The following is a 144,179-nucleotide window of genomic DNA, read 5'->3' as shown; positions in this document are numbered from 1 at the left end:
TGTGGGCGTCCTGTGGAGTGGGAGGCGTCCTGTGGAGTGGGAGGCGCCTTGTTGGCGTCCTGTGGAGTGGGAGGCACCTTGTGGGCGTCCTGTGGAGTGGGAGGCGCCTTGTGGGCGTCCTGTGGAGTGGGAGGCGCCTTGTGGGCGTCCTGTGGAGTGGGAGGCGCCCTGTGGACGCCCTGTGGTGTGGGAGGTGCCCTCTGGACTGCGAGGCGCCCTCTGGAATGGGAGCTGCCTTGTGGGCGTCCTGTGGCGTGGGAGGCGCCTTGTGGGCGTCCTGTGGCGTGGGAGGCGCCTTGTGGGCGTCCTGTGGCGTGGGAGGCGCCTTGTGGGCGTCCTGTGGAGTGGGAGGCGCCTTGTGGGCGTCCTGTGGAGTGGGAGGCGTCCTGTGGGCGTCCTGTGGAGTGGGAGGCGCCTTGTGGGCGTCCTGTGGAGTGGGAGGCGCCTTGTGGGCGTCCTGTGGAGTGGGAGGCGCCCTGGGGACGCCCTGTGGAGTGGGAGGCGCCCTGTGGAGTGGGAGACGCCCTGTGGAGTGGGAGACGCCCTGTGGACGCCCTGTGGAGTGGGAGGCTCCCTGTGGACGCCCTGTGGAGTGGGAGGCGCCTTGTGGGCGTCCTGTGGAGTGGGAGGCGCCTTGTGGGCGTCCTGTGGAGTGGGAGGTGCCCTGTAAGATTATGCAGAAGTCGGAGAAGTAATCTTTAGGCTTTGCTGTTGACCCATTTCGGGCATCTGTCGCTTCGCTGCCACAGATCGATTCCTTGGTTTGGCCTGGATCTACTCTGTCCCATAGCATTGTCCGCCAGTAGGTGCTCATCCCCAAGTACAAAATCCTTCATGCCCCCGTCATGTGACAGCCGGCGTCTCCCTGATACTTCCTTTTTCTCCAGCTGTTCAAAAGATATGGCCTCTGGATTATTACATGTGAATTAGCGCCAGGGTGCGTGTCTCTGATTTCCAGGGGGCGTGTCTCTGATTTCCAGGGGGCGTGTCTCTGATTTCCAGGGGGCGTGTCTCTGATTTCCAGGGGGCGTGTCTCTGATTACCAAGGGGCGTGTCTCTGGTTACTGCTAAATCACATATATACTTCCACCAGCCATATGTTTGGAACGGGTGGGAGGAGCTCAGACAGTATCACACGGGATAGGATTAGATAGACAGTTTATTAGACAGTATCACACAGGATGGGATTAGATACACAGCTCAGCAGACAGTATCACACAGGATGGGATTAGGTACGTGGTTCAGGACACAGTATCACACCTGCTGGGATTAGATACATGGCTGAGCACACAGTATCACACCTGCTGGGATTAGATACAGGCTCAGCACGCAGTATCACACCTGCTGGGATTAGATACATGGCTGAGCACACAGTATCACACCTGCTGGGATTAGATACAGGCTCAGCACGCAGTATCACACCTGCTGGGATTAGATACATGGCTGAGCACACAGTATCACACCAGCAGGTGTACATCTCATATTCCCGCTCTCTGATGTCTCATATCAGGTTTATATACAAATTGATGAATAATCCCAAATATTCAAATATCCGGGAATATCACAGTAAATAACTGATGAAAATGTTGCGCTGCGCTCCGTGGATGGAAAGTTGTATATTCTTGTTGCCTGGTGCCAGCTTCTGTCTTGGCACGGAGGGGCCCTGTGTATCTAAGGTTTATAGGTGTATCTAATATTCTGTGTGGCCCATGTCTTCCTTGGACCTCGTGCACACACGGTTCTGTCCTATCGGGATATTATATACGCGGGGCAGAACCGGCAACATGTCCAGTAGAATCGGTGGGACTTCGGGGTCACCTATGATCTTAAATGTTTGTTACAAATCATTTTTGTTTAAATTTGCTTGAAATTACAGCTGTCAGTTTCCTACCGGATCAATAAAGTTGTATTGTAAAAAGATTGGCTGCCCCCAGTGGTGACACGTGGTACTGTGGATGTTGTATAACATCTCCATGATAATCGGCCTCGATGGTTTGGACTCGGATACGTTGTTGACAAGGGCTTTGTGTGACTTGGTTAGTGGAGCCAAGGGAAGCAGCTGGTGAATGGATGTATAAAGTAATGGCTGGGAGGGGGGTAGCTGGACTCAAACCTGAAGAGCCAGGTGCATGATGGCTCCTCTGGACTGAGGCTATGAGTAACCCACAGGAGATTATGTTCTGATGGTTCATTTTGTGAAAGACTCTGCTGTCTGATTCATGTAGTATTGGCATGAAACTTGATAAATTTATGGAGTCTTCTTGGACTATTAGAGGCTTGGACCTGACGTTGCCCCCATCGCGGTTCCTTCATCATGACCATGCTATAGGGCCAAGATCCAGAAGGACTGGTGGGATCATTAACCATATGTTTGTAGGTCCATGTAGCGTTTGCTTGAGTTTTGGATGATTAAGGGATAGCCTAGACCAGACGTTACCCTCATCGTGGTCCTACCTATAGCCCGGCGTGTTCTAAATACTCCAAGAACTGGGATTATTATCCATCTGTCTGTATATTCAGATTGTATTAGCTTGAGTTTTAGATAATTAGTAGACCAGATGACACGCCCATCGCGGTCCCATCCTGACACTGCTGTAGGGCCAAGATCCACAAAGACTGATGTGTTTTAAATACTCACAAAACTGGGATGAACCAACTCTTTGTAGATCCATATGGAGTTGGGTTGAGTTTTGGATAAATAGTAGATATCCCGGACCAGACGTTGTCCCCATCGTTGTTCCATCATTATGACACTGATATAGACTATGGCTTGAGCTTTGGATAATTTGTAGATTTCCCAGACTACACGTGGCCCCCAATTGTGGTTCCATCATCAATTCATTTTTATAAGGCCAGAATCCAGACTGAAATCCCAAAATTTCCCTTTAATAACGTGAGAGCTTTAACAGTGTCTATGCAGTATCATATAGTAAAGTCTTTAAACCATTGTGAAGATGTCTCCCGGACTGCGCATTGGCTGGTGAAATATTCAGAAATGGTCCGGACTACACGTTACCCCCATCACGTTCCCATCATCATGGAATTATTAGAAGGCCAAAATCCATAAATCCTGAAATGCAAAGACAATTGTGTAATAAACACTCTACATACTGGGTCTCTCTGCGGTCTCCTAGTGTTTTTAGCTTGGACCGTATGTTGCCCCCATTGCGGTTCCCATCACCATGACACTGCTATAACACTAACCTAAGCCCCTCTAGGAAGATTTCTCACACTATCTTTTTCTAAGATAAAATAGGTAATTCCTTAGTCAATGGGGGTCATTTACTAAGGGCCCGAATCGCATTTTACCGGCGGGTTACGCAAATTTTTCAGTTTTGCGCCGATTTTCCCTGTATTGCCCTGTATCGGGGGGCGTGGCCGTAAAAAAAAACCTGCCGGATTCAGAAAAACCGCTGCATGTAAAAAAAAAGTGTGGCTTGACTCGCGCTTACCTTTACTCGGCCCGGCTTGGTGAACTCCAGTGCATTCCGAGGAACTTCAGCGCAGCAGCGACACCTGATGGACGTCGGAGGAACTACCTTAGTGAATCCCGGCCGGACCAGAATCCACCGCAGAGAACGCGCTGCTGGATCGCGAATGGACCGGGTAAGTAAATCTGCCCCTATAAGTCATTGATAGTTTCCAAAAATATCGCCACATCTGGTCATGAGTGGTATTGCAGCGCAGTTGTATGGAGATGAATGGGGATGAAGTGAAATCCCATGGGAAATCAGGATTGGCAACGTGTAATCTAATCCTGGAAATCCTTGTAAGAAAGTTCTGGGATTGACTCGAGCCATTAACCCTTGCTTGGGACCTTACGTTGGCCTCTCCCTTATTATTTGCACTTAGTTGGAGGCTAATGTAGTAACGTGCGCTCTGCAGAGGGGGGGCCTGGGGCCCTGGGTTCAAAAAGTTTATTAAAAAAAAATCTGTCACCTCTTGGCTGTTGATGAAAGTTAGTTTTCTAGTGAACTTTCAGGCGATGCCAGACGCAAACACACGAGATCTGGGCAACGCTTGTGCTATATGTGTGTTATCCATGCCAGACTAAGATGTGTGCCAGGCCCCGGGTGCCATGGGGGGGGCTCCCAAGGTGCATTAATAACCGTGGCAGCAGCTCTTGTATCACGGATGAAGTCACAGACTGGAATGTTTATTTACTTTGTATACATTAGTGAGATCTGAGCACTTGGTGGAGGCGCTGGGTCCGGGCCCACAGGGCACAGGGGGCCCACATTGGCTCCAAATGGTTATAAAACAAGTAGGCTGCTTCCCGGTACCCCCTCGTAGTGATTTAATCAGACGATTTTATTAACCCCTTTATTTCTCATTACCACTAGAGACCTTTAGCACTTTAATTACCCTAGACCACCAGGGCACATGTATAACCCTAGACTACCCCTGGAGGTACAGTTACATAAGTATCAGGCCTGATACCACCAACATCATCTGATGGCCTCCACCTCCGAGCTGTCTGCCATTAATCGCTTTACAGCCCCAAACCCTTTACTACCCCCAATACACAGCGTAACCCCTTACTACCCCCAATACACAGCGTAACCCCTTACTACCCCAATACACAGCGTAACCCCTTACTACCCCCAATACACAGCGTAACCCCTTACTACCCCCAATACACAGCGTAACCCCTTACTACCCCCAATACACAGCATAACCCCTTACTACCCCCAATACACAGCGTAACCCCTTACTACCCCCAATACACAGCGTAACCCCTTACTACCCCCAATACACAGCGTAACCCCTTACTACCCCCAATACACAGCATAACCCCTTACTACCCCCAATACACAGCGTAACCCCTTACTACCCCTAATACACAGCGTAACCCCTTACTACCCCCAATACACAGCGTAACCCCTTACTACCCCCAATACACAGCGTAACCCCTTACTACCCCCAATACACAGCGTAACCCCTTACTACCCCCAATACACAGCGTAACCCCTTACTACCCCCAATACACAGCGTAACCCCTTACTACCCCCAATACACAGCGTAACCCCTTACTACCCCCAATACACAGCGTAACCCCTTACTACCCCCAATACACAGCGTAACCCCTTACTACCCCCAATACACAGCGTAACCACTTACTACCCCCAATACACAGCGTAACCCCTTACTACCCCCAATACACAGCGTAACCCCTTACTACCCCCAATACACAGCGTAACCACTTACTACCCCCAATACACAGCGTAACCCCTTACTACCCCCAATACACAGCGTAACCCCTTACTACCCCAATACACAGCGTAACCCCTTACTACCCCCAATACACAGCGTAACCCCTTACTACCCCTAATACACAGCGTAACCCCTTACTACCCCCACTACACAGCGTAACCACTTACTACCCCCAATACACAGCGTAACCCCTTACTACCCCCAATACACAGCGTAACCCCTTACTACCCCCAATACACAGCGTAACCCCTTACTACCCCCAATACACAGCGTAACCCCTTACTACCCCCAATACACAGCGTAACCCCTTACTACCCCCAATACACAGCGTAACCCCTTACTACCCCCAATACACAGCGTAACCCCGTACTACCCCCAATACACAGCGTAACCCCTTACTACCCCCAATACACAGCGTAACCCCTTACTACCCCCAATACACAGCGTAACCCCTTACTACCCCCAATACACAGCGTAACCCCTTACTACCCCCAATACACAGCGTAACCCCTTACTACCCCCAATACACAGCGTAACCCCTTACACACAGCGTAACCCCTTACTACCCCTAATACACAGCGTAACCCCTTACTACCCCCAATACACAGCGTAACCCCTTACTACCCCAATACACAGCGTAACCCCTTACTACCCCTAATACACAGCGTAACCCCTTACTACCCCCAATACACAGCGTAACCCCTTACTACCCCAATACACAGCGTAACCCCTTACTACCCCCAATACACAGCGTAACCCCTTACTACCCCCAATACACAGCGTAACCCCTTACTACCCCCAATACACAGCGTAACCCCTTACTACCCCAATACACAGCGTAACCCCTTACTACCCCCAATACACAGCGTAACCCCTTACTACTCCCAATACACAGCGTAACCCCTTACTACCCCCAATACACAGCGTAACCCCTTACTACCCCCAATACACAGCGTAACCCCTTACTGCCCCCAATACACAGCGTAACCCCTTACTGCCCCCAATACACACCGTAACCCCTTACTACCCCCAATACACAGCGTAACCCCTTACTACCCCCAATACACAGCGTAACCCCTTAATACCCCCAATACACAGCGTAACCCCTTACTACCCCAATACACAGCGTAACCCCTTACTACCCCCAATACACAGCGTAACCCCTTACTACCCCCGATACACAGTGTAACCCCTTACTACCCCCGATACACAGCGTAACCCCTTACTACCCCCAATACACAGCGTAACCCCTTACTACCCCCGATACACAGCGTAACCCCTTACTACCCCCGATACACAGCGTAACCCCTTACTACCCCCGATACACAGCGTAACCCCTTACTACCCCCGATACACAGCGTAACCCCTTACTACCCCCGATACACAGCGTAACCCCTTACTACCCCCGATACACAGCGTAACCCCTTACTACCCCCGATACACAGCGTAACCCCTTACTACCCCCGATACACAGCGTAACCCCTTACTACCCCCGATACACAGCGTAACCCCTTACTACCCCCGATACACAGCGTAACCCCTTACTACCCCCAATACACAGCGTAACCCCTTACTACCCCCAATACACAGCGTAACCCCTTACTACCCCCAATACACAGCGTAACCCCTTACTACCCCCAATACACAGCGTAACCCCTTACTACCCCCAATACACAGCGTAACCCCTTACTACCCCCAATACACAGCGTAACCCCGTACTACCCCCAATACACAGCGTAACCCCTTACTACCCCCAATACACAGCGTAACCCCTTACTACCCCCAATACACAGCGTAACCCCTTACTACCCCCAATACACAGCGTAACCCCTTACTACCCCCAATACACAGCGTAACCCCTTACTACCCCAATACACAGCGTAACCCCTTACTACCCCCAATACACAGCGTAACCCCTTACTACCCCCAATACACAGCGTAACCCCTTACTACCCCAATACACAGCGTAACCCCTTACTACCCCCAATACACAGCGTAACCCCTTACTACCCCCAATACACAGCGTAACCCTTTACTACCCCCAATACACAGCGTAACCCCTTACTACCCCCAATACACAGCGTAACCCCTTACTACCCCCAATACACAGCGTAACCCCTTACTACCCCCAATACACAGCGTAACCCCTTACTACCCCCAATACACAGCGTAACCCCTTACTACCCCCAATACACAGCGTAACCCCTTACTACCCCCAATACACAGCGTAACCCCTTACTACCCCCAATACACAGCGTAACCCCTTACTACCCCCAATACACAGCGTAACCCCTTACTACCCCCAATACACAGCGTAACCCCTTACTACCCCCAATACACAGCGTAACCCCTTACTACCCCCAATACACAGCGTAACCCCTTACTACCCCCAATACACAGCGTAACCCCTTACTACCCCCAATACACAGCGTAACCACTTACTACCCCCAATACACAGCGTAACCCCTTACTACCCCCAATACACAGCGTAACCCCTTACTACCCCCAATACACAGCGTAACCCCTTACTACCCCCAATACACAGCGTAACCCCTTACTACCCCCAATACACAGCGTAACCCCTTACTACCCCCAATACACAGCGTAACCCCTTACTACCCCCAATACACAGCGTAACCCCGTACTACCCCCAATACACAGCGTAACCCCTTACTACCCCCAATACACAGCGTAACCCCTTACTACCCCCAATACACAGCGTAACCCCTTACTACCCCCAATACACAGCGTAACCCCTTACTACCCCCAATACACAGCGTAACCCCTTACTACCCCCAATACACAGCGTAACCCCTTACACACAGCGTAACCCCTTACTACCCCCAATACACAGCGTAACCCCTTACTACCCCCAATACACAGCGTAACCCCTTACTACCCCCAATACACAGCGTAACCCCTTACTACCCCCAATACACAGCGTAACCCCTTACTACCCCCAATACACAGCGTAACCCCTTACTACCCCCAATACACAGCGTAACCCCTTACTACCCCCAATACACAGCGTAACCCCTTACTACCCCCAATACACAGCGTAACCCCTTACTACCCCCAATACACAGCGTAACCCCTTACTACCCCCAATACACAGCGTAACCCCTTACTACCCCCAATACACAGCGTAACCCCTTACTACCCCCAATACACAGCGTAACCCCTTACTACCCCCAATACACAGCGTAACCCCTTACTACCCCCAATACACAGCGTAACCCCTTACTACCCCCAATACACAGCGTAACCCCTTACTACCCCCAATACACAGCGTAACCCCTTACTACCCCCAATACACAGCGTAACCCCTTACTACCCCCAATACACAGCGTAACCCCTTACTACCCCCAATACACAGCGTAACCCCTTACTACCCCCAATACACAGCGTAACCCCTTACTACCCCCAATACACAGCGTAACCCCTTACTACCCCCAATACACAGCGTAACCCCTTACTACCCCCAATACACAGCGTAACCCCTTACTACCCCCAATACACAGCGTAACCCCTTACTACCCCCAATACACAGCGTAACCCCTTACTACCCCCAATACACAGCGTAACCCCTTACTACCCCCAATACACAGCGTAACCCCTTACTACCCCCAATACACAGCGTAACCCCTTACTACCCCCAATACACAGCGTAACCCCTTACTACCCCCAATACACAGCGTAACCCCTTACTACCCCCAATACACAGCGTAACCCCTTACTACCCCCAATACACAGCGTAACCCCTTACTACCCCCAATACACAGCGTAACCCCTTACTACCCCCAATACACAGCGTAACCCCTTACTACCCCCGATACACAGCGTAACCCCTTACTACCCCCGATACACAGCGTAACCCCTTACTACCCCCGATACACAGCGTAACCCCTTACTACCCCCAATACACAGCGTAACCCCTTACTACCCCCAATACACAGCGTAACCCCTTACTACCCCCAATACACAGCGTAACCCCTTACTACCCCCAATACACAGCGTAACCCCTTACTACCCCCAATACACAGCGTAACCCCTTACTACCCCCAATACACAGCGTAACCCCTTACTACCCCCAATACACAGCGTAACCCCTTACTACCCCCAATACACAGCGTAACCCCTTACTACCCCCAATACACAGCGTAACCCCTTACTACCCCCAATACACAACGTAACCCCTTACTACCCCCAATACACAGCGTAACCCCTTACTACCCCCAATACACAGCGTAACCCCTTACTACCCCCAATACACAGCGTAACCCCTTACTACCCCAATACACAGCGTAACCCCTTACTACCCCCTATACACAGCGTAACCCCTTACTACCACCACCCAGCTTTCCAGAGATCCTCCTCACACCCCTAAATAGCCAGGCAGAAAGTGTGGAGTGGTAACAGATGCTATTTAGGTTGTGCGTTATCTGCATGTAACCACCAGGACACATATATATCACTCTCTAGGCCACCAGGGCTGTTTTCATTAACTCGTTAGTAACCCCAGGCCACCAGGGATACCCAAGTTATGCTTCCCCTTACTACCTCTTGCCACTATGGATACACAGTAACATAAGCAACCCCAGGGATGCTTACGTTATCCTCCTGTCCCTCGATACCACCAGGGAAGCTTAGTTTTTCGCCTTTGGGCATAAGAGATAAGTGCTGGTACTTTTGAGATGTAAGTGAGGTCCATACATCAGGGCTGTAATAGAGGTTGTCACCCAACTTTCCTAGAGAACGAGATTCTGGGGAATACAATGTATCAAAGAATCGTGCAGGATCCTCATTCTTCACTTCCTGGGAGGAGCTTCCTCGGGTCCTCCCCTGCAGACTATCGCACTTTGTATGATTGATGTTTTCCTGTTTCTCTCTAGAATTAACCCTTTTTCTTTTATTTCAGAAAATGCTACTCAAGAAGACATGTGGATCCAAGACGAGAGTCATAAAAATCCGAGTAAGTGACTTCCTTATCCTTCATTCCCTTCCAGGCATTGGATCAGGATGACAAAATAGAATCTGGGGCAAACATCTCCTGCGTACAGACGCTGAACCAGCAGGGGATGTCCGTGCCGGGTCTCGAATGGAAAAAAGCGCCCCCTATAGAACAATACACATATATCAGGCCTGTAGTGTAGCTATACTAGCGCCCCCTATAGGGTTACTCTAACCATACACATATATCAGGCATGTAGTGTAGCTATACTAGCGCCCCCTATAGGGTTCCTCTAACCATACACATATATCAGGCCTGTAGTGTAGCTATACTAGCGCCCCCTATAGAACAATACACATATATGAGGCCTGTAGTGTAGCTATACTAGCGCCCCCTATAGGGTTACTCTAACCATACACATATATGAGGCCTGTAGTGTAGCTATACTAGCGCCCCCTATAGGGTTCCTCTAACCATACACTTATATCAGGCCTGTAGTGTAGCTATACTAGCGCCCCCTATAGGGTTCCTCTAACCATACACATATTCGTAGTGGAGCACATGATATTGTCCATGAACACCTTCCCCACTTGTGACCGGATTCCTGGAGATAAATTGAGCATTTCGTTCCCTGATCCTATAAATTTCTCACTCTGAGCAAAGATCCGGAACGAGGGAAGAAGCTAAATATTTGCAAGAAAGCAAATGAGGCTGAACATGTCCGGCTCTGCTACATCAATGCAAAGAGATGCATTGTATAAAGGAAGGAGGGGGCTGCACAGAACAGTGACCCCTAAGGCTACACAAGCACAGCTGCCCATAGGGGGGAGGGCAACTAGTGCCAGGGCCGCAGTTTGGATTATACACAGAGGGCACAGCTAAAAGTGTAGTGACTAGTGGTGGGGGGTGAGGAAGTGATATCAACCTTGGGTCACTTCACTTTTGGCAAAGGCCTTGACCTGAGCCATCCACAGGAGGCACCACTAAGGGGGGCAGGTGCCAGGGCCAGAACCTGACCCATACACAGGAGGCACCACTAAGGGGGCAGGTGCCAGGGCCACAACCTAAGCCATACACAGGAGGAACCACTAAGGGGGCAGGATCCAGGGCCACAACCTAATCCATAAACAGGAGGCACCGCTAAGGGGGCAGGTGCCAGGGCCACAACCTAATCCATACACAAGAGGCACCGTGAAGGTTGCAGGTGCCATGGCCCCAACCTGAGCCATACAGAGGAGGCACCGCTAAGGGGGCAGGTCCCTGGGCCACAACCTAAGCCCTACACAGGAGGCACCACTAAGGGGGCAGGTGCCAGGGCCAGAACCTGAGCCATACACAGGAGGCACCACTAAGGGGGCAGGAGCCAGGGCAACAACCTAAGCCATACACAGGAGGCACCGCTGAGGGGGCAGGTGCCAGTGCCACAATCTGAGCCATACACAGGAGGCACCGCTAAGGGGGCAGGTGCCAGGGCCACAACCTGAGCCATACAGAGGAGGCACCACTAAGGGGCTTGGTGCCAGGGCTAGTACCTGAGCCATACACAGGAAGCACTGCTAAGGTGCCAGGGCCTGAACCTGAGCCATACACAGAAGGCACTGCTAGCGGGCAAGTGCCAGGACCTGAACCTGTGCCATAAACAGGAGGCACCTCAAGGGGGCAGGTACCAGGACCAAAACCTGAGCCATACACAGGAGGCAGCGCTAAGGTGCCAGGGCCACAATCTTAACAGTACACTGGAGGCTGTGCTAAGGGGGCAGGTTCCAGGACCAGAACCTGAGCCATATGCAGGAGGCACCACTAAGGGGGCAGGTTCCAGGACCAGAACCTGAGCCATATGCAGGAGGCACCACTAAGGGGGCAGGTGTCAGGGCCAGTACCTGAGCCATATGCAGGAGGCACCGCTAAGGGGGCAGGTGTCAGGGCCAGTACCTGAGCCATATGCAGGAGGCACCACTAAGGGGGCAGGTTCCAGGACCAGAACCTGAGCCATATGCAGGAGGCACCGCTAAGGGGGCAGGTGCCAGGACCAGAACCTGAGCCATATGCAGGAGGCACCGCTAAGGGGGCAGGTGTCAGGGCCAGTACCTGAGCCATATGTAGAAGGCACCGCTAAGGGGCCCCCGGTTAAGGAGTGTTACAATGTTTTTGTGGCCTGCGCTCCCGCCGGGTAACGGTGACGTTTTTATTCACTCCGCTGCGCCCCTGGTTGTTGTGAATGGCCCGAGTATCTCCAGGGAGCGTCAGAGCTCAGGCCCAGGCACAGCTGGTGGAGGATTAGCCTTATTATTCCCAGGTTATTGCTCTGGGCCCGGCTAGAGAATCTCAAGGGCAATTTGTAAGTGAAGCGCTGAGCTCTCGTCACCCGCAGGGCACAGACGTCAGGAGGCGGCTCAAGTGTCTTCATCCTGTGATGACACAAGCTCACCTGATGCCAGGCTGCCCGCACCGCCCCCTCTATTCATGTATTGTTCTAGGCTTCTCCTGGAGGGGGGGCCCTGGAGGGGAATGGCCCTGCTATACCGGACCCTAGCGGTATGGGGACTCCAGGTGATCCAAGAGTCCACAGGGAGGATGCAGGAGACCACGGTGCACAGGAGAGGAGTGAGCTGATCTTATAGGAGGTCACATCCAGAGAATGAGCCCACCCCAGCGGCACAGAGTATTTCAGGAGAGGATTGTGGTGATCTTATAGGAGGTCACATCCAGAGAATGAGCCCACCCCAGCGGCACAGAGTATTTCAGGAGAGGATTGTGGTGATCTTATAGGAGGTCACATCCTGAGAATGAGCCCACCCCAGCAGCACAGAGTATTTCAGGAGAGGATTGTGGTGATCTTATAGGAGGTCACATCCTGAGAATGAGCCCACCCCAGCGGCACAGAGTATTTCAGGAGAGGAGCGAGCTGATCTTATAGGAGGTCACATCCAGAGAATGAGCCCACCCCAGCAGCACAGAGTATTTCAGGAGAGGATTGTGGTGATCTTATAGGAGGTCACATCCTGAGAATGAGCCCACCCCAGCGGCACAGAGTATTTCAGGAGAGGAGCGAGCTGATCTTATAGGAGGTCACATCCAGAGAATGAGCCCACCCCAGCAGCACAGAGTATTTCAGGAGAGGAGCGAGCTGATCTTATAGGAGGTCACATCCTGAGAATGAGCCCACCCCAGCAGCACAGAGTATTTCAGGAGAGGAGTGAGCTGATCTTATAGGACAGTGATGGCTAACCTATGGCACTGGTGGTGGAGGTGGCACTCGGAGCCCTTTCTGTGGGCACTCAGGCCATCACCAGAGATGACTCCAGGTATCTTCTTGCAGTCCCAGACAGCCCAGGACTTGCTGTGCACAGAGCTATTTTAAAGTGACAGCTCTACCTGGGTCTATTTTCTGCTTTATTTGTGTCCTCAGGGGCTGGTATCAATGAAAGCTGTGACAGAGAAGGGAGTATAAATCACAAATAAAACTTTTGTGTTGGCACTTTGCGATAAATAAGCGGGTCTTTGTTGTAGTTTGGGCACCCGGTCTTTAAAAGGTTCGCCATCACTGGTATAGGAGGTCACATCCAGAGAATGAGCCCACCCCAGCGGCACAGAGTATTTCAGGAGAGGATTGTGTTAGACTTATAGGAGGTCACATCCTGAGACCTGCACAGTAGAATGAGCCCACCCCAGCGGCACAGAGTATTTCAGGAGAGGATTGTGTTAGACTTATAGGAGGTCACATCCTGAGACCTGCACAGTAGAATGAGCCCACCCCAGCAGCACAGAGTATTTCAGCTCCCGCGTGACCCCAGTGCTTTGGATGTGGCTGCCCCCCGGTCCCTGGGATCATACAAAGCCTCCATTGTTCTCGCATCCAGAAAGGAGGAATTTTCAGGTTTCTGCTCTAAGTGTTAGAAACCTGAGTCTCCTCGGACCCCCCTGCAGAGCTCGCGCCTCGTCTCAGGAATCCTGGGAAGTTACAAACTTTCCAACATGAGATCTGCAGATACATCCTCTTATGTCTATATACATGTGTGAGAGGGTAACTCCGGGGTCGCAGGGGTACGGCACCAGCCGCGCCCCCAGTCTATGGCTCAGGAGAGATTTGGAGAACATCCCTTCTGATTCTCTACCTGTCTCTATGAGGAGTGTGAGATTTCCTGGGGGCTAGGGCTCCTCACACTGCTTTACTCTTGGCTCTCTGCATTCAATTGTTCTACAGCCGCTCCTCCATGCTCCAGGTAACAGGCTTCTGTTTAAATACTACAGACGGCCAGAGAGGAGGGAAGATGCACAGAGCACAGAAGTGTGAGGACAAGCCCCCACTGCACTTGAAGAAGTTATAAATCCATATATCACAGTCCTGCTGCTACTTACAACATATACAAAGGTCTCTACAGGGAAAATGCATTACACTGCCTGCAGAGAGCACAGAGCACAGCAGTGTGAGGTCTGATTACACATCTCTCCAGGGACAATACATAACACTGGCTGCAGAGAGCACAGAGCACAGCAGTGTGAGGTCTGATTACACATCTCTCCAGGGACAATACCTAACACTGCCTGCAGAAAGCACAGAGCACAGCAGTGTGAGGTCTGATTACACATCTCTCCAGGGACAATACCTAACACTGCCTGCAGAAAGCACAGAGCACAGCAGTGTGAGGATATGCCCCTAGTAAAATCCTGGAATGTAAATCAATATATTACAGTCCTGCTGCTACTAACATCATATACAAAGGTCTCTACAAGTATAAAGAATTACACTCCCTGCAGAGAGCACAGAGCACAGCAGTGTGAGGATATGCATCAGTAAAATTCATACATCACAGTCCTGCTGCTACTAATAACATATACAAAGGTTTGATTAGACATCTCTCCAGGGACAATATCTAACACTGTCTGAGAGATCCCTTTAAGGCAGTGAGAGGCTCCCGGCACCCCCCTCCCCTGTATTATATATTATGGAAACGTTTCCATCCCATTTTGGAGGAAGAAGATGTCTCTTTCATGTCTCTCAGTGACTGCTCATGAATATGGATGCTCGTGGCAGCTGCGGTCGGGGTTCTGGCGTCTCGCTGCATTGTCCCCCGGGCTCTGCAGCTGCCACCAACGCCTCCATCAGCCTCACTACTGCATCTCTGGCCTCTACGTGCCACAGGGGATTGGGGTCTACACCCCGGGGTCACGCTTAACCCTTCACATTCCATGTTCCAGTGCACATGCGACTATTGTGTCCAATGAAAGCACATTGACCGGTGTCATACAAGCCGTCGGCTGATGACCCCCTCTTCTGCCCAAAATTTAAGAAACTCCCCCAATTCTATGTAGTACCTAGTGCAAGGCCTGTGGGGGTGAAGCATGACACAGGGATTCACAGATGAATGTCATGCACTGCCCTCTACTGGTAACAGCCTCCTACTCCAGAGCTGGAATCACTATTTTACTTGTCTCGACTGGAAACGGTCAACAAGTCGGGTAATGAATACACCTCCATCTGCACAGTGAGGTTCTTCTCTGCACTGAACAAGCAGGGAACGACTCCAGTACGGCAGACACACCTGCAAGCTCCAGAGCTGCAATCACAATGCTGCATAATGCAACTAGATACGGTCAGCAGGTGCGTTGGTGGATGCACCTTTAACAACGCACTGGAGTGATTTTTGCAGACACTGAACAAGCAGGGAACAACCAAGGTTTTTTTTTTTTTTTTTTGAGTCTCCCTACAAAAGGTTGTAGGAACTTTTGCAGGGTCTTTGCTACAACCCAGTTGCCCTCTGTGATCCCTGGTAGAGCTGGAACTTGAGGTGCCTGTACTGAAAAACTGCAAATTCTGTAACTGCGCCTCCACCCCTCACCTTTTATAAGACTGCTGGTGTCAGGGAAGCTCATAGGCCCCTAACACACCAGGGCCCAGATGCAACGGCCATCTCTGAACCTACCATTTGGAGACACCACCCTTGACCTCTGGGCTTTGGCTTCTATGGCATCGGAGAGGTCCTTTAGGCACCAGGGTCCAGATGTACCTAGTAGACACCACCCTTGACCTCTGGGCTTTGGCTTCTATGGCATCGGAGAGGTCCTTTAGGCACCAGGGTCCAGATGTACCTAGTAGACACCACCCTTGACCTTTGGGCCTGGGCTTCTATGGCATCGGAGAGGTCCTTTACGCACCAGGGTCCAGATGTACCTAGTAGACACCACCCTTGACCTTTGGGCCTGGGCTTCTATGGCATCGGAGAGGTCCTTTACGCACCAGGGTCCAGATGTACCTAGTAGACACCACCCTTGACCTCTGGGCTTTGGCTTCTATGGCATCGGAGAGGTCCTTTAAGCACCAGGGTCCAGATGTACCTAGTAGACACCACCCTTGACCTCTGGGCTTTGGCTTCTATGGCATCGGAGAGATCCTTTAAGCACCAGGGTCCAGATGTACCTAGTAGACACCACCCTTGACCTCTGGGCTTTGGCTTCTATGGCATCGGAGAGGTCCTTTAAGCACCAGGGTCCAGATGTACCTAGTAGACACCACCCTTGACCTTTGGGCCTGGGCTTCTATGGCATCGGAGAGGTCCTTTAAGCACCAGGGTCCAGATGTACCTAGTAGACACTACCCTTGACCTTTGGGCCTGGGCTTCTATGGCATCGGAGAGGTCCTTTAAGCACCAGGGTCCAGCTGCTACATCTACCTCTGCACTCCATGTCTTGGAATGAAAACCCACACAATTATCTTGTCCGAAATGCGCAATACCCCTGGGTCTAGAGTCCTGCACCTCCTATCAAGGAGCCTTTCAGGATCTGGACATTTCCACTGTCACTAGAAGTCGGGTTACAACTTCCCTCGGTTGTTTTTGTTCCTATTTTTACCCTGACCCCGGGGTTGGGCTGGAGACGAGGTCTCCTACAGCTTGTAACATTGAGTAAGAGCACGGCCGGCTCTGCTATTCCAGCCTCTTATCTGGGAATAGAGGGATCCGCTGCCAGGTCCTTGCAAGGGTTTCCTGCCTCTTATCTGCCTCCTCAGCGCTTGGTGTGACGGCCCAGGCTCCGAGGCTCGAGCCAGAGACTTGTTTTGACATATAACATTTTTGTTTTAATACCCGCGGCATTCTGCAGATTATTTATAATGACTGTGGAGACAATGGAGACAATTCCCTGAAGAGCAGGAGGAGTCTGGAGGAGGTTCTCAGGACCCCAGGAAAGTTCAGGATCACATGGGGTGAAGTCACAGGACGAATTCAGTCGCCCTGTAGACTGGTCTTTTGTTAGATTCCTCATTTGGGTCTAAGGCCATCTAGCGTCTTTATCCTTACAACATGACCCAGGCAAGGTCCTGCAGGACACATTCCCTACAAATGAGCAGGTCCTGTAAACAATATACAACTCAAAGGTGATAGTGTAGACAACATAGAAGGGATAACAGGTCCTCTAGACAATGCAGAACCCACACCAGTTCTCTAGGCCATGCAGAACCCACACCAGGTCCTTTAGGCCATGCAGAACCCACACCAGGTCCTTTAGGCCATGCAGAATCCACACCAGGCCCATTAGGCTATGCAGAACCCACACCAGGTCTTCTAGGCCATGCAGAACCCACACAAGGTCCTTTTTAGGCCATGCATAACCCACACCAGGTCCTCTAGGCCGTGCAGAACCCACACCAGGTCCTCTAGTCAATGCAGAACCCACACAAGGTCCTTTAGGCCATGCAGAACCCACACAAGGTCCTTTAGGCCATGCAGAACCCACACCAGGTCCTCTTGACCATGCAGAACCCTCACCAAGTCCTCTAAACAATGAGGAGCCCTCACCAGGACCTCTAAACAATGAGGAGCCCTCACCAGGACCTCTAAACAATGGGGAGCCCTCACCAGGACCTCTAAACAATGGGGAGCCCTCACCAGGACCTCTAAACAATGGGGAGCCCTCACCAGGACCTCTAAACAATGGGGAGCCCTCACCAGGACCTCTAAACAACCCCAAACCCACACCACGTTGTGTAGACAACACCAAACACAAACAAGGTCCTAGATATAGTGGGATTATCTTCACCCATCATATGGTTTCCTGAATGTTAAGGACCTTTGGTCACGTCTGTGCATCGACCACCCAAGTTTGTCTTTGGACCATAAGTCAGGAGTAGTTTACTGTAAGTTGTGGCAACGTCTCTGCAGTTTTATCCGATGGTCCCACATCCGGGTCTTCATTCCTGGCAAATGACTTCAGGGCCACCCAACAAATATAGATCTAACCCGGCCCAGACCTGTCAGGAGGAGCGGGGGGGGGGGGGGAGGGGGTAGGGGGGGGCACAATTTTTGTTTTTCACGCTCTACAATGGTCTATTGTGTGCCAAATGGTTTGTGCAATTCTCCATGGCTGGGTAAACAGAGCGTGATCTCAGGCAAACACTCCGGGGAAGGTGGATCTGTCCTGGCAGGGCTCCTCCAGGAGATAAGTGCACCCAAAGGAATTTGGCTGGTGGGGTCATCCAGCGTACTAAGAGCCGAGGAAGATGTTCAGGTGAGGTATGTCATAGATTGTGTGGAGACATCTCCCGGGGGCTTGTAGGACATTTCCCCCAAGAAGTCCAGAAAAGACCTTCTACTTCAGACCTCAGACCAAATCCTAAAATCCACCTGCCCCCCCCCCCCCACAGCCATAATTCATATCCCAGTCCTCATATTGTAGACCCAACACCAAACCTTAATATTCCGACTCTTATAGGTAGACATTGGGTCCCCACCTCTGTAGTCCAACATTCAGACCCTTCTAATCCAGACCCCAGACCATAACCACCTACTGCAGATCTCAAAATTCATATTTCTGATCCTTCTATTCACATCTCAGCCTATAGGTCAGTAGTTCAGACCTCACATCTGAGCCCGACCTCATAACTTAAGACTCGAGACCCCATTTCCGGACAATAATTCTCAGTCCCCCCCATAATCCAGGTCTAATATTTCCTCCTAGACCCTGATAATCAGACCTTTGACCTTACGCTAGGCCAGACCACGATGCTTAGACCCTTCAGAGAAGAGAAGAACCACTTTGGGCATTTGTACCTCTACATGTCACCCCCTGCTTGTTCAGCAGCTGCAGGTATTCCAGCCCTTGGCTAGGCACATGGTGAGCTCCTCAGATATCTGGATATAGTTCCCAGCCTGGAGCAGGTCGGAGGTCGGTGACCGCTGGTGACTCCTGGAGTGTTACATAATGTCGTTAGGTGATGTCAATGTGTTCCTGAACCTCTGGGCCTTCTCCGGGGGCTTCCTCCGCCCCCGGGGGACCCACTTGTTTACCATTACGCGGAGCAGAATTTGGTATTTGTTTCCTGCCTGGAGACCGTGTGTAGGAAGGAGATCACAAGACGCCTTGTTTTCATGTCCAACGTCTCCGAACAACTGGAGGAGAAAGAAGTTGAGTCTTGTCTTACAAACTACTGTAGACTGCGGGGTCACAAGTATAGGGGCGGGGTCACAAGTATAGGGGGACCCTCCAGGGACAACCCAAATGGAAACCCCACGATCTGGAGCTTCAGAGATCTGAGAGCTCAATGCCAGGAGGCTGCTCCACTGGGGTAAAGCCACCACCACTAGACCCTAGAGAATGTACCCAAGTGGGGGTAAAGGGAGACCTTATAATTCATAACACATCCCTTGTGATACATGTAGGGGGGGGGACAAGCATCAACGCATTGAGCATGATCTCACACTGCTGTGCTCTGTGCTCCCTGCAGACAGTGGAGAGCTGTGTAATGATACCTTTGCGTATGTTGTTAGCAGCAGGACTATGGAAAATGGATGTAAATGTTTTTACACAGCTTGCGGCTGTGGAAAGCTCAGAGCACAGCAGTGTAGGGACACACCCCCAGTGCACTTGAAGAAGCTGCAATCCAGTAATATAAATCCATATGCCACAGTCCTGCTGCTACTAACAACATACACATAAAGGTCTGATTACACATCTCTCCAGGGATACTGCATAACACTGGCTGCAGAGAGCACAGCAGTGTGAGGTCTGATTACACATCTCTCCAGGGACAGTACATAACACTGGCTGCAGAGAGCACAGAGCACAGCAGTGTGAGGTCTGATTACACATCTCTCCAGGGACAGTACATAACACTGGCTGCAGAGAGCACAGAGCACAGCAGTGTGAGGTCTGATTACACATCTCTCCAGGGACAATACATAACACTGGCTGCAGAGTGCACAGAGCACAGCAGTGTGAGGTCTGATAACACATCTCTCCAGGGACAATACATAACACTGGCTGCAGAGAGTACAGAGCACAGCAGTGTGAGGTCTGATTACACATCTCTCCAGGGACAATACATAACTGGCTGCAGAGAGCACAGAGCACAGCAGTGTGAGGTCTGATTACACATCTCTACAGGGACATTACATAACACTGGCTGCAGAGAGCACAGAGCACAGCAGGGTGAGGTGTGATTACACATCTCTCCAGGGACAATACATAACACTGGCTGCAGAGAGCACAGAGCACAGCAGTGTGAGGTCTGATTACACATCTCTCCAGGGACAGTACATAACACTGGCTGCAGAGAGCACAGAGCACAGCAGTGTGAGGTCTGATTACACATCTCTCCAGGGACATTACATAACACTGGCTGCAGAGAGCACAGAGCACAGCAGTGTGAGGTCTGATTACACATCTCTCCAGGGACAATACATAACGCTCAGTGTTAGGGTCACACCTGCAGCTGCAGTCACAATCCTGGTTTCCTCTTAACCCCTTGGTTTTCATGGTCATTATGTAAGCTGCTGCTATGTGATGGGGAGAGGCGGCTGCTCCTTGCACAATGCAGCAGAGTCATTATAGAGGCTCAGATTAACCCTCTAGTTGCTCCTTACGGCTGGAGGACGCGTGGAAATTCGCTGAGTGTGAAAGGTTATGCAAAAAATTAACTCATGAAGTTGGTGTCATTGATGTCATCATTGTATCTTCTACCATTTCCCTGATTATGTAGAATCCCTGGATCCCGGGCGAGTAGGGTGAGGGGTGGGGTCACTTTAAGGAATTGTCAGGGGAAGAGAAGACAAGCGTTTCCAGGCAATTCCTCCAGCAGTAGAGTAAACACCTCGGTTCTTGTAAAACGATTTCTCAATATTTGCTGTGCGGGAGGGCAGGAAGAATCCTCTTCAGTCCTGGCAGAACCCCCAGAGTCACAGATAAGGAGGCACCCAGCTTTCCTGGTATCCGGATAGGCAGCTGTCCTCATCTAGGAAAGCTGGGGTATATCGAGGGTAGTGGCCTCCTATAGACCGAGTCGCTTTTTGGTCACTTATTGTTATACAAGTGCCTGCAGAGATGTGTAACCAGACCTTCATGTGGTGTTAGTAGCAGCAGGACTGTGATATATGGTTTTATATTCCCGGATTGTAGCTTCTCCAAATGTGCTGTGCTCTCTGCAGCCAGTGTAAAGTATTGCCCCCTGGAGAGATGTGTAATCAGACCTCTGTGTATGTTGTTAGTAGCAGCAGGACTGTGATGTATGGATTTATATTCCAATATTGTACTAGGAGGTGTCTTCACACTGCTGTGCTCTGTGTTCTCTGGATTTCATTGCTCCACAGTCCTGCCCCCACCTTCTCTGTCTTGATTGAGTCCCCAAAATTCGATGCACCTTAACCCTTAAATCTCCTCTTCCAATTTGTAGCGGGGCCTTGTTTCTCTGACTCCTCCCCTTTGCCAATATTTTTGTAGCCACAGGCACGTTTGCCTCTTATACTACATGCACTTGCATATACTGATCCAGCAGGGGGCAGCAGAGATTTGACCGCAGCTCTGGATGTGACTAGAGTCACAAAGCCATTACAAGTAGATTATATCTAGGCCCAGATTTTTGGAAGAAGAGGCGCCCGTATCTGGGTCAACAATAGGTTCTGGCTGAAGAAGAAAGGTTTGTGGGGTGTGGGGGTTAAGTGTCCCCCGGCCTGTATGGACCTCCGAGTCAGTGATCTGGATCCAAGTCATAGATCTGCTGATGAGCTCGTCCCGGGCCGTGCGCAGGGGCCCCCGCAGTAACCGGGCTGCGAGTGGAGTCCTCCGCACACGTCGCGCCCATTCATCCCCGCTTTGTTTTTGAAGTCGAGGCCACGGACGGATTTGGCAGCGCAACAATGGAAGCAGCGTTCCCCCGGAGACCGCGAGTGCCAGGAGCGTCCGGCTTTGAAGTTCAAGTACAAACCTGCAATATAAGGCAGAACGGCATCTTGGGTAACGACCTCGACCCCCGGACGTTATCTCGCTCTTTCATTGCGGTGATAAAACGAGGCCGAGTGATGCGATCCAAGGACGATCCTCTCCGACTCCCCCGGAAAACAAGACCAGAATCGGTACCCAATCCGGGCACCATGTCGGGGGATTAAAAAATACCCAGCCCCTACTGGGGGCGCTCCTCGAATACACCGGTCTCAATAGACAACGCATCAAGACAAGGCGCGGCAGGTGGTTACATCTGGACTTGAGCTGGTGGGATCCAACAATACCGCATACCACAGGCATAACCGGTGATCAGGACCCAAATCGTTGTAATTTAGGTGGTGGGTACAGCCATTGGCAGATCTCAACGATACCAACCTCAATAAGGGATGAGATGGTGCAGGACTCAAAAATCATTGTAAGTGTTGGGCAGAATTGTTGGCAGAACACAGTAATAACAAGTACAATGAAAGATGGCTCTAGAATACACTGGTCTCAGTAGGCAGCAGGATCAACAATACCAGGCACAGCAGGTGGCAAGACCCTACAATACCAGGCGCAACAGTTGCTGAGACCCAACAATATCGGGTTTAGCAGGTGGCAAGATCCAACAATACCCGGCACAGCCTGTGGTGAGACCCAACAATACCAGGCACGGCAGGTGGCCAGACCAAACAATGCCAGGCACAGCCTGTGGCGAGACCCAGCAATGCCAGGCACAGCAGGTGGCAAGACCCAACAATACCAGAGACGGCCTGTGGCGAGACCCAGCAATGCCAGGCACAGCAGGTGGCAAGACCCAACAATGCCGGGCACAACAGGTGGTGAGACCAAAAAAAGCCGGTAACACCTGGTGGCAGTATCCAACAAAACCAGGCACAGCAGGAGGCAAGACCCAACAATACCAGGCACAGCCGGTGGCGGGATCCAACAATACCGGGCACAGCCGTGGGCAAGACCCAACAATACCGGGCACAGCCGGTGGCGGGATCCAACAATACCGGGCACAGCAGTTGTTCGGGATCCAACAATACCGAGCACAGCCGGTGGCGGGATCCAACAATACCGGGCACAGCCGGTGGCGGGATCCAACAATACCGGGCACAGCCGGTGGCGGGATCCAACAATACCGGGCACAGCCGTTGGCGGGATCCAACAATACCGGGCACAGCCGTGGGCAAGACCCAACAATACCGGGCACAGCCGTGGGCAAGACCCAACAATACCGGGCACAGCCGTGGGCAAGACCCAACAATACCGGGCACAGCCGGTGGCGGGATCCAACAATACCGGGCACAGCCGGTGGCGGGATCCAACAATACCGGGCACAGCCGGTGGCGGGATCCAACAATACCGTGGCGGGAACTCAAAAATAAGCAGTGGAACATACGAGAGACAGTAGGTGCCAGTGGTCGCACTGTGGGGGTTGGATTTTGGAGGCTCACAAATATTTGACAGCGAGTGGCAGGACTAAAAAATAATGAGCACAATAGGAGCCCCATAATCTGCACACAGAACTAAGGGTCAGCATTTACTACAACTCCCAGCATGCACTTCACCTGTCGGCACACACTGGAGAGATACTAAGGCTCATCCTTATTGGGGATGGGGACCCTGAGACCCCACCAGGGTGATGGCTTATTCTATAGAGGTTCTCGTGTAAAGGGAAGCAACTACCGGATTGCAGAATTGTGAGTGCAGCTCTGAAGTCCATGTCTATGGATGTTACTGGGTATGCACCGTATGTTGGCTTTAGAGCTCATAACAAATTGCAGAATTGTGAGTGCAGCTCTGGAGGTGATTCTAATGTGAAATGTAACTGAAGAGGAGTGTAGAAGCCCCTAATACACCCCCCGGCCCCCAGACCCTTCCCTCATCCTGAACCTTTCTCCTATTGATGCGTCTCCATCCGCAAGACTTTATAGCTCTTTATAGTAAAGTGTTTTGTGCCCTGTTACTGGGAAACGTGTCCCCGGAATCTAGTGGGGGGCGCACACTGGCATCACCCCCACCGCTCCTTATGTTTTATGGGATCCCAGTCATTCCAAATATCCTGCATCACAGCTTATGAGGTCAGAAATAAGGAGGTAGGGAGCCCCCATATCCAATGAGAACCCCAACACCAGTACAAATCCAGGGGGCCTCTAACTTTGCCTTAAAGGGAACCCATCAGTCGGTTTGACTGCAGCCAGTGTTATGTATTGTCCCTGGACAAGCTCTAAGTATGTTGTTAGTAGCAGCAGGACTGTGAAATAGAGATTCATATTCCAGGATTTTACAGGGGATTGTCCTCACACTGCTGTGCTCTGTGCTCTCTGCAGCCAGTGTTATGTATTGTCTCTGGAGAGATGTGTAATCAGACCTCACACTGCTGTGCTCTGTGCTCTCTGCAGCCAGTGTTATGTATTGTCCCTGGAGAGATGTGTAATCAGACCTCACACTGCTGTGCTCTGTGCTCTCTGCAGCCAATGTTATGTATTGTTCCTGGAGAGATGTGTAATCATACCTCACACTGCTGTGCTCTGTGCTCTCTGCGGCCAGTGTTATGTATTGTCCCTGGAGAGATGTATAATCAGACCTCACACTGCTGTGCTCTGTGCTCTCTGCAGCCAGTGTTATGTATTGTCCCTGGAGAGATGTGTAATCAGACCTCACACTGCTGTGCTCTGTGCTCTCTGCAGCCAGTGTTATGTATTGTCCCTGGAGAGATGTGTAATCAGACCTCACACTGCTGTGCTCTGTGCTCTCTGCAGCCAGTGTTATGTATTGTCCCTGGAGAGATGTGTAATCAGACCTCACACTGCTGTGCTCTGTGCTCTCTGCGGCCAGTGTTATGTATTGTCCCTGGAGAGATGTATAATCAGACCTCACACTGCTGTGCTCTGTGCTCTCTGCAGCCAGTGTTATGTATTGTCCCTGGAGAGATGTATAATCAGACCTCACACTGCTGTGCTCTGTGCTCTCTGCAGCCAGTGTTATGTATTGTCCCTGGAGAGATGTGTAATCAGACCTCACACTGCTGTGCTCTGTGCTCTCTGCAGCCAGTGTTATGTATTGTCCCTGGAGAGATGTGTAATCAGACCTCACACTGCTGTGCTCTGTGCTCTCTGCAGCCAGTGTTATGTATTGTCCCTGGAGAGATGTGTAATCAGACCTCACACTGCTGTACTCTGTGCTCTCTGCAGCCAGTGTTATGTATTGTCCCTGGAGAGATGAGTAATCAGACCTCACACTGCTGTGCTCTGTGCTCTCTGCAGCCAGTGTTATGTACTGTCCCTGGAGAGATGTGTAATCAGACCTCACACTGCTGTGCTCTGTTCTCTCTGCAGCCAGTGTTATGTACTGTGGACACACCCCCAGTACAATCCTGGAATATAAATCCGTATATCACAGTCCTGCTACTACTAACATCATACACAAAGGTCTGATTACACGTCTCTCCAGGGACAATACCCCAGGGACAATAGCCATCGATGTGCGTCACCTAAGGGTCCACAAGACCAGTAGCCAACAATACAGAGTTGGCTCCATGTCTACATAACCCAACTGGTACTGGTCCCAGTCCTACATATCTACCTCCTCCCTGATGTGAGAGCATAACCCCCCATGGTCAGCCATGAGAGGGCGCCCAACTGGAATCACCCAGATGGCCAATGTTAGAAGAGGTTTGACTCCACTTTTCCCGCTTTGATCTCCTAAACCTCCTTGGTGCTTTTGCCAGTAATGATTTTTGGAAAGGTGAGGTCAAGCGCCAAGAAACGGGAAGCCGAAAAATATCCTCCAGGACATAATGGGGCACATTTACTTACCCGGTCCATTCGCGTTCCAGCGGCGGCTTCTCGGACGAGCGTTCGGGTCTTCCGGCGATTCATGAAGGTCCTGCGCCCGATGTCCACCAGGTGTCGCTGCTGCGTTGGAGTTCACTGATCTCTTCCTGGTGCATGTGAGTGTGGCCCGTGCGACCAATTTTTTTTTTTTGTTTTAAATGCGGCGGTTTTTCTGAATCCGTCGGGTTTTCGTACGGCCACGCCCCCCCGATTTCCGTCGCGTGCATGCCAGCGCCCATGCGCCACAATCCGATCGCGTGCGCCAAAAACCCGGGGCAATTCATGGAAAATCGCCGCAAATCGGAAATATTCGGGTAACACGTCGGGAAAACGCAAATCGGGCCCTTAGTAAATGATCCCCAATGTGATCCCAGCGCTTCCATAATGGGACAGTGACCTCTTCCAGGCTCCGGGGCTCCTGGAGGCTTTCCGTTCCCTCTACCAAACCCTTGGAGCTTCATTCTTCCCAAGAGTTCGGAAAAGTCACATTTTTCTAGTTTATTTCGGCGACTTCCAAGAACAGATGGAGAAAGCTTCCAGCGCGCAGAGTGAATGAACGCTCTTGGCTCGGCGGCCGCGGTGTTGGACGGACGCTCCGCACACACGAGCCAAGGGTTTATTTATAGGGTGTTCAGATTTTTCTAGGAATCTTCAGTAAATTATTTTAATGTCTCCGGATGGAAGGCAGAAACCGACCTGCTGTTATGGTCCATAGACATCAATAGAACAGCGCCACCTGCAGGCAAATTGTCCAGAAAAATCAATCCTACTAAAGGGGTAGTGGTGTAGACCCCGTATGTTTCACTCTTGTGTAGACATAACCACATAGGGCACATCCAATGGTAAACCAGCAGACGGGTCAACTTATTGATATGGTCCGGGGTCTGAACGAGGTTAGTGATATGGTCTGGGGTCTGAACGAGGTTAGTGATATGGTCCGGGGTCTGAACGAGGTTAGTGATATGGTCCGGGGTCTGAATGAGCTAAGTGATATGGTCTGGGGTCTTATTGAGGTTATTGATATGGTCCGGGGTCTGAATGAGCTAAGTGATATGGTCTGGGGTCTTATTGAGGTTATTGATATGGTCCGGGGTCTGACCGAGGTTAGTGATATGGTCTGGGGTCTTATTGAGGTTATTGATATGGTCCGGGGTCTGAACGAGGTTAGTGATATGGTCTGGGGTCTGAACGAAGTTAGTGATATGGTCGGGGTCTGAATGAGCTAAGTGATATGGTCTGGGGTCTTATTGAGGTTATTGTTATGGTCCGGGGTCTGAACGAGGTTAGTGATATGGTCTGGGGTCTGAACGAGGTTAGTGATATGGTCCGGGGTCTGAACGAGGTTAGTGATATGGTCCGGGGTCTGAATGAGCTAAGTGATATGGTCTGGGGTCTGAATGAGCTAAGTGATATGGTCTGGGGTCTGAATGAGGTTAGTGATCTGGTCCGGGTTATGAACAAGGTTAGTCACATGGTCTGGGGTCTGAACGAGGTTAGTGATATGGTCCGGGGTCTGAATGAGCTAAGTGATATGGTCTGGGGTCTTATTGAGGTTATTGATATGGTCCGGGGTCTGAACGAGGTTAGTGATATGGTCTGGGGTCTGAACGAGGTTAGTGATATGGTCCGGGGTCTGAACGAGGTTAGTGATATGGTCCGGGGTCTGAATGAGCTAAGTGATATGGTCTGGGGTCTGAATGAGCTAAGTGATATGGTCTGGGGTCTGAATGAGGTTAGTGATCTGGTCCGGGGTATGAACAAGGTTAGTGATAGGGTCCGGGGTCTGAATGAGGTTAGTCATATGGTCCGGGGTCTGGACGAGGTTAGTGATATGGTCCGGGGTCTGAATGAGCTAAATGATATGGTCTGGGGTCTGAATGAGCTAAATGATATGGTCTGGGGTCTGGACGAGGTTAGTGATATGGTCCGGGGTCTGAATGAGGTTAGTGATATGTTCTGGGGTCTGAATGAGGTTAGTGATATGTTCTGGGGTCTGAATGAGGTTAGTGATATGTTCTGGGGTCTGAATGAGGTTAGTGATATGGTCTGGAGGTCTGAATGAGGTTAGTGATATGGTCCGGGGTCTGAATGAGGTTAGTGATATGTTCTGGGGTCTGAATGAGGTTAGTGATATGGTCCGGGGTCTGAATGAGGTTAGTGATATGTTCTGGGGTCTGAATGAGGTTAGTGATATGGTCCGGGGTCTGAATGAGGTTAGTGATATGTTCTGGGGTCTGAATGAGGTTAGTGATATGGTCCAGGGTCTGAATGAGGTTAGTGAGATGGTCTGGGGTCTGAATGAGGTTAGTGAGATGGTCTGGGGTCTGAATGACGTTATTGATATGTTCTGGGGTCTGAATGACGTTATTGATATGTTCTGGGGTCTGAATGAGGTTAGTGATGTGGTTCAGGGTCTGAATAAGGTTAGTGATGTGATCCGGGTTCTCAATGAGGTTAGTGAAATGGTCTGGGGTCTGAACGAGGTTAGCTATATGGTCCAGGATCTGAATGAGGTTAGTGATATGGTCCGGGGTCTGAGCGAGGTTAGTGATATGGTCTGGGGTCTGAACGCGGTTAGTGATATGGTCTGGGGTCTGAACGAGGTTATTGATATGGTCCGGGGTCTGAATGAGCTAAGTGATATGGTCTGGGGTCTGAATGAGCTAAGTGATATGGTCTGGGGTCTGAATAAGCTAAGTGATATGGTCTGGGGTCTGAATGAGCTAAGTGATATGGTCTGGGGTCTGAATGAGGTTAGTGATCTGGTCCGGGGTATGAACAAGGTTAGTGATAGGGTCCGGGGTCTGAATAAGGTTAGTCATATGGTCCGGGGTCTGGACGAGGTTAGTGATATGGTCCGGGGTCTGAATGAGCTAAATGATATGGTCTGGGGTCTGGACGAGGTTAGCGATATGGTCCGGGGTCTGAATGAGGTTAGTGATATGTTCTGGGGTCTGAATGAGGTTAGTGATATGGTCCGGGGTCTGAACGAGGTTAGTGATATGGTCTGGGGTCTGAACGCGGTTAGTGATATGGTCTGGGGTCTGAACGAGGTTATTGATATGGTCCGGGGTCTGAATGAGCTAAGTGATATGGTCTGGGGTCTGAATGAGGTTAGTGATCTGGTCCGGGGTATGAACAAGGTTAGTGATAGGGTCCGGGGTCTGAATGAGGTTAGTCATATGGTCCGGGGTCTGGATGAGGTTAGTGATATGGTCCGGGGTCTGAATGAGCTAAATGATATGGTCTGGGGTCTGAATAAGCTAAGTGATATGGTCTGGGGTCTGAATGAGCTAAGTGATATGGTCTGGGGTCTGAATGAGGTTAGTGATCTGGTCCGGGGTATGAACAAGGTTAGTGATAAGGTCCGGGGTCTGAATGAGGTTAGTCATATGGTCCGGGGTCTGGATGAGGTTAGTGATATGGTCCGGGGTCTGAATGAGCTAAATGATATGGTCTGGGGTCTGAATAAGCTAAGTGATATGGTCTGGGGTCTGAATGAGCTAAGTGATATGGTCTGGGGTCTGGATGAGGTTAGTGATATGGTCCGGGGTCTGAATGAGCTAAATGATATGGTCTGGGGTCTGGACGAGGTTAGTGATATGGTCCGGGGTCTGAATGAGGTAAGTGATATGTTCTGGGGTCTGAGTGAGGTTAGTGATATGTTCTGGGGTCTGAATGAGGTTAGTGATATGGTCTGGGGTCTGAATGAGGTTAGTGATATGTTCTGGGGTCTGAATGAGGTTAGTGATATGGTCTGGGGTCTGAATGAGGTTAGTGATATGTTCCGGGGTCTGAATGAGGTTAGTGATATGTTCTGGGGTCTGAATGAGGTTAGTGATATGGTCTGGAGGTCTGACTGAGTTTAGTGATATGGTCCAGGGTCTGAATGAGGTTAGTGATATGGTCCGGGGTCTTAATGAGGTTAGTGAGATGGTCTGGGGTCTTAATGAGGTTAGTGATATGGTCTGGGGTCTTAATGAGGTTAGTGAGATGGTCTGGGGTCTCAATGATGTTATTGATATGTTCTGGGGTCTGAACGAAGTTAGTGATGTGGTCCAGGGTCTGAATAAGGTTAGTGATGTGATCCGGGGTCTCAATGAGGTTAGTGATATGGTCTGGGGTCTGAACGAGGTAAGTGATATGGTCCAGGATCTGAATGAGGTTAGTGATATGGTCCGGGGTCTGAATGAGGTTAGTGATATGGTCTGGGGTCTGAACGAGGTTAGTGATATGGTCTGGGGTCTGAATGAGGTTAGTGATATGGTCTGGGGTCTGAACGAGGTTAGTGATATGGTCTGGGGTCTGAATGAGGTTAGTGATATGGTCTGGGGTCTGAACCAGGTTAGTGATATGGTCCGGGGTCTGAATGAGGTTAGCGATATGGTCCAGGATCTGAATGAGGTTAGTGATATGGTCCGGGGTCTGAACGAGGTTAGTGATATGGTCCGGAGTCTGAACGAGGTTAGTGATATGGTCTGGGGTCTGAACCAGGTTAGTGATATGGTCCGGGGTCTGAACCAGGTTAGTGATATGGTCCGGGGTCTGAACCAGGTTAGTGATATGGTCTGGGGTCTCAATGAGGTTAGTGATATGGTCTGGGGTCTGAATGAGGTTAGTGATATGGTCTGGGGTCTGAATAAGGTTAGTGATATGGTCTGGGGTCTGAATGAGGTTAGTGATATGGTCTGGGGTCTTAAAACCTCTTTACTCTGGGTGTCTAGTTATGGTAACTGTTATGGTTTTAGTTCTGTTAAGAAGTTTAGGAAATGGTAAGGACACCATGTCAGTGACCATGATTGGTCCTTATGAGAGTCTGTTCAGAAAATTTTTCATGATTTTTTCTTTCTTTCTCTTCTTTCTTTTCAGAGCATCAACAGTGGCCGACAACCTCCACACTTCGTCTACGACCCGGCGATCTTTGCGTTCCGTTCCCTTAGCACCGTAAAGCCTATCAGCCCAATAGTCGCTGTCGAAGAACCGTCATGTGCCTATTAACGCGAAAACTCTGGAAGTCGACGATCTCAGGACACTCCCTCGTAGACGAGCCGTCTGCCGCACAACCTGTTACTACACGTAGCAAAATATCTATATTTTCGCATTCCGTGATTCCGCTCTGCGCTCCTAGTCTTGTCTCCATCAGCCAAGAGGTGGACGGAGAAGCTGTTGGATGTCTACGGCTAAGTGGTGCCATTTGGTTGGAGAAGCTTTATATCCTGAGTAGAGTAGGACCTTCATTAGTTCTATAGTTCTTGGACTACTGGGAGGATGGAGAAGTTGGAGGACCTTGGTGGAGATGGAAAATCATGTTCCCGTCCAATTGTTGGGGTAGTGTCGATGCCGGTATGTGTGCCCACCTGGTGGATGGAAGATGATGAAGACGAGGATGTGTTTTTGTTCGGAAGGACTGCGCTTTATGATTGTTGTCATGTGACGAGAGGACATCTCTGTAGACTTTGACCCAAGATGGCTGACAGGAGCCATGATGAGGGCCTCAGACCCATCACCCGCTCGCGGTCTCATTCTGTAACTAGAGACCAGAAGTCCTTCCGATCCTTTATGATAATACAATGTGGTTTTTGGAGAGAAGGACTTTTTGGCCAAATCGTAACACGTGGGAACGTTCTTCAAAGATCGAGACAGAGAACTTCTCTTAATGTACAACCCAAGGCAGATTTTAGGGCACGGGTCAGATTGGACATGGATTTGGGTGAGGGCTCTTCTCTAAAATCCTTGTCAAATCCTGGTCCAGAGCCCATTCACATGAAACAGAACATGTCCACGTAGAGGTTTTGGCACCAAAACAAGGAGCCCTATGGATTGACCACAACTTCATGGTGGAAATTCGAGTCTCAGCCTTGGGTTTCTACCATGTGTGGACGAATCCTTAGAATTGTGGGATTGCTACCATGACCATTGGTCATTTTTGGATATTTTTGTATGACTGGTCTTGCCCTATGATACAATGTTCTGGTATTGCTCCATTCATCCCCCAGTTGTACCCCGGGGGTTAAGATCGGAGCATTTCCTGCTACTTTTTGAGTTTTTTAGGGTCTATTTTGGCAGTTTTCCAATATGGCGTCGACCACTACATGCGAATGTAACTTTTTATAAAAATTCTAAAGATTGTCCGGTAGCTTGGACCCAGATCTGCCCCCTGGTGGGAGGTGGTCGTATGTAGTACGTGGAAACTACATTGGTTGAGGATGGGGAGGAGTCCTCCATCTGTACCCGGATGGCAGTGCATCACATGACCCTTTTTGGGTTCTTCCCAGTCTTCAGGTCTCTCGAGTGAGTCATGTGCTTGTACTCTACTCGCATCCAAAGCTGCATCCAAGTTTCAAATTCCCGCAATGCTGTGATCCTGCAAGAGGAAACATTCAGATATGAGAGTGACATGCAGATTTCTGAATGCAGCTCTGGTTGTGAATAGAGTATAAGCCTTGATACACATAAATTAGACATGTAGCGTCTCCATAGATTTTATTTTTGGTGATTATTGTCTCTTATTGGCCTTAAAGTCGTTGGGTCACGGCGGTGACTGGAGAATTGACCCCCCAAAAAATTAATATTTTGCACCCGTGATCCTGCAATCCTCATCTGATTGGCCCTTAGACTGGACACACCCACCAGTGGGTGATGGTGGACTCCCCTGCTTCCTAGCAGCATTGGTATCTTCCATCTCCCGGTGACCTCTGGCCCGGGGTCGTACGTGACACTTTGATAGTCGCTGAATTATTTTTGTACACATATTTTTGTAAGAGCGAAGTCTTGATGTTTTTACTTATAAAAGCTTTTCTAGTGTAACAGCTACTAAACCCCCAGGTAACCCGAAATAAAGTGCAAAGACCACGCCCAGAGCCCCTGCCAGGCTGGGGTTTTTTTTCTTGCCTACGTTTTCTACAAGATGCACACTGTCCTCTCACTGCTGTGCTCTGAACTGCTGAAGCTGAAATAGCTTCTGGCTGTATAATACACAAGTCATGGGGAGGGGCTACGCATTGGTTACATTCACAGAGCACAGCAGTGTGAGGATACTCCTCCAGTGCACTAGTAGAAGCTACAATCCTGGAATATAAATCAATATATATCACAGTCCTGCTGCTACTAACAACATACACAAAGGTCTGATTACACATCTCTCCAGGGACAATACATAACACTGGCTGCACAGAGCACAGCAGTGTGAGGTCTGATTACACATCTCTCCAGGGACAATACATAACACTGGCTGCACAGAGCACAGCAGTGTGAGGTCTGATTACACATCTCTCCAGGGACAATACATAACACTGGCTGCACAGAGCACAGCAGTGTGAGGTCTGATTACACATCTCTCCAGGGACAATACATAACACTGGCTGCAGAAAGCACAGAGCACAGCAGTGTGAGGTCTGATTACACATCTATCCAGGGACAATACATAACACTGGCTGCAGAGAGCACAGAGCACAGCAGTGTGAGGTCTGATTACACATCTCTCCAGGGACAATACATAACACTGGCTGCAGAAAGCACAGAGCACAGCAGTGTGAGGTCTGATTACACATCTCTCCAGGGACAATACATAACACTGGCTGCACAGAGCACAGCAGTGTGAGGTCTGATTACACATCTCTCCAGGGACAGTACATAACACTGGCTGCAGAGAGCACAGAGCACAGCAGTGTGAGGTCTGATTACACATCTCTCCAGGGACAATACATAACACTGGCTGCAGAGAGCACAGAGCACAGCAGTGTGAGGTCTGATTACACATCTCTCCAGGGACAATACATATCACTGGCTGCAGAGAGCACAGAGCACAGCAGTGTGAGGTCTGATTACACATCTCTCCAGGGACAGTAAATAACACTGGCTGCAGAGAGCACAGAGCACAGCAGTGTGAGGTCTGATTACACATCTCTCCAGGGACAATACATAACACTGGCTGCAGAGAGCACAGAGCACAGCAGTGTGAGGTCTGATTACACATCTCTCCAGGGACAATACATAACACTGGCTGCAGAGAGCACAGAGCACAGCAGTGTGAGGTCTGATTACACATCTCTCCAGGGACAATACATAACACTGGCTGCAGAGAGCACAGCAGTGTGAGGTCTGATTACACATCTCTCCAGGGACAATACATAACACTGGCTGCAGAGAGCACAGGGCACAGCAGTGTGAGGTCTGATTACACATCTCTCCAGGGACAATACATAACACTGGCTGCAGAGAGCACAGAGCACAGCAGTGTGAGGTCTGATTACACATCTCTCCAGGGACAATACATAACACTGGCTGCAGAGAGCACAGAGCACAGCAGTGTGAGGTGTGATTACACATCTCTCCAGGGACAATACATAACACTGGCTGCAGAGAGCACAGAGCACAGCAGTGTGAGGTGTGATTACACATCTCTCCAGGGACAATACATAACACTGCTTGCAGAGAGCACAGAGCACAGCAGTGTGAGGTCTGATTACACATCTCTCCAGGGACAATACATAACACTGGCTGCAGAGAGCACAGAGCACAGCAGTGTGAGGTCTGATTACACATCTCTCCAGGGATAATACATAACACTGGCTGCAGAGAGCACAGAGCACAGCAGTGTGAGGTCTGATTACACATCTCTCCAGGGACATTACATAACACTGGCTGCAGAGAGCACAGCAGTGTGAGGTCTGATTACACATCTCTCCAGGGACAATACATAACACTGGCTGCAGAGAGCACAGAGCACAGCAGTGTGAGGTCTGATTACACATCTCTCCAGGGACATTACATAACACTGGCTGCAGAGAGCACAGCAGTGTGAGGTCTGATTACACATCTCTCCAGGGACAATACATAACACTGGCTGCAGAGAGCACAGCAGTGTGAGATCTGATTACACATCTCTCCAGGGACAATACATAACACTGGCTGCAGAGAGCACCATTTTTTGGCAAAAGCACCTGTAATGCTGGACAGCCCCTTTAAGAATTTCTGACATGCTACAATTCATCACAATAGAAACATTGTAAGAAATTCAGAGACAGAGATGTTTTGGGGCCTCTCCGCCTCCAGGGGCCCGGTGTTACCATGCACCCCTATACCCCCCCTACAGGGGACCGGGCTCTATGTGTACTGGATGTGTTTCCATCCACTGCAGAAAGCAGAGGTCTTACAAAGGGTGAGGAATTCCAATACAAAGCCTATGGGGAAGTTGCAGAGAGGATGCCTTTAATAGCGGTGACTGTGTTCTGCCCCCGCGCCCTCTCCTCCTTCTCGCTGTTGTCAGCCGGCGGGTCACACTAGGTGACGGGATGCGGGCGGCAGATCCTGGGTGTTGGGGCCTATTAAATATTCAGTGTTTTATGAGCCCCGGCTGCTTCACACATTGTCCTATTGAGTTCTGAGAATCCCCCCCGGCAGCTGTGAGTGGGGGTCCGGCCCTGGACACCAGGGGGCGCTCTGAATACAGCACTGGGTTATGCTGGGACTTACAGTCCCACTAGTAAAAAATACCTGAGAACTTGAGTCTGGACTGAAACGCGTTTCTAGATCAACAAATGTGAACTTACACATAAAGTCTCAAATGCAAATGCTTGGGACCCCCAGAGATAATGGGGACCCCTGTAACCCCCACAACCAATACAGAACAGGGACCCCCAGAGATAATGGGGACCCCTGTAACCCCCACAACCAATACAGAACAGGGACCCCCAGAGATAATGGGGACCCCTGTAACCCCCACAACCAATACAGAACAGGGACCCCCAGAGATAATGGGGACCCCTGTAACCCCCACAACCAATACAGAACAGGGACCCCCAGAGATAATGGGGACCCCTGTAACACCCACAACCAATACAGAACAGGGACCCCCAGAGATAATGGGGACCCCTGATACCCCCACAACCAATACAGAACAAGGACCCCCAGAGATAATGGGGACCCCTGTAACCCCCACAACCAATACAGAACAGGGACCCCCAGAGATAATGGGGACCCCTGTAACCCCCACAACCAAAACAGAACAGGGACCCCCAGAGATAATGGGGACCCCTGTAACCCCCACAACCAATACAGAACAGGGACCCCCAGAGATAATGGGGACCCCTGTAACCCCCACAACCAATACAGAACAGGGACCCCCAGAGATAATGGGGACCCCTGATACCCCCACAACCAATACAGAACAGGGACCCCCAGAGATAATGCGGGACCCCTGTAACCCCCACAACCAATACAGAACAGGGACCCCCAGAGATAATGGGTACCCCTGTAACCCCCACAACCAATACAGAACAGGGACCCCCAGAGATAATGGGGACCCATGTAACCTCCCCAACCAATACAGAACAGGGACCCCCAGAGATAATGGGGACCCCTGTAACCCCCACAACCAATACAGAACAGGGACCCCCAGAGATAATGGGGACCCCTGTAACCCCCACAACCAATACAGAACAGGGACCCCCAGAGATAATGGGGACCCCTGTAACCCCCACAACCAATACAGAACAGGGACCCCCAGAGATAATGGGGACCCCTGTAACCCCCACAACCAATACAGAACAGGGACCCCCAGAGATAATGGGGACCCCTGTAACCCCCACAACCAATACAGAACAGGGACCCCCAGAGATAATGGGGACCCCTGATACCCCCACAACCAATACAGAACAAGGACCCCCAGAGATAATGGGGACCCCTGTAACCCCCACAACCAATACAGAACAGGGACCCCCAGAGATAATGGGGACCCCTGTAACCCCCACAACCAATACAGAACAGGGACCCCCAGAGATAATGGGGACCCCTGTAACCCCCACAACCAATACAGAACAGGGACCCCCAGAGATAATGGGGACCCCTGATACCCCCACAACCAATACAGAACAGGGACCCCCAGAGATAATGGGGACCCCTGTAACCCCCACAACCAAAACAGAACAGGGACCCCCAGAGATAATGGGGACCCCTGTAACCCCCACAACCAATACAGAACAGGGACCCCCAGAGATAATGGGGACCCCTGTAACCCCCACAACCAATACAGAACAGGGACCCCCAGAGATAATGGGGACCCCTGATACCCCCACAACCAATACAGAACAGGGACCCCCAGAGATAATGGGGACCCCTGTAACCCCCACAACCAATACAGAACAGGGACCCCCAGAGATAATGGGTACCCCTGTAACCCCCACAACCAATACAGAACAGGGACCCCCAGAGATAATGGGGACCCATGTAACCTCCCCAACCAATACAGAACAGGGACCCCCAGAGATAATGGGGACCCCTGTAACCCCCACAACCAATACAGAACAGGGACCCCCAGAGATAATGGGGACCCCTGTAACCCCCACAACCAATACAGAACAGGGACCCCCAGAGATAATGGGGACCCCTGATACCCCCACAACCAATACAGAACAGGGACCCCCAGAGATAATGGGGACCCCTGTAACCCCCACAACCAATACAGAACAGGGACCCCCAGAGATAATGGGTACCCCTGTAACCCCCACAACCAATACAGAACAGGGACCCCCAGAGATAATGGGGACCCCTGTAGCCCCCACAACCAATACAGAACAAGGACCCCCAGAGATAATGGGGACCCCTGACACTCCCACAACCAATACAGAACAGGGACCCCCAGAGATAATGGGGACCCCTGTAACCCCCACAGCCAATACAGAACAGGGACCCCCAGAGATAATGGGGACCCCTGTAACCTCCACAATCAATACATAACAAGGACCCCCAGAGATAATGGGGACCCCTGTAGCCCCCATAACCAATACAGAACAGGGACCCCCAGAGATAATGGGGACCCCTGATACCCCCACAACCAATACAGAACAGGGACCCCCAGAGATAATGGGGACCCCTGTAGCCCCCAAAACCAATACAGAACAGGGACCCCCAGAGATAATGGGGACCCCTGATACCCCCACAACCAATACAGAACAGGGACCCCCAGAGATAATGGGGACCCCTGACACCCCCACAAGCAATACAGAACAGGGACCCCCAGAGATAATGGGGACCCCTGTAACCCCCACAGCCAATACAGAACAGGGACCCCCAGAGATAATGGGGACCCCTGATACCCCCACAACCAATACAGAACAGGGACCCCCAGAGAAAATGGGGACCCCTGATACCCCCACAACCAATACAGAACAGGGACCCTCAGAGATAATGGGGACCCCTGATACCCCCACAACCAATACAGAACAGGGGCCCCCAGAGATAATGGGGACCCCTGATACCCCCACAACCAATACAGAACAGGGACCCCCAGAGATAATGGGGACCCCTGACACCCCCACAACCAATACAGAACAAGGACCCCCAGGGATAATGGGGACCCCTGACACCCCCACAAGCAATACAGAACAGGGACCCCCAGAGATAATGGGGACCCCTGACACCCCCACAACCAATACAGAACAAGGACCCCAGAGATAATGGGGACCCCTGACACTCCCACAATCAATACAGAACAGGGACCCCCAGAGATAATGGGGACCCCTGTAACCCCCACAGCCAATACAGAACAGGGACCCCCAGAGATAATGGGGACCCCTGTAGCCCCCACAACCAATACAGAACAGGGACCCCCAGAGATAATGGGGACCCCTGTAACCCCCACAACTAATACAGAACAGGGACCCCCAGAGATAATGGGGACCCCTGATACCCCCACAACCAATACAGAACAGGGACCCCCAGAGATAATGGGGACCCCTGTAACCCCCACAGCCAATACAGAACAGGGACCCCCAGAGATAATGGGGACCCCTGTAACCCCCACAACCAAAACAGAACAAGGACCCCCAGAGATAATGGGGACCCCTGTAACCCTCACAACCAATACAGAAAAGGGACCCCCCAGAGATAATGGGGACCCCTGACACCCCCACAACCAATACAGAACAAGGACCCCGGTAACCCCCACAACCAATACAGAACAGGGACCCCCAGAGGTAATGGGGACCCCTGACACCCCCACAACCAATACAGAACAGGGACCCCCAGAGATAATGGGGACCCCTGTAACCCCCACAACCAATACAGAACAGGGAACACAAGATATAGATTAGGAGGGGCTCCCCAGGCACTGACCTAAGAGCCCTGGCGACTGTAACAGCACATATAGGAGGGGGGCACATATTTTACAGCCGGGGGGTCATGTGACCAAAAAGTCTGCGAGGAGTCCAAAACGCGTTTCTATAACTGTAATTGTTCTTTATTTATATGAGAAAAAGGGGGAATTAGATTTACAAAGGGGGGGGGGGGGCGTCATGTGACCTTGAAGCCTGCGGGGGGGGAGTTGTGAATGAAACGCGTTTCATCATCTACTAGCGCTCACGTAATATTAGAAATGTGTTAGATCTCGAGAGCAGCAACATTAGGGGGGGGGGACGCATTTTACTGCCGGGGGTCATGTGACCATGGATCCTACGGAGGGTCCGGCACCGAAACGCGTTTCTATAACTGTGATTGTTCTTTATTGAAATATCATAGTATCAATGAGCTTCTATCTAAAAGTGGGAATTAGATTTTGTGGGGGGGGGGGGGTCATGTGACCTTGGATCCGGTGAGGAGTCGGGACCGAAACGCGTTTCATCATCTACTAGCGCTGACATAATATTAGAAACCTAGAGGTGTATAAGAGCAGTAACATAAGGGGGCACATACTTTTCTTAGAAGGACCATGTGACCTTGGAGCCAAAGAGCGTTTATTCTAGAATCAGGAATAGGAGAAATGCGTCGGTGCAGGAAAGGAGGAGCCCAGCACTAGGTGGCGCTGCCTCATGTAATGACATACATACTTGCCACACCTACTTGTCTGTAGTCCCTCCCCCTAAAGGTGTAGCCACACCTACTCATCTCTAGCCCCCTCCCCTAAAGGTGTAGCCACGCCTCCTTTCCTTAGGACCCCGTTACCAGATGTGAGACAAGTATGTACAACTTCATGTGACCCCAGACCATGAAGACCCCTCCCCCGTGACTACAGACACCAGAAGTGACTACTCCTAGATACAGACCCCAGGAAGATATTCTAGTCCTATATAAAGACCCCCAGGTCGCCCTCAGTACAGGAGGGTCTGCAGTGGGTGACGATCCCTCTCCGCAGCCGCTGGCCCGAAAACACTAACAAATTTATAGGATGTTACATAACTGCACATCTGGCGCCGCTCCGACCCCTCCAGCGCAATCCGAGTACAACTCAACCTGGCAGCTACAGTCATAGAGTGCAAGCTCCTGGGCTCAGCCATTAACCCTGTAGGGGATACACAAACCATCACAGGGTACATCTCCCTTATATGTGTAAGATTGTGCTGTGACATCGCTGTGTGTATCATCCCTGTACTGTGACATCGCTGTGTGTATCATCCCTGTACTGTGACATCACTGTGTGTATTATCCCTGTACTGTGACATCGCTGTGTGTATTATCCCCTGTACTGTGACATCACTGTGTGTACTATCCCTGTACTGTGACATCACTGTGTGTATTATCTCTGTACTGTGACATCCCTGTGTGTATTATCCCTGTACTGTGACATCACTGTGTGTATTATCCCTGTACTGTGACATCACTGTGTATTATCCCTGTACTGTGACATCACTGTGTGTATTATCCCTGTACTGTGACATCCCTGTGTGTATTATCCCTGTACTGTGACATCACTGTGTGTATTATCCCTGTACTGTGACATCACTGTGTGTATTATCCCTGTACTGTGACATCGCTGTGTGTATTATCTCTGTACTGTGACATCACTGTGTGTATTATCCCTGTACTGTGACATCACTGTGTGTATTATCCCTGTACTGTGACATCGCTGTGTGTATCATCCCTGTACTGTGACATCACTGTGTGTATTATCAGTGTACTGTGATATCACTGTGTGTATCATCCCTGTACTGTGACATCGCTGTGTGTATCATCCCTGTACTGTGACATCACTGTGTGTATTATCCCTGTACTGTGACATCACTGTGTGTATTATCTCTGTACTGTGACATCACTGTGTGTATTATCCCCTGTACTGTGACATCACTGTGTGTATTATCCCCTGTACTGTGACATCACTGTGTGTATTATCAGTGTACTGTGATATCACTGTGTGTATCATCCCTGTACTGTGACATCGCTGTGTGTATCATCCCTGTACTGTGACATCACTGTGTGTATTATCCCTGTACTGTGACATCACTGTGTGTATTATCTCTGTACTGTGACATCACTGTGTGTATTATCCCCTGTACTGTGACATCACTGTGTGTATTATCCCCTGTACTGTGACATCCCTGTGTGTATTATCCCTGTACTGTGACATCACTGTGTGTATTATCCCTGTACTGTGACATCGCTGTGTGTATTATCCCTGTACTGTGACATCACTGTGTGCATTATCCCTGTACTGTGACATCACTGTGTGTATTATCCCTGTACTGTGACATCACTGTGTGTATTATCCCTGTACTGTGACATCGCTGTGTGTATTACCCCTGTACTGTGACATCACTGTGTGTGTTATCCCTGTACTGTGACATCACTGTGTGTATTATCCCTGTACTGTGACATCACTGTGTGCATTATCCCTGTACTGTGACATCACTGTGTGTATTATCTCTGTACTGTGACATCACTGTGTGTATTATCCCTGTACTGTGACATCACTGTGTGCATTACCCTGTACTGTGACATCGCTGTGTGTATTATCCCTGTACTGTGACATCACTGTGTGTATTATCCCTGTACTGTGACATCGCTGTGTGTATTACCCCTGTACTGTGACATCACTGTGTGTATTATCCCTGTACTGTGGCATCACTGTGTGTATTATCCCTGTACTGTGACATCACTGTGTATTATCTCTGTACTGTGACATCACTGTGTGTATTATCCCTGTACTGTGACATCGCTGTGTGTATTATCTCTGTACTGTGACATCACTGTGTGTATTATCTCTGTACTGTGACATCGCTGTGTGTATTATCCCTGTACTGTGACATCGCTGTGTGTATTATCCCTGTACTGTGACATCACTGTGTGTATTATCCCTGTGCTGTGACATCACTGTGTGTATTATCCCTGTACTGTGACATCGCTGTGTGTATTATCCCTGTACTGTGACATCACTGTGTGTATTATCCCTGTACTGTGACATCGCTGTGTGTATTATCCCTGTACTGTGACATCACTGTGTGTATTATCCCTGTACTGTGACATCACTGTGTGTATTATCTCTGTACTGTGACGTCACTGTGTGTATTATCCCTGTACTGTGACATCACTGTGTGTATTATCTCTGTACTGTGACATCACGGTGTGTATTATCTCTGTACTGTGACATCGCTGTGTGTATTATCTCTGTACTGTGACATCACTGTGTGTATTATCCCTGTACTGTGACATCACTGTGTGTATTATCCCTGTACTGTGACATCGCTGTGTGTATTATCCCTGTACTGTGACATCACTGTGTGTATTATCCCTGTACTGTGACATCACTGTGTGTATTATCCTGTACTGTGACATCACTGTGTGTATTATCCCTGTACTGTGACATCACTGTGTGTATTATCCCTGTACTGTGACATCACTGTGTGTATTATCCCTGTACTGTGACATCACTGTGTGTATTATCCCCTGTACAGTGACATCACTGTGTGTATTATCCCTGTACTGTGACATCACTGTGTGTATTATCCCTGTACTGTGACATCACTGTGTGTATTATCCCCTGTACTGTGACATCACTGTGTGTATTATCCCTGTACTGTGACATCACTGTGTGTATTATCCCTGTACTGTGACATCACTGTGTGCATTACCCTGTACTGTGACATCACTGTGTGTATTATCCCTGTACTGTGACATCGCTGTGTGTAGTATCTCTGTACTGTGACATCACTGTGTGTATTATCCCTGTACTGTGACATCACTGTGTGTAGTATCTCTGTACTGTGACATCACTGTGTGTATTATCCCTGTACTGTGACATCACTGTGTGTATTATCCCTGTACTGTGACATCGCTGTGTGTATTATCCCTGTACTGTGACATCACTGTGTGTATTATCCTGTACTGTGACATCACTGTGTGTATTATCCCTGTACTGTGACATCACTGTGTGTATTATCTCTGCACTGTGACATCACTGTGTGTATTATATCTGTACTGTGACATCACTGTGTGTATTATCTCTGCACTGTGACATCACTGTGTGCATTATCCCTGTACTGTGACATCACTGTGTGTATTATCCCTGTACTGTGACATCACTGTGTGTATTATCCCTGTACTGTGACATCACTGTGTGTATTATCTCTGTACTGTGACATCACTGTGTGTATTATCTCTGTACTGTGACATCACTGTGTGTATTATCCCTGTACTGTGACATCACTGTGTGTATTATCTCTGTACTGTGACAACGCTGTGTGTATTATCCCTGTACTGTGACATCACTGTGTGTATTATCCTTGTACTGTGACATCTCTGTGTATTATCTCTGTACTGTGACATCACTGTGTGTATTATCCTGTACTGTGACATCACTGCGTGTATTATCCCTGTACTGTGACATCACTGTGTGTATTATCCCTGTACTGTGACATCACTGCGTGTATTATCCCTGTACTGTGACATCACTGTGTGTATTATCCCTGTACTGTGACATCACTGTGTGTATTACCCCTGTACTGTGACATCGCTGTGTGTATTATCTCTGTACTGTGACATCGCTGTGTGTATTATCTCTGCACTGTGACATCACTGTGTGTATTATCCCTGTACTGTGACATCACTGTGTGTATTATCCCCTGTATTGTGACATCACTGTGTGTATTATCCCTGTACTGTGACATCACTGTGTGTATTATCCCTGTACTGTGACATCACTGTGTGTATTATCCCTGTACTGTGACATCGCTGTGTGTATTATCCCTGTACTGTGACATCACTGCGTGTATTATCCCTGTACTGTGACATCACTGTGTGTAATATATGAAGGTGAGTAACTATATCGCTTTTGCAACACTACAATCACCAACAGCGGTAAGGACACTGAGAGTTGTAGTTGTATTGCAGCTGTGAGGCTCTGGTTGCACTGGGGTATATATAGTGTATACCTTCCCGCAGGCTCCATACATATGAGAGTCTCACGGCGCCACCTTATGGATTAAACAACCCAAGCTACAACCTTGCTACATATAACTCCCATCAGGCAATTTACCCAACAAGGTTGAAGCTCCAAAAAGTGCCCCCCCCCCAAGTAATTAACATAAACAAATTGCCCCCCCCCCTCCTCCATGAATAATAATACAGTCAGTACCAGAACCGAACTACATCCAGAAATACAGCATGAGGACCAGGCCAGGACAAGGTTCTGTCTCGAAATACACCACCAGGACCGGGCTCTCTACAGAGATACAGGACCAGGACTGGGCTCTCTACAGAGATATAGCACCAGTACTGGGCTCTCTACAGAGATACAGCACCAGGACTGGGCTCTCTACAGAGATATAGCACCAGTACTGGGCTCTCTACAGAGATACAGCACCAGGACTGGGCTCCCTGCGGAGATACAGCATCAGGACTGGGCTCTCTACAGAGATATAGCATCAGGACTGGGCTCTCTACAGAAATACAGCACCAGTACCGGGCTCTCTACAGAGATACAGCACCAAGACCGGGCTCTCTACAGAGATACAGCACCAGGACCGGGCTCTCTACAGAGATACAGCACCAGTACCGGGCTCTCTACAGAGATACAGCACCAGGACTGGGCTCCCTGCGGAGATACAGCATCAGGACTGGGCTCTCTACAGAGATACAGCACCAGGACCGGGCTCTCTACAGAAATACAGCACCAGTACCGGGCTCTCTACAGAGATACAGCACCAGGACCGGGCTCTCTACAGAGATACAGCACCAGGACCGGGCTCTCTACAGAGATACAGCACCAGTACTGGGCTCTCTACAGAGATATAGCACCAGTACTGGGCTCTCTACAGAGATACAGCACCAGTACTGGGCTCTCTACAGAGATACAGCACCAGTACTGGGCTCTCTACAGAGATATAGCACCAGTACCGGGCTCTCTACAGAGATACAGCACCAGGACCGGGCTCTCTACAGAGATACAGCACCAGGACCGGGCTCTCTACAGAGATACAGGACCGGGCTCTCTACAGAGATACAGCACCAGTACTGGGCTCTCTACAGAGATACAGCATCAGGACTGGGCTCTCTACAGAGATACAGCACCAGGACCGGGCTCTCTACAGAGATACAGCACCAGGACCGGGCTCTCTACAGAGATACAGCACCAGTACTGGGCTCTCTACAGAAATACAGCACCAGGACCGGGCTCTCTACAGAGATACAGCACCAGGACCGGGCTCTCTGCAGAGATACAGCACCAGGACCGGGCTCTCTGCAGAGATACAGCACCAGGACCGGGCTCTCTACAGAGATACAGCATCAGGACTGGGCTCTATTCAGAGATACAGCACCAGGACCAGGCTCTCTACAGAGATACAGCACCAGGACCGGGCTCTCTACAGAGATAAAGCAGCAGTACTGGGCTCTCTACAGAGATACAGCACCAGAACCGGGCTCTCTACAGAGATACAGCACCAGGACCGGGCTCTCTGCAGAGATACAGCACCAGGACCGGGCTCTCTGCAGAGATACAGCACCAGGACCGGGCTCTCTGCAGAGATACAGCACCAGGACCGGGCTCTCTGCAGAGATACAGCACCAGCACGGGGCTCTCTACAGAGATACAGCACCAGGACCGGGCTCTCTACAGAGATACAGCACCAGGACTGAGTGCTCTACAGAGATACAGCACCAGTACTGGGCTCTCTACAGAAATACAGCACCAGGACCAGGCTCTCTACAGAGATATAGCACCAGTACTGGGCTCTCTACAGAGATATAGCACCAGTACTGGGCTCTCTACAGAGATACAGCACCAGGACTGAGCTCTCTACAGAGATACAGCACCAGGACCAGGCTCTCTACAGAGATACAGCACCAGGACCGGGCTTTCTGCAGAGATACAGCACCAGGACCGGGCTCTCTACAGAGATACAGCACCAGCACGGGGCTCTCTACAGAGATACAGCACCAGGACTGAGCTCTCTACAGAGATACAGCACCAGGACCAGGCTCTCTACAGAGATACAGCACCAGTACTGGGCTCTCTACAGAGATACAGCACCAGGACCAGGCTCTCTACAGAGATATAGCACCAGTACTGGGCTCTCTACAGAGATATAGCACCAGTACTGGGCTCTCTACAGAGATACAGCACCAGGACTGAGCTCTCTACAGAGATACAGCACCAGGACCAGGCTCTCTACAGAGATATAGCACCAGTACTGGGCTCTCTACAGAGATACAGCACCAGGACTGAGCTCTCTACATAGATACAGCACCAGGACTGAGCTCTCTACATAGATACAGCACCAGGACTGGGCTCTCTGCAGAGATACAGCACCAGGACCGGGCTCTCTGCAGAGATACAGCACCAGGACCGGGCTCTCTACAGAGATACAGCACCAGTACTGGGCTCTCTACAGAGATACAGCACCAGGACTGAGCTCTCTACAGAGATACAGCACCAGGACCGGGCTCTCTACAGAGATATAGCACCAGTACCGGGCTCTCTACAGAGATACAGCACCAGGACCGGGCTTTCTGCAGAGATACAGCACCAGGACCGGGCTCTCTACAGAGATACAGCACCAGCACGGGGCTCTCTACAGAGATACAGCACCAGGACTGAGCTCTCTACAGAGATACAGCACCAGGACCGGGCTCTCTACAGAGATACAGGAACAGGACTGGGCTCTCTACAGAGATACAGCACCAGGACCGGGCTCTCTACAGAGATACAGCACCAGGACCGGGCTCTCTACAGAGATACAGCACCAGGACTGGGCTCTCTACAGAGATACAGCACCAGGACTGGGCTCTCTACAAAGATATAGCACCAGTACTGGGCTCTCTACAGAGATACAGCACCAGTACTGGGCTCTCTACAGAGATACAGCACCAGGACCGGGCTCTCTACAGAGATACAGCACCAGTACTGGGCTCTCTACAGAGATACAGCACCAGGACTGGGCTCTCTACAGAGATACAGCACCAGGACCGGGCTTTCTGCAGAGATACAGCACCAGGACCGGGCTCTCTACAGAGATACAGCACCAGCACGGGGCTCTCTACAGAGATACAGCACCAGGACTGAGCTCTCTACAGAGATACAGCACCAGGACCGGGCTCTCTACAGAGATACAGGAACAGGACTGGGCTCTCTACAGAGATACAGCACCAGGACCGGGCTCTCTACAGAGATACAGCACCAGGACCGGGCTCTCTACAGAGATACAGCACCAGGACTGGGCTCTCTACAGAGATACAGCACCAGGACTGGGCTCTCTACAAAGATATAGCACCAGTACTGGGCTCTCTACAGAGATACAGCACCAGTACTGGGCTCTCTACAGAGATACAGCACCAGGACCGGGCTCTCTACAGAGATACAGCACCAGTACTGGGCTCTCTACAGAGATACAGCACCAGGACTGGGCTCTCTACAGAGATATAGCACCAGTACTGGGCTCTCTACAGAGATACAGCACCAGGACCGGGCTCTCTACAGAGATACAGCACCAGTACTGGGCTCTCTACAGAGATACAGCACCAGTACTGGGCTCTCTACAGAGATACAGCACCAGGACTGGGCTCTCTACAGAGATACAGCACCAGGACCGGGCTCTCTACAGAGATACAGCACCAGTACTGGGCTCTCTACAGAGATACAGCACCAGGACTGGGCTCTCTACAGAGATATAGCACCAGTACTGGGCTCTCTACAGAGATACAGCACCAGTACTGGGCTCTCTACAGAGATACAGCACCAGGACCGGGCTCTCTACAGAGATACAGCACCAGGACTGGGCTCTCTACAGAGATACAGCACCAGGACTGGGCTCTCTACAGAGATATAGCACCAGTACTGGGCTCTCTACAGAGATACAGCACCAGTACTGGGCTCTCTACAGAGATACAGCACCAGGACCGGGCTCTCTACAGAGATACAGCACCAGTACTGGGCTCTCTACAGAGATACAGCACCAGGACTGGGCTCTCTACAGAGATATAGCACCAGTACTGGGCTCTCTACAGAGATACAGCACCAGGACCGGGCTCTCTACAGAGATACAGCACCAGGACCGGGCTCTCTACAGAGATACAGCACCAGGACCGGGCTCTCTACAGAGATACAGCACCAGGACCGGGCTCTCTACAGAGATACAGCACCAGGACCGGGCTCGCTACAGAGATACAGCACCAGGACTCTCATGATGAGATGCACTTTATTTATTAAGATATTTTGAGGAGTGGATTAACCCCTTACAGGGAACCTGTCAACAGGAGTGACCATACATAATGGGGGACCCCAGAGGAGAGGAGAGTGTACTGTGCCCATATATACAGGATAGGAGTAGTAGTACTGTGCTGTGCCCATATATACAGGATAGGAGTAGTAGTACTGTGCTGTGCCCATATATACAGGATAGGAGAAGTAGTACTGTGCTGTGTACATATATACAGGATAGGAGTAGTAGTACTGTGCCCATATATACAGGATAGGAGTAGTAGTACTGTGCTGTGCCCATATATACAGGATAGGAGTAGTAGTACTGAGCTGTGCCCATATATACAGGATAGGAGTAGTAGTACTGTACTGTGCCCATATATACAGGATAGGAGTAGTAGTACTGTGCTGTGCCCATATATACAGGATAGGAGTAGTAGTACTGAGCTGTGCCCATATATACAGGATAGGAGTAGTAGTACTGTACTGTGCCCGTATATACAGGATAGGAGTAGTAGTACTGAGCTGTGTCCATATATACAGGATAGTAGTAGTAGTACTGTGCTGTGCCCGTATATACAGGATAGGAGTAGTAGTACTGTGCTGTGCCCGTATATACAGGATAGGAGTAGTAGTACTGTGCTGTGCCCGTATATATAGGATAGGAGTAGTAGTACTGTGCTGCGCCCATATATACAGGATAGGAGTAGTAGTACTGTGCTTTGTCTATATATACAGGATAGGAGTAGTAGTACTGTGCTGTGTCTATATATACAGGATAGGAGTAGTAGTACTGTGCTGTGCCCGTATATACAGGATAGGAGTAGTAGTACTGTGCTGTGCCCGTATATATAGGATAGGAGTAGTAGTACTGTGCTGTGCCCGTATATACAGGATAGGAATAGTAGTACTGTGCTGTGCCCTTATATAAAGGATAGGAGTAGTAGTACTGCGCTGTGCCCATATATACAGGATAGGAGTAGTAGTACTGTGCTGTGCCCATACATACTGGATAGGAGTAGTAGTACTGCGCTGTGCCCATATATACAGGATAGGAGTAGTAGTACTGCGCTGTGCCCATATATACTGGATAGGAGTAGTAGTACTGTGCTGTGCCCATACATACAGGATAGGAGTAGTAGTACTGTACTGTGCCCATATATACAGGGTAGGAGTAGTAGTACTGTGCTGTGCCCATATATACAGGATAGGAGTAGTAGTACTGTGCTGTGCCCATACATACTGGATAGGAGTAGTAGTACTGCGCTGTGCCCATATATACAGGATAGGAGTAGTAGTACTGCGCTGTGCCCATATATACTGGATAGGAGTAGTAGTACTGTGCTGTGCCCATACATACAGGATAGGAGTAGTAGTACTGTACTGTGCCCATATATACAGGATAGGAGTAGTAGTACTGTGCTGTGCCTGTATATACAGGATAGGAGTAGTAGTACTGAGCTGTGTCCATATATACAGGATAGTAGTAGTAGTACTGTGCTGTGCCCGTATATACAGGATAGGAGTAGTAGTACTGTGCTGTGCCCGTATATACAGGATAGGAGTAGTAGTACTGTGCTGTGCCCGTATATATAGGATAGGAGTAGTAGTACTGTGCTTTGTCCATATATACAGGATAGGAGTAGTAGTACTGTGCTGTGCCCATATATACAGGATAGGAGTAGTAGTACTGTGCTGTGTCTATATATACAGGATAGGAGTAGTAGTACTGTGCTGTGTCTATATATACAGGATAGGAGTAGTAGTACTGTGCTGTGTCTATATATACAGGATAGGAGTAGTAGTACTGTGCTGTGCCCGTATATACAGGATAGGAGTAGTAGTACTGTGCTGTGCCCGTATATATAGGATAGGAGTAGTAGTACTGTGCTGTGCCCGTATATACAGGATAGGAGTAGTAGTACTGTGCTGTGCCCATATATAAAGGATAGGAGTAGTAGTACTGCGCTGTGCCCATATATACAGGATAGGAGTAGTAGTACTGTGCTGTGCCCATATATACAGGATAGGAGTAGTAGTACTGTGCTGTGCCCATATATACAGGATAAGAGTAGTAGTACTGTGCTGTGCCCATACATACTGGATAGGAGTAGTAATACTGCGCTGTGCCCATATATACAGGATAGGAGAAGTAGTACTGCGCTGTGCCCATATATACTGGATAGGAGTAGTAGTACTGTGCTGTGCCCATACATACAGGATAGGAGTAGTAGTACTGTACTGTGCCCATATATACAGGATAGGAGTAGTAGTACTGTGCTGTGCCTGTATATACAGGATAGGAGTAGTAGTACTGTGCTGTGCCTGTATATACAGGATAGGAGTAGTAGTACTGTGCTGTGCCCGTATATACAGGATAGGAGTAGTAGTACTGTGCTGTGCCTGTATATACAGGATAGGAGTAGTAGTACTGTGCTGTGCCTGTATATACAGGATAGGAGTAGTAGTACTGTGCTGTGCCTGTATATACAGGATAGGAGTAGTAGTACTGTTCTGTATGTGGGCACCGCAGTACATGACGTCCATGAGGCGGTGATTCAATACTTCTGGGCTTATTGGGACATTCATGTTGGTGACTCACAGCTGGGATCGGGGTCTGTGCACGTTGTCTCATGGTTATTCAGCAGTAGCCGACCCGGACTATGACGCCAACAGCGGGGAGGTCTATCCAATGGTGGAGGTCAGAGGTCAGAACACTGCAATGTCACATGGGTCAATGATGACTATGTCCCACACTGCGCTCAATATATATCCCTCACAACTGTCCACACTGAGCCCCCACACATATCATATATACCCCTCACACCACAACTGACCACACTGCGCCCCCACATATATCATATATACCCCTCACAGCACAACTGACCACACTGTGCCCCCACATATATCATATATACCCCTCACACCACAACTGACCACACTGCGCCCCCACATATATCATATATACCCCACACACCACAACTGACCACACTGCACCCCCACACATATCATATATACCCCTCAAACCACAACTGACCACACTGCGCCCCCACATATATCATATATACCCCTCACACCACAACTGACCACACTGTGCCCCCACATATATCATATATACCCCTCACACCACAACTGACCACACTGTGCCCCCACATATATCATATATACCCCACACACCACAACTGACCACACTGCACCCCCACACATATCATATATACCGCTCACACCACAACTGACCACACTGCGCCCCCACATATATCATATATACCCCTGACATCACAACTGACCACACTGTACCCCCACATATATCATATATACCCCTCACACCACAACTGACCACACTGTACCCCCACATATATTATATATACCCCTCACACCACAACTGACCACACTGTGCCCCCACATATATCATATATACCCCTCACACCACAACTGACCACACTGTGCCCCCACATATATCATATATACCCCACACACCACAACTGACCACACTGTGCCCCCACATATATCATATATACCCCTCACACCACAACTGACCACACTGCGCCCCCACATATATCATATATACCGATCACACCACAACTGACCACACTGTGCCCCCACATATATCATATATACCCTCACACCACAACTGACCACACTGTGCCCCCACATATATCATATATACCCATCACACAAATGATCACACTGTACCCCCACATATATCATATATACCCTCACACCAAAACTGACCACACTGTGCCCCACATATATCATATATACCCCTCACACCACAACTGATCACACTGTACCCCCACATATATCATATATACCCATCACATCACAACTGACCACACTGTACCCCCACATCTATCATATATACCCCTCACACCACAACTGACCACACTGTGCCCCCACACATCAAATATACCCCTCACACCACAACTGACCACACTGTACCCCACATATATCATATATACCCTCACACCACAACTGACCACACTGTGCCCCCACATATATCATATATACCCCACACACCACAACTGTCCACACTGTGCCCCCACATATATTATATATACCCCTCACACCACAACTGATCACACTGTGCCCCACATATATTATATATACCCTCACACCACAACTGTCCACACTGTGCCCCCACATATATCATATATACCCCTCACACCACAACTGACCACACTGCGCCCCCGCACATATCATATATACCCCTCACACCACAACTGTCCACACTGTGCCCCCACATATATCATATATACCCCTCACACCACACCTGACCACACTGCGCTCCTCACACATATCATATATACCCCTCACACCACAACTGACCACACTGCGCCCCCACACATATCATATATACCCCTCACACCACAACTGACCACACTGCGCCCCCACACATATCATATATACCCCTCACACCACAACTGACCACACTGCGCCCCCACACATATCATATATACCCCTCACACCACACCTGACCACACTGCGCCCCCACACATATCATATATACCCCTCACACCACACCTGACCACACTGCGCCCCCACACATATCATATATACCCCTCACACCACACCTGACCACACTGCGCTCCTCACACATATCATATATACCCCTCACACCACAACTGACCACACTGCGCCCCCACATATATCATATATACCCCTCACACCACAACTGACCACACTGCGCCCCCACATATATCATATATACCCCTCACACCACAACTGACCACACTGCGCCCCCACATATATCATATATACCCCTCACACCACAACTGACCACACTGCGCCCCCACATATATCATATATACCCCTCACACCACAACTGACCGCACTGCACCCCCACATATATCATATATACCCCTCACACCACAACTGACCACACTGTGCCCCATATATATCATATATACCCCTCACACCACAACTGACCACACTGTGCTCCCACATATATCATATATACCCCTCACACCACACCTGACCACACTGTACTCCCACATATATCATATATACCCCTCACTCCACAACTGACCACACTGCGCCTCCACATATATCATATATACCCCTCACACCACACCTGACCACACTGCGCTCCTCACACATATCATATATACCCCTCACACCACAACTGACCACACTGCGCCCCCACATATATCATATATACCCCTCACACAACAACTGACCACACTGCGCCCCCACATATTTCATATATACCCCTCACACCACAACTGACCACACTGCGCCCCCACATATATCATATACACCCCTCACACCACAACTGACCACACTGTGCCCCATATATATCATATATACCCCTCACACCACAACTGACCACACTGTGCCCCATATATATCATATATACCCCTCACACCACACCTGACCACACTGTACTCCCACTTATATCATATATACCCCTCACTCCACAACTGACCACACTGCGCCCCCACATATATCATATATACCCCTCACACCACAACTGACCACACTGTGCTCCCACATATATCATATATACCCCTCACACCACACCTGACCACACTGTGCTCCCACATATATCATATATACCCCTCACACCACACCTGACCACACTGTACTCCCACATATATCATATATACCCCTCACTCCACAACTGACCACACTGCGCCCCCACATATATCATATATACCCCTCACACCACAACTGACCACACTGCGCCCCCACATATATCATATATACCCCTCACACCACAACTGACCGCACTGTACCCCCACATATATCATATATACCCCTCACACCACAACTGACCACACTGTGCCCCATATATATCATATATACCCCTCACACCACAACTGACCACACTGCGCCCCCACATATATCATATATACCCCTCACACCACACCTGACCACACTGTACTCCCACATATATCATATATACCCCTCACTCCACAACTGACCACACTGCGCCCCCACATATATCATATATACCCCTCACACCACAACTGACCACACTGCGCCCCCACATATATCATATATACCCCTCTCACCACAACTGACCACACTGTGCCCCCACATATATCATATATACCCCTCACACCACAACTGACCGCACTGTGCTCCTCACATATATCATATATACCCCTCACACCACAACTGACCACACTGTGCCCCATATATATCATATATACCCCTCACACCACAACTGTCCACACTGTGCCCCCACATATATCATATATACCCCTCACACCACAACTGACCGCACTGTACCCCCACATATATCATATATACCCCTCACTCCACAACTGACCACACTGCGCCCCCACATATATCATATATACCCCTCACACCACAACTGACCACACTGCGCCCCCACATATATCATATATACCCCTCACACCACAACTGACCGCACTGTACCCCCACATATATCATATATACCCCTCACACCACAACTGACCACACTGTGCCCCATATATATCATATATACCCCTCACACCACACCTGACCACACTGCACTCCCACATATATCATATATACCCCTCACTCCACAACTGACCACACTGCGCCCCCACATATATCATATATACCCCTCACACCAAAACTGACCACACTGCGCCCCCACATATATCATATATACCCCTCACACCAAAACTGACCACACTGCGCCCCCACATATATCATATATACCCCTCACACCACAACTGACCGCACTGTGCTCCTCACATATATCATATATACCCCTCACACCACAACTGACCACACTGTGCCCCATATATATCATATATACCCCTCACACCACAACTGACCACTGTGCCCCCCACATATATTATATACCCCTCACACCACACCTGACCACACTGCGCCCCCACACATATCATATATACCCCTCACACCACAACTGACCACACTGTACCCCACATATATCATATATACCCCTCACACAACTGACCACACTGTACCCCCACATATATCATATATACCCCTCACACCACAACTGACCACACTGTACCCCCACATATATCATATATACCACTCACACCACAACTGACCACACTGTACCCCCACATATATCATATATACCCCTCACACCACAACTGACCACACTGTACCCCCACATATATTATATATACCCCTCACACCACAACTGACCACAATGTGCCCCCACATATATCATATATACCCCTCACACCACAACTGACCACACTGCGCCCCCACACATATCATATATACCCCTCCCACCACACCTGACCACACTGCGCCCCCACATATATCATAGGGTGGTGTCCCGCTATCATCCAGCAGATGTTTTTGGATATTTCCATCCTTGAGGGAATAGTTCTTTCCGGTTTCCCTCAGCTGGAGGTGATCAGGGCCGGGCCCTCCTCCGTGCTGGGGGTCTCCACTGCTCCTCACCTACTGTAGTTGTACATACAGTCACCGCCATATTGTACACGAGCTGATACATATGTTTCCTCTGTACCGGCTCCATATGAATGGCTCAGATTGCTTAGTAGCTAAAGACTGGAAGTATGTGAACCCCTCCCGTTGATGACACCTGCATAGACACATATGGCGGTATTATAGGGCGGGTGCACCCCAGGGTGTCTCTATGGGTGCTGTGCCCCCTCCTCCCCCAGTGATGTTGATACCTGGGTCCCCAAATCCCATCCATATAAACTATTGATATTCCTAGAAACGTTGCATTTCCTGGAATGTTCCCGGCCCGGAATATCACTAATCTCTCCCCGGACATTTCATCCGAGCAAAGTACTGAATCCTGCCGCCCACACACTGAAACGAATTCCTGCGAGTTATGGCCGAGGAACGAGATGTCATCTGTAGCTCAGACTTCATGTCAAAATATCTCATAACGTGACACGTGAATCCAATCAGCAGGAAGAGCAGAGCTGAGGATTATACTCTAGTCACAACCAAAGCTGCACTCACAGGCCTTATGGCTCCTCACAGTCTGAAGACATTTGCAGCCGTTTTCCTCAACAAAATAAATTTTTTTTTTTTTTTTTTTTTTTTGATGCAGCTTTGGCCGTGACTGGGGCGTTTTGAAAGCTGCTTTAGATGTGAATGGAGAAAAAGAAACGCTGCCATGCTGTAAAATCAACGAGAGAATGTTCATTAGAATTTATTAACTAATTATCCTATAATATAACTAATAATCCTGACAGGTGTCTGAATAATGGCACCATGTACTGCCCAAATAATACCGTAATATGCCCCATATGATAGAACCGGCGCCGTATCCTGCCCAAATTATACAGTTTTATCCTTAGGGTAATGGTCCAATAGTAACAAAAAGCATCTCTATAATAGTTCCATAGAGAACCCAAATAATAGCGCCATATACTGCACATATAATACCGTAATACTGTGTCCATATAACACTATACACTCATATCAAAATAATAGCAAATAGAAAAGTGCCGCCATGCGGTACACACATAATACAGTAATATCACAGGAGCCAATGAGAGAGCATCCAAACACCTGCACCTAATACTCCCCAAATACCAGGGCACCCCACCCCTGTAGCACCCATCCTGTAGTAATACCGCCATACACTGCCCACACATGCTGAGCTTTACAGGTTGCACTTTCCCAAATGTTCCTGGATAATGTCCTGTGGATTTTCCTGCCTGTATCTGCTGGGAGTTGTAGTTTTGTTGTGACTTCCAGCTACAGACACAGACATCCAAAAATTAAGTTCTTCCTCCATCCATGTCGGAATTTTTTTTTTTAACCCTTATGCAGGATGTAAATCGCTGTGACCCGATGTCGTTGAGGACCCCTTTAAGAGGACCTTGTATCTTCAGGAACCCCCCTATCCCTCTTTTAATAGGCGCAAACATCTTACAGTTTTCAAGACCTCTGCTTGCTGTCATAAAATCAGTTGGATGAAAGAAACTGCCTTGGTCATGTGATCACCGTGTACTTAAAGGGATCTTTCAAGTTAAGGTTCAAGATCTCCGCTTGCCATCACTGAATGCTAGTCCTGGTCTTGTGATAACTGCAAGCAGAGATCTAACTAGGGAGTCCACGCATGTATTATGCTCGTATGTTTAAGAAATTTTACTTATACAAGTAATATTGATTTCTATCACTCCAGGGACCCCTTTAAAGGGGACTTTGCACTCTCCCCCTCTTTGGACCCTATAATAGTTTCCGTTCTGCCGATTCCGATGCAGTTGGGTTCTTTTCTCTAGCCCCCAGCAATCCCGAGTTATCAGCGTCAAAACTTTACACATCAGATCTGTCATGTAGGAGGAGACACCTGGCACCACCCACATGACAATAGTCTAATTAGCATATTGAGCCTGAAAATTAACCCAAACAATTTCTCCGGAACGGTAAGGGAAAAAATTCCAACTGCTTCGGAAACAGCGGAAGGGAAGCTATTATGGGATGTAGGGATGGAGAGAGTGAAAAGTCTCCCTTAAAGGGATCCCCAGTAGGATACAATTAAATATTATTCAACTTTCTGCAGGGACTCACTTGTTAGATCTCTGCTTGAAGTCATCACAAGACCCGGACTAGCATTCAATGACTGCAAGCAGAGATCTTGAAAGATCCCTTTAAGGACATTATGATCACATGACCAGGACAGCTTAATCCTACCGAGAGTATGACAGCAAAGCAGAGGTCTTGCAAACTGTAAGATGTAGATACCTGGCCGGGCTGATCCATCCCTTTAAGGAGAGGAGCTGAGGGTGTGCGCAGGATTTGTAGTGGTGACTGTACACAATGGCGGCCGCTCAGCGCCGGACCTCACCCAGATCTGACATTTCATATCATAATATCCATTGTATGCAATAAATATTAACCCTCTCAGCCCTCGGAGGGCAAAATGATGTGATGAGAACCGGCCTCTAATTCCTGCAGCAATGCCAAAAGTATTACCCCGTTTTAGTGGATTTTCTAGGAAGAACTCTCCTATAAGATTCATTACACGTACAGAACTATAGCGCCCTCTCCTGGTAAAACAAGGATTAAATAATGTATCCGCAGTGAAACTCTTAAGGGTAATGTAACCGCACAAACAGCAGCAGAATAGTGAGTGCAGCTCTGGGGTATAATACAGGATGTAACTCAGGATCAGTACAGGATAAGTAATGTCATGTATGTACACAGTGACTGCACCAGCAGCAGAATAGTGAGTGCAGCTCTGGGGTATAATACAGGATGTAACTCAGGATCAGTACAGGATAAGTAATGTCATGTATGTACACAGTGACTCCACCAGCAGCAGAATAGCGAGTGCAGCTCTGGGGTATAATACAGGAGGTAACTCAGGATCAGTACAGGATAAGTAATGTCATGTATGTACACAGTGACTGCACCAACAGCAGAATAGTGAGTGCAGCTCTGGGGTATAATACAGGATGTAACTCAGGATCAGTACAGGATAAGTAATGTCATGTATGTACACAGTGACTGCACCAGCAGCAGAATAGCGAGTGCAGCTCTGGGGTATAATACAGGATGTAACTCAGGATCAGTACAGGATAAGTAATGTCATGTATGTACACAGTGACTCCACCAGCAGCAGAATAGCGAGTGCAGCTCTGGGGTATAATACAGGAGGTAACTCAGGATCAGTACAGGATAAGTAATGTCATGTATGTACACAGTGACTGCACCAGCAGCAGAATAGTGAGTGCAGCTCTGGAGTATAATACAGGATGTAACTCAGGGTCAGTACAGGATAAGTAATGTCATGTATGTACACAGTGACTGCACCAGCAGCAGAATAGCGAGTGCAGCTCTGGGGTATAATACAGGATGTAACTCAGGATCAGTACAGGATAAGTAATGTCATGTATGTACACAGTGACTCCACCAGCAGCAGAATAGCGAGTGCAGCTCTGGGGTATAATACAGGAGGTAACTCAGGATCAGTACAGGATAAGTAATGTCATGTATGTACACAGTGACTGCACCAGCAGAATAGTGAGTGCAGCTCTGGGGTATAATACAGGATGTAACACAGGATCAGTACAGGATAAGTAATGTCATGTATGTACACAGTGACTGCACCAGCAGCAGAATAGTGAGTGCAGCTCTGGAGTATAATACAGGATGTAACTCAGGATCAGTACAGGATAAGTAATGTCATGTATGTACACAGTGACTGCACCAGCAGCAGAATAGTGAGTGCAGCTCTGGGGTATAATACAGGATGTAACACAGGATCAGTACAGGATAAGTAATGTCATGTATGTACACAGTGACTGCACCAGCAGCAGAATAGTGAGTGCAGCTCTGGGGTATAATACAGGATGTAACTCAGGATCAGTACAGGATAAGTAATGTCATGTATGTACACAGTGACTGCACCAGCAGCAGAATAGTGAGTGCAGCTCTGGAGTATAATACAGGATGTAACTCAGGATCAGTACAGGATAAGTAATGTCATGTATGTACACAGTGACTGCACCAGCAGCAGAATAGTGAGTGCAGCTCTGGGGTATAATACAGGATGTAACACAGGATCAGTACAGGATAAGTAATGTCATGTATGTACACAGTGACTGCACCAGCAGCAGAATAGTGAGTGCAGCTCTGGGGTATAATACAGGATGTAACTCAGGATCAGTACAGGATAAGTAATGTCATGTATGTACACAGTGACTGCACCAGCAGCAGAATAGTGAGTGCAGCTCTGGAGTATAATACAGGATGTAACTCAGGATCAGTACAGGATAAGTAATGTCATGTATATACACAGTGACTGCACCAGCAGCAGAATAGTGAGTGCAGCTCTGGGCTATAATACTATGAAGGAGGAATCGTCTGATAACGTAATAATCTCACATGTTTAATCTTTTAGAAACGCTTCTACAAACTAATCCTGTATGTACAGCTTCCAATTATACAAGGTGGAATAATAATAAAAAAGAAAACTCACAAAAATAAAACATCCACACACAGAGGTGAGGTCCTTCCAGGGGGGGGGGGGGGGGTAACTTTCTACCAATTCTCTATTATAAAAAAACACCTGGAAAATTTGTGAATCCAGTAAAACCAAGACAATGGAGGGCGGATGGTCCAGGGGTCACTATGAGGACGGGGGGTCCGGCATCTCTGCCAACAGTCCATGATGAGAGGAGATGGATCCAGACCGGGGACATGTGTTTCCTGTGTCCATGCAACTCACAGGCAGCAACTGCAGCGTCAGTAACCAAACTTCTCATTCAGATGAGTCTTCCCATCTCCAGTCTGACCTGTAACACAAGCAGAGAAATGTCACTCCCTGTATTATACTCCAGAGCTGCACTCACTATTCTGCTGCTGGTGCAGTCACTGTGTACATACATGACATTACTTATCCTATAATGATCCTGAGTTACATCCTGTATTATACCCCAGAGCTGCACTCACTATTCTGCTGCTGGTGCAGTCACTGTACATACATGACATTACTTATCCTATACTGATCCTGAGTTACATCCTGTATTATACCCCAGAGCTGCACTCACTATTCTGCTGCTGGTGCAGTCACTGTGTACATACATGACATTACTTATCCTGTACTGATCCCGAGTTACATCCTGTATTATACTTCAGAGCTGCACTCACTCTACAGGCATTGGGTAACATTTAGGTAGGTTGCAGTACACACCTGTAGGTGGCGTCCACACACAGTAATCAGGGTCGTCTTCAGGGTAGGTGGATGAGAGTGCCCCTTGTGGTGGCTGTAGAGACAGAGGATTGTGAGTCTATATAACACATATCATGTGGATTATCATCCCATGGGGTCTGCACTCACCCGGCTCGGGCCCAGCATCTTCTTGGGTCGGACCGTGGCCGCCTTTGGTGCTGCCTCCTCCTCCGCTTTCTTTTTATTGGTCTGAGCGGCTAGAAATAAGAAACAAGGATCAGCTACAAGAAGTGATAACCAGCAGTGATCTGCCGCTCATCCCTTGTACTGTGCATGGACTGGTAAGTGTCCCTGGTGGGAAAACCCCTGTAAATTACTTACCTGGAGGACTGTGGGCAGTAGGTGCCTTTCTGCTGCCACCAGGGGTCTCTGTACTTTTCTTTGGCTCTTCCAAAACGACAGCTGCAACACACAAAACCAATGGGACGTTACACAGAGAAACATGGAAGTGTGCAACAAACAGGATCTGAGATTTTTTTGAAGGGATATACATGATAGTTATTGGCCCTGTTTGTTAGTAGCAGCAGAACTGTGAAATATGGATTCATGTTCCAGGATAGTTTCCCTAAGTGCATTGGGGATGTGTCCTCACACTGTTGCGCTCTTTGCAGCCAGTGTTATGTATTGTCCCTGGAGAGATGTGTAATCAGACCTCACACTGCTGTGCTCTGTGCAGCTGTTGTTATGCATTGTCCCTGGAGAGATGTGTAATCAGACCTTTGGGTATGTTCGTAGCAGCAGGACTGTGATATATGGATTATTATATTCCAGGATTGTAGCTTTTCCAAGTGCACTGGGGGTGTATCCTCACACTGCTTTGCCCTGAGCTCTCTATGGAACTCCTCGCCCGCCCACCCTCTTTTCTTTGTGATTATAGCAGATATTGCTTTTACTCAGAGCAGAGAAAAGCTCTTTCCTTACCCAATAGATCTCACAGCAGAGGATTTGTTACACTTGTATCCAGGCTTGGTCACCACCGGTGAGGACATAATGTGGCGAATGCAGTGATAGAAGAGAAATTATGGGGTGTAGGTGCAAATGTAACAGATCTTCAGCTGTTAGAAGTGTTGGGTCAGTACAAGTTTTTCTATTTACAGACAACAAGCTGAGTGACGGGTGACGATATGAAACTCGCTCTCTTTTAGTGCAGAAATTGTATCCATAAAGCCTCCTGTCCTGGGGATGATCTATTGAGGGAGATGGAAGGGGGGGGGGGGGGGGATACCCCTTATACCTGGTGGGGGGGCAGAGCTGGTCCCGGGGTGGGGGGTCTCGCTTTGCTCAGCTTTGCCCTCTGTGGGGCTCTCGTGGGTTGTATCCACTTGCATCCTGTCACCGTCTTCTTCATCCTCCTCTTCTTCCTCCTCCTCCTCTTCAGGCTCATTGTCTTCACCTTTCATGGTGAACAGGCTGGAGGGGAGATCGGTCCGTTTGGGGGGCACCCTCTGTAATAAGGGGAGACAGAATACAATAAATATGTAATAACCAAAACTCAGACATCTGTACAACCCTAGACGTGCCCCTCCTACACTGCAGGGGTGGGGGGTTATACATCTATATACAGAGCGGTGGTTACATACTGCGGGTGTATACAGTCTTGACATGTCCCCAAATATCATCATCATCGAACTTCGCCTCTTACCCCAACAGTCCCCGTTTTCAGCTTGAATTTGCTTCCCCCTTTCATGGCCCCGAACATGGGCAAGGTCGGCTTCTTAGCTTTGGCGTCTTGACCAGCGGAACTAAAAGAAATACATATCAAATTACTATAGGTCACAGGGACAGTAGAGCAGCACAGAGGTGTCCAGAGATCATCATCATAGTATCCCCCTCATGACCATTTTCTCTGAATGTTGTCCGGATTTGCAGCTGGACTCGCACAGCAATAGAGTCATCTGTGAGATTCTGTGTCCATTACATACAAGTGTCCTGTATTGGAAACACAGTGACGCTGCCGGACAGTGACGCTGGACTCCACAGTATTTGGTGAAGTCCTTATTTGTGGCCTGGACTCAAAGCAGCAGAGTCGTCTATTACCACCTCTAATGCTGTGGGACCCGTGAGGAATTACTGTCCTGTAACAAAGTACGAAGTATAACACAGGACAATGATATGGGGTGAAGGGGGGGGGGGGGGGGGACACAGGGCTCTGCAGCTTTAATTCTGGATTTTCCAGGGAGACCAGAGATCTCATACATTATTTTTGGGTTTTAATGGCCGTCACTTACTCAGACTTGAGCTCGGGGAGTCGGGTCGGCTGGACGATCTTGATCAGACTCTTCAGCCTCTGCTGCTCCTTCCTCAGCTCCAGGGACTGTATGTGAAGCTTCTTGCGTGTGACGCTGTCTAAAGGGGCGCTGGATTTCATCTCCGTCATGAAGGCGTCCAGGGAGTCCTGGGCCGATGTCTGAGCATCATCTGTGAAGGAAGAGACCAGAACTCCATGACTGCCGAGCCCAGACAGAACCGACCCTCCCACAACTCCCATGTGATAGAATACAGGCGACCGCCATCATCATTACCTTGACGATTCGTTTTCAGTTTTGCTGCGATCTCCATGATTTCTTTTTCCACCAGATCCAGTTTTGTTGTCTACGGAGAGAGAAATAGAACATTAGATCCTGAAGAAGCAGAACCTCCACGATGGCTACAGCAGCAGTAACCACAACTCATCCAATGATTCAATGCCCTGATGTATTGCATTGTGTGACATCACCCGGCAGCAGAGCTACAACTACAGCTCCGAGTGAGACTAGCGCCACTCATCACTCACCAGGGACTCGTAGGTCTCTGGCTTCTCCTCGATCTTCCCGGCTTTCTTCATACGGTTCAGCCTCTTCTTCTCCACGATTCCTGTCCGGTCGAGGAAGGTGTCATCATCGCTGTCATAGAAATCCTCGGCCTCCCACTGCTTGGCTTTTCTCTTGCGGGAAACTGAGGTCAGAGAGGAAATGGCAGATCCAGTTATACATCTCCTTCTTGTCATAGTCAATGCTCCCTAATGTTCTCTGTTATCAGCCATTCCAGGCAGGAGCTGTGATGTAATACTACAAACATCCTCTTGTCAGGGGATGGCGCTGTTTGCTTATCGGGGCCACTCCTCAGGCGGACTGATCTTGTGTAATGGTAAATCAGATTGGATTGAGGCCTATTTTAGAGCTCTATTGAATTATTCCCCATTATAAGAAGGACTGACCGGCCTCCTGGCGTAGTAACCCTCTCATGTCCAGCATGCGGCAGGCCTCCATACAACACAGCCTCATCGCGTCTTTCTTCTTTCCTGTGTGTACCACCTCCGCAGTCAGCTGCTTGCCTGAAGAATCGTCCACCGGCAGCCTACACATCACAAGGGGGAAATGAAACTATTACTGAAGGGCAGAGGCCAAAAGACATTACCTGCCTCCCCATCCATCTTAGGTGTCCCAGTATGTACATCAAACCGACCCATAGATTCCCATTCACCAAATAGGTTCAAGCGCCATCTTCTGGGCATCCCATTTTCTAATGCATGTGATAGCGCCACAAGCTGGACTATTGCATGCGATGATGAACAGCACTTATCTCCTATCCACAAGATATTCGTGGAGGCCTGATCACTGGGGTCTGCACAGCCACTGTATGTGTGACCTCTGCTCCACTCACTATATGGTAGTAGCAAAGCACAGCGCTGGGTTATTCCCAAAGAACTGAATGTGACTCCCATCACAAAGAGGATGCTGGACTGTTGTGGTTATCAATCGCACCCCAACTCTATAGTGTCAGAGGCTGCTTTAGGTTCGGGTCCCAATTTTCAGAAGGGGCAGCACAAATATTGAATAGACACTTGTTTGACCCTTGGGTGCCCATGATATGTGGCTTTTTTGGGCAAACCCCTTTCATGACATGTTAGAGTTCGGATACAAGTGGAACTACATTTTAAACAGGGTCTCAGGGATTTTCCACTAATGATGTATTTATAGGATAAGTCACTTACTGAAGATGATGGGGAGCCCACACAATGTATCATGTATAGAACTGTCTGCTACACGCCCCATACACTGTGGAGTGGCACGGCTGCGCTACTACAACTCAGTCCCATTAAATGAATGTAAGACTAGTTGCAATACTACAGCCTGGTCACTGTACATGCAGTGCATGGAGCTGCCCGATTCTGCCTCCATACACTCTTATCAGCCAATTTCTGCAGAGCTCAGACACCGATTCCCTACCAATATTCCAATGAAAACCTGCCCTGAGAATAGGCGATAAAGTGCTAGTCTCTAACAACCCCTTTAAATCCAGTTCTAAATGAAGCTACTACAGTCCCACATACTTCACTCTGCAGAGCCACGATCCGACCCCTCGGTCTTCATACTCGAAGTCCAGCTCTTCTCCTGCAAGATACAAGCTGTGGTCAGAAAGCGCTCAACCATCTCAACTGTGCAACAAACCCTAGTGAAAAGGTCTAATTTTATTAGGGATTATTGGTGGATAAATATGTCCTGGGGGTGTAACCTCTGATCCCCTGGGGCAAGGAAGTCCTGCACCACTGAATGAACCCCCACAGGGATTAAGCACTTATACTGTTTGATGGGAAACATGTACACACATTTATTTTTATAGAAATATCTGCTATTTACTTGTTACATCCTGAATTCACAGCAAAGAGAAACCAATCCACCTGCAGCGGCTGTAACTGGAGCGGCCTAGAGATTTGGAGGGGCCGGTGTTGCATCACACTTGATGCCTGATGGCGAGAGGTCTGAGCTATGGCCAGCATTTTAGAGTACTAGCCCTCCTCCTGCCTCAGCACGTGGGCCTTTATCTGGGTGCCCTATGGTCACCCATTATCCTAATTAGTACCCCGTTATTGGAATCAAAGAGCAGGGTCATCCAGGCACCGGGCTTTTAATGGATCACTATAAGAGCCGCCTTCTTCTGACCTTTAATAGCGTCACCGAGCTTCCCCACCCCTGATTATAGACAAGGATGCACTCACTATCACATTGCCATAAGTAATGGCATGAGGGACTTCACAGAAAAACATGACCCATACAAACCCCTTTAAGGTCAGATATGACCTGTAGTCACCGGATTCTTACCTTCTCTATCATAGTATCCCTGCAGCGCCTTCTTTGGATTCCCCGAGTAGGAAGCTTCCCGCTCCGCCTGATATTCAAGAGCGATGGGGTTCACATCGTTCTCCTCTTCCTCTGCGTCCTCCCCTGCAGGGTGTGAGCAGAAAGTATTATGGGTGCAAAGTAGTAATTAGTAGTACCCTGATCCCACGAGATTCAAGATCTCAGACTGCTGTCAGCGAATGGAAACATTGTAGTGTACATCCGGAGGACAACATAAGCCGTGAGAAGAAACAGTAACATTTCCATTCACTGACACCAAGGGGTGGGAAACAAAACAAAATCTATCCCTATTAGATGAAAGATCTTTTCTTTCATTGCATGTCCTCAATATTTGCATATAATTTTATTTTTCTTGTATAATAAAGAGTGATAGAAAAAAAAAAAAAAAAAAACAATCGCCATCTACTGACACACCCACCGCAGGAGAGAATATAGAGAGTCTCACCCATCCCCCACATGCAGCCGGTGTCTTCCGATACTCTCTGCGCCTTCTCTTCTCCCTCCTCCTCTGGGCTGTCATCATCGGAGTCATCTCCCAGCATCCTCTTCTGCAGACTCTCCTTCTGTCGCCGCGCTTCTTTTATCTGCGTCACAGTCATTTCGGATTCGGCTTCCTGATCTTCATCTGGTCCCTGAAAAGAGCAGTAGAAGTTGGTTACCGTCTTCCTTGATGAAGACCTTTATGTGCAGGACAGCGGCTCTGTCCGACACAACGTGCAGTCACCAATATTAAATTACTAGACACTTAAAGGGGATGTCTCAGGGCAGCCTCCGGTCACTGCACTTGTGCTGAGCCTGCAGCAGTTACTTCACATTGACAGCTCGTGACACAATGTCACTTCTGCAGCCTCTGCACACAGAGAGCAGTGACAGGAGCCACTGAATGTAACTCAAGTCCCCATTCAGAAGCAGATGGTGAATGACCTGCAGGATGAACAGCCTGGTGCTCCCTCCAAATTTCATCACGTGGCCCACTCGGAAGCGGCAGTAGGTCTTGGGTTGGATCCTCTGCTTGTTGATGAAGGTCCCATGTGTGCTTCCCAGGTCGTATACATAGAAACCAGGTTCCTGGTCCGGCTCGGATCCTGGGACTGAGCGGTATTGAAGGACTGCGTGGTACCGGGAAACTGAGGGGTGTTCGAGGGGCACGTGGCAAGTAGGGAGTCGGCCAAAGACAGTCCAGCTGGCAGCATCCAGATCCTTGGTGGACAGGATGCTGCCGCCTTTTAGGACCTCCAGGGTGTAAAGGGACGGGGGAAGCCCGGACCAGGCAGGCTCCTGATAGGGAATGGCAGGGCTGGCTCTGTAGGCATCAGAGGGAAGCCTGGCGCTGTGATCCGGGGACGCTTCCCGAGTGTTGCTGATGGGGGCAGAAAGTTGGGGGGACGCAGGGGTGCAGCTGCTTGGTTTGTCATGTTGGTCCAAGGTCTTTTCATTCCGGCTGGACCGGGAGGGAGTGACGGGCTTCTTAAAGGAGCTCTCCAGGGGGCTGCCCCTGGCCCCATCTCCCCCCTCATCATGTTCTGTGGGGTCCTGGGCCTTGACATTGCTGCGTTCCGCTGGGCTAACATCATCTGTCCCCTGAGTGCAGGTCCTGGTATCATAGGGCCCCTCAGCCCCATGGGGCCCGGTAAACCGTTCTGTGCACTCCCCGGCATCATCGGGGGGCGCATGGGCCCCATCCCTGGCATTCGGAGGTTCCTCATCGCGGCTGGAGATGGCCCCATCATCCCCGGGTTCCTCACTGGGGGTTGGATTGGTCCCCGAAGAGCAGCTGGTCCTTGGACCCCCGGTGGTCTCATCACTCCCGGAGCGGGACCCCTCAATCCTCTGGGCCCCGGGATCCCCCCTGGGCGGATGCCAAGGGGTCCTGGAAGTCCCGCCGGCCTCGGCACTCCCGGCCCCGGGATCCGTGGACCCCTCAGCGCTGCAGGAAGCGGCTCCCTCATGAGTGGCGGCCCGGGGACTCCTGGACCCCTCATCATACCGAGCCCGGGGGGTCTCATCATCCCTGGACCCGGCATCCCTGCCCCCGGTAGTCTCATAGGAGGCGGCCCCGGGATCACAGGGCCCCGCAGTCCCCTGGCTTCCCTGGGCCCCGCCATGCCCATCATTGGAGGTCTCATTGCCGGCATTGGGCCCCGTATCCCCGGCCTCCATGGCCCCCGGATCATGGGGCCGTTCCCCACCATGGGGGGACAGCTGTACGGCCTGCATGTATCCAGCGCCACTTTCAAATCCTCCAAAAACAACGCACAGCGCGGCCGGGTCACACCAGCTCGTCGGGATGCGCGCACAGGAAATACGGGAGCCCCTTCCGGTCACGTGACGGCGCGGCCTGGTGACCTCACTTCTGGCGCGCTGCCGTTGCCTGGTAACTGGCGGGCCTTGTATAATGATTCCACAGCTGCACCAAATAACAGCACAGGAAGATGATGGAAAAGACTAAATCACAGAAATCTCCCCATTTCCCGCTTTCTTGTTGATGTTTGGTTCTAGTTTTGTGTCCCTATTTTTTTATCTGAAAGAGATTCTCAGAAAACTGCTCAGGGCGCGTTCACACGGTGCGTTTTGGTTGCGTTTTCATTGTGTTTAAAGCGCAATACAACTGCTGAGGAGAAGAGATTTACCTAAATACACTACATTTGTTAACGCTATGTTAACATTGTATTTGCAATGTGTTTTGTAAACGCAAATGTTAACAGTAATGTAAGTAGGTATTCTCCCACCTCTACTCAGCTGTTGTAATGCGTTTTAACGCATTGAAAACACAGGCCAAAAAGTAACGTGTGAATGCGCCCTCATGGTCAGGGGGTAACAGAAGAAAACTTACTGCCCCTGCAGCGTGGGGGCTGCGCGTCCAATGGGACCACTGATTGCATACCTCCCAACATCTGTGAAAGGGAAAGAGGGACAAAATGGCGGCACGCGTAGCGGCGATCCCCCTAGGCCACACCCCCAATCACTCCCTGGCCACGCCCCAAATTTTAGCCATATTATAATAATACAAATCATCTCAATTAAAAAAAAAATTATCCTCATTGGGATTTGAACCTAGAACCTGCAGTGTCCATGAACAATAATAACACAGCACCCCAACCAACTGAGCTATTAGCTCTGTGATTATCAAGGACTAGAATTTTGGTAACTAAGAACTGTGACTGCTACTGTTACACTGTGACACAGATTTAACCCCTTAACGCTCTGCGCCGTAGTTCTACGGCGCAGAGGTACAGGGAATGTATGAAGAGGGCTCACGGGCTGAGTCCTCTTCATACAAGGGTGGGGGTTGTTGCATATTGCAGCAAACCCCCACCACTAATAACCGCGGTCAGTGCTTGCACCGATCGCGGCTATTAACCCGTCTGACCCGTTTCGTTTGACCCAAAGCTATCTGGCTTCTGCAGATTCGTTACAATGAGCCAGTGGCTCATTGTAATGAAGGAGCTGCAAAAATGCCATATATTGCAATACAGAAGTATTATACAGTTGTATTGCAGTATATGGTAGGAACGATCTGACCATCTAGGGTTAATGTACCCTAGATGGTCTAAAAAATAGTTTAAAAAAAAAGTTTAAAAAATAAAAAAATTAATAAAATATTAAAAATTCAAATCACCCCCCTTTCGCTAGAACTGATATAAAACATAATAAACAGTAAAAATCACAGACACATTAGGTATCGCCGCGTCCCAAAATGCCTGATCTATCAAAATATAAAAACGGTTACGGCCGGCGGTGACCTCCGAGGCGGGAAATGGCGCCCAAATGTCCGACTTTTACACCTTTTTACATCACATAAAAAATTGAATAAAAAATGATCAATATGTCACACAGACCTCAAAATGGTAGCAATGAAAACGTCGGCTCATTTCGCAAAAAATGACACCTCACACATCTCCGTGCGCCAAAGTATGAAAAAGTTATTAGCTTCAGAAGATGGCATGTTAAAATAAATAACATTACGGGAAAGTAAAATTTGTTACGCACAAAATAAGCCCTCACACAGGTCTGTACACGTAAAAATGAAAAAGTTAAGGGGTTAATGCCTTGGTATATAGGGGGGATCTTCTCAGAGATTATTGTAATTATTGCGACTATTATTATTATTATGGAGATTATTATTATTATTGAGATGATTATTATTATTTTTACTATTATTAATAATCGTCTCCATAATAATAAAAATAATAAAATTTAAAATAATAATAATAGTCACAATAATTACAATAATAATCTCTGAGAAGATCCCTCTCTATATATCAGTGCATTAGTCTGTGTCACAGTGTAAATGGCAGATAACACTTCTTAGTTACCAGAAATCCTCAGCTCTGTATCTCTGGGCTTATAGCTCAGTTAGTTAAGCTCCTGTCTATGGTGCAGAGGGTCCCAGGTTCGAATCTCAGCCTGGCCAAAACTTTATTTAATTTAATTATATAAAGAGCTTGTGTCTGGGGAAGCCCTGGAGACCATATATGGACAGATGCTGATCTGAGCTGATGACGTGGTCCCTGCTCTCTCAGCTAAGCCGACACTTCTCTGAAAAGGATTCCCTGCCCAATGTCTGCTCTGGGGAAGCCTAGGAGATGCAGTGACCATATATGGACAGATGCTGATCTGAAGCTGATGACGTGGTCCCTGCTCTCCGCTAAGCCCGACACTTCTCTGAAAAGGATTCTCTGCCCGATGTCTGCTCTGGGGAAGCCTAGGAGATGCAGTGACCATATATGGACAGATACTGATCAGACCTGATGACGTGGTCCCTGCTCTCCGCTAAGCCGACACTTCTCTGAAAAGGATTCCCTGCCCGATGTCTGCTCTGGGGAAGCCTAGGAGATGCAGTGACCATATATTGATAGACATCTGAACCTGATGACGTGGTCCCTGCTCTCCGCTAACCCGACACTTCTCTGAAAAGGATTCCCTCCCGATGTCTGTAGAAGCCATTCTGTACTGTCAGTTCTGGCTTTCAAAGTATTTACTATGTGGACACAGCGCCGGGACACAGCCTGAGGATCTTGGTATTGCGCCACTGAGAGGAGCACATGGCAAGTAGGGAGTCTGCCGAGACAGTCCAGCTGGCACCATCCAGGTTCTTGGTGGACTGGATTCTGCCCCCTTTCAGCACCTCCAGAATTTAAAGGCTCGGGGCAGCCAGGACAAGACGGGCTTACAATAGGGAATGGGCTGGCTCAGTAGGGAAACCTTTTTAGGCTCTGTTTACAAATCCAAAGTTTTTCTTGATTTGCAGAAGAGCCGAAACCTGGAATTCAAATATCTATAGGCCTGGTCTTATTACATCTTAACTAGACTTAGCACAGATGGAACTGGGTCAAGGTTACATCTCTTGTGGAGATCTAGGAGCGCTGTAACCTCCGTCAGCTCCGTTTACAGATCACTTAGGCCTTGGCTTTCATGGGATACAGTAACTGCGGGATCCCTTGTAGTATGGGCTGCAGTGTTACCTGGCTACAGTGTGACACATTTACTTGAGGCAATCCTAAGGTTGCAGGAGAACATTTCAGCTATGAGGATACAGCTCTGATGATCTTTCCCCGAGCCAATATACCAAATATGCAAAGTAGGATGTCAGCGACTTATGTATATTCTTGCGTTAAATGTGTTGAAGTTGATACTGTACAGGCAGCACCTATGGCATTACCTTCCTGTAGATAATGCTACAGCTCTGTTTAATATGTGATCGTGTGTCTTGGGCCTTGCTGCAATTTATGGGCTGCAGCCACTAGGAAAAGCATCTCACAGCATACAGCGGCCATTTCTCTCAAGCGTCAGCTGAAAGTCCAGTTGGAATATGCCACGTGGTATTTGAAAGAACTATAGGAACTATCTGAGATGGATCTAGGGTAGTTGTTTCTCTTTATATCATTCCCGTTTATTTTTCCCTCTGTTGGTTTCCTACCAGCAGCGTGAGGTGAGTCCCGGAGAGGGGCAGCTGCAGCCTGTGTCTCCTCATGCATTTCTCCTGTACTTCACACTATCCCCCTCCCTCCCTGCCTGCTCAATGAACATCACAGGAAGTTGGGAGGGAGAGTATGAGTTAGAGATAATAATAATATAATAATTCGTTATTTATATAGCGCACACAGATCACGCGGCGATGCACAAAGCATGTCAAATCAGTCCCTGTCCCCATGGGGCTCACAATCTAAACAACCTACCAGTATGTATTGGAGTGTGGGAGGAAACCCACGCAAACACGGAGAGAACATACAAACTCTTTGCAGATGTTGACCTGGGTGGAATTCGAACCCAGGACCCCAGCGCTGCAAGGCAGAAGTGCTACTCACTCCGCCACCGTGCCGCCCTCATGGGAATTACAGCTCTTCTTAGTGAGCTGGCTTATTAGGCTCCGCTCAGTAAGATGATCCAGCTCTTCTGGCTCCTGAACAGCTCCCTATTAAATATATAATAGGGAGCCCCAGACCAGTCAATCACCCCACGCCACTCCACTTTTAACCCGATTGTATCAAGTTGAAGGGGGCGTGGTGAGCCGGTTAAGGCCGGGGTTAAGTGAGTGTGTAGGAGAGGAGACTGAGACACAGACTGCAGCTGCCACCCCTTCCCTGACCACATGCTGCTGGCAGGAACCTGGTAATGTAAATTGAACTAAAGTCCTGAAATTGCTCAGAATGCAGACAAAGGAATTAAAATCAGCAAATCACAGACTATTGTAACCTGACACCAGCTAAAAATGACATTCCTGGTGACAGGTTCACTTTAAAGTAGTTTTCCCATGAAAGAAAGTTCTCAAATTCTAACCCCCTAGTGATGCTTACAAAATAAAGATCATTTATAACCCCCTTAGTCCACAATTTTACTCAGGTTTATTGAAGTTTTTGGTCCTATCACTCAGTGATGGTCAGTGTAAGATTCAGAAGTGTGGACGGACACTTCATGATCCTTCTGTGCTATTAGATGCTGTGAGCTGACAATGTGCTTAGATTATCAGGCTACAGGGTTATATACACTTTCCAGTAGAAGGAAAAATGGAGCTGTCACTCACCGATAAAAGTTAATTCTTTATTCCAAAACTTTAAAATACATCGTTGCGGGAGGGAACAAGACTGCAGGAGACTAGCAGAGGCTCTGCTAGTCTCCTGCAGTCTTGTTCCCTCCCGCAACGATGTATTTTAAAGTTCTGGAATAAAGAATTAACTTTTATCGGTGAGTGCCAGCTCTATTTTTCCTTCTACTGCATTGCTTGTTGCACCTATATGGACGCTTTACGAGCGAAGAGCACCACTCTTGTTTTTTCTATGGTTGATGCCTCATATTAGCATGTTGTATGCTGAAAATATTTATGGACATATTCATGAAAATGCTTTTATGCAGTGCCCCTCATCCTTCTGAACAATCTACTAGTATCTGATACATATAAAAAGAGAGATCAGAGTCATGAGATGGATATAAGACACAATGCCCTGCAGTCAGCTCTGCTTTTTCCTCTATAAAACACACAGTCAGCACTGCTATGCTCCCTCCCTTCGGATCAAGACCTTATTTTGTCTGCAGAGCTTCTGCCGGATAGGAAGTCCCTGTGTCTGTAGCGCTCTCTGCCTCCTGACCCTCTCCCTGCAGTACAGGAGAAGATATTCATGTGAGAGGAATCTGCCCGACCATAGTAAACACCCGGACTGAGGGAGACAGGGTGCAATTATATCTGTGAAATGCTGGATTTTTGTTAATAACAGGGAATTAGAGAATGTGTTATTTTGTTATCCTGTTTATCCTGTTGTGGGTAATTCAAAAATAAAAAATATAAATACATGAAATTTCCACATTGGATTTTAGGATAAAAAACTTTGTGTGAACATATATAAAAGTAGCTTCGCTGAGTTGTGCCTAAAACACGTCCCACAATCTGCACATCACGACGGCTTCCCTCCTGTGTGAGTGCGTTGATGCTTCCCAAGACTTGATTTGTGGTTAAAACTTTTCCCACATTCGGAACATGAAAATGGTTTCTCCCCCGTGTGAATTCTCAGATGTTCCATCAGACTTGAATAGTTGCCAAAATATTTCTGACATTCTGTACAGGAAAACGGCGTCTCCCCCGTGTGGATTCTCAGATGCTCCATTAGACTTGATTTCTGGCTAAAACATTTCCCACATTCAGAACATATAAATGGATTCTCCCCCGTGTGAGTTCTCTGATGTTTAACCAGAATAGTTTTCTGCCTAAAACATTTCCCGCATTCTAGACAGGAGAACGGCTTCTCCCCCGTGTGAATTCTCAGATGCTTAACAAGACTTGATCTGAGGCTAAAACACTTCCCACATTCAGTACATGAAAATGGCTTCTCCCCCGTGTGGCTTCTTAGATGCTCCCTAAGAATAGATTTTTTGCCGAAACATTTGCCACATTCCGAACATGAAAATGGCTTCTCTCCCGTGTGAGTTCTTAGATGTTCCATAAGATTTGATCTCTGATTGAAACGTTTTGCGCATTCTGGACAGGAATATGGCATCTCCCCGGCGTGATTTTTATAATGTCGCTCGAGAGAAGCTTTACGTGAGAAGCATTTATAACATTCAGGACATGAAAATAGCTTTTCATCATTCAGCGTTGTATCATGTCCTGGGACTTCTCTCATCTTGCCTTCATCTGGAAAAAGAAACAAAAATTAATAAATCCCAACATCTGCAGAGATGCAAGTTTTATAAAGGCAAAAGGAATGACCTTATATGTTCTAAAATACAAAGATTAACATAAATTACGCATAACTATCCCTATATTGTTATCCCCTATCCCTGAAAGGTTCCACAGTCCGTTTGTAAAGTTGACCTCACCATCTTTGCAAATGACCCCCGTTTGAGTCCGATCAACGTCTTTCCTATGAGCTGCATCCAGGATATTTGTGTCCTTCCTGCTTGGCCGCACTTTCGGTTCATTCCCCTCGATGAAGAAAATTCCTCAGGGAAGAGTGAGCTGATTTCTCTTCAGCCAATCACATACAGCCAGTGTCTCTCAACCACCCTCATCCCCCTCCCTCGAAAATACTCTTCAGTGAGTCACACACAGCCAGCTTCTCTCAACCCCTTTATTCACCCCTCCCTCAGGAATTCTCTTTAGCAAGCGTCTCTCTTATTACTGAGGGAGGGGTAAGTAGTGTAGCAGAGCTGTGTTCACAGGTCTGAAGAGAAAGCAGAACCCTTGTCAATCAGGTTTAGCTGAGCTGGAAAATTGTCCAAATATGTATAGATGGTGAGTCAACTTTACAAATGGAAAGTGGAACTTTTCAGGCCTGGAGCAGAACAATATAGGGATAGTTGTACTGCTGTATAGTAGCCGTTTTCCAATATATGTTTAGTTTGTGTGGGTTAGTTTAACTAAAAAGTTTCCTTTAACCCTTTTGACCTTGTCAGTGGATCAAGTACTAACACTTTTTCCATTTTCTTCCCCCTAGAAGAAAATTTACAAAGAAATTTACAAAAGGCTCTTACCATCCACTGACAGCGATGAGGGGTTTAAGAATCCACTTGTCCATCCTCCATCCTCTTCCTGCAAGTATCACAAATGTAAGTATAGAGAGGATTCTGTATATAAGCCTAGAAACATGTTATATAAAGCCGAGGTATAGAAACTAGAAGCCACTAACTGATCTGCCATAAGTGATGACCAGGGACACGGGGACCGAAATGGCAAAGTTCAGGTTCATACGAAACTGTGCCTGTTTGGGTTCACTGGACCCAACCCTGGAGTTCATTAAAAGTTTAGGTTCAACTGGGACATTGGTACCGGCACATATTTACCACATCTATTTAAATGGCGCTGGAGACCGACACAGCTGATCTTCAGAGCTTGTTGGGTAACGACAAATTCACTTCCGTTACTGGGCTTCACCCTGTCAGAGCCCTGAGGGCCCAGTATACAAGATGGAACATGATGCTCCAGCTAAGTGGTGGTAGTAAAGGGAGCAGAAGGGATGGACAACGCAGAAGGTACCTCACTAGGAAGCCAATGACCCTTTCTATACACAACCTCGTGATTTTTCCTGGATTTTGTTGTTATCCAGTCACCAGGATGGAAGAAATCTCAGCTTCTCCTACCTGATAATCCAGTGAGATAAGATGATTTTCCTCCTGGAAATATGGAGGACTCAGACATCTCTCTGGTTCCTCTTTAATATCCTGGGAATCTGGAGAACGGGGACATCTCTCTGGGGGATCTCTCCTACTGGATCCGTCTATAGGACATAACACAGTGACTGATACATTGTCTACATGTGATGAGCAGATGATGGGGGAATCTGGCTGACTCTCCTCTACAATCAGGGAAGGTCTCCTCTTACCTGGTGATGTGAGGGGCTGGTGGTCCTCCATCATGACCTCCTTGTACAGGTCCTTGTGTCCTTCTACATACTCCCACTCCTCCATGGAGAAATAGACAGCCACATCCTGACATCTTATAGGAACCTGACACACACAATGACACAGTCATCCCCCGGAGCCCTCCCTTGTGTTATTATATCATGTCCCAGCATTCCCGGCAGCGCTCACCTCTCCGCTCAGCAGCTCAGTGATCCTGGAGGTAAGTTCTAGGATCTTCTGCTCATGTATCAGTGAATGAGGTGGAGGCTGGGTGATGGGGCTCTGGGTCCATCCTCCTGATACACGGGGGGTCACACACTCACCAGACGACTTCTTCACTACTGTGTAATCCTGTGTATGGGGAGACACTGATCACTACATAGATCCTAAGAATCCTTCACCTCTCCAGTCATTTCCCTGTTGTATTCCTAGAGATAAGAGCCGTGTCCTGGGAGACTCTCACCTCTCCAGTTATCCAGTAGATGATCTCTAGGGTGAGGTCCAGGATCCGGGCAGCCGTGGTTCTGTCTTCCATCCCTGCTGGGTCGCTGATGGAAATTACCATTGTTTTCAAAAGAGGAATTTCCATATGAATGTTCTGTACCTGAGGAAACACAAGGAGGAATGATAGACAAATACCATCTGAAACTTTCTAACAAACTGGGAATCATAGACGACATTTCATAGCGTATTATAGGGGGTGTAGAGGAATAAGGTTATGCACAGCACATGTTATCGATGGGGGGGGGGGGGGGGTTACTGCGACTCCAGTCAGGGGCCCAGATATTTCCATAAATATGGGCAGTCCCCTTGCCCATAGCCAGCCCCATGTGGTACACAGCCAGCTGCCAGCCCCCTGTGGTATATATAGCGAACCACCCCCCTGTAGTATATAGCCAGCCCCCTGTAGTATATAGCCAGCCAGCCCCAGTAGTATATAACTAGCCCCCCTGTAGTATATAGCCTGACATCCCCCTGTGGTATATAGCCAACCACCCCCCTGTAGTATATAGCCAGCCAGCCCCCTGTAGTATATAGCCAGCCCCCTGTAGTATATAGCCAGCCCCAAGTACTATAAAGCCAGCCCCAGTAGTATATAGCTAGCCCCCTGTAGTATATAGCCTGCCACCCCCTGTAGTATATAGCCTGCCTTCCCCTGTAGTATATATCCTGCCAGCCCCAGTAGTATATAGCCTGCCAGCCCCCTGTAGTATATAGCCAGCCAGCCCCATGTAGTATATAGCCAGCCCCATATAGTATATAGCCTGCCAGCCCCCTGTAGTATATAGCCATCCAGCCCCCTGTAGTGTATAGCCAGCCCCCTGTTGTATATAGCCTGCCTGCCCCTGTAGCATATAACCTGCCAGCCCCTGTAGTATATAGACAGCCAGCCCCCTGAAGTATATAGCCAGCCCCCAGTAGTATATAGCCAGCCCCCAGTAGTATACAGCCTGCCAGCCCCCTGTAGTATACAGCCTGCCAGCCCCCTGTAGTATATAGCCTGCCAGCCCCCTGTAGTATACAGCCAGCCCCCTGTAGTATATAGCCAACCAGACCCCTGTAGTATATAGCCACCCCCCTGTAGTATATAGCCAGCCAGCCCCCTGTAGTATATAGCCAGCCAGCCCCTTGTAGTATATAGCCAGTCCCAAGTAGTATATAGGCAGCCAGCCCCCCAGTAGTATATAGCCAGCCATCCCCCTGTAGTACATAGCCAGCCCCCTGTAGTATATAGCCAGCCAGCCCCATGTAATGTATAGCCAGCTCCATGTAGTAAATAGCCAGCTCCATGTAGTATATAGCCAGCCCCTGTAGTATATAGCCTGCCAGCCCGTGTAGTATATAGCCAGCCAGCCCCCAGTAGTATATAGCCAGCCAGCCCCCAGTAGTATATAGCCAGCCGCTGTAGTATATAGCCAGCCAGCCTCCTGTAGTATACAGCCAGCCAGCCCCCTGTAGTATATAGCCAGCCCCTGTCGTATATAGCCAGCCAGCCTCCTGTAGTATATAGCCTGCCAGCCCCCTGTAGTATACAGCCAGCCAGCCCCCTGTGTGTTTGCGACGTGGTGTATTGGTATAAGATGGGAAATAATAATTAGTGCAAAATTTGCAAGTCGGGCCCTGGAATTCCTAGTGGCAGCCCTGTAAGCTATAGTGGCCTTTGTGCGTCTGAGCTGCAATATCAAGAGCAGCCACCGAGCAATGTACGGCGCTGTGCTTGGAAGGATGCAAAGACACAACAGCGTTCATGCCAATCCTGACGCCTCTTCATGTTACTATTCCCAAACCGCCCCTTTAATATGTTAAAAGCAGGAAAAGTGGGAAAGTGTCAGGATCCGAACCGCAGTGACCAAAGCTAAATCGTAACTACGACCAAACAAGTCACTACAATCACACACACCCCGACCAATCACTGACCTGCAGCTTCATGCTAGTGGTGTCAGGACCTGCGGTGATGTCACAGCCATGTGATCAGTAACATGCCAGGAAGTGCCTGGTCACATGACCATGACATCATCACAGGTCCTGTAGTTACTTTTTTGTTTTATTTTTTTTTTTCAGGAAGTCTTGTGTTTTCAAGGGGTTGTCCGACTTTCATAAAAATTCTATAGGTGGTCCGCCAGGTCTAAATGGGTTAATCAGAACTGCTGGTGGTCACAGGGGGTGGTTTGTTCCTGGAAGTGGGGCTTTTATAAATGCCCCAGTTACTACGAGGAAAACGAGAAAAAGACTGAGAAAATGTCTGTTATGACCTCATGGGGGACATATAAAGTAGAAACACACACGAAAAATATTTAAAAAATATATCCACATTTCCCAATATAATAAAAACCACCATTGCCGCCCCTTTTCCCACGATTACACATATTGGGGGTCATTTACTAAGGGGCCGAATCGCATTTTTACCGCGATTTACCCAAATTTTTCGGTTTTGTGCCGTTATTCCCTGAATTGTCCGTGGATTTTGGCACACGCGATGGGATTGTGGCACATCGGCGCCGGCATGCAACGGAAATCGGGGGTCGTGGCCGTATGAAAACCTGACGGATTCGGAAAAACCGCCGCATTTACAAAGTAATAGAAGGTGAACTCCAGCGGACCACGGCGCAGCAGCGACACCTGGTGAATATAGGCGCACGGACCTCAGTGAATCCCGGCAGAACCCGAATCAGCGTCGGAGAACCCGCCGCTGGATCGCGACTGAACCGGGTAAGTAAATATGCCCCTTTAGGGCGCGTTCACACGTTGCGTTTTGACGTTTGAACCGCATATACAACAGCTGAGGAAAGGTGATTTGTCTAATTATATCACTCTTAACATTTCCGTTTACAAAACGCATCGTAAATGTGATGTTAACGCATGCGTTAACAATGCGTTAACACTCGCGTTTTGTTAACACATGCATTAACATTGCGTAAACAAACGTAAACGGTAATGTAATTAGGCAAATTACCTCTCATCAGCTGTTGTAATGCGTTTCAAACGCAATAAAAACGCGACCAAAGCGCAAAGTGTGAACGCGCCCTCATATGTCATGACGGGATGTGTGATACATTGAGGCGCTGCTGCTTTACCCCTCCGCTTAGGAGACTTATCTCGTTTCCTGTTGTAGATTTGCCATCTAGAACGTCTTCCTGAGGGTGATGGCACATGTGGCGTTTTGAACGTGTTTTTGGCCCGTTTTTAAGCATGCGTTTTTGACAGGTTTGACCAATTATCTTAATTAAAACTGGTCAAAAACCGATGCGTTTTTTGACGGACTGCTTTAAAATGGGCCAAAAACGTGTTCAAAACGCCACGAGTGCCATCACCCACAGGGTCCGTTCCCATTTGCATTCAGGTTTCAGTTTTGTATTTGCTGGATGCTGACCGCGCAGGCGCAAGAACGCCTATAATGGTCAGTGAGACGCGCAGGCGGCGTGTGAAACATCTAGTGGTGATAGAACAGGGTGCATTCAACCAGCCTCACAACCGCAGAACAATGGGGCAGATTTACTTACCCGGTGCATTCGCGATCCAGCGGCGCATTCTCTGCGGAGGATTTGGGTCCGGCGATTCACTGAGGTAGTTCCCCCGATGTCCACCAGGTGGCGCTGCTGCGCTGAAGTTTGTCTGAGTGCACTGAAGTACACCAAGTTATGCTGGGTGCAGGTAAGCGCGTGTCATGCGACACATTTTTTTTAAAAAAATACTGCGGTTTCTCCGAATGCCTTTGTTCAATCCATCAAAGGACGGTAGGGGCCAACGGACAGCGGCACAGGAGAACGAGAGCGCTGGAGAAGGGAAGTACCAGTTTATTTTATTTTACAGCCCCATGCAGCCCACCTCTAGATTTTTTCATAAACTCGGACAACCTCTAAGCAGCCCAGGACCTCCACACCCAGCATCTTCACCTCCAAGATCATAGGAGACCATCCGCCCTGTCCAAAATGCATCTCTGGAAAGCTCCTCTGCACGCTTGTTGTCCTCAGGGGGGTCTGCACCTGAGTGCTGCTCGTCATCTGAACCGACTTGAGTGGGCAAAAGCTCATATGCAATGGAGTCTGGCACCTTGGAGAGGTTTTTTTTCTTTACAAGTGAGTCACGGTTTTCAATGTACAAGGCAGATGGCACAATGTACAAGGCAGGTGGCACAATGTACAAGGCAGAGGGCACAATGTACAAGGCAGAGGGCACAATGTACAAGGCAGAGGGCACAATGTACAAGGCAGATGGCACAATGTACAAGGCAGAGGGCACAATGTACAAGGCAGAGGGCACAATGTACAAGGCAGAGGGCACAATGTACAAGGCAGAGGGCACAATGTACAAGGCAGAGGGCACAATGTACAAGGCAGATGGCACAATGTACAAGGCAGAGGGCACAATGTACAAGGCAGGTGGCACAATGTACAAGGCAGGTGGCACAATGTACAAGGCAAGGGGCACAATGTACAAGGCAGAGGGCACAATGTACAAGGCAGATGGCACAATGTACAAGGCAGGTGGCACAATGTACAAGGCAGAGGGCACAATGTACAAGGCAGATGGCACAATGTACAAGGCAGAGGGCACAATGTACAAGGCAGAGGGCACAATGTACAAGGCAGAGGGCACAATGTACAAGGCAGAGGGCACAATGTACAAGGCAGATGGCACAATGTACAAGGCAGAGGGCACAATGTACAAGGCAGAGGGCACAATGTACAAGGCAGATGGCACAATGTACAAGGCAGAGGGCACAATGTACAAGGCAGGTGGCACAATGTACAAGGCAGATGGCACAATGTACAAGGCAGATGGCACAATGTACAAGGCAGGTGGCACAATGTACAAGGCAGAGAGCACAATGTACAAGGCAGAGGGCACAATGTACAAGGCAGAGGGCACAATGTACAAGGCAGAGGGCACAATGTACAAGGCAGATGGCACAATGTACAAGGCAGGTGGCACAATGTACAAGGCAGAGGGCACAATGTACAAGGCAGGTGGCACAATGTACAAGGCAGATGGCACAATGTACAAGGCAGATGGCACAATGTACAAGGCAGAGAGCACAATGTACAAGACAGGTGGCACAATGTACAAGGCAGATGGCACAATGTACAAGGCAGATGGCACAATGTACAAGGCAGAGGGCACAATGTACAAGGCAGAGAGCACAATGTACAAGGCAGAGGGCACAATGTACAAGGCAGAGGGCACAATGTACAAGGCAGAGGGCACAATGTACAAGGCAGGTGGCACAATGTACAAGGCAGAGGGCACAATGTACAAGGCAGATGGCACAATGTACAAGGCAGAGGGCACAATGTACAAGGCAGAGGGCACAATGTACAAGGCAGGTGGCACAATGTACAAGGCAGATGGCACAATGTACAAGGCAGGTGGCACAATGTACAAGGCAGGTGACACAATGTACAAGGCAGATGGCACAATGTACAAGGCAGAGGGCACAATGTACAAGGCAGAGGGCACAATGTACAAGGCAGGTGGCACTATGTACAAGGCAGGTGGCACAATGTACAAGGCAGAGGGCACAATGTACAAGGCAGGTGGCACTATGTACAAGGCAGGTGGCACAATGTACAAGGCAGGTGGCACAATGTACAAGGCAGGTGGCACAATGTACAAGGCAGGTGGCACAATGTACAAGGCAGAGGGCACAATGTACAAGGCAGAGGGCACAATGTACAAGGCAGATGGCACAATGTACAAGGCAGATGGCACAATGTACAAGGCAGAAGGCACAATGTACAAGGCAGAGAGCACAATGTACAAGGCAGAGAGCACAATGTACAAGGCAGATGGCACAATGTACAAGGCAGATGGCACAATGTACAAGGCAGATGGCACAATGTACAAGGCAGGTGGCACAATGTACAAGGCAGGTGGCACAATGTACAAGGCAGGTGACACAATGTACAAGGCAGATGGCACAATCTACAAGGCAGGTGGCACAATGTACAAGGCAGGTGGCACAATGTACAAGGCAGAGGGCACAATGTACAAGGCAGATGGCACAATGTACAAGGCAGAGGGCACAATGTACAAGGCAGGTGGCACTATGTACAAGACAGAGAGCACAATGTACAAGACAGAGAGCACAATGTACAAGGCAGAGGGCACAATGTACAAGGCAGAGGGCACAATGTACAAGGCAGGTGGCACAATGTACAAGGCAGAGGGCACAATGTACAAGGCAGATGGCACAATGTACAAGGCAGATGGCACAATGTACAAGGCAGGTGACACAATGTACAAGGCAGAGAGCACAATGTACAAGGCAGAGGGCACAATGTACAAGGCAGATGGCACAATGTACAAGGCAGGTGGCACAATGTACAAGGCAGAGGGCACAATGTACAAGGCAGAGGGCACAATGTACAAGGCAGGTGGCACAATGTACAAGGCAGAGGGCACAATGTACAAGGCAGAGGGCACAATGTACAAGGCAGATGGCACAATGTACAAGGCAGATGGCACAATGTACAAGGCAGAGGGCACAATGTACAAGGCAGGTGACACAATGTACAAGGCAGAGGGCACAATGTACAAGGCAGAGGGCACAATGTACAAGGCAGGTGACACAATGTACAAGGCAGGTGGCACAATGTACAAGGCAGATGGCACAATGTACAAGGCAGAGGGCACAATGTACAAGGCAGAGGGCACAATGTACAAGGCAGAGGGCACAATGTACAAGGCAGAGGGCACAATGTACAAGGCACTTTAACCTCATTTGTTAAAGTGTCTGCTCCAGTTTTCTGTCCGACTTTGCACTAGAAAGAATTTAGAAACTGCTTGTACATGTATTTATAAAGTGTCTGCGCCAGTTTTGTGTCGCGGCTGCTCATAAAGGGGGATGAATCTGGCGCCCCCTGCACACTCAACAGGCAAACTGCACATAGAACAGACTGCACTGGTCCTGATAAATGTGACCCTGTGTGTATGGCCTTGTGTGGGGAAGCAGTTTGGTGATGTCAATGGCCCCTGGTGACATTGGGGCTATGATATGGGCAGGTAGAGGGGGAAAGTTATGGTATTGGCAGGTTGTGTTGATTGGGTCAAGATATGGGCAGGTGGTGGCAATCAGTTTAGGGTATGTGAAGGTGGTGGTTGTGGTGTGGATAGGTGGTGGTGGTAGTCGGGTTATGGTATGAGCAGGTGGTGGTGGTAGTCGGGTTATGGTATGAGCGGGTGGTGGTGGTGAGGTTATGGTATGAGCAGGTGGTGGTGGTGAGGTTATGGTATGAGCAGGTGGTGGTGGTAGTCGGGTTATGGTATGAGCGGGTGGTGGTGGTGAGGTTATGGTATGAGCAGGTGGTAGGGTTATGGTGTGGGTAGGTGGTGGTGGTCGGGTTATGGTATGAGCGGGTGGTGGTGGTGAGGTTATGGTATGAGCAGGTGGTAGGGTTATGGTGTGGGTAGGTGGTGGTGGTAGTCGGGTTATGGTATGAGCGGGTGGTGGTGGTGAGGTTATGGTATAGGCAGGTGACATCTGATTGCACTGAGATACCATGATGAGATACTGTTGTGCCAATCATCCATTGTATCTGGTGGGTCCATCCCCCATCATCACCTGCTTGGACTACTGCAACATCCTTCTCTGTGGTCTCCCAAACAACTTTCTAACGCCTCTCCAATCTATCCTTAACTCTGCTGCCCGGCTCATCCCTCTGTCTCCTCTGCCTCTCCTCTCTGCACAGTCTCTCCACTGGTTCCCCATTGTACAGCGAGTTCAGTATAAAATACTAACCATGAGCTACAAAGCCTCTCCCCTCCATCTATCTCTGACCTCATCAGCCAATACCGCTCCACAGGTAATCTCCGATCCTCACAGAGCCTTCATCTTCACACTGTTACCATCCGCTCTTCTCACAAGGGTCTCCAGGACTTCTCCCGCGCTTCCCCCATAGTCTAGAACTCTTAACCAAAATGTATCAGACTGTCCCCCCACCTTCCAGCAGAACCTGAAAACCCTCCTGTTCAGGATCTTCAGCACACAATAACTGCTGTGCTCCCTCACCTCGTGTCTCCACCTACCCTCCCACATAGATTGTGAGCCCCCACGGGCAGGGTCCTCCTTCCACTTCTTCTAGATCTCTGTAGTATTGTACTTGCATTTGTTCTTGTCTTTATGTAATGTCTGTGACTCCCTTACTGATTGTACAGCACCAGGGAATTAATGCTACTCTATAAATAATAATGGGGCAGATTTACTTACCCGGTCCATTCGCGATCCAGCGGCGCATTCTCTGCGGAGGATTCATGTTCTGCCGGGATTCACTAAGGTAGTTCCTCCGCCGTCCACCAGGTGTCGCTGCTGCGCTGAAGTTCTTCTGAGTTCACTAAAGTTCACCGTCCTATCCTGGGTGCTGGTAAGCGCATGTCGGGTTTTCGTACGGCCACGCCCCCCCAATTTCAGTCGCGTGCATGCCGGCGCCGATGCGGCACAATCCGATCGCGTGCGCCAAAATCCCGGGGCAATTCAGGGAAAATCGGCGCAAATCGGAAATTTTCGAATAACCCGTCGGCAAAACCCGTTTTGGGCCCTTAGTAAATGACCCCCAATATTTCAGGGCTTCGGCACCGGTTTTCTGCCTAATAAATGTCCCTGAATGAAACTAAGATTTGTGTGTAGGATAAAAAGAACCAGAAGTTCTACAAGCGAGTCCGGGGCTCCACCTTATCTAGTTTGTCTGGGGTTACATGAGAAGACAGAAGGGCTGGAAAAAATGTACATCCACAGCAAACTGTGCCAAGATCTCCAAGATGTCTGGAACAACCTCCATGTCGAGCTCCCCCCAGGTCCCTCCAAAAAAACTTTATGCAAGTCTACCTTAAAAAATGGAGGCTGTTTAATGTGAAAGGGAATGACACCAGACATTGCTTTTGCTTTGGTCAAAATGTCTCTTTTGTTTATTCACTCGACATTTTCTACACTAAAACACTTTTTTTAACAGCCGAAAAAAAAAAGTTAACTTGAAAATGGCGTCTCCCCCGTGTGACTTCTCAGATGTTCGATAAGGCTTAAATTCTCAGCAAAGCTTTTCCCACATTCAGAACAGATATAGGGCCCCTCCCCCGTGTGAGTTCTCTGATGTTTAACAAGAGCCGATTTTTGTTTAAAACGTTTCCCACATTCCAAACACGAGTATGGCCTCTCCCCCGTGTGAGTTCTTACATGTTTTATAAGATTTGATTTCTGGCTGAAACATTTCTCACAATCTGAACATGAATATGGCTTCTCCCCCGTGTGCCGCCGGAGATGTTCCATGAGACTCGATTTCTTGCTAAAGCTTTTCCCGCAATCCGAACAAGAAAACGGCTTCTCTTCGACCTCCCCCGTGTGACGCTTCAGATGATCGATGACGTAAGATTTCTTGGTGAAACATTTCCCACATTCGGGGCAAGAAAACAGCTGCTCGACGTCGTGACATCTCTGATGTCTGGCAAGAAACGATTCCTTGCTGAAAGACTTCCCGCAATCAAGACAGGAAAACGGCTTCGCCTCTTTGTGAGTTTCTACGTGATAAAGAAAACTGGATCTTTGGGTAAAACATTTGCCACACTGGGAGCACGAAAATGGCTTCTCCCCCGTGTGGATTCTCAGATGCCTCACGAGGCTCGATTTGTTGCTAAAGCTTTTTCGACATTCCGTACAGGAGAACGGCTTCTCCCCCGTGTGGCTTCTCAGATGTTCCAATAGATTGGATTTCTTGCCGAAACGTTTCCCGCATTCCGAACATGAAAATGGCTTCTCTCCTGTGTGAGTTCTCAGATGTCCTATAAGGTTTGATTTCTGATTAAAACTCTTGCCACATTCCGGACAGGAAAATGGCTTCTCCGCTGCGTCATATTTCTGGGGTCTCTCATTAAACTCATTACACAAATCTTCTCCTGATATATTGGACTGACTAATCAGTGAGTGACTGGATGAAGGTTCCTGGTCACCAGTGGATGGATCTCTGCTGTGAGGGACATCAGGAGAGACTGGATTATCATCTTCTTCTTCATGATAAGGAGATAAAATCTTGATGATGGAGAAATCTATTGTCCCATCTTCACCTAAAGTAAAACAAGAGGCAGAGGACACTGAAAACTATGGATGAAGAAATGATTATAAAAGCCAAATCACCAAATCTAATCCCTAAAATTCTATAGGGTTTGGGTCGATAAACCCCCCCCCCCTCCTCCTTTTAGGTTGATAGACAATCCCCTCTTTGCAGGGTCATATTGTATGTCCATATTGTAGGCGCTGAATTTTCTGCAGCTGTGAAAGGAAACAACGTCGCGAGGTGAACCCCAATCCAAAGACAAAGGATTTCCTTAGCCTCAAAGCCTAAATAGCAATGCACTGTTTGTATGGGGATATGGGACTGGTTTATGGTGATACAATATATGGTGAAAAATAAAAACAAAGTAAAAGTTAGAATGTGAATTCTATACACGGATCTTTCTCTTCCCCTGGAAGGGCTTCCACATACTTGCACTTTGTAAAGAAGAAGGTTGCTTTTGAAGCCTTCAGGCTGAGCAATGCTCTACAGTAGAAGATACGCTAATGGGGTTTTTATCCGACTATAAGACGCACCCCAAATTTGGAAATAAAGGAAAAATATATTTGACATCAATTGATAATTATACAATTAATCAATATACGGGGGGGGGGGGGGGGTATTTACAAACAGGGGAAGATTTATACTAATATACACACGTAGGGGGGAGATTTATCATACCATGGCTTATGTTAAAGCTACGCTACTCTGCCGCATACACAGGCTCACCCCATGCACGCCCACTCCACCAGCAGCTGCACGCCTCCACCTCCATGGAGGTCGTGTAGTCACCAGGATAATCACAATTTGTTGCAGTGCACAAGAAATTACTATTATATCAGTGCTTCCACGCCAACATTGGTGAAGAAGCAATGATTAATCTCCCCCATAGAAAAGTCTACCAACTACCCTCCAGCTTCTCGCCCCCTCTGTATTAGCAGCCTCCATATCCCCCTCCAGATACTCTTCCCCTCTGTATTAGCAGCCTCCATAACCCCCTCCAGATACTCGTCCTCTCTGTATTAGAAGCCTCCATAACCCCCTCCAGATACTCGTCCCCTCTGTATTAGCAGCCTCCATATCCCCCTTCAGCTACTTGTCCCCTCTGTATTAGAAGCCTCCATATCCCCCTCCAGATACTCTTCCCCTCTGTATTAGCAGCCTCCATATCCCCCTCCAGATACTCGTCCTCTCTGTATTAGCAGCCTCCATGTCCCCCTCCAGCTACTCTTCCCCTCTGTATTAGCAGCCTCCATATCCCCCTTCAGCTACTTGTCCCCTCTGTATTAGAAGCCTCCATAACCCCCTCCAGCTACTTGTCCCCTCTGTATTAGCAGCCTCCATATCCCCCTCCAGCTACTCGTCCCCTCTGTATTAGCAGCCTCCATATCCCCCTCCAGCTACTCTTCCCCTCTGTATTAGAAGCCTCCATAACCCCCTCCAGCTACTTGTCCCCTCTGTATTAGCAGCCTCCATATCCCCCTCCAGCTACTCTTCCCCTCTGTATTAGCAGCCTCCATATCCCCCTCCAGCTACTCGTCCCCTCTGTATTAGCAGCCTCCATATCCAACTCCACATACTCGTCCCCTCTGTATTAGAAGCCTCCATGTCCTCCTCCAGATACTCGTCCCCTCTGTATTAGCAGCCTCCATATCCCCCTCCAGCTACTCGTCCCCTCTGTATTAGCAGCCTCCATATCCCCCTCCAGATACTCGTCCCCTCTGTAATGGCAGCCTCCACCTCTCATGCACAGTGTCACAGCTTACCTACAGCCCCTCAGTCTCACTGTAGCAGCAGAGCACAGTGCCGGCCTCTGCTTCTGGGTCATGTGACCCGATGACATCATTCAAGGTCCTGCACAAGTCTGTCTTGATGGCAGGGAATGGTGCAGTAGCACTGCTCCCTGAGAGATCTGGCAATGTGTTTTGTCAGCACTTCACCCGATCTCTAGGACAGCGATCAGGAGGGTTGGGCAGTCGTGGATCCTCCTGACATCAGCCCATAATAATTTCTTATGCTAAAGGGTGTGTTGCCTCATGTTGAAATATTTGATATTATATTAGTATCTGGGAGTTTTGACAAGGGGACACATTTTTGTACAATAGTATTTTCAGTGGGATCCGTCCAGCCTTTGCTTCCCACATACCTTGGGTGTTCATGTTATCTACAGGAACACCCAGAAGAGCAGCCATTTTGGAGATGCTGTCACCTATATTATTACAGTTCACTTGCCAAATTTTTCTGCTTCCAACAAATAAACCAATTCATAAAGAAATGTACAGTAAAGCGCGATATCTGAAGGCTCTTACCATCTATTGATGCAGACGTGGGATTATCGAAACCACTCAACGTTCCTTCGTGATTTTCCTGCAAAGATCCCACAATAAAGGCATAAGGACACGGAGAGCTGCGATCATCAGGACTAATCCTAAGGTTATTACAACAGGTGAAGAAGCCTCCTTGATAACTGCAGCTTTGAGCTGCTCTTCTGCGGCCTCTGATCACTTACTCTTATCCTTTATGGTCTCCTGATCTGAGCTCAGGTTCCACTGAATGTTTAGAAGGTGCCTCAGCCTTGTACTTTCATGGGTCCTTGGAAGTGATTATGTGCGTCACATGTTACCGCCAACATAAAGGGGCAGCAATTATGATGTTTAGGCAACGCACCACCAGACAAGAGCAGAGACTGGTGACACCATCACTGATGTTCAGGTCTGGTACCGGACAATACCTGGTGCTGATTCACTTCCCCCACCATGATCAGGCACAGTATCGGACACATGTAGATGTTCTGGTGAATATTCTGGGTGGATTTTTTATTACCATAGAACAGGGGAAGTAATCCTCAGATTGAGACACAAATACAGAATTATCTCTCATCTCCATCAATGACCATTTCTATAGAGAAACATTTTCTTCTACCGGCAACAGCGACTAAGAAGCTTCAACAAATCATTCTATAAAGGATTAGTAGAAATCCCAGCTTCTCCTACCTGATGATCCGGTGGGACCTCCGGCTTTTCTTCAAGCCAGTCCTGGGAATCTGGAGGACGGGGACATCTCTCTGGGGGATCTCTCCTACTGGATCCATCTATAGGACATAACACAGTGACTGATACATTGTCTACATGTGATGAGCAGATGATGGGGGGATCTCGCTGACTCTCCTCTACAATCAGGGAAGGTCTCCTCTTACCTGGTGATGTGAGGGGCTGGTGGTCCTCCATCATGACCTCCTTGTACAGGTCCTTGTGTCCTTCTACATACTCCCACTCCTCCATGGAGAAATAGACAGCCACATCCTGACATCTTATAGGAACCTGACACACACAATGACACAGTCATCCCCCGGACCCCTCCCTTGTGTTATTATATCATGTCCCAGCATTCCCGGCAGCGCTCACCTCTCCGCTCAGCAGCTCAGTGATCCTGGAGGTAAGTTCTAGGATCTTCTGCTCATGTATCAGTGAATGAGGTGGAGGCTGGGTGATGGGGCTCTGGGTCCATCCTCCTGACACACGGGGGGTCACACACTCACCAGACGACTTCTTCACTACTGTGTAATCCTGTGTATGGGGAGACACTGATCACTACATAGATCCTAAGAATCCTTCACCTCTCCAGTCATTTCCCTGTTGTATTCCTAGAGATAAGAGCCGTGTCCTGGGAGACTCTCACCTCTCCAGTTATCCAGTAGATGATCTCTAGGGTGAGGTCCAGGATCCGGGCAGCCGTGGTTCTGTCCTGCTCCATCCCCGGTGGATCATTAATAGAAATCACCATAATCTATCAAAAGAAAACATTACATATAGAAAGTTGGATACCTAAGAAACCGAGGGGATTGAGTACAAAATGAGACATGGAAGAAGATCTTACATGAAGAGAAGAAATATATATATATCACAACCTGGGAATTATAAAAGACGTATCATACAATGGAGAAGCTATAGAAATGTCCCCTGTACATTGAGCAGCCCTGTTACTTAGTTGCCCGGTCACTATGAAGTAGTATGGAAGAGACCTGGAAGTCTGAACACGTCTATACTTGAACGGTCTCTGAGAACTTTGCAAAACCCTCCTTTCTGGACCTCTCAGGCTTCCATAGTGAGGAAGACTCTACAACATCTGGGTCAGAGCATCTCCAAAACAAGTCACACATACCTTGTCCAATCACTGACCTGCACAGGTAACTGCCAGGAGGCTACAGGACCTGCGGTGATGTCACAGTCATGTGATTTAATGTAGAAAAAAATGTTTAAGGACCTTTGATGATGTCACACTGGTCACATGACAGGAAGTGTTGATCAATCTCTGCTGCTTTACTCCTCCCCCCCCTCCCCATGTGACTGTGACCTCATCACAGGTCCTGTCATGAATATAATATTTACAATGACTCTTTTTAGGGTGTTTTATTGCCCTTTAGAGGGTCCATTACGCATCACGTTTATCTAAGGCTGATAATTAGATCACATCTTATGAGGATAAAACTATTTGTTAGTAGTTTCTGTTGATCCAGGAAGTTATTCTGACGCCATATGAAGGGTCGGGGAGGAATTTTTCCCTTCTTTGGGACAATTGGCATCAGGCGTGTCGGGTTTTTCCATTTTTTCGAATCAACACAGTGTAATTTAACCCCTTAACGCCAATGCCCCTTTTTGTTTTTGCATTTCCATGTCTCGCCTTCAAAAACGTATAACTTTTTTATTTTTCCATGTACAGAGCTGTGCGAGGCCTTGTTTTCTGTGTAACAAATTGCACTTCATAGTTACAGTATGTGATATTCCATGCTGTGTACTGGGAAGCGGGAAAAAAATTCCATATTCCGTGAAATTGGTGAAAAAAAATTCATATGCACTGTTTTCTTGTGAGCTTAGATTTTACGGCTTTCACTGTGCGCCCCAAATGACAGGTCTACTTTATTCTTTTGTTCAGTGCAATCATGGGGAGGAGCCGGGAAGCCAGAAGACGAGCCGCGCGGACATCGGGGCCACCGGAGGGTGAGTATATAAGTTTTATTATTTTTTTAAATTCTGGGCTGGCTATATACTACTGGGGGCAAGCTGTATACTACTGGGGGCAAGCTGTATACTACTGGGGGCAAGCTGTATACTACTGGGGGCAAGCTGTATACTACTGGGGGCTGGCTGTATACTACCGGGGACTGGCTGTATACTACTGGGGGCAGGCTGGGCTGTATACTACACGGGGCAGGCTGGGGTGCTGTATACTACTGGGGACTGGCTGTATACTACTGGGGGCAAGCTGTATACTACTAGAGGCAAGCTGTATACTACTGGGGGCTGGCTGTATACTACTGGGGACTGGCTGTATACTACTGGGGGCAGGCTGGGCTGTATACTACACGGGGCAGGCTGGGGTGCTGTATACTACTGGGGGCAGGCTGGGCTGTATACTACACGGGGCAGGCTGGGGTGCTGTATACTACTGGGGACTGGCTGTATACTACTGGGGGCAAGCTGTATACTACTAGAGGCAAGCTGTATACTACTGGAGGCAAGCTGTATACTACTGGAGGCAAGCTGTATACTACTGGGGGCAAGCTGTATACTACTGGGGGCAAGCTGTATACTACTGGGGGAATGCTGTATACTACTGGGGGCAGGCTGTATACTACTGGGGGCAAGCTAGGCTGGCTGTATACTACTGGGGGGTGGCTGTATACTACTGGGGCAGGCTGGGGTGGCTGTATACTACTGGGGCAGGCTGGGGTGGCTGTATACTACTGGGGCAGGCTGGGGTGGCTGTATACTACTGGGGGCAGGCTCTTGTGGCTGTATACTACTGGGGGCAGGCTGCGGTGGCTGTATACTACTGGGGGCAGTGCTGTATACTACTGGGGGCAGTGCTGTATACTACTGGGGCAGGCTGGGGTGGCTGTATACTACTGGGGGCAGGCTGCGGTGGCTGTATACTACTGGGGGCAGGCTGTATACTACTGGGGGCAGGCTGGGGTGGTTGTATACTACTGGGGGCAGTGCTGTATTCTGCAGGGGGCAGGCTGTATATTATAGGGGGCTGGCTGGCTATATACTAGGGGGGGGTCTGTGACCAATGCATTTCCCACCCTTGGCTTATACTCGAGTCAATAGGTTTTTACCAGTTTTTGGTGGTAAAATTAGGGGTCTCGGCTTATACTCAAGTATATACGGTAAACACTGGGAAAAACGTTATTATATTTTGATAGATCGGACATTTTCGGATGCGGCAATATCTCACATGTTTATGATATTTACTATTTATATCAGTTCTAGGGAAAGGGGGGTGATTTGAATTTCTCGGATTTTTTCTATGTATATATTTATTTTTTTTTCAACTTTTTAAAAAAATCTTTTACTTTAACCCTAGGTTATCTGATTGATTCCACCATATATCCTGCATAGTACAGTATGGCAGTATATGTGTATTTTGCACATTATCTATTACAATGTGCAAATCCACATTACAATAGATAGCCTAAGACATTACAGCTTTTGTGTGACCCGAGGCTGTCATGGCAACAGATTGCTGCTTCTCGATGACATCACAGGGAGCGACGACCCAAGCCAAGATGGCGGCGCCGGGGGGGTTTCGGGGGGGGGGGGGGGGGTTTGTAGGGCGCAATATGATTTAGCATTTTGCAATTATATTGTAAGATCTGTGCCCTTCAGCGCCCACCTATGTCCATAAAGTACCTAGGATGCGCTGATGAATGTGATTCGGTTCTTCTGTACTGAACACTGCTTTAGGCCTCATTCAAACGAACGTATGGATACAGCTGTGCACAGGAGAGCGCCTCCCCTCCCCTCTCCATAGAGAAGCAAGAGGCTGGTGCCACAACCCAGCAAAATATGGGGTATGTGCTCACCGCACCGTGACCGGGCACAATAGGCGTCAATGGGGACCGATATCCGTCCGCAAACAGTGTGGCTGGATATCGGTCCCATTACGTTTGTCTGAATGAGGCCTTATTCTTTTTCCTGGCTTTCTTAAAGGAAACCTACCACCCTGGATCTACCTGTTAAGGTAGATCCAGTGGCAGGTTCCTCTAATTTGCGCTAGTCCTTTAGTGCCCCAAATCTTTTAGAAATTTTAATGGTCCTTATATGCAAATTTACTAAAGAGGCTACTTGGGTATGGAGTAGCTGGAGCTCAGCTACACGGCGCGGCTACTCCAAACCCCAGTAGCCTCTTGCGATCCATCTACCAATACATCTTTAGTGCACAGCTACGAGGAGCCACGCGCACTCGTCTGCAAAGGTTTCTTCGCATGCGCAGAGCGCAGGTTGGCGGCTTTGCTCTCTGCCCCAAAGCCGGAGTTACGGGGCATGCGCAGAAGTCGGCTTCACGGACGAAAATCTATTGGTAGGTGGAATAGCCGGCTGGGCGTGGAGTAGCCTCACCGTGTAGCCTCAGCTCCGGCTACTCCACGCCCCAGTAGCCTCTTTAGTACATTTGCATATAAGGGCCATTGAAGATTCTAAGATTTGGGGCTACAGATTAGAGGAACCTGCCACCTGATCTACCTTGATAGGTAGATCCGTGGTGGTAGGTTTCCTTTCATTTCCACCACACCTGTCTATCACCTGTAGATATCGCTCTGGGTTGTAAAGTTTATTTAGATGATATAGACAGGATCTTCTTTTCCTGATGATATGTCAGGGAACCGGTCCAGTCACAGTCTGGACTAAGACTCCTACATCTCATAAAAGGTTTCTCTCTGTGCTCGATATAAGTCTTAGGCTGGATTCACACGACCAGTGCCCGCCGTACCGTAGCACGGCGGGCACACGGCAGCGTGCGGGGAGAGGAGGAGGGGGAGAGCGCTGCTCACCCCCGCCCCTCTCCATAGGGATATATGGCGCACGGCGCCGTATGCCCTGAAAAAATAGGACATGTTCTATTTTTTCACGGGGCACGGAGCAGTACCGCTCCCGTAGGGCGCCGCGCGCCCATTGCCGTCTATGGGGGACGTATATCGGCCGTATATACGTCCCCCTTGCGGTAGTGTGAATGCAGCCTTTGTAGTTTGCTGGTGTTTATTTTGACATCTGTATCTTGGTTTTCTGACAGGTTCTGATCAGTTTAACCTGTCTAATTCTTTACTGCTTTGTCCTCTTGGTTTGTACCCGTATTTGTCGACTACTCTTCTATGTTTGTATTGTCTAGTCCTTGTCTCTGTGTTTATACTTTGGCGCAGAAAGGGACTGCCGACCAGTTGTCACCTATCATTAGGGGGAGGCTGGGCAATAAGGAAGGGACAGCTGGAAAGGTGGTTTAGTTTTAGGGATCACTGTTCTTGTCTATCCAAGGCTTTCCCTCACTACATTACATTACACTGCGTGAAATATATGTATCCAAAAGTGGTGGCGATAAAAAATATACCTTATTCCACAAAAAAAACAATCCATCATACAATAATTTTAATGGAAATTTGACAATAAAAAAAAATAAATGTGTTTAATCTTTGAGGCACAGAATAGGCCAAGTGCCCAAACTACAGCAAAAAAACCCCCACTTATTTATCAAAGTGCAACACAATTTTATCAGCAACTTGCTCCCTGCTCTGCCACAGCTTTCAATCGTATTGGCATCCTGAGGACAGCAATACAGTAAAAAGGAGGGGAAATTCAGATTATCAGCTTGTATCTTCACTCCAGGGTAACGAACAGGAAGAACCACGGAGCAGAAGCTGTAACGATAATCCAGACCTCCTAGGACCGTGATGGCTAACCTATGGCACTGGTGGTGGAGGTTGCACTCGGAGCCCTTTCTGTGGGCACTCAGGCCATCACCAGAGAGGACTCCAGGCATCTTCCTGCAGTCCCAGACAGCCCAGGACTTGCTGTGCACAGAGCTATATTAATGTGACAGTGCTACCTGGGACTATTTCCTGCTTTATTGGTGCCTCAGGGGCTGGTATCAATGAAAACTGTGACCGAGAAGGGAGTATAAATCACTAATTACATTTCTGTGTTGGCACTTTGCGATAAATAAGCGGGTCTTTGTTGTAGTTTGGGCACTCGGTCTCTAAAAGGTTTGCCATCACTGTCCTAGGACCTCCCGCAGTCCCAGGAAGTGTTGCTGAACACAGCACATCGAGGGCTATCCAGGGTCGCAGGATGGTGCCCCCTCTTTCTGTCTGTCAAAGTCTGTCCTGGGGTGATGACTGGGTGCCCACAGAGATGGCTATGAGGGCCTCCTCGGGCTCCCGAGTCATAGGTTGGCCACCATTGGGCTAGACCTTTAGGAAATACATATTCTGTTTGTCACTGATGAGTAGATGGCACCGAATTACCCACCAGACACTAAGAATCAAGATGTCTTCTCCTCTGTCAATGAAACATGTCCCACATTTTGGATACCGATTCGGGTTCCACCATTATGAATTCTTTGATGTTTCGCAAGACTTGATTTGTGGTTAAAACGTTTCCCACATTCTGAACATGAAAATGGTTTCTCTCCTGTGTGAATTCTCTGATGTTCGATAAGACTAACTTTCTGACTAAAGTACTTACCACATTCAAAACATATAAACGGGTCGTCTCTGGTGTGAGCCCTCTGATGTTTAATCAGCGCCGATTTCTGCCGAAAACATCTTCCACATTCTGGACAAGAAAACGGCGTCTCCCCCGTGTGAATTCTCAGATGCTCCAAAAGAGTCGATTTCCGACTAAAACACTTCCCACATTCAGAACATATAAATGGATCTTCCGGTGTGTGAATTCTCTGATGTTTCACAATCCCCGATTTCTGTCTGAAACATTTCCCGCACTCAGAACATGAAAATGGCTTCTCCCCCGTGTGAATTCTCTGGTGATTCACAAGATTTGATCTCTGGCCAAAGCATTTCCCACATTCTGAACATGAATATGGCTTCTCCCCGCTATGGATTCTAAGATGATCTATTAGAATCGACTTCTTACCAAAACATTTCCCGCATTCGGAACACGGAAACGGTTTCTCTCCCGTGTGGCTTCGCAGATGATCCATAAGAGTCGCTTTCTGAGTAAAACATTTCTCACATTCGGGACATGAAAAGGGCTTCTCCTCGGTGTGAGTTCTCTGATGGTGGATTAAGACTGATTTATAGGCAAAACACCTCCCACATTCTGAACATGAGAATGGTTTCTCCATCGTGTGATATTTCCGGTGCCTCTCGAGAGAAGCTTTATCCTTAAAGCATTTGAAGCACAGAGAACACGACAAGGGTTTCTCATCTCCATGAATAGTTTCATTAATAGAAAGATCAAATCTCAGTTTGAAATGTTCCCCCTTCCTATGTCCAGTATGGTCGACCATTGGTGATTGACTAGATGGAGGTTCCTGGTCACCGGTGGACAGATCTGTGCTTTGAGGGACCAGGGGGATTTGAATTATTGAAATATTATCTAGTATGGAATTATTATCTTCTTCTTCATGATAGGGAGATAAAAGGGGAGCTCCACATGAGTCTCCCATCACCTTGTCGCCTGTAACAACAAAGAGACAAACTTTACAAAGTCAAAATGGGTGAACGAGACCAAGAAGACTCGAAGGGGCTGAACAAACTCTATGAAGGCATCTGCTTTCAGTATAGAATCCTGGCCCCCAAATATCTTTCTTCATATCTTTGTTATCCATGGCTCCTCCCTTCTAAAATCAACTTTTAAAAGTATGCTGAGGGGCTCTACAGGGCATTACCAGAGCCCTTCCGTGTTGTGGCTCCCTGCTTGATGGAATGTCACACTGTAAGAGGTGAAGGTGCTACTGTGCAGCATGTAAATGGGGTTTGGCAATGCCCCAGAGCCCTTATGGCTCATTAGCATAATTTTAAAAGTTGATTTTAGAAGGAAGGATGCCATGGATAAGAAATATAAGAAGATTCCCACAGTTCCAGTGTCTGGGTCTATGAGTAATGTCCCGGGTTTATCAGGATGGATTATGATGGGAGATTTCCTTTAAGCACAAAAAAAACTTTACTCTGATAAACCCGGTAAAAATATTCATTGTCACGATTAGTTTTAGGGGGGCACTGCACACACATTAATATGCTACAGGGGGCATTAGAAGTTATTACTAGATGTTATTATCACCGCATCTATTTTCATGCATTTGTACGGGAGTAGCTCTTATTCCATGATTAATGAAAGGTTCTTACCATCCAATAACTCCGATACTGGGTTTTCTATTTCACCTGTCGATCCATTCTCACTCCCCTGTACAAATCGGACATTACAGGAAAACAACTGTATTACTATAAAAACTCAATGCTATAAAAATTCAAAGAAAATCTCATCTTCTCCTACCTGATGATCGGGTGGGACCTCCTGCTTTATTCCGGGCCAGTCCTGGGAATCTGGAGGACGGGGACATCTCTCTGGTGGATCTCTCCTACTGGATCCATCTATAGGACATAACACAGTGACTGATACATTGTCTACATGTGATGAGCAGATGATGGGGGAATCTCGCTGACTCTCCTCTACAATCAGGGAAGGTCTCCTCTTACCTGGTGATGTGAGGGGCTGGTGGTCCTCCATCATGACCTCCTTGTACAGGTCCTTGTGTCCTTCTACATACTCCCACTCCTCCATGGAGAAATAGACAGCCACATCCTGACATCTTATAGGAACCTGACACACACAATGACACAGTCATCCCCCGGACCCCTCCCTTGTGTTATTATATCATGTCCCAGCATTCCCGGCAGCGCTCACCTCTCCGCTCAGCAGCTCAGTGATCCTGGAGGTAAGTTCTAGGATCTTCTGCTCATGTATCAGTGAATGAGGTGGAGGCTGGGTGATGGGGCTCTGGGTCCATCCTCCTGACACACGGGGGGTCACACACTCACCAGACGACTTCTTCACTACTGTGTAATCCTGTGTATGGGGAGACACTGATCACTACATAGATCCTAAGAATCCTTCACCTCTCCAGTCATTTCCCTGTTGTATTCCTAGAGATAAGAGCCGTGTCCTGGGAGACTCTCACCTCTCCAGTTATCCAGTAGATGATCTCTAGGGTGAGGTCCAGGATCCGGGCAGCCATGGTTCTGTCCTGCTCCATCCCTGCTGGGTCGCTGATGGAAATGTCCATTGTTCCTCAACATTAAATTTTACATGTGATAGTCCTGTACCTGAGGAACCTGCAGATAAAAAAAGAGCAAAATCACATCTACAAGAATGTACCTCCAGAAGCCTCTTCTCACGCTGCCTGCACCACCATATCCCCCTCTTGCACCCTGCATCCCCATATCCCCTCTTTCTCGCTGAGCCTGAACCCCCATATCCCCTCTTTCTCGCTGAGCCTGAACCCCCATATCCCCTCTTTCTCGCTGAGCCTGCACCCCCATATCCCCTCTTTCTCTTGCACCCTGCATCCCCATATCCCCTCTTTCTCGCTGAGCCTGAACCCCCATATCCCCTCTTTCTCGCTGAGCCTGAACCCCCATATCCCCTCTTTCTCGCTGAGCCTGCACCCCCATATCCCCTCTTTCTCTTGCACCCTGCACCCCCATATTCCCTCTTTCTCGCTGAGCCTGCACCCCCATATCTCCTCTTTCTTGCTGAGCCTGCACCCCCATATCCCCTCTTTCTCTTGCACCCTGCACCCCCATAACCCTCTTTCTGGCTGAGCCTGCACCCCCATATCCCCTCTTTCTCTTGCACCCTGCACGCCCATATCCCCTCTTTCTCTTGCACCCTGCACCCCCATATCCCCTCTTTCTCACTGAGCCTGCACCCCCATATCCCCTCTTTCTGGCTGAGCCTGCACACCCATATCCCCTCTTTCTGGCCGAGCCTGCACTGCTATCTTCCCTCTGTTGCACGCCATCTCCTCCTCGGTTCCCTCATTACCTTCCTCCAGTATTTGCTCCTACATAACACCGCACTCTCCTGTAAACTCTGGAGTTGCTCCTCCCACTGACATATCTGGTCACATGGTCATGACATCATCAAAAGGTCCTTTATCCCATTAGGCAAAAGACTCAACTAGCATCAAAATACCTTCAGGACCTGTGATGATGTCACAGTCATGTGATCAGTTAGGTATATAATGGGCTCGCTGTCCTTGAGGACATCACACTCGTTACTTGATCTGAACTACGATAGACACCTCCTGTCATGGAAGGGATTACGGTGCCTGTAATCACTGATCCAGGGGCCTGGTGAATGGCACGGGACCTCCCCAATCATAGCTTCTCCTCAGAAATGAGGAAATAGACCTTACAGGGAAGCTTAAAGGACACCTGTCATCAGGTCTGTGTCACTAGTCCTGTCACCTCTACCTGTTGGAGCAGCTCACAAGGATCCATCCCAGCCTTTATCTAGTTATTTCATACATTAATCATTGTAAAATCATCTATTCTTTATCATGTAAATGAGGCTGGTCACATGGTCAGAGGCAGTGATGTCAGCCCTGTTACTCCTCCCCTCTCCTTCCCCTGCTCATGTCTATGTGTAATGTATAGTAAAGCATGGCTAGTGTGTGTGCTGCATCTGCTGACATGCTGCATCCTCCTAATATACAGGTGAGAGACACAGACATCAGCTACACATGAATCTGACATGTTCTGCTGTAACATGGCTGTCTGGAGCTGCTGTATCTCTCCTATACACACACACACATGCACACACAGGCTGCAGGGGCCACCAGCACCAGGAAGCACATCATTATACAGCCTCACATCATTATACAGGCTGTCAGTCAAGCACTGGGGGCGTGGCCACCAGCACCAGGAAGCACATCATTATACAGCCTCACATCATTATACAGGCTGTCAGTCATGCACTGGGGGTGTGGCTGTGCCTCCCTCTCATGAATAGAGTGGACAGCTTGAATATGCTAATGCTTCATTGGACATTTCACAGGTCATTTGCATACAGCTTTAGGACCTCATTGCTTAGGTTTACAGGCATGTAGAGGGACAGTGAAGGGATAGAGGCAATGCTCTCTAATGGCAGTTTATGAATATATATTTAGTTTAGGGGGGCTATTTTTCATGACGGGTTCTCTTTAAGGTCTGGAAAACTTATTTGAATATTACCCAGAATCCCCTAGTGGAGCATCAGTGGCTATAAGTCTCCAAGGCCTTGATTGGCAAAGTTTTTTTCTGTAGAGACCCATATTTTTAAAGAATGGAAGGAGGTACTGTCCTTCTGCCCAAACCCTACTGCGGAGATAGAAAGGGAACTTCATACTCTAGGCCAGGGGTCAGGAACCTTTTTGGCTGAGAGAGCCATGAACACCACATATTTTAAAATGTTATTCCGTAAGAGCCGTACCATATGCACATGCCCCCCCAGTAGATAGGTAGTCCCAATATCATGGGTGCCCCTGTGATCTAGGTCTCGGATCGCAGGCACACCCGGGATCCTCTCCCGCGCCCCTTTCCGAACTCACTCAATTCACCTCTTTCCGGCTCCCGTCCTGGCTGGCCAGCGCACGTCGGCACTTGCAGAATTAAAAGGCCAGTGCGCGGCTGATTGGCGCTGCCCACTTCCTGGGTTCCTATAAAGACCAGCGGCTCCCAGCATTCCCCGTCGGATCTTAGTGCTTCATGCCTATGAGGAAGCTTTCCACAGTGTTTCCTTCCCAAGTGTTGACCCCCCAGACCTGTTCCTGATTCTGCTCCTTCGCTGCCAGCCCTGACCTCTTGCTCTGTCCCCGACCACGCATCATTGCCGCCTGCCTTGACGGTCTGCCTGTTCTTGACTATGTGACTGCCTAGTGATCCTGTACCTCGACCTTGGAAGCACCTTGGACAAGTCGTGCCTGTGGAAAGACCTGGTTGTACCATGCTGTAGACTGGTGGGCTCTGGTGAAGACTGGGAAACTGGTGAAGCTGCTCCAGAGACAGATGTGGTTAAGTCAATCAGAACAGCCAAGCAACACATTGAAAATCAAGAATTCCATACTGTAGTTTGTCCCAAAGACATGGGGGGAATTTGCCTCCCTGATTGCCGTCTCTACTATCTGTCCGCTGCCTATTCCAGCTTTCTAGACTTTTTCCACTGCAGAACCTCAAAGACTTGGATGGAATTATCACAAGCGACATGGACCAAGGACTTAACTTCTTCTCCCATGGACTTGGACCACAACGCCTAGAGACGCCACCCCACTCTGCTTCACAATGGCTCACAAGCATTATGAAAGGGGCAGGACAAAATCTCTCCTTGATTGATTAGAGGGGACCCCTATATCCAATCGTGGACAACCCCGCATTCCCACCAGGCGCTGCTTCTCCCTCTCTCAGAGGTTCATGATCGCCACCAGACATCAGCAAACAAAATCCTCTCCAGATGGTACAGAGTGCCCACACTACTGCACGAATGGTATCCTCAAGTCCCTGACGTCTGCTGGCGGTGCGGAAAGAGGCACCATGACCAACCATTGGTGGTCCTTCCCCGACTTGTAATTTTCTGGTCCACAGTTATCTCCTGCATCAAAACCGTCACTGGTGCCCTCATCCCAAACACCCCAGAGGGAAGACTTTTATTTATGTTTGACATACCGGCCGATAAATACAAGAAAACTCTCACTCGACACCTCTTACATGCTGCCAAGACAGTTATCCCCAGGAAATGGCGCTCAGACTCCCCTCCCTCCATTTCGGAATGGTTGGCGGAAATTTCCTCCACCCACAGGATGGAGGAGCTGATCGCACTCGAATTCTCCAACACACGGATACACCGGCAATCATTCCTCACCTCCCAGAATATCGAACACACAGGGACTGAAGTGTCGCCGTCAAAGTCGATCCCTCTCCGGAACTTATTGATACTCATTGCCCTAAAAGGCACCCGATTGCTTCATTGCCCTGTCATGCCATTGTTCTGTATTACATTTTTTTGGTATTTTATTCTGTGGCTCAATAAAAACCCTTTGAATAGAAATTCAAGAATTCCACAATCTCCAGCACGGACAGCAGATGATGCCGGCGCGGATCTAACAATATCTTTAAGATCTGCTACTTTGGCATAGAAAATATGCTATACATGAGATGATATAACAAATGTGTATATACCGTATATACCCCAGTATCAGCTGAGACCCCTAATTTTAAGACAAAAAAACTAGAAAACCTATTGACTGACGTATAAGCCGAGGGTGGGAAATGCATTGGTCACAGCCCCCCCCCCCCTGTAGTATATAGCCAGCAAGTCCCCTGTAGTATATAGCCACCCAGCCCCCTGTAGTATATAGCCATCCTTCCCCCTGTAGTATATAGCCATCCTGCCCCCCTGTAGTATACAACCAGCCAGCCCCCTGTAGTATACAACCAGCCAGCCCCCTGTAGTGCATAGCAAGCCAGCCCTGTGTAGTGTATAGCCTGCCAGCCCCCTGTAGTATACAGCCAGCCAGCCCCCTGTAGTATATAGACAGCCAGCCCCTGTAGTATACAGCCAGCCAGCCCCCTGTAGTATATAGACAGCCAGCCTCCTGTAGTATACAGCCAGCCAGCCCCCTGTTCTATACAGCCAGCCAGCCCCCTGTTGTATACAGCCTGCCAGCCCCTTGTAGTATATAAGCAGCCAGCCAGTCCCTGTAGTATACAGCCAGCCAGCCCCCTGGAGTATACAGCCAGCCAGCCCCCTGGAGTATACAGCCAGCCAGCCCCCTGGAGTATACAGCCAGCCAGCCCCCATGTAGTAGATAGCCTGCCAGCCCCCATGTAGTATACAGCCAGCCCCCTGTAGTATACAGCCAGCCAGCCCCCTGTAGTATACAGCCAGCCAGCCCCTGTCCCAAATATAATGCCTGTGGGAAAAAAAGTGGCTGATGTCATGGTGCCTGCAACGGACTGCGCAGGGAAACGGAGCCAATACCGGAGCCACGATGTATGGAAGAGGACCTGCCAGAGGTAGGGGGGGGGGGGGAAATGCATCGGGGGGGGGGGGGGGAGAGAGTACACTTTTTGTTTTTTTTCCTTACTCGGGTATAAGCTAAGTTAGGGTTTTTTAGCACATTTTTTGTATTTATATATGTATTTATATTTGTGGTGGATAACCCTCTGGTGTCCAGACATCGATATTTTTCCCCCAAACGCACTTTATATAAAGCAACAACTTGTAACTTTTGTAGGTTCTCTTTTTGGGTAATTACATATAAATAACATTCCAAACATCAAAGTGGAATCTCCCCCATATGAACCTTCAGATGTTCCATAAGATCATAACTCTGACTAAAATACTCTCCGCAGTGAAAACATATGAACGGCGGCTCCTTTACGTGTCCTTGTTTATGTCTCTGAAACGTGGAATTATGTCTGAAGCTTTTGCCACATTCCGTACATGAGAAGGGCTTCTCCCCCGTGTGAATTCTCTGATGTTCAATAAGAATAAATTTATGACTGAAACATTTGCCACATTCAGAACATCTAAATGGATCCTCCCCCGTGTGAATTCTCTGATGGTTCACAAGATCCGAGTTCTGCCGGAAATGTTTCCCACATTCTGAACACGAAAATGATTTGACTCCGGTGTGAACGTTTTCGTGCTTCCGAAGACTCGATTTCTGGAGGAAAGATTTCCCACATTCTGCACATGTAAACGGCCGCTCCCCCGTGTGGATTCTCAGATGCTCCTTCAGACTTGACTTCTTTGTAAAACATTTCCCACATTCCGCACATGGAAATGGCTTCACCCCCGTGTGAGTTCTCAGATGCTCAGTTAAAATAGATTTCTTTCCAAAACATTTCCCGCATTGTGAACATGAGAACGGCTTCTCCGCTGTGTTCTTATCAGTGGAGGGAAGAACTGAGGGTAGATGAGGAGTTATCGAATTATCTTCTGTGCTGATATCGTCTTCTACTTCATGTTTGGGAGATAAGAGGAGACGCTCATCAAAGTCTCCTTTTCCCTCCAGACCTATGGGGGAAAAAACAAAATGCTAGTTTCATAATAAAAAAATGTGATAGGTAAGATGAGATTCCTATTCTTGATGTAACATCAAAAGCATCATTCAGGGTGCTACAGAACATACAATAGAGGAGCCCATGCAGCCTCTAAACTTGACTCATCTCTGGCAAAACTCATGACTCATCTCTGGCAAAACTCATGACTCATCTCTGGCAAAACTCATGACTCATCTCTGGCAAAACTCATGACTCATCTCTGGCAAAACTCATGACTCATCTCTGGCAAAATATGACTCATCTCTTCTCATTTCACATGACTGAGGAGAAGGTTTTTTTTTTTTTTAGGTGAATGATAGATTTCACATCAAGATAATTCTAAAAAGGACATTTTATATCCAATCTGAGGGGCTGGTAGTTTAATGGGGTAATGTCAGTGTTCCGTTAAGATGGCAATATGTGTCTAAAGAAGGATCCATCTTTACCACATCAAATACAAAATCTGAATCTCTAGGGGGAGATTGGACTGGACGATGCAACTTTTGATCAGCCCGTTCCTTGGGTGTCCATTATCCTGTTATCACTGGATCATTACTTCACACCAGGAGATGACCTCGTCTTCTATCCACCATCATTTTGCCTTTCCGGGTCTCAGCTGCTAAAACTTGGACACATTTTCTTCCCTCCAAAATACCAAGGAAGACATTTACAGTGACAGACTCTTACCGGCCGCTGACACTGATGAGGGGATTATGAATCCACCTGTCGACCCAAAATGACTTTCCTGTAGGAACCACACGGTACAAAAAACACAGATAAGAAAAATATAAAAGAAAAATATAAGTAAATTCACATAAACTGATATTCAGGCCCATCTATAAATCTACACGAACATGAAAACTGCAGGGGCTCAGCACTTACCTCATGTTTTCTGTAATGTGTGTGTAAGTGAGGGGGGCAGGTAAGTTACCAATATACAATAAAACTTTACTGATCACCTAGGGGATATATATATATATATATATATATATATATATATATATATATACAGGCAGTCCCCGGGTTACATACAAGATAGGGTCCCGAGGTTTGTTCTTAAGTTGAATTTGTATGTAAGTCGAAACTGTATATTTTACAACTGTAGATCCAGACAAAAAAAATTTTGGCCCCAGTGACAATTGGAGTATAAACATTTTTTGCTGTAATGGGACCAAAGATTATCAATAAAGCTTCATTACAGACGCCTTACAGCTGATTATTGCAATCTGGGACTATAGTAAAGCATTCAGAAAGCTTCACCAGAGGTCAGAGGGGTCTGTCTGTAACTATGGGTTGTCTGTAAGTCGGGTGTCCTTAAGTAGGGGACCGCCTGTATACACATACACACACACATCTATCAATAGTTCTGATCCGTTTCTTGATATGGAAAGTGAAGCCTCCTGTTCTTTTACCTCATCAGCCGGAGATATCTGTCCATAAAATGGCCGCCGATGGAGGGTCATGTGACCTAACTATCTAAATTTTCATTCAGACGAAATGCGGACATTCAAGGTTATAATAAAAGAAGATCAAAGCTACCGGGGAGGTGAGTGATACACATCAGGTGATGTGATGGGACATGTCCTTTGGGTCTCGTTAGGAAGTTTTCATAAATTTTCTGACCAGGGGCCGCTGATAATTTTATTGAAGGGGGGGAACATGGTAACACAATCCCCCAAGATGGTTCTCAAGGGTTCATTGACGAGGAGGATTATATGTTGGCATTGAAAGGGTTAATGTTATTCTGAGGTAATTTTTGTATGCTCTGTGTTTCCCGCCTTTTTCATGAGGTAAAAGATTGTGTGCACTTTTCTGCCAGATGTTTGTTCCACAGATACTGCCTGCTGATTCGCTAAGGGTGAAGGTCAGCTGTGATTGGTGAACAGCTGGATCTATGGCAGCTCTGTAACCAGGCACAATATTGGAGGCAGCCAGCTGATTGGCAGCTGGCTACAGTGACTTACCAATAAACTGAACCGTCAGCAGTGTGTCTGGGCCAGTCTGAAGAAGAATCCGGTTACAACGCCCCAGCCCGCCCAAATTTACTATTTCTTCTGACCGTCGCAGTGCTAGGCTTCAAGGCTTCCTCCTGCAGTCCAAGACAGCCCAGGACGCGCCACATAAAAGTGGGTTTTGGTTGTAGTTTGGGCACTCAGTATCTAAAAGGTTCCCCATCACTGCTCTAGAGGATCAGTGACCCTTTCTCTACATGACCAAATTGTACAGCTAGAAACATTTAGACAAAATGTTTAATGAACCAGTCTATCGAGAATCAGCACAAATCTCACTCAGTCTCACTCACCTGATGATGGGGTGGGACCTCCTGCTTTATTCCTGGCCAGTCCTGGGAATGTGGAGGACGGGGACATCTCTCTGGTGGATCTCTCCTACTGGATCCATCTATAGGACATAACACAGTGACTGATACATTGTCTACATGTGATGAGCAGATGATGGGGGGAATCTGGCTGACTCTCCTCTACAATCAGGGAAGGTCTCCTCTTACCTGGTGATGTGAGGGGCTGGTGGTCCTCCATCATGACCTCCTTGTACAGGTCCTTGTGTCCTTCTACATACTCCCACTCCTCCATGGAGAAATAGACAGCCACATCCTGACATCTTATAGGAACCTGACACACACAATGACACAGTCATCACCCGGACCCCTCCCTTGTGTTATTATATCATGTCCCAGCATTCCCGGCAGCGCTCACCTCTCCGCTCAGCAGCTCAGTGATCCTGGAGGTAAGTTCTAGGATCTTCTGCTCATGTATCAGTGAATGAGGTGGAGGCTGGGTGATGGGGCTCTGGGTCCATCCTCCTGATACACGGGGGGTCACACACTCACCAGACGACTTCTTCACTACTGTGTAATCCTGTGTATGGGGAGACACTGATCACTACATAGATCCTAAGAATCCTTCACCTCTCCAGTCATTTCCCTGTTGTATTCCTAGAGATAAGAGCCGTGTCCTGGGAGACTCTCACCTCTCCAGTTATCCAGTAGATGATCTCTAGGGTGAGGTCCAGGATCCGGGCAGCCATGGTTCTGTCCTCCATCCTTGGTGGGTCGCTGATGGAAAGAATTATTGTTTGAAAAATAAATTCATATGAAAGTCCTGGACTTAAGGAAAACAAAGCAAAATCACCTTATGCCTCTTTTTCATGCAGGCTGCACCCCCCTTATGCCACGCTTTCTCACAGAATCTTCACCTCCCCCCCTCCACCACTCTTTTTCGAGCAGCCAGCGCCCCTTCCCTGTGGCCCCCTCCTTCTTCTCTGTACCCACCATTCCGCTCCTTCTTGCACAGCCGGCACCCATGTATCCCCCTCCTCGCGCAGTCTGCACCCCTGTACCCCCCACCTCGTCACGCAGTCTGCACCCATGTGTCCCCCTCCTCGTCACGCAGTCTGCACCCATGTATCCCCCTCCTCGTCACGCAGTCTGCACCCATGTATCCCCCTCCTCGTCACCCAGTCTGCACCCATGTATCCCCCTCCTCTTCACGCAGTCTGGACCCATGTGTCCCCCTCCTCGTGTAGTCTGCACCCATGTGTCCCCCTCCTCGTCACGCAGACTGCTCCCATGTGTCCCCCTCCTCGTCACGCAGACTGCTCCCATGTGTCCCCCTCCTCGTCACGCAGAATGCTCCCATGTGTCCCCCTCCTCGTCACGCAGAATGCTCCCATGTGTCCCCCTCCTCGTGCAGTCTGCACCCATGTGTCCCCCTCCTCTTCACGTAGCCTGAACCCATGTGTCCCCCTCCTCGTGTAGTCTACACCCATGTGTCCCCCTCCTCGTCACGCAGACTGCTCCCATGTGTCCCCCTCCTCGTCACGCAGACTGCTCCCATGTGTCCCCCTCCTTGTCACGCAGACTGCTCCCATGTGTCCCCCTCCTCGTCACGCAGAATGCTCCCATGTGTCCCCCTCCTCGTCACGCAGACTGCTCCCATGTATCCCCCACCTCGTCACGCAGTCTGCACCCATGTATCCCCCTCCTCGTCGCGCAGTCTGCACCCATGTGTCCCTCTCCTTGTCGCCCAGTCTGCACCCACGTGTCCCCCTCCTCGTCGCGCAGTCTGCTCCCACGTATCCCCCTCCTCGTCGCGCAGTCTGCACCCACGTGTCCCCCCATTCGTCACGCAGTCTGCACCCACGTGTCCCCCCATTCGTCACGCAGTCTGCACCCACGTGTCCCCCCATTCGTCACGCAGTCTGCACCCACGTGTCCCCCTCCTCGTCACGCAGTCTGCACCCATGTGTCCCCCTCCTCGTCACGCAGTCTGCACCCATGTGTCCCCCTCCTCGTCACGCAGTCTGCACCCATGTGTCCCCCTCCTCGTCACGCAGTCTGCACCCATGTGTCCCCCTCCTCGTCACGCAGTCTGCACCCATGTGTCCCCCTCCTCGTCACGCAGTCTGCACCCATGTGTCCCCCTCCTCGTGTAGTCTGCTCCCATTTTTCCCCCTCCTCGTCACGCAGCCTGCACCCATGTATCCCCCTCTTTGGTTCCCTCATTACCTTCCCCCTGTATTTGCTCTCTGCAGCCTCTTCCCACATACAAGAACACGGCACTTTCCTATACACTGTAAAGTTGCTCCTCCCACAGAGAAGTCACATGTTGATGACCTCATCAAAGGTCCTGTAGCCCACTAAGAAATAGTCAACTGATGAAATATAAAACTATAGGACCTGTGATGATGTCACTGTCATGTGATCAGTGTGGACTATTACAGGACCTTTAACCCTTTCAGGTTGCAGCCAGTTTGTAGGTTACGGCCCGGTCACTGGCATGTGTCGCTTTATATGGTTATAATGATTTTGAGATTTTTCGTAACACATTCACGTTACCGGTAAATTTTGCTGGATATGCTTTGCATTTATTTATTAAAAGAACTAAAATTTGTTACATTTTTAAAGTAATTTGCCATTTTAAAAATTTGAAATGATCTTCTTTTGAGACTAATAGTTTTACCACCCAAATTAGTTGTTTACTGATTTTTTCCATATCTCAGTGTGTTTTGTAGTGTGGGAGGAAACCAGAGGACCCGGAGGAAACCCACACAAACATGAAGAGAACATACAAACTGTTTGGAGATGTTAACCCTGGGACTTGAACCCAAGGCCCCAGTGGTGTAAGGCTGTAGTTCTAACCACTAAGCCACCGTGCTGCTAGGCTGTGTTTCTCACCACTGAGCCACCGTGCTGCAAGGCTGTAATTCTAACCACAAAGCCACCGTGCTGCAAGGCTGTAATTCTAACCACTAAGCCACCGTGCTGCAAGGCTGTAATTCTAACCACTAAGCCATTGTGATCCAAGGCTGTAATTCTAACCACTGAGCCACCGTGCTCCAAGGCTGTAATTCTAACCACTAAGCCACCTAGCTTCAAGGCTGTAATTCTAACCACTAAGCCACCGTGCTGCAAGGCTGTAATTCTAACCACTAAGCCACCATGCTGCAAGGCTGTAATGCTAACCACTAAGCCACCATGCTGCAAGGCTGTAATGCTAACTACGAAGCCAACATGCTGCAAGGCTGTAATTCTAACCACTAAGCCACCATGCTGCAAGGCTGTAGTTCTAACCACTAAGCCACCGTGCTGTTAGGCTGTGTTTCTAACCACTGAGCCACCGTGCTGCAAGGCTGTAATTCTAACAACAAAGCCACCGTGCTGCAAGGCTGTAATTCTAACCACTAAGCCACCGTGCTGCAAGGCTGTAATTCTAACCACTAAGCCATTGTGATCCAAGGCTGTAATTCTAACCACTGAGCCACCGTGCTCCAAGGCTGTAATTCTAACCACTAAGCCACCGAGCTTCAAGGCTGTAATTCTAACCACTAAGCCACCGTGCTGCAAGGCTGTAATTCTAACCACTAAGCCACCATGCTGCAAGGCTGTAATGCTAACCACTAAGCCACCATGCTGCAAGGCTGTAATGCTAACTACTAAGCCAACATGCTGCAAGGCTGTAATTCTAACCACTAAGCCACCATGCTGCAAGGCTGTAATTCTAACCACTAAGCCACTGTGCTGCAAGGCTGTAATTCTAACCACTAAGCCACCATGCTGCAAGGCTGTATTTCTAACCACTAAGCCACCATGCTGCAAGGCTGTAATTCTAACCACTAAGCCACCGTGCTGCAAGGCTGTAATTCTAACCACTAAGCCACCATGCTGCAAGGCTGTAATGCTAACCACTAAGCCAACATGCTGCAAGGCTGTAATTCTAACCACTAAGCCACCATGCTGCAAGGCTGTAATTCTAACCACTAAGCCATCGTGCTGCAAGGCTGTAATTCTAACCACTAAGCCACCGTGCTGCAAGGCTGTAATTCTAACCACTAAGCCACCGTGCTGCAAGGCTGTAATTCTAACCACTGAGCCACTGTGCTGCAAGGATGTAATTCTAACCACTAAGCCACCGTGCTGCAAGGCTGTAATTCTAACCACTAAGCCACCATGCTGCAAGGCTGTAATTCTAACCACTAAGCCACCGTGATGGAAAGCTGTAATTCTAACCACTAGGCCACCGTGCTCCATACTCTTCTACCATTTTGGCGTTGCTATACCCTATTGTTGAAAAACTCAGTCAGCCTATTCACATGCATAGACTGCACACAGACAGGATCTCACAGGTACTGCCTGAAGACAGCCCTGGTGTTCTGAACAGGATCAGGGCCCCCCAAAAAGAAGTCATGGGGTGGGGCAATCAGGGGGGAGAGCATCCTCTCCTTTAGGTGTAGATAATGCCCCCTGTCTATGGTGATGTGTAGAGGATGCCCCCTGTCTATGGTGATGGTAGTACCTCCTCCCCTCTAGGTGTAGAGGATGTTTCCTGTCTATGGTGATGGTAGAACCTCCTCTCCTCTAGGTGTAGAGGATGCCCCCTGTCTATGGTGATGGTAGAACCACCTCTCCTCTAGGTGTAGAGGATGCCCCATGTCTATGGTGATGGTAGAACCGCCTCTCCTCTAGGTGTAGAGGATGCCCCCTGTCTATGGTGATGGTAGAACCGCCTCTCCTCTAGGTGTAGAGGATGTCCCCTGTCTATGGTGATGGTAGATCCTCCTCTCCTCTAGGTGTGGAGGATGCCTCCTGTCTATGGTGATGGTAGAGCCTCCTCTCCTCTAGGTGTAGAGGATGTCCCCTGTCTATGGTGATGGTAGAACCTCCTATCCTTTAGGTGTAGAGGATGTCCCTTGTCTATGGTGATGGTAGAACCACCTCTCCTCTAGGTGTAGAGGATGCCCCCTGTCTATGGTGATGGTAGAATCTCCTCTCCTCTAGGTGTAGAGGATGCCCCCTGTCTATGGTGATGGTAGAACCGCCTCTCCTCTAGGTGTAGAGGATGTCCCCTGTCTATGGTGATGGTAGAACCTCCTATCCTTTAGGTGTAGAGGATGTCCCTTGTCTTTGGTGATGGTAGAACCACCTCTCCTCTAGGTGTAGAGGATGCCCCCTGTCTATGGTGATGGTAGAATCTCCTCTCCTCTAGGTGTAGAGGATGCCCCCTGTCTATGGTGATGGTAGAACCGCCTCTCCTCTAGGTGTAGAGGATGTCCCCTGTCTATGGTGATGGTAGATCCTCCTCTCCTCTAGGTGTAGAGGATGCCCCCTGTCTATGGTGATGGTAGAACCGCCTCTCCTCTAGGTGTAGAGGATGTCCCCTGTCTATGGTGATGGTAGAACCTCCTATCCTTTAGGTGTAGAGGATGTCCCTTGTCTATGGTGATGGTAGAACCTCCTCTCCTCTAGGTGTAGAGGATGCCCCCTGTCTGTGGTGATGGTAGAATCTCCTCTCCTCTAGGTGTAGAGGATGCCCCCTGTCTATGGTGATGGTAGAACCGCCTCTCCTCTAGGTGTAGAGGATGTCCCCTGTCTATGGTGATGGTAGAACCTCCTATCCTTTAGGTGTAGAGGATGTCCCTTGTCTTTGGTGATGGTAGAACCACCTCTCCTCTAGGTGTAGAGGATGCCCCCTGTCTATGGTGATGGTAGAATCTCCTCTCCTCTAGGTGTAGAGGATGCCCCCTGTCTATGGTGATGGTAGAACCGCCTCTCCTCTAGGTGTAGAGGATGTCCCCTGTCTATGGTGATGGTAGATCCTCCTCTCCTCTAGGTGTAGAGGATGCCCCCTGTCTATGGTGATGGTAGAACCGCCTCTCCTCTAGGTGTAGAGGATGTCCCCTGTCTATGGTGATGGTAGAACCTCCTCTCCTCTAGGTGTAGAGGATGCCCCCTGTCTATGGTGATGGTAGAACCTCCTCTCCTCTAGGTGTAGAGGATGCCTCCTGTCTATGGTGATGGTAGAACCTCCTCTCCTCTAGGTGTAGAGGATGCCTCCTGTCTATGGTGATGGTAGAATCTCCTCTCCTCTAGGTGTAGATGATGCCCCCTGTCTATGGTGATGGTAGAATCTCCTCTCCTCTAGGTGTAGAGGATGCCCCCTGTCTATGGTGATGGTAGAACCTCCTCTCCTCTAGGTGTAGAGGATGTCCCCTGTCTATGGCGATGGTAGGACCTCCTCTCCTCTAGGTGTAGAGGATGCCCCTGTCTATGGTGATGGTAGAACCACATCTCCTCTAGGTGTAGAGGATGCCCCCTGTCTATGGTGATGGTAGAACCTCCTCTCCTCTAGGTGTAGATGATGCCCCCTGTCTATGGTGATGGTAGAACCTCCTCTTCTCTAGGTGTAGAGGATGCCCCCTGTCTATGATGATGGTAGAACCTCCTCTCCTCTAGGTGCAGAGGATGCCCCCTGTCTATGGTGATGGTAGAACCTCCTCTCCTCTAGGAGTAGAGGATCCCCCCTGTCTATGGTGATAGTAGAACCTCCTCTCCTCTAGGTGTAGAGGATGCCCCCTGTCTATGGTGATGATAGAACCTCCTCTCCTCTAGGTGTAGAGGATGTCCCCTGTCTATGGTGATGGTAGAACCTCCTCTCCTCTAGGTGTAGAGGATGTCCCCTGTCTATAGTGATGGTAGAGCCGCCTCTCCTCTAGGTGTAGAGGATGCCCCCTGTCTATGGTGATGGTAGAACCACCTCTCCTCTAGGTGTAGAGGATGCCCCCTGTCTATGGTGATGGTAGAACCTCCTCTCCTCTAGGTGTAGAGGATGTCCCCTGTCTATGGTGATGGTAGAACCTCCTCTCCTTGAGGTGTAGAGGATGTCCCCTGTCTATGGTGAAGGTAGGATCACCTCTCCTCTAGGTGTAGAGGATGTCCCCTGTCTATGGTGATGGTAGAACCTCCTCTCCTCTAGGTGTAGAGGATGTCCCCTGTCTATGATGATGGTAGAACCTCCTCTCCTTGAGGTGTAGAGGATGTCCCCTGTCTATGGTGAAGGTAGGATCACCTCTCCTCTAGGTGTAGAGGATGCCCCCTGTCTATGGTGATGGTAGAACCTCCTCTCCTCTAGGTGTAGAGGATGCCCCCTGTCTATGGTGATGGTAGAACCTCCTCTCCTCTAGGTGTAGAGGATGCCTCCTGTCTATGGTGATGGTAGAACCTCCTCTCCTCTAGGTGTAGAGGATGCCCCCTGTCTATGGTGATGGTAGAACCTCCTCTCCTCTAGGTGTAGAGGATGCCCCATGTCTATGGTGATGGTAGAACCTCCTCTCCTCTAGGTGTAGAGGATGTCCCCTGCCTATGGTGATGGTAGAATCTCCTCTCCTCTAGGTGTAGAGGATACCCCCTGTCTATGATGATGGTAGAACCTCCTCTTCTCTAGGTGTAGAGGATGCCTCCTGTCTATGGTGATGGTAGAATCTCCTCTCCTCTAGGTGTAGATGATGCCCCCTGTCTATGGTGATGGTAGAATCTCCTCTCCTCTAGGTGTAGAGGATGCCCCCTGTCTATGGTGATGGTAGAACCTCCTCTCCTCTAGGTGTAGAGGATGTCCCCTGTCTATGGCGATGGTAGGACCTCCTCTCCTCTAGGTGTAGAGGATGCCCCTGTCTATGGTGATGGTAGAACCACATCTCCTCTAGGTGTAGAGGATGCCCCCTGTCTATGGTGATGGTAGAACCTCCTCTCCTCTAGGTGTAGATGATGCCCCCTGTCTATGGTGATAGTAGAACCTCCTCTCCTCTAGGTGTAGAGGATGCCCCCTGTCTATGGTGATGATAGAACCTCCTCTCCTCTAGGTGTAGAGGATGTCCCCTGTCTATGGTGATGGTAGAACCTCCTCTCCTCTAGGTGTAGAGGATGTCCCCTGTCTATAGTGATGGTAGAGCCGCCTCTCCTCTAGGTGTAGAGGATGCCCCCTGTCTATGGTGATGGTAGAACCACCTCTCCTCTAGGTGTAGAGGATGCCCCCTGTCTATGGTGATGGTAGAACCTCCTCTCCTCTAGGTGTAGAGGATGTCCCCTGTCTATGGTGATGGTAGAACCTCCTCTCCTTGAGGTGTAGAGGATGTCCCCTGTCTATGGTGAAGGTAGAATCACCTCTCCTCTAGGTGTAGAGGATGTCCCCTGTCTATGGTGATGGTAGAACCTCCTCTCCTCTAGGTGTAGAGGATGTCCCCTGTCTATGATGATGGTAGAACCTCCTCTCCTTGAGGTGTAGAGGATGTCCCCTGTCTATGGTGAAGGTAGGATCACCTCTCCTCTAGGTGTAGAGGATGCCCCCTGTCTATGGTGATGGTAGAACCTCCTCTCCTCTAGGTGTAGAGGATGCCCCCTGTCTATGGTGATGGTAGAACCTCCTCTCCTCTAGGTGTAGAGGATGCCTCCTGTCTATGGTGATGGTAGAACCTCCTCTCCTCTAGGTGTAGAGGATGCCCCCTGTCTATGGTGATGGTAGAACCTCCTCTCCTCTAGGTGTAGAGGATGCCCCATGTCTATGGTGATGGTAGAACCTCCTCTCCTCTAGGTGTAGAGGATGTCCCCTGCCTATGGTGATGGTAGAATCTCCTCTCCTCTAGGTGTAGAGGATACCCCCTGTCTATGATGATGGTAGAACCTCCTCTTCTCTAGGTGTAGAGGATACCCCCTGTCTATGGTGATGGTAGAATCGCCTCTCCTCTAGGTGTTGAGGATGCCCCCTGTCTATGGTGATGGTAGAACCTCCTCTTCTCTAGGTGTAGAGGATGCCCCCTGTCTGTGGTAAAAGTAGAACCTCCTCTCCTCTAGGTGTAGAGGATGTCCCCTGTCTATGGTGATGGTAGAACCACCTCTCCTCTAGGTGTTGAGGATGCCCCCCGTCTATGGTGATGGTAGAACCACCTCTCCTCTAGGTGTAGAGGATGTCCCCTGTCTATTGTGATTGCCCCTGTTTATGCCCTTAAAAGGGGTTATCCAAGATTAATAAATAACTTAGGGACGGGCTGGGGCGGGCTTTTTTAAAAATAATAAATGTGTACTCACCTCCTCCGGTGCTGCTGATGTCCTGGGCTGTGGTCCATATGATCCGTGCCCGTTTGTTTACAGGGGGCCAGAAGCCGTGCACAGGAAGCTTCCGGCCGGCCACTCCCATCCATCGCTATCTCTCATTATAGGGCGCTGGGAGATGGTGCCGGATGGGAGCTTTCAGCCATCCGGAAGCTCCCTGTGTGTAGAGGCCGTGCCGAAGTAAACAGACAGGTGCACGGATCAGACGGACCATGGCGCGGGACATCGAGGGTGACGGAGAAGGTGAGTACACATTTATTATTTTTAAAAAGCCCGTCCCCAAAGTTATTTATTAATCTCGGATGACCCCTTTAAGGTCCCGCCTTAGCTGCTGAAAATGAGCCCTTCTGAAGTTTAGAGTGTTTGTAGCCCCTCTACTATCTTACTAAATTAATGATGTTTTGGTCACTATTAACCAGGTGACCCTCAACAAGGTCCAAGAGTGCGCCCCCTCTTGTTCAGTCCTGGAATAGCTGTAACAGGTAAATGTCTATTGTTATTGCCAAAAACCTTCTGCCTTTGAAGGACCTGCCGGTTTCTGCTTGCCCCAGTCTATATTACGGTAGTTGAACCCTCATGATAAGTACTTCTTCTGGTTTTGAGGCTTCCACTGCTGCCTCCATTACATTTGGAACCTTATAACAAACTCCTAGTTATAGTTTATTGTTCTATTTGTTACTGCGGCTCCTGGTATTTGGTTCTTAATAGCTTATCCTACCCCGTCCACTTCTTCCCCATTTACCATAATTCTATAATGATACCAGCCATTCTTACTTTTTAGTAATTTTCAGTGTGTATTTAAAAAAAACATTTGTAACATCAAAGTGGAATCTCCCCTGAATGAACTTTAAGATGTTCCATAAGATCGTATCTCTGACTAAAATACTCCCCGCACTGAAAGCAAATAAACGGAAGCTCCTTCGCGTGAGATTTCTTATGTTTGAGAAAAGTCGAATTCTGTCTGAAACTTCTCCCACATTCCGTACACGAGAAGGGCTTCTCCCCTGTGTGAATTCTCTGATGTTCAATAAGACTAAATTTATGATTAAAACATTTCCCACATTCAGAACATCTAAATGGATCGTCCCCCGTGTGAATTTTCTGATGGTTCACGAGATCCGAGTTCTGTCGGAAAGATTTTCCGCATTCTGAACATGAAAACATTTTTTCTCCCGTGTGAACGGTTTGATGCTTCTGAAGATGTGATTTCTGGTGAAAACATTTCCCACATTCCGAACATGAAAATGGCTTCTCCCCCGTGTGAGTTTTTAGATGCTCCTTAAGACTCGACTTCTTTCCGAAACATTTTCCACATTCTGAACATGGAAATGGCTTCTCCCCTGTGTGGATTCTCAGATGCTCCGTTAAAATTGATTTCTTCCCAAAACATTTCCCACATTCTGAACATGAGAACGGCTTCTCTCCGGTCTGAGCTCCTTTGCTTTTGTCACCATTCTCAGTGGACAGATCTGCGTCGTGAATAACTGAAGGTAGATCCGGAGATATTGAATTATCGTGTGTGGTGATATTATCTTCTACTTCATGTTTGGGAGATAAGAGATGTCCATGGATGTCTATCATTCCTTCTACAACTAGAAAGAGAAAAAAAAAATCAAAAGGCAACTTTCCTAAATGGAAAAAAAAATTCTTAAAATCAAATACAGGCAGTCCCCGGGTTACGTACAGGATGGGTTCTGTAGGTTTGTTGTTAAGTTGAATTTGTATGTAAGTCGTAACTGTATATTTTATAATTACCGTATATACTCGAGTATAAGCCGACCCGAGTATAAGCCGAGACCCCTAATTTTACCACCAAAAAACTGGGAAAAACTACTGACTCGAGTATAAGCCGAGGGTGGGAAATGCATTGGTCAAACCCCCCCAGTAGTACAGCCTGCCAGCCCCCAGAAGAATACATCAGCCCCTAGTAGTATACAGCAGCCCCCAGTAGTATACAGCAGCCCCCCTGTAGTATACAGCAAGCCTCTAGTAGTATACAGCAGCCCCCATGTAGTATACAGCAAGCCTCTAGTAGTATACAGCAGCCCCTAGTAGTATACAGCAGCCCCCCTGTAGTATACAGCAAGCCTCTAGTAGTATACAGCAGCCCCTAGTAGTATACAGTAGCCCCCCTGTAGTATACAGCAAGCCTCCAGTAGTATACAGCAGCCCCCCTGTAGTATACAGCAAGCCTCTAGTAGTATACAGCAGCCCCTAGTAGTATACAGCAGCCCCCCTGTAGTATACAGCAAGCCTCTAGTAGTATACAGCAAGCCTCTAGTTGTATACAGCAGCCCCCATGTAGTATACAGCAAGCCCCTAGTAGTATACAGCAGCCCCCCTGTAGTATACAGCAAGCCCCTAGTAGTATACAGCAGCCCCCATGTAGTATACAGCAGCCCCCATGTAGTATACAGCAGCCCCCATGTAGTATACAGCAAGCCCCTAGTAGTATACAGCAGCCCCTAGTAGTATACAGCAGCCCCCCTGTAGTATACAGCAAGCCCCTAGTAGTATACAGCAGCCCCTAGTAGTATACATCAGCCCCTAGAAGTATACAGCAGCCCCCAGTAGTATACAGCAGCCCCCAGTAGTATACAGCAGCCCCCCAGTAGTATACAGCAGCCCCCCAGTAGTATACAGCAGCCCCCAGTAGTATACAGCAGCCCCTAGTAGTATACAGCCTGCCCCTAGTAGTATACAGCCTGTCCCTAGTAGTATACAGCCTGTCCCTAGTAGTATACAGCCTGCCCCTAGTAGTATACAGCCTGCCCCTAGTAGTATACAGCCTGCCCCTAGTAGTATACAGCCTGCCCCTAGTAGTATACAGCCTGTCCCTAGTAGTATACAGCCTGTCCCTAGTAGTATACAGCCTGTCCCTAGTAGTATACAGCCTGCCCCCACGGCCCTTAAAAAAATAAACTTAAATACTCACCCTCCGATGTCGGCGCGACTTACCGATGTCCCAGATGTCAGCGCTTCCCGTCTTCTTTCTTCTCCGCGGCTCCTCTTCACTCTTCTCGCACCCATGCTTTCTTCTAGCATGCACATACTATGACGCGGCCGCTGCTGACGTCATAGTATGCGCGGCCATGAAGAAAACATGGCAGCGTCGATAATAGAAGAAAGAAGAGAGAAGAGGAGCCGCAGAGAAGAAAGAAGACGGGACGCGCTGACATCGGGGACATCGGTAAGTCGCGCCGACATCGGAGGGTGAGTATTTAATTTTATTTTTTTAAGTGGGTAATTTTTTTGGGGTAATAGACTCGTGTATAAGCCGAGGGGACGTTTTTCAGCACATTTTTTGTGCTGAAAAACTCGGCTTATACACGAGTATATACGGTATATCCCCAGACAAATTTATTTTTGGTCTCTATGACAATTGGATTTTAAAAATGTTGGATTGTCATAAGAACCAGTATTAACAATAAAGCTTCATTGCAGACACCTGTGATAACTGTTATAGCTGATTATTGTAGCCTAAGGCTAAAGTACAGGAAATTACCAATATCCAGAGGTCCGTCTGTAACTAGGGGTCGTCTGTGAGCAGAGCTGCCACACGGATGACACACAGGATGCAAACCAAGCTCCACAGGACCCTTGTTTGCGTTCCGTATACCTGTACATTCCATATATTATTTAGCGGGTGGCAGACAGATCCAATTCTGCTGTAGATTCAGTTGCATTGCAGTATATGGCATAAGTAATACCATATGATTAGGATGCAATTACTCTACAGGGCCTGATAAAAGTGAGCAAAAAAAAAAATATATATATATATATAAAAAAATAAAGCATAAAAAAATAAAAAAGTCTTGAAGTTCAAATCACCCCCTTTCCCTAGAACCCATATAAAAAGATATACCCGTATTTTTCAAACTATAAGACGTTTCTTACTATAGGACGCATCCCAGATTTGGGCTTCCAAAAAGGGAAAAATATATTTTACACCAATTAAAATATCCCTGTTGGTCGCACTAAAGCACAGCACACACAGCTCTGCATCATCCATACATTTACACACACAGATCAGCTATACACATATAAGGAACAATCTGGGAACTCCTCTGCACAAACAGAACCCCCGCTCTTCCCCCTTTCCCTCTTCTTCTTACCCTGTCCCAGCGCAGTATGTGGTGATATACACTCACCGGCCACTTTATTAGGTACACCATGCTAGTAACGGGTTGGACCCCCTTTTGCCTTCAGAACTGCCTCAATTCTTCGTGGCATAGATACAACAAGGTGCTGGAAGCTCCTCAGAGATTTTGCTCCATAGTGACATGATGGCATCACACAGTTGCTGCAGATTTGTCGGCTGCACATCCATGATGCGAATCTCCCGTTCCACCACATCCCAGAGATGCTCTATTGGATTGAGATCTGGTGACTGTGGAGGCCATTTGTGTCCAGTGACCTCATTGTCATGTTCAAGAAACCAGTCTGAGATGATTCCAGCTTTATGGCATGGCGCATTATCCTGCTGAAAGTAGCCATCAGATGTTACAGGGTACATTGTGCTCATAAAGGGATGGACATGGTCGGCAACAATACTCAGGTAGGCTGTGCGTTGCAACGATGCTCAATTGGTACCAGGGGGCCCAAAGAGTGCCAAGAAAATATTCCCCACACCATGACACCACCACCACCAGCCTGAACTGTTGATACAAGGCAGGATGGGTCCATGACACCACCACCACCAGCCTGAGCCGCTGATACAAGGCAGGATGGATCCATGACACCACCACCACCAGCCTGACCCGCTGATACAAGGCAGGATGGATCCATGACACCACCACCACCAGCCTGACCCGCTGATACAAGGCAGGATGGATCCATGACACCAGCACCACCAGCCTGAGCCGCTGATACAAGGCAGGATGGATCCATGACACCAGCACCACCAGCCTGAGCCGCTGATACAAGGCAGGATGGATCCATGACACCACCACCACCAGCCTGACCCGCTGATACAAGGCAGGATGGATCCATGACACCACCACCACCAGCCTGACCCGCTGATACAAGGCAGGATGGATCCATGCTTCCATGTTGTTGACGCCAAATTCTGACCCTACCATCCGAATGTCGCAGCAGAAATCGAGACTCATCAGACCAGGCAACGTTTTTCCAATCTTCTACTGTCCAATTTCGATGAGCTTGAGAAAATTGTAGCCTCAGTTTCCTGTTCTTAGCTGAAAGGAGTGGCACCCGGGGTGTGGTCTTCTGCTGCTGTAGCCCATCTGCCTCAAAGTTGGACGTACTGTGCGTTCAGAGATGCTCTTCTGCCTACCTTGGTTGTAACGGGTGGCGATTTGAGTAACTGTTGCCTTTCTATCAGCTCGAACCAGTCTGCCCATTCTCCTCTGACCTCTGGCATCAACAAGGCATTTCCGCCCACAGAACTGCCGCTCACTGGATGTTTTTTCTTTTTCGGACCATTCTCTGTAAACCCTAGAGATGGTTGTGCGTGAAAATCCCAGTAGATCAGCAGTTTCTGAAATACTCAGACCAGCCCTTCTGGCACCAACAACCATGCCACGTTCAAAGGCACTCAAATCACCTTTCTTCCCAATACTGATGCTCGGTTGTAACTGCAGGAGATTGTCTCGACCATGTCTACATGCCTAAATGCACTGAGTTGCTGCCATGTGATTGGCTGATTAGAAATTAAGTGTTAACGATCAGTTGGACAGGTGTACCTAATAAAGTGGCCGGTGAGTGTATGTGATCAGTCACATGATTCTGACATCATTGCAGGTCCTGTAGGCAGAGGGAGAGAGCAGTGTAGAGGCTCTCCTCCCTGGGAGATCGGGTGCAGCTCTATATCAGGGCGTCATCCGATCTCCATTACAGCGGTCAGGAGGGTCTGGCAGTGCTGGATCCTCCTGACCTTTGGTCTATAAGACGCACGTCTTATAGTCCAAAAAATACGGTAGACAAATAAAATATGCCACCGTGAACCCGGTTATGGAAAATAGGGTCCAAACATATTGCATCTCATAAAAACTGGAATAAAAAATTAGCAAAAAGTTGTCTAGTTCCCAAAGGGACAGCCATGAAAACATCAACTCGTCAGGCAAAAAAATTACACCTTACACAAGTCCGTACCGAGACAGGAAAAGTTATTGGCCCCGGAATATGGTGAAATGAAGACTATTTATGTACAGACATGTGTTAAAGGAGAATATAACCTATATAAATTCGGTAACTCTGTGATTGTATTGAACCAAAGAGTACGGGGGGGGGGGTGGGGGGGGGGCCTCATTTGGACAGTCATAAAACAGAGAACATAAGAAAATGACATAAATACATTTTTTCCACCTTCCCCGTGGAATATTACATACTGACACTAAGAAGTACAGTTGTACAGAACACCGCCCTGTACACAGAAAAATAAAACCGTTATAAGGAGGGGAGCACCAAAATACCAATTTATTAAAGAAGAATAAAGACATACAATAAAATAAGACGTATAAGAGACTCTCACCATCCACTGACGAAGGGTTTAAGAATCCACTTGTCGAGCCACCATCACCATCCTACAAAAATTACACAGTAGATATATAAGTAACATAGTAAGAATATTCTGCCTCATATTCACACAACCAACACATAACCAAGTATTTTACATGTCAACACAAATGTTTCTACCATTTTGTAGCCTGTAATGATTTTCCCTTATCTGGAAGGGTTAGCAAAAATCTCAGCTTCTCCTACCTGATGATGGGGTGGGACCTCCTGCTTTATTCCTGGCCAGTCCTGGGAATCTGGAGGACGGGGACATCTCTCTGGTGGATCTCTCCTACTGGATCCATCTATAGGAAATAACACAGTGACTGATACATTGGGGCTCATTTACTAAGGGTCCAAACACGTTTCGTCGCGTTTCCCGAATATTTCCGTTTTGCGACGAATTGCACGGATTGTGGCGCATCAGCGTCGGCTTGCACGCGACAGAAATCGGGGGCGTGGCCGTCGGGAAAACCACACGGATTCAGAAAAACCACGGAATTTAAAAAAGGAATTGTGTCGCAAGATCAAGCACTCACATGCACCAGGAAGAAGAAGGTGAACTCCGGCGGACCTCAGCGCAGCAGCAACATCTGCAGGAACTCGGGCGCACGATCTTAGTGAATCGCGGCAGACCCGAATCCTCGTCGAACAACGGACCGCAGGATCGCGACAGGACCGGGTAAGTAAATCTGCCCCATTGTCTATATGTGATGAGCAGATGATGGGGGAATCTGGCTGACTCTCCTCTACAATCCTCTTACCTGGTGATGTGAGGGGCTGGTGGTCCTCCATCATGACCTCCTTGTACAGGTCCTTGTGTCCTTCTACATACTCCCACTCCTCCATGGAGAAATAGACAGCCACATCCTGACATCTTATAGGAACCTGACACACACAATGACACAGTCATCCCCCGGACCCCTCCCTTGTGTTATTATATCATGTCCCAGCATTCCCGGCAGCGCTCACCTCTCCGCTCAGCAGCTCAGTGATCCTGGAGGTAAGTTCTAGGATCTTCTGCTCATGTATCAGTGAATGAGGTGGAGGCTGGGTGATGGGGCTCTGGGTCCATCCTCCTGATACACGGGGGGTCACACACTCACCAGACGACTTCTTCACTACTGTGTAATCCTGTGTATGGGGAGACACTGATCACTACATAGATCCTAAGAATCCTTCACCTCTCCAGTCATTTCCCTGTTGTATTCCTAGAGATAAGAGCCGTGTCCTGGGAGACTCTCACCTCTCCAGTTATCCAGTAGATGATCTCTAGGGTGAGGTCCAGGATCCGGGCAGCCATGGTTCTGTCCTGCTCCATCGCTGATGGGTCATGGACAGAAATGTCCATTGTTTTTATACAACACCTGAAGGACGTAAAACAACCCAAAAGATCATCTTATCTGAAATAACATATTTCACAAAATGTGAACGATAAAGGACGTAGTGAAGACAAGGTATTTCGTCTCACGCAGCCTCCTCCTAGGTTCTTCACAGCCTCTTCCTACACAACATTGCACTTCCCTGTAAATTTGAGTCGCTCCTCCCTCAGAAAAGTCTGGTCACATGGCCATGACATCATCAAAGGTCCTTTAGCCCACATGGAAAAGAAGCCTATTGCCGTAGCATCTTAATGACCATAGGACCGGTAAATGTTGTATAAGTTATTGGACATTTGATGACATCACATGACAGAAATGGTGAACTATGAGAATTTTTCTCTTCGTTAGACGACTCAGATGTAATCACTGCTTGGGACGGGGCTTCCGTTCACATGATGCTTCATCCAGTCATGGCTCCTCCACATATAGATGTGTTGCGCCAAATATTTTCTTATTTCTCAGAGATTTTCCAGGTGGCACCTATTGATGTGTTTCATGTCATTTTTATGAAATTTTTACCACAGAATTGCGCCAAATCTTTCCTTATTTCTCAGAGATTATCCAGGCTGCACATGTAGATGTGTTTCAAGTGATCTTTGTGGAATTTTTACCACAGAATTGCACCAAATCTTTCCTAATTTCTCAGAGATTTTCCAGGTGCCACCTATTGATGTGTTTCATGTCATTTTGAGGAATTTTTACCACAGAATTGCTCAAAATATTTCTTAATTTCTCAGCGATTTTCCAGGCTTCACCTATAGATGTGTTTGAAATTATTTTTGGGGAATTTTCACCACAGAATTGCACCTTTCTTTTCTCATTTCTCAGAGATTTTCCAGGCTTCATCTGTGGGTGTATTTTAAATGATTTTTGTGGATTTTTTACCACAGAATTGCGCTAAATCTTTCCTCATTTCTCATAGATTATCCAGGTGGCACCTATAGATGTAGGTATGTACAGTAATAAAGGACAACTGCCTTTAGATACAAAAAAGTGTTGTTCCCCCTGAAGTCTCGAAATTGAAGTAAAGCAAAATATCTGCCTGTGATAGGAACATCTAAAATTTATAAATCTTTATTTATTATTACTATAGAAAATGGCCCATAGCCAAGAAACCTTGCATTTGTAACATGCATCAACAGGCTTGGGTACCTCTATTAGGGGCAAGACATCAAAAAGTGTGTTATATCGAGGGAATTAGAGGGTATATGATTGAGTGTCCCCTCTATCTCGGATCACCCTCGTATTGAAACACAAGACTATGATGTCACCCAGTCTAGTTGAGTGTGGGCTATATTCCCCTAGAGGACCCACTAACGTGCTTGGGTAATAGGTCACAGGTAGGGTGAGTCTCCCCACGATGTAAACCTATAGCTTAAACCCAATGCTCAGTCATAAAAATAATGCAGCAGCAAAGATAGAGACAGCTGCACGATTAGTTGGAAACACCTATGCACCTAACGCGTTTCCCTGCCACTGATTTCATGTGGCAGTTCATCAGAGGTGTGCAGAGTATTAGACGAAAATATAGCACGTGCAGAACGAGCAATGGCATGTCATCTCACGTCTTATTCACACCAAAGCTCTTCTGGATCTAGTTATCGTGCTATATGTTTGTCAGGGTCAATGATTCTCACTGTGTCCTGCAACCCATTCATGCCAGTTCAACCTCAGAGTCATCTAGTTCACTCTCTATCTGGCTAATATTTGATTGCTTACAGCACTGACTGACTACCTGACAGAAACGCCGGCACTAGTTTGGCCGCGCGTCGCACGTGCACGCGCGGCTATATATGGCCTAAGCTCCGCCTCCTAGACTCCTAGACTGGGTGACATCATAGTCTTGTGTTTCAATACGAGGGTGATCCGAGATAGAGGGGACACTCAATCATATACCCTCTAATTCCCTCGATATAACACACTTTTTGATGTCTTGCCCCTAATAGAGGTACCCAAGCCTGTTGATGCATGTTACAAATGCAAGGTTTCTTGGCTATGGGCCATTTTCTATAGTAATAATAAATAAAGATTTATAAATTTTAGATGTTCCTATCACAGGCAGATATTTTGCTTTACTTCAATTTCGAGACTTCAGGGGGAACAACACTTTTTTGTATCTAAAGGCAGTTGTCCTTTATTACTGTACATACCTAATTCAATTTTCCTTAGGGATGGCAGGATTTTTGGCTGGTAAAATCAATACTGATGGGTGGCTTGAAGACGTAAGGGAGGTGTTCTCAGAGGGGGATCTATCGTCTCAGAGTCAACACGTTAGTATATCGGCTTCATTCAGAAAACTTACACGGACATACAAGAACCAAATCCGCTCATTCTGGGAGGTCAAGACTCTAGAGACATACATACAGAATAAAATCGTACCTCGGGGCTTAAGGATTACCTTGCTACCGGCAGCTAGGATCAGATCACCCACTCTTATGTCCAAGTGGGAGAAAGAATCCATCGAATCCTCCTTGCGACTAATGACTCTATTACTGGAGGAAGAGAAAACATTGCTAGGTGAAAACACTAAAACATTGGATGAGGGAATTGAGAATATAAAAACGTTCTCTAATCATCCTGACTTCAGTAAAAAAGAGAGTATCCTGCAGCAGAATATTGAGAGATTTATCTCTCATATTAAAGAACGGAAACATTTTCAGTTCTGCAGAGATACTCTCGATTTTAAAGAGGGCAAGATTTTGGACTTTATTGGTAAAACGCAAGCAGCAGGGGATACAGAACCATCATCATCTGACTGGGATCCTTCAGACTCTGAGGGGTCACAACCTCAGAGTGGTAGAGGGTCATCAAAGAGAGGCTCAAAAAGTCCTAACACAGCAAGGGGGAGAGCCAGAGGAGGGAAAAACAACAGAGGGAACAGAGGCCAAAGGGGAGGAAGAGGAGCACAATCAGGGATTCCGAACAGGGAAGGTTTTTTAGGGCAGGAGCCCACGATTACAGAGTACCTGTTGAGAGGAAGGAAGGAACCCCAGAAATCTTGACCCAGGGTGACCACCCCTCTTCAGACAGCATGCAAATCCTCAACCTTTCTGAAAGATCCCTCTCGTTGGACGAGATCAAGGTCCTATCAAAAGGACTGTCTTTCGTCCCGGTCCCACAATGCGATATTTTTGGATGGGTGAAGGATGTGAATTTGTTCTGTAGACGTCTGAAGTGGAAGAAGTTTTTTAAAATCCACAATAGACGACAATGTATGGAGTTGGGCCTGTCTGAAGAGGATATAGCGGATTTTCATAACCTTCAAGCTTTGGCGGAAGAGGGTGAAAGGCCGCCTGGTGAAGGCCCTTTCACAGATCTTAAACCGAAATCAAGAAGGTTGGCGCCCCTTGGGGATAACTCCCCCATTGATGTCTTTCTTAAATTAGTGACTGACCAATTAATGGACATGCAAACACGGGATGGACAACGACCGAATTTGACTATTGGCGAGCAGCGAGCTTTAAAAGACCTGGGTAGTGACTCTACAATCATTATTAAACCATCTGATAAAGGTGGGAACGTGGTCGTGCTGGGAAGGGAGAAATATGTTGAGATGTGTCTGGGGATCCTGAGAGATGAGCATTGTTATAATACGCTATCCGGCAGTCCCTTGGATGCCTTCCGTCGGGAACTTTCGGGGATTCTACATGATGCCCTGAGGGACAAGCTCATCTCTAAAAATGAATTGGAGTTTATGCTTCCAGACTATCCCAGCACGGCCACGTTCTATGCCCTCCCTAAAGTCCATAAGGGGCTCTCTCCCCTCAAAGGGAGACCGATTGTATCGGGGGTAGACTCTCTTACACAAAATGTTAGTATCTACCTGGACATCCTGTTGCGCCCATTTGTCACTGCACTCCCCTCGTACGTGAGGGATACCATGGACGTACTGAGGAGGATTGATGGACTAGCGCTTCCAACGGGCACCCTGCTTGCGAGTCTGGACGTGGAGGCTCTCTACAGTTCCATACCGCACTCGAGGGGCTGTGAGGCCGTGGGTGAATTCCTAAAAACAAGAGGGATACACCACATGGCACACAATGCTCTAGTCTTGAGACTACTAGACTTTGTCCTCAGGAGGAACTATTTCCTCTTTGAGGGTAAATTCTTCCACCAGCTCAGGGGGGTTGCAATGGGGAGCCCCTGTGCTCCCACATATGCAAACCTCTACCTGGGCTGGTGGGAGAGGGAGGTGGTCTTCCAGGAGGATTTGGAGGATTGGACCTCGGCCATATTGTTATGGCTGAGGTTCATTGATGATATCCTCATATTCTGGAATGACACCAAGGAGTCTTTTGTCAAATTCGTTCAGAGACTCAATTCAAATGAATTGGGTCTATTTTTCACCTTTGAGATTAGCCCCATTGAGATTACTTTCCTGGATGTTACAATATCCATCAACTCGGCGGGAGATCTTAAAACGAAGGTCTTTAGGAAACCCACTGCAACGAACAGCTTGTTGCGCTGGCAGAGCTGGCATCCAACACCCCTTAAGAGGGGAATACCAAAAGGCCAGTATTTAAGGATGCGGAGGAATTGCTCGGGAATGGGTGATTACTTGGTAGCAGCTAAAGACCTCCAAAGGAGGTTTACCGCCAAGGGTTATCCCTCACGGATTCTGAGGGATGCACATCAGCATGCTTTAACAAAGCAGAGGAATGATCTCCTGAACCCAAGACAACGTGAGACCGATAATCAGAAAGTACGTGTAATTGGCATGTTTGACGGCTGTCATCACATGGTACGAAAAATTTTATCGGACAATTGGGGCATCCTCAAGATGGACAAAGATATCCGTGATACGATTGATGATTGCCCCTCAATCACGTACAGACGGGGGCGCAACATCAAGGATACATTGATTCACAGTCATCTTGGACCGCAATCGGGAAGAGGGACATGGTTACCTGAGAAACCAAAGGGCACCTTTAAGTGCAGTGGGTGCAAAGCGTGCAAATACATCTGCTTGGGGAAATCTTTCCCTAGCTCATCTACTGGGAAAACATTCTGGATAAGGGATTTTGCAAACTGTAGGACCACTGGGGTTATTTACCTTATAACCTGCACTTGTGGAATGCAGTATGTAGGACAGACTAGCCGAGAATTTAGGAGAAGGATCAGGGACCATGTAAATGACTGCAAAAATGGTGAGGACACATCTGTAGCACGCCACATATGGCAGCATCATGGGGGGGATCATAAAGCACTTCAATTTCAAGCCATAGAGGTGGTGAGACCCTCTCCAAGAGGGGGAGACTTCAGACAAAAACTATTACAGCATGAAGCCAGATGGATCTTTATGCTAAAAACGGCACAGCCTGATGGGCTTAATGAACAACTAGTGTATACATGTTTTATATGACCATCAAATAGATATATAGATCCTCTGACAATGGTCTGATGTTCAATGTCTCCTCCACTACATTCTATACCTGCTGGTTGAAGGGCCCGAATTTTTACTTCGGGTCTTCACTCATGCGAACACTCTATATGCAGGGTACTATTCCCGTTCTGGATCTTACCTTGTACTATGGCTTTATAAACATGTGTATTGATCTCCACAATATGTTTAGGTAGCTTTGAACTAGCTATCATGGTTCCTGTAAATAACTAATACTTTTCCCTGAACTTGGCTTCCCATATTCAAGACTTCCGTATTTCTAAGTGACAGACTCGATGAATGATGGATGCCTCTCTGGCGGAGCCATCCTATGTCCGCTATAAGCCTAGATCGGCATGATTGTTATCTCCTAGATACTTACCAGGCATATCCGCGAATATAACATCCTGATGAACCAAGTTTATTTATTTTCGCCTCTGCGATATTGAGGTGGGAGTGGCCGTAACTGTGAGGGATTGTTTTGACTCCACCACGGTCCAGCTGATTGGCGGATCGGGCCGCACCTCTCTTGGGGGCGTCCCGGGTCCGTCATAACAAGGCGGGGCTTCAATAGTGATGTAGCACAATCTCATTGGCCGATACCTACCGGCGAGAGGCGGAGCTTAGGCCATATATAGCCGCGCGTGCACGTGCGACGCGCGGCCAAACTAGTGCCGGCGTTTCTGTCAGGTAGTCAGTCAGTGCTGTAAGCAATCAAATATTAGCCAGATAGAGAGTGAACTAGATGACTCTGAGGTTGAACTGGCATGAATGGGTTGCAGGACACAGTGAGAATCATTGACCCTGACAAACATATAGCACGATAACTAGATCCAGAAGAGCTTTGGTGTGAATAAGACGTGAGATGACATGCCATTGCTCGTTCTGCACGTGCTATATTTTCGTCTAATACTCTGCACACCTCTGATGAACTGCCACATGAAATCAGTGGCAGGGAAACGCGTTAGGTGCATAGGTGTTTCCAACTAATCGTGCAGCTGTCTCTATCTTTGCTGCTGCATTATTTTTATGACTGAGCATTGGGTTTAAGCTATAGGTTTACATCGTGGGGAGACTCACCCTACCTGTGACCTATTACCCAAGCACGTTAGTGGGTCCTCTAGGGGAATATAGCCCACACTCAACTAGACTGGGTGACATCATAGTCTTGTGTTTCAATACGAGGGTGATCCGAGATAGAGGGGACACTCAATCATATACCCTCTAATTCCCTCGATATAACACACTTTTTGATGTCTTGCCCCTAATAGAGGTACCCAAGCCTGTTGATGCATGTTACAAATGCAAGGTTTCTTGGCTATGGGCCATTTTCTATAGTAATAATAAATAAAGATTTATAAATTTTAGATGTTCCTATCACAGGCAGATATTTTGCTTTACTTCAATTTTGGCACCTATAGATGTGTTTCAAGTGATTTTTTAGGATTTTTTACCACAGAACTGTTCCTAATTTATCAGAGATTTTCCAGGCTTTACCTGTAGATATGTTTGAAATTATTTTTGTGGAATTTTTTTACAAAATTGCACCGTATCTTTTATCATTTCTCACAGCTTTTCCAGTGGGCACCTATAGATGTGTTTCAAGTGATTTGGTGCAATTCTGTGATAAAAATTCCACAAAAATCTTTCCTCATTTCTCAGAGATTTTCCAAGTGGCACCTATTGATGTGTTTCATGTCATTTTTATGGAAATTTTTACCACAGAACTGTGCCAAATCTTTGCTAATTTCACAGAGATTTTCAGGCTGCACATATAGATGTGTTTCAAGTGATTTTTTAGTTTTTGTACCACAGAATTGCACCAAATATTTTCTTATTTCTCACAGATTTTCCAGGTGGCACCTACTGATGTGTTTCATGTCATTTTTATGGATTTTTTTTTACCACAGAATTGCGCCAAATCTTTCCTCATTTCTCAGAGATTATCCAAGTGGCACCTATAGATGTGTTTCATGCGATCTTTGAGGAATTTTTACCACAGAATTGCTCAATGAGCCAGCTCACTAAGAAGAGCCGGAATTCCCAACACTATTTTTTTGAATAGTTGTCTGAGCACTCGTTAAACTGAGTTGATGGGAGCTTTGTCTGTTCAGGGCCGATGTAGCAGGGACCCGGCATTGTCAGGTCACCAGGACAAGATGTTCCACTTCAGGCATTACTCTTATCAGGACATGAAAGTGTAATACCCCAGTGCTGGGCACTGCATTTAGTAAGGCTGATAAAAGGTACTACTCTTATCAGTTAATGCTGAACGGATCTCTTACAGGAAATCTAAAAACCTAACATCATAAACCAGGAACATTACTCATAGATCCAGGCACCGTGACTGTGGTGACCTTCTTATATTCGCTATCCATGGCCTCCTTCCTTTTGAAATCAACTTTTATAATTATGCTCATGAGCCTGAAGGGCTCCTAGGAGTGTTACCAGAGCCCCTCTGTGCGGTATCTTCACAGGCTGTAACACTGTCTCCCCCTTCCTCTGCCTACTGTAATCGCGCACAGTGGGAGGGGGAAGTGCTATTTTATCCAGTACGTTTATATCTACCAAGGACGATGAGATCATAAGCCAGTGCTTTATCTTGTAGTTCTCATTCTCGCTAATTAAGATGTTTCATCTCGTTCCGGCGCTCATATCTACCAAGAGGCTCCGTGCTCTTAGTAAATCCGGTCAGATGGGCCAGATGTTCACATCCCTGCCCACCGCATTCCCTGCCATGCCCAAAGAGGAGTGCAGGTCGGAGAAGCCAGGAAACTGGCGGGGAAAGGGAGATAATGAATTTCCCCATATGTCTTTTTCATGTTTTAAGTCACTGGGGCAGATTTATCAAGTGTCAGAAAGTCAGAATATTTCTAGTTGCCCATGGCAACCAATCACAGCTCCCCTTTAAAATATTCATGAGCACTGGTAAAATGAAAGCTGAGCTGTGATTGGTTGCCATGGGCAACTAGAAATATTCTGACTTTCAGACACTAGATAAATCTGCCCCAATATCCTAATCATCATGTGGTGATGGGTACTTGCCTCTGTGTATACAAGCAATAAACATACTTATCTGGATCTTCATAGAGGTGACTCTGGAACCTCTATTGATAGCGAACAAAATTTTCCTAACAAAGTCCGAGATGTCTGGCTGTGCGCTGCAAGGAGTAGATAGGGTAAGATGACCTCTAAGACCTGCGGGGGACCGGTGGCAAGCGAAATCTAATGATAGATTTCCTTTAAGGAGACTTTGCCATGAAAGAAGATCTGTCACCAGAATTTTCACTGATAATACCTACTGGTAACGGGTTAAAAGTCCTCCACATATCACCTAAAATTATCTGCCAATGAGGCACTGTACCTTAATTGTAGTAATTTTTCTGATATGTAAATGAGTAGACAAAGTGTCAACTCTGAAAAGAAGAGTCACTTTTTCTCCAGGCTGTCAGTGAGCCCCGCCTACTTCTTTTGACTGACAGCTCAGTGTCTCTTCAGATCTCAGCCTGAGCATACAGGAAGCCCATTCCAGGTCCACTAACTTGCCCTTAACAGAATGTTGTTCCTCTCCCTGCATGGGGGATTATTTAGCAGTAAGCACTGTGTGGGGAAACTCCAGATGTTCGCACCAATTCACACACCCCACAATGGGGAAAACAAAGCTGTACTCACCTCCTCTGTCGCTCATGGTGTCCTGCTTCGCCGTCTCGCCAATCCCTGTCCCTGTTTGGCTTAAGCTTCCATCCAGTCAGCGAGATCGCAGCACAGGATACGGGTAACGATGGAAGGGGCGAGTACAGCTTTTGTTTTTTTAAAAATCCCCCTGGCCTGCCTCCCGAATTTTAAAAACTATCGGACAACCCTTTTAAGGGCTGCTTCTAAAGGCATGTGATGACTTACAGGCGCTTATGCTCTGCTAGGGGATTCTGAGAAATATGAAAATACATTTTCCAGGAAAACATTGCCTCTTGGCTACCTTGTAAAGCAGTCCTCTTAACATCAAGCATGACTTTCAGGAAGCCTAATGACATGATGTGGGATTAAAGCCAATCCAGTAGATCTATTCCAGAAGAATCAGACTCCCGGCTATAGACAGGGATGTTTCAATCTCTTTGCATCTCATCAGTTCAGTGCAGAGAGGTTGGAGAGCAGGTCAGGGAAAGAAGAAGACTTCTAGTAGTCACATCACAGAAATAATGTTATCTCTGCAATGTTTCTAAGACACTTTATTTTAACCACCATTTGTTTTTTTTCAGTTTTATTTCGCAGTGTGTATTTAAAAGCCAGGTCAAATGTCAAAGTGGAACCTCCCCGGCATGAACTTGTAGATGTTCCATGAGATCATATTTCTGCCTGAAATACTGCCCACATTGGATACATACACATGAGAGCTTGTTTGCATGTCTTTTCTTATGTTTAAGAAAAGTTGAATTCTGCCGAAAACTTCTCCCACATTCCGTACACGAGAATGGCTTCTCTCCTGTGTGAATTCTCTGATGCTCCATAAGGCTAAATTTCTGATTAAAATACCTTCCACAGTCAGAACATTTAAATGGATCCTCCCCCGTGTGAATTTTCTGATGGTTAACAAGATCCCAGTTATGTCTGAAAGATTTCCCACATTCCGAACATGAAAACATTTTTTCCCCGGTGTGAATTGTTTGATGCTTCTGAAGTCGTGATTTCTGGTAAAAACATTTCCCACATTCTGAGCACGAAAACGGCTTCTCCCCCGTGTGAATTCTTAGATGTTCCGTTAGACTTGATTTCTTTCCGAAACATCTCCCGCATTCTGGACATGAATATGGTTTTTCTCCTGTGTGAATTCTTAGATGCCCCGTTAGAGTTGATTTCTTTCCAAAACATTTGCCACATTCTGAACACGAGAACGGCTTTTCCACCGCGTGAGTTCTTATATGTTGCGCAAGAGCTGATTTCTTTCCGAAGCATTTGTCACATTCAGAACATGGAAATGGCTTCTCTTCTGTGTGAGTTCTCTGTGTTGTGTCTTCATTATCAGTGGATTGATCTCCACTGTGAAGAACTGAGGGTGGATGAGAAGATATTGAATTCTCTTGGGTGGTAATATTTTCATCTTCTTCATGTTTTGGAGATAAGAGGTGTCCATTGAATTCTCTCTTTACCTCTGCACCTAGAAGACAAACAACAAAATGCTACTTTACTAAACATAGAAAATCTCATATCTATAAAGACAAGAAAATGGTGGAAGTGGAAGTAGTGGTACTAGACTGAGTAGACATTCATAGGACTAAAAATTGTTATAATGTTTTAGAAGGGTTTTTCACAGTAGACATCCAATAGTGAGGTCACTATTACATCGAAATCAAAACGTACAAAGCCTCAAATTTCCAATTTTTAAAGGACATCTACCATCAGGTCAGGACCTCTACGATCAAATTGACTGATGGTAGACTTGTGCTACTTACAAGCTCCTTAGAATTTTGTCTTCTAGCAACTTCTTTTATTATAATCGTGAATGGTTCTGTTATAAAGGAAGTTCCTAGAAGATGAACTGCTAAATAGTCAATCTGAAAGTAGATGTCCTGACCTGATAGTAAATGTCCCTTAAGGTATTTAACTGTAAGGTCCGCGAGTCTCATTGCTGCTGATGGAGGAGGTTGTTACATTCTTTTCGAAGTCTCCGAAGTGAGAACAGTAAAAACAACTGGTTATTAATCAAAATAAACACAACCTTAACAGATCAGTCAGATCCACCCAACCCAAAAACTACCACTTATATAAAATAGTAGTATTTAGTAATCGGCAACAAGCAGTTTTAGGTAGCCGGCGGTGGTGGCAATCTCTTTCTCTCTTGGACCATTCTCTTTGACAGGAGATGGACACAGTTCTGTATCGGATGCCTTTGAGACCTCAACCTCGGCCTCAGGAGCTGCAGTCTCTACATTATCTTTTTTTTTTTTTGTATAACTGTGTTTTTATTAGGTTTTTTCATTTTTTCCATGCTTATACAACAGTAGAGAATGTTACATAGTCTACAATTGGGATACATTATTAATACATCTGTTTTCAAACATAGTAATGAGAGTAGGTCTTGCCAACCTACCAAGATTCATTTATACAGTAAAGGGGGGAATCCCCAGGAACCATAACATTAGGAGAACATAAGAAACAACTCCCTAAAGAGAGAACAGAGTAAATTAACCAATGGGGGAATTTGACACAAGACAAGACACAAGGTGGAGAGAGGTGAGGTTTGATATCCGAACTAGCTGAGTGGTGGGTGCTTCCTGTCATGGAAGCTGTTTCCTAACAGACATTCCGCCCCGTCCAATAGTCATCCCACGGAGCCCAGATGCCATTAAAGGTATCTATCTTATTCTGCAGGAGTGAAGTGAGATATTCCATAGTTCGAGTCTCTTGTATACGAGTACAGAGCTCCACTCTAGAAGGTGCTGTGGGTTTTTTCCACTTCGCGGAAATTAGGCATTTTGCTGCAGTGAGGAGGTGCAGTAGCAGCCTAGATGAGTGTTTACGCAGTCCTGCCGGGTAGAGATTCAGTAAACATACACTGGGGTCCGTGGGTATCTGATATTTGAGAACCGAGGATAAAATACTCGTAACGGTGGACCAGTAAGGTTGTATAACTGGACATAGCCAAAATATATGTGGCACATCAGCCCCCCCTGCCCCACACCGCCAGCAAGTATCAGGTGAGTCGGGATAAACTCGATGCAGTAGTGCAGGTGTGTGGTACCATAACATTAGTAATTTATACTGATTTTCCTTGTACTGGACGCACTGTGACGTCTTCGCTGCCCTATCCCATACTTGTTGCCATGTTTCCAATGGCAGTTCTCTGCCCAAGAAAGATCCCATTTCCTCATATAGGTATGTTTCGGTATTTCTGTTGGATTGGGGTTTATTAGTATTCTGTAGATTGTGGAGATGAGCCCTGCTGTGGATGTGTTCAACTTACAAAGTCGCTCAAAGTCTGTGGGTATAGATACTGTCAATGAACCATATAGGGAGGAGAGAAAGGATTTAATTTGTAGGTAACTAAACATAGCTTGAGACGGTAAGCTAAGTCTCTACATTATCTTAAACAGCAGATTTGACTGATCGTAGATCATCAGGGTTGCCTGGACTTGTCCATATATCAGATGTGATATGCACCTTGCACAGTGCACACTTTATTTTACCCACAACCTGTTATTGCAGTTTGGGGATGACCTGCCAAGAAAACTAGTGGCAGCTTGGAATGACTTATTGCGGTACGGCCGACACCATAGCCAGGATCAGAGCTTGAGAGTGAGATGTGCAAAACTTCCACTTTTTCTACATTGTTTAGCGTGGGTAGAAAGCTGAACACTTCTCTAGGACGTAGTGGAAAGGCTTGGTGATGGCGGTGGTGCCAAATCCTTCCTTTGCGGTCAGACAGGTGGCATCGTCACTTGGGAGGCTGTGGTAGAGGATGAGACAACCAAAGCAGTAGAGGGACCCTCAGGTGTTTTCATGTTACATTTGGTCATCCATTGCTGGTCATGCTTTGTTTGCAGGTGCCTGGTCATACACCAAATGCTGACACGTTTTTGTTTTCTGAAGATCGTTTGAAATAGTTGCCATGGAGTCCTCTTGTTGAGCCTCTGTGCACTCAATCTTCTGCTAACTACCTGGGGCTTCATGACCATCATCTCTTTCTCTGAATTCTCGCTGCCTCTGATCCACGTTAGCTCTGAGTCGTCGTCATCATTCCTTGGATCTTCTTCCACCGAGTCCTCACCGCATTGTTTTTTTTTCTGCTACCATTTTTAGAACCATTTTTGACTGTTATTACCCTCATTTTGCAGACCTCTTCCCCTTACGGCCCCCATTTTACAGCCATTTTTGGGTCAGTATGGTTTCCATTGACTCTAATGTGGTTTAAATTTAGTTTTAAGTTTCTTTCGTAAAACTTTCTTCCGAAGTTCAGCTGAATCTAGAGGTTCTCATCTATGCTCATTTACATGAATGAGTTTTAACATAAAAGATGAAATACTAGAACGGACATTTCATCCCTTATCTGAGGGGGTGAGTAGTTTAGTGGGGTAAAAGCGGTTTACAGGTTATCCTAAACATCCTTCCAATATATCAACAAATAAATGAAGAATAAATCTTAGCTCTTACCATCCACTGACACTGATGAAGGGTTTAATGGTCCATTTGTTGATCCATTATCACTTTCCTGCAAAAATTACACATAGGCAATGAAAACAAAAAAATTATATATTCAGGCAGCTCTATAGAACTACAAACCATAAACCAATCGGCCCTTAAAAATTAAGGATCTCCTCAAGTCTTATTCATACAACAAACATTCAACCAAGTATTTTACACATCAACACAAAAGATTCAGTCCTTCTGATGCATGAAATGATTTAATCCTATCCGGAAGGATTTGCAGAAATCTCAGCTTCTCCTACCTGATGATCGGGTGGGACCTCCTGCTTTATTCCTGGCCAGTCCTGGGGATCTGGAGGACGGGGACATCTCTCTGGTGGATCTCTCCTACTGGATCCATCTATAGGAAATAACACAGTGACTGATACATTGTCTACATGTGATGAGCAGATGATGGGGGAATCTGGCTGACTCTCCTCTACAATCAGGGAAGGTCTCCTCTTACCTGGTGATGTGAGGGGCTGGTGGTCCTCCATCATGACCTCCTTGTACAGGTCCTTGTGTCCTTCTACATACTCCCACTCCTCCATGGAGAAATAGACAGCCACATCCTGACATCTTATAGGAACCTGACACACACAATGACACAGTCATCCCCCGGAGCCCTCCCTTGTGTTATTATATCATGTCCCAGCATTCCCGGCAGCGCTCACCTCTCCGCTCAGCAGCTCAGTGATCCTGGAGGTAAGTTCTAGGATCTTCTGCTCATGTATCAGTGAATGAGGTGGAGGCTGGGTGATGGGGCTCTGGGGGGTCACACACTCACCAGACGACTTCTTCACTACTGTGTAATCCTGTGTATGGGGAGACACTGATCACTACATAGATCCTAAGAATCCTTCACCTCTCCAGTCATTTCCCTGTTGTATTCCTAGAGATAAGAGCCGTGTCCTGGGAGACTCTCACCTCTCCAGTTATCCAGTAGATGATCTCTAGGGTGAGGTCCAGGATCCGGGCAGCCATGGTTCTGTCCTGCTCCATCCCTGCTGGGTCACTGATGGGAAGGTCCATTGTTTTAGGCTAAGTCCTACACTTAAGGGACATAAAACAAGGAGTGCGAAATCAAACCCAGAAGATCATCTTATATGAAGTAAAGTATTTCAGAAACTGTGAATGATAAAGGACATAGTGACAACCAGGTCAAAAAATGTCAAAAACGACTCACAAATACCTTTTGCCTCCTCCTCGGTTTCGTCATTACCTTTCCTCAGTGATCGAAGCCTCTTCCTACACAACACTGCACTTCCCTGTAAATTTTAGTTGCTCCGCCCTCCCTGGTCACATGGCCATGACATCATCAAAGGTCCTTCAGCCCACCAAGAATAGGAGCCTATTGCTTTAGCATCTTAATGACCATAGGTCATATATTTGGTGACTGTTATATATGTTATTGGGTATTTGATAACACTAATCACATGACAGAAGTGGTGAACTGTGAGAATTGTCTCTTCGAGAGGCAACCAGAAGCCACCGATACAACAGTTGATGAGGATCGGCAGTCTCCTCACAAATGTCATCTAAAAAGTGATTGGCTGTATTAATGTGCATGTAATTACTGATTCAAGTTCTGATTGGGACGGGGTCCCCCTCAAGTCAAGCTCCGCCCAGTTATGGCTTCTCAAAGATTTTCCAGTGTTTCAGTTGATTTTTTGGGGGGATTTTTATCACAGAATTGCTCCAAATCTTTCCTAATTAATCAGAAATAGTCAATAGTATGTTTGTTTTGCAATGGCATCACAAGGTTCAAAGGGGCAACTGAGGAAACTTTCATCTCCCCGGTTGACTCGATAATGCTGCGATAATGACGGTAGTTATGATGGACCTGCAGTCATGGGTACCCCATTCTTGTCTTTATTATTTATCTTACTTCTCCATCAATAATGGAGCCTCAATGAGAAGGGGAGCAGAGAAGAGGCCACAATGAGAGGAGGAATGGAGTAAGCCTCAGTGAGAAGGGGCCACAAGACGAAGGGGAGCCGAAAGGGAGGGGCCACAATGAGAGGGGGGAGCAGGGAATGGGCCTCAGAGGGGGCAGGGAAGGGGCATCAAGATAACGGGAAAGGGGGGGCCACAATGAGCGGGGGAACAGGGAGTGGGCCTCAATGAAAAGGCAACACAAGAAGAAGGGGAGCAGAAAGGGAGGGGCCACAAGTAGAGGGGGAGAAGAAAAGGGGCCATAATGACAGAGGGAGCAAAGAAGGGGGCTATAATAAAAGGGGGAGCTAAAGAGGGCCACAATGAGTGAGAAGAGGAGGGGGGCCATAATGAGACAGGGAAGAGAAAGAGGCAGTGGGGGGCAGAGAAAGGTGCCACGGGAAGAAGGGGAGCAGAAAGGGAGGGGTCACAAATGAGAGGGCGAGCAGGGAATGGGCCTCAATTAAAGGGTGAGCAAGGAAGGGGCCTCAAGATAAAGGGGAGCAGAAAGGGAGCGGTCACAATGAGAGTGGGAGCAGGGAGGAGGACACAATATGTGAGCAGGTACAATCAGAGGAAGAGAGTGGAGGGGGCATTGTACAGTGTGAGGGCCGTTGAGCTGGATATTATACTGTGATAATGTGTAAGAATTGGTAGGTATAAATGTAGTGAATAAATGTCTATGGTCGGCTACTTTATCATAGATATAAGGCTACCCATGAAATGTTTCCCACATAAGTGTTGACCATCATCTCGTGTTCAGACTCTTTTTTCACCACACTTTATTTTAATCACTTTTTTTAGGTTTTATTTTGCATTTTAAAACATTTCAAACATCAACGTGCATTCTCCCCTGCGTGGATCTGTAAATGTTCCAAAAGATCATATCTCTGTCTGAAATACTGCCCACACTGGAAACACACACACGGAGGCTTCTTTTCATGAGTTTTCTTATGTTTGAGAAAAGCTGAATTCTGTCTAAAACTGCTCCCACATTCCGTACACGAAAATGGCTTCTCTCCCGTGTGAATTCTCTGATGTTCGATAAGCCTGTATCTCTCATTAAAATACTTTCCACATTCAGAACATTTCGATGGATCTTCGCCCGCGTGAACTTTCTGATGGTCAACAAGATCTGAAATTTGTCTGTAAGACTTTCCACATTTTAAACATGAAAACAGTTTTTCTCCGGTGTGAATTATTTGATGCTTCTGAAGACGGGATTTCTTCTGAAAACCTTTCCCACATTCTGAACACGAAAATAGCTTCTCCCCCGTGTGAGTTCTCAGATGCTCCTTTAGCATTGATTTCTTTCGAAAACATTTTCCGCATTCGGGACATGAAAACGGCCGCTCTCCCGTGTGAATTTGTAGATGCTCCCTTAGAATTGATTTCTTTCCAAAACATTTCCCACATACTGAACATGAGAACGGCTTTTCTCCTGTGTGAGTTCTCTTTGTTGTGTCTGGGTTGTCAAAGGATTGATCTCCACTATGAAGACTTGAGGGTAGATTGGTTATTACGGGAGTTATTGAATTATCTTGTGTGGTGATGATATCTTCTACTTCAGGTTTGGGAGACAAGAGGCGTCCATGGAAGGCGCTCATTCCGTCTACACCTAGGAGACAAACAAAGAGCTACTTTGTAAACAAAAAAGATGAGATATCAATGAAGGCAAAAAGAGTTTACAAGCCGAATAGAAATGAAAAAATTGAAGCAGCTGACAAAAGAGGTGGAAGTAGTAATACGAGACGGAGTAGACATTCATAGGACTAAAAAAAAATGGATGTTTTTGAAGGTTTTTTTTCACCCTATCCACTGGTTATCATGAAGGACTGCAAATTATCAGCTTAGATCCCCTCACTGCGTGGTACGGTAGTTTGACCAATGGTTTTCTAATATGTAAGAAAACTTCCATCAAATAGCAGTGGTAAATGGAGGCCCTTCTCTACGTCATCATTTTACATAGACTCATCCATTTGTCATCCGACTGTGCAACGTGACAAAGCAACATTGGTTGTAAATATGTGATGGAGAAGCTTCAGAAAAAAAATTCTAAATGAGATGTTCTTACCATCCACTGACACTGATGAGGGGTTTAAGACTCCACTTATCGATCCACCATCACTTTCCTGCAAGAATCAAACATGACATACAGTAAATAGGCAGCATTGAAAAATTATTTTATATTCAGGCAAATCTATAAAACTACAAACCATTAACTGAACTTCCGGCTTGAGAAAGCGCCACAGTGCGTGAAACGGCCCCGTTGCCGGAACCTGTCTGTTTACCCCCCTGCATGGTTCCCCACCAATAAAGGACGCTTTTCCTGCTTTTGGAACCGGTGAGTGCCGTCATCTTTCTCTATGTTTATGTATGGATATCCTCTTTTATATATTGATTGAGCACCGCTGGAAAGTCCTGCCGTGATCACCCCTGCCCCTGGAGAGTCGGGCACGCGTTGGGCTGTCGGCGGTATCGTTGGGGCTGTGCCCGCCAGAGACTTTTTTCCATTAACTGAACTTCCCTTATATGTAAAACAAATGTTTCCGTCGTTTTTCTGCAAGATATCATCTAAGATCTTCTCCTTACCTGATGATCGGGTGGGACCTCCTGCTTTATTTCTGGCCATTCCTGGGAATATGGAGAACTTGGACATCTCTCTGGTTCTTCTTTAATATCCTGGTAATCTTTAGGACTTGGACATCTCTCTGGTGGATCTCTCCTACTGGATCCATCTATAGGACATAACACAGTGACTGATACATTGTCTACATGTGATGAGCAGATGATGGGGGAATCTCGCTGACTCTCCTCTACAATCAGGGAAGGTCTCCTCTTACCTGGTGATGTGAGGGGCTGGTGGTTCTCCATCTTGACGTCCTTATACAGAAATTGTCCCTCTCCGCTCAGCAGCTCAGTGATCCTGGAGGTAAGTTCTAGGATCTTCTGCTCATGTATCAGTGAATGAGGTGGAGGCTGGGTGATGGGGCTCTGGGTCCATCCTCCTGATACACGGGGGGTCACACACTCACCAGACGACTTCTTCACTACTGTGTAATCCTGTGTATGGGGAGACACTGATCACTACATAGATCCTAAGAATCCTTCACCTCTCCAGTCATTTCCCTGTTGTATTCCTAGAGATAAGAGCCGTGTCCTGGGAGACTCTCACCTCTCCAGTTATCCAGTAGATGATCTCTAGGGTGAGGTCCAGGATCCGGGCAGCCATGGTTCTGTCCTGCTCCATCCCTGGTGGGTGGTCGCTGATGAGCAGGTCCATTGATTTAGACGACACCTGAGGGACATAAAAAAAGGAGTGTAAAATCAAACCCAGAACTTGAATGAAGTAAAGGATGTAGTCACAACTAGAATAGAATAAAACATTATTAAATTATTTTGTGCATTGTACTCCAGGCTCAGTAAATGGTAAATTACAGAATATAACATTATACATTATAACTACATTACTACTTTGTTCAAGGGGGGGGGGGGACTTTATTCCTTCACTTTCTCCGCTATTTGGTTGTGCAGTTCGATTGTTTTTGGGATACATAAAAAAACTTGGAATCTCGGGCTACGGCACCTGGCACTTTTATAGACTAATAATAATTGCTTAGGGCGCTGAGTTATACGCTGTGTAGGGGGCGATTGTTGTTCACAGCCATGAAATCTAATTTCCTCTGACATCTACAGCGCCAAACCTGCTCAAAGGAACCCAGCACTATCCGAGCTGTGCTCTGGGATTGGACTAGGTCCAGAAATGTAGAAATTGTCTGAGTTCCCTCGTTACCTTCCTATCTCTTTGTATCTGCAGCCTCTTCCTGTATAACACCGCACTTCTCTGTAAACTCTTCAGTTGCTCCTCCCACAAAGAAGTCACATGTTCACATGTTAAATGACATCATCAAAGGTCCTTTACTGCACCAGGAAAAAGAGCCTAGCAACCTACAGGACCTGTGATGATGTCACAGTCATGTGATCAGTTACATATATATGGGGCAGCTATAGTATATTCTATAGGACCTGTGATGATGTCACAGTCATGTGATCAGTTACATATATATGGGGCAGCTATAGTATATTCTATAGGACCGTTGAGGACGTCACTCCACAGGAGCTGCAATGCATGTTCATGCAGACATGAGCTGCAGTGGCTGAGACATAAAACAGGCTGGAAACCCCTGAGTTCCCTCTGCTTCATTCTTCTCATCCTCTATCACCATCTCCCAAGGCCACCGGTCTCCCTCCGCGTGTGAGGAAGCGTGTGAGGCCACCAGCAGCAAC

General features: G+C 48.0%; 8 protein-coding genes and 1 long non-coding RNA gene across 11 annotated transcripts in view; 1 reads left to right on the top strand and 8 right to left on the bottom strand.

Annotated features, from left to right (window-relative positions):
- The window catches only part of LOC140120912 (uncharacterized), a 103,849-nt gene extending 70,790 nt beyond the window's left edge, over positions 1–33,059 (top strand). For all 3 annotated transcript variants that reach the window (XM_072139937.1, XM_072139936.1, XM_072139935.1), the window contains exons 4-5: positions 10,133–10,186; positions 31,069–33,059. In XM_072139937.1, coding sequence (XP_071996038.1) covers positions 10,133–10,186; positions 31,069–31,197 — 183 coding nt within the window. In that variant the 3' untranslated portion in view covers positions 31,198–33,059. The remainder of the gene's footprint in view (positions 1–10,132; positions 10,187–31,068) is intronic.
- A 27,318-nt stretch (positions 33,060–60,377) lies between these two features.
- On the bottom strand, positions 60,378–68,739 carry SLC4A1AP (solute carrier family 4 member 1 adaptor protein). The gene is made up of 14 exons (XM_072139934.1): positions 67,286–68,739; positions 66,807–66,993; positions 66,323–66,445; positions 65,554–65,614; positions 64,438–64,577; positions 64,015–64,175; positions 63,764–63,833; positions 63,470–63,659; positions 62,884–62,983; positions 62,476–62,686; positions 61,563–61,643; positions 61,350–61,438; positions 61,203–61,275; positions 60,378–60,804 (listed from the first exon to the last, which is right to left on the bottom strand). The coding sequence occupies exons 1-14, from the start codon at positions 68,576–68,578 to the stop codon at positions 60,755–60,757; spliced, it is 2,829 nt and encodes a 942-aa protein (XP_071996035.1). The 5' UTR covers positions 68,579–68,739; the 3' UTR covers positions 60,378–60,754.
- On the bottom strand, positions 65,857–66,267 carry MRPL14 (mitochondrial ribosomal protein L14). Its single transcript, XM_072139713.1, is given in 3 exon segments — positions 65,857–66,074; positions 66,077–66,193; positions 66,258–66,267. Coding segments are annotated over 3 exon segments (345 nt in total).
- A 5,350-nt stretch (positions 68,740–74,089) lies between the features above and the next one.
- Positions 74,090–79,188, bottom strand: LOC140120884 (uncharacterized). Its single transcript, XM_072139914.1, has 4 exons — positions 79,112–79,188; positions 76,433–77,297; positions 75,827–75,884; positions 74,090–74,987 (listed from the first exon to the last, which is right to left on the bottom strand). The coding sequence occupies exons 2-4, from the start codon at positions 76,757–76,759 to the stop codon at positions 74,251–74,253; spliced, it is 1,122 nt and encodes a 373-aa protein (XP_071996015.1). The 5' UTR covers positions 76,760–77,297; positions 79,112–79,188; the 3' UTR covers positions 74,090–74,250.
- Positions 79,189–86,060: 6,872 nt separating this feature from the next.
- Positions 86,061–90,332, bottom strand: LOC140120799 (uncharacterized; the record flags this gene model as incomplete). Its single annotated transcript, XM_072139741.1, has 3 exons — positions 86,061–87,244; positions 89,541–89,598; positions 90,225–90,332. Coding segments are annotated over 3 exons (1,257 nt in total), but the record flags the coding sequence as incomplete, so codon positions are not given.
- An 89-nt stretch (positions 90,333–90,421) lies between these two features.
- On the bottom strand, positions 90,422–91,495 carry LOC140120894 (gastrula zinc finger protein XlCGF53.1-like). Its single transcript, XM_072139929.1, has 3 exons — positions 91,410–91,495; positions 90,910–91,017; positions 90,422–90,797 (listed from the first exon to the last, which is right to left on the bottom strand). The coding sequence occupies exons 2-3, from the start codon at positions 91,012–91,014 to the stop codon at positions 90,606–90,608; spliced, it is 297 nt and encodes a 98-aa protein (XP_071996030.1). The 5' UTR covers positions 91,015–91,017; positions 91,410–91,495; the 3' UTR covers positions 90,422–90,605.
- Positions 91,496–95,674: 4,179 nt separating this feature from the next.
- On the bottom strand, positions 95,675–139,256 carry LOC140120798 (uncharacterized). The gene is made up of 15 exons (XM_072139740.1): positions 139,150–139,256; positions 138,885–139,010; positions 138,221–138,772; positions 137,925–137,982; positions 134,078–134,931; positions 123,225–123,362; positions 122,995–123,046; positions 117,327–118,096; positions 107,409–107,501; positions 105,794–105,851; positions 104,341–105,080; positions 101,953–102,055; positions 98,517–98,566; positions 98,369–98,426; positions 95,675–97,700 (listed from the first exon to the last, which is right to left on the bottom strand). The coding sequence occupies exons 3-15, from the start codon at positions 138,506–138,508 to the stop codon at positions 96,544–96,546; spliced, it is 4,419 nt and encodes a 1,472-aa protein (XP_071995841.1). The 5' UTR covers positions 138,509–138,772; positions 138,885–139,010; positions 139,150–139,256; the 3' UTR covers positions 95,675–96,543.
- On the bottom strand, positions 98,714–100,175 carry LOC140120906 (uncharacterized). The gene is made up of 3 exons (XR_011853995.1): positions 100,068–100,175; positions 99,202–99,355; positions 98,714–99,089 (listed from the first exon to the last, which is right to left on the bottom strand). It is a non-coding gene; the product is annotated as an uncharacterized lncRNA (long non-coding RNA).
- Positions 139,257–140,668: 1,412 nt separating the features above from the next.
- On the bottom strand, positions 140,669–143,778 carry LOC140120885 (uncharacterized). Its single transcript, XM_072139916.1, has 5 exons — positions 143,686–143,778; positions 142,736–143,190; positions 142,485–142,630; positions 141,967–142,024; positions 140,669–141,510 (listed from the first exon to the last, which is right to left on the bottom strand). The coding sequence occupies exons 2-5, from the start codon at positions 142,764–142,766 to the stop codon at positions 140,729–140,731; spliced, it is 1,017 nt and encodes a 338-aa protein (XP_071996017.1). The 5' UTR covers positions 142,767–143,190; positions 143,686–143,778; the 3' UTR covers positions 140,669–140,728.
- Positions 143,779–144,179: the final 401 nt, after the last annotated feature.

The sequence above is a fragment of the Engystomops pustulosus genome, chromosome 3 (genome assembly GCF_040894005.1).
Source record: "Engystomops pustulosus chromosome 3, aEngPut4.maternal, whole genome shotgun sequence".
NCBI classification, from domain to species: Eukaryota; Metazoa; Chordata; class Amphibia; order Anura; family Leptodactylidae; genus Engystomops; species Engystomops pustulosus.
The sequence above is the reverse complement of the archived record's forward strand: the minus strand, read 5'-3'. Positions and strand labels throughout refer to the sequence as shown.

Excerpts from the sequence above, each read along its gene's own strand:
- SLC4A1AP (XM_072139934.1), bottom strand. The coding sequence starts at position 68,578 with ATGCAGGCCGTACAGCTGTCCCCCCATGGTGGGGAACGGCCCCATGAT. Across the intron at positions 62,984-63,469 it reads CTCCCCGAGCTCAAGTCTGA|TTCCGCTGGTCAAGACGCCA; the intron begins GTAAGTGACGGC and ends TATTTCTTTTAG. Across the intron at positions 61,439-61,562 it reads TACTGCCCACAGTCCTCCAG|CCGCTCAGACCAATAAAAAG; the intron begins GTAAGTAATTTA and ends TCTTATTTCTAG.
- LOC140120884 (XM_072139914.1), bottom strand. The coding sequence starts at position 76,759 with ATGGAGGAGTGGGAGTATGTAGAAGGACACAAGGACCTGTACAAGGAG. Across the intron at positions 75,885-76,432 it reads TTATCTCACTGGATTATCAG|GAAGAGGATGGAGGATGGAC; the intron begins GTAGGAGAAGCT and ends TGATACTTGCAG. Across the intron at positions 74,988-75,826 it reads CTCATCGCTGTCAGTGGATG|ATGAAGGCAAGATGAGAGAA; the intron begins GTAAGAGCCTTT and ends TTCTTTTTCCAG.
- LOC140120894 (XM_072139929.1), bottom strand. The coding sequence starts at position 91,014 with ATGGTGATTTCTATTAATGATCCACCGGGGATGGAGCAGGACAGAACC. Across the intron at positions 90,798-90,909 it reads TCTACTGGATAACTGGAGAG|GATTACACAGTAGTGAAGAA; the intron begins GTGAGAGTCTCC and ends CCCCATACACAG.
- LOC140120798 (XM_072139740.1), bottom strand. The coding sequence starts at position 138,508 with ATGGAGGAGTGGGAGTATGTAGAAGGACACAAGGACCTGTACAAGGAG. Across the intron at positions 134,932-137,924 it reads TTCATCAGTGTCAGTGGATG|GTGCAGAGGTAAAGAGAGAA; the intron begins GTAAGAGCTAAG and ends TTTGTCTTCTAG. Across the intron at positions 98,567-101,952 it reads AAGGTGCTTCCAAGGTCGAG|ATTCCCAGGACTGGCCCGGA; the intron begins GTACAGGATCAC and ends CCCGTCCTCCAG.
- LOC140120885 (XM_072139916.1), bottom strand. The coding sequence starts at position 142,766 with ATGGAGAACCACCAGCCCCTCACATCACCAG. Across the intron at positions 142,631-142,735 it reads CCAGCCCCTCACATCACCAG|ATGGATCCAGTAGGAGAGAT; the intron begins GTAAGAGGAGAC and ends TATGTCCTATAG. Across the intron at positions 142,025-142,484 it reads AGGTCCCACCCGATCATCAG|GAAAGTGATGGTGGATCGAT; the intron begins GTAAGGAGAAGA and ends TGATTCTTGCAG.